At 38.5% G+C, this 121,896-nt stretch overlaps 5 protein-coding genes across 6 annotated transcripts; 3 read left to right on the top strand and 2 right to left on the bottom strand.

Moving 5' to 3' along the window:
• Nucleotides 1-1,900: 1,900 nt before the first annotated feature.
• LOC134820345 (zonadhesin-like) lies at nucleotides 1,901-55,302 on the bottom strand. The gene is made up of 10 exons (XM_063830651.1): nucleotides 55,274-55,302; nucleotides 7,377-7,436; nucleotides 7,104-7,186; nucleotides 6,575-6,656; nucleotides 5,632-5,762; nucleotides 5,206-5,299; nucleotides 4,612-4,800; nucleotides 3,633-4,187; nucleotides 3,260-3,353; nucleotides 1,901-3,041 (listed from the first exon to the last, which is right to left on the bottom strand). The coding sequence occupies exons 2-10, from the start codon at nucleotides 7,426-7,428 to the stop codon at nucleotides 2,888-2,890; spliced, it is 1,434 nt and encodes a 477-aa protein (XP_063686721.1). The 5' UTR covers nucleotides 7,429-7,436; nucleotides 55,274-55,302; the 3' UTR covers nucleotides 1,901-2,887.
• On the bottom strand, nucleotides 12,601-32,524 carry LOC134820344 (uncharacterized). Of its 2 annotated transcripts, none has more exons than XM_063830650.1 (23): nucleotides 32,430-32,524; nucleotides 32,214-32,315; nucleotides 31,961-32,043; nucleotides 31,541-31,639; nucleotides 31,304-31,385; nucleotides 30,345-30,412; nucleotides 29,980-30,078; nucleotides 29,461-29,612; nucleotides 28,381-28,459; nucleotides 27,892-27,985; nucleotides 25,807-25,955; nucleotides 25,358-25,462; nucleotides 24,997-25,107; nucleotides 24,213-24,260; nucleotides 23,996-24,103; nucleotides 23,692-23,844; nucleotides 18,317-18,436; nucleotides 16,744-16,920; nucleotides 16,531-16,603; nucleotides 15,711-15,898; nucleotides 15,421-15,486; nucleotides 14,754-14,798; nucleotides 12,601-13,565 (listed from the first exon to the last, which is right to left on the bottom strand). In XM_063830650.1, the coding sequence occupies exons 1-23, from the start codon at nucleotides 32,512-32,514 to the stop codon at nucleotides 13,362-13,364; spliced, it is 2,490 nt and encodes an 829-aa protein (XP_063686720.1). In that variant the 5' UTR covers nucleotides 32,515-32,524; the 3' UTR covers nucleotides 12,601-13,361. The 2 variants fall into 2 exon arrangements, with proteins under 2 accessions (XP_063686720.1, XP_063686719.1); XM_063830649.1 differs by having other exon boundaries at nucleotides 15,421-15,489; nucleotides 32,430-32,503.
• Nucleotides 55,303-58,769: 3,467 nt separating the features above from the next.
• Nucleotides 58,770-103,823, top strand: LOC134821474 (tubulin beta chain-like). Its single transcript, XM_063832232.1, has 10 exons — nucleotides 58,770-58,826; nucleotides 59,099-59,220; nucleotides 59,349-59,467; nucleotides 59,641-59,955; nucleotides 60,323-60,450; nucleotides 61,654-61,723; nucleotides 62,135-62,266; nucleotides 103,085-103,240; nucleotides 103,426-103,562; nucleotides 103,719-103,823. The coding sequence occupies exons 1-10, from the start codon at nucleotides 58,770-58,772 to the stop codon at nucleotides 103,821-103,823; spliced, it is 1,341 nt and encodes a 446-aa protein (XP_063688302.1).
• Nucleotides 71,442-80,556, top strand: LOC134820992 (uncharacterized). The gene is made up of 13 exons (XM_063831658.1): nucleotides 71,442-71,576; nucleotides 71,765-71,908; nucleotides 72,040-72,293; nucleotides 72,543-73,832; nucleotides 74,377-74,516; nucleotides 74,613-74,693; nucleotides 74,817-75,027; nucleotides 75,148-75,788; nucleotides 75,928-75,978; nucleotides 76,072-76,211; nucleotides 76,342-76,498; nucleotides 76,609-76,752; nucleotides 80,183-80,556. The coding sequence occupies exons 1-13, from the start codon at nucleotides 71,442-71,444 to the stop codon at nucleotides 80,497-80,499; spliced, it is 3,705 nt and encodes a 1,234-aa protein (XP_063687728.1). The 3' UTR covers nucleotides 80,500-80,556.
• Nucleotides 103,824-105,045: 1,222 nt separating the features above from the next.
• Nucleotides 105,046-113,622, top strand: LOC134821345 (tubulin beta chain-like). The gene is made up of 11 exons (XM_063832088.1): nucleotides 105,046-105,123; nucleotides 105,925-106,019; nucleotides 106,123-106,294; nucleotides 106,444-106,534; nucleotides 109,340-109,510; nucleotides 109,725-109,852; nucleotides 110,165-110,234; nucleotides 110,814-110,930; nucleotides 111,128-111,292; nucleotides 113,082-113,218; nucleotides 113,438-113,622. Exons 1-11 carry the CDS (start codon nucleotides 105,046-105,048, stop codon nucleotides 113,561-113,563), a joined length of 1,350 nt encoding a protein of 449 aa, XP_063688158.1. The 3' UTR covers nucleotides 113,564-113,622.
• The last annotated feature ends 8,274 nt before the right edge of the window (nucleotides 113,623-121,896 follow it).

Here is a 121,896-nt window from a genome sequence, read left to right as displayed (position 1 = left end):
TGTGCAGCATTTGTTTAAATGTTTAAACATTGACAAGCTCAAGGAGTTGTGCATATTCAATATTATAGAGCAGAAATTTTGAGACGCTGTCTTAGAGTTAGACAGCGTCTAGTCAAAATTTATTTCTTCCACGGTCAATGGACGGTGAAAGCAGAAAAAAGTACTTTGTACTTGCAATTACATGCATGCAAAGCCCAAAGCCGTACAAAATTGCCATGAAGAAGTTGTACCAAAGACCAAAGAAACCCCAGACATTTTTAATTTTAGAAATTATATCGAATTTTGGGATTAATGCAGATTTATTTTGTATTTACTCCTTTACTAACTCGAAGGATTTTTGGTATTCTGACCCAGCTTATTTTACAAAGACCTAAATTTTATGTAATCAATTAAATAAATTACTGATCAAACTCACAAACACGTAACTCAATACTTGGCGGCACTCAGCCATATTTTCAATTGGTGTGTTTGTGAACACTTATTTTATGAACCAAGCCTGGCTTACTTACTTACTGACAAATTGTCAAACGTCAATACAAAACTCTAAAATCAAAAATGGGTCTAGCTGCTAGATTGTAGGTTCACGTGACACGCATACTGAATTTTCATTTTCATTCGTGTGAACTTGTATTACATTTACACTTAATGTTATATGTTACAGTTACACTGTAATAATGTAATAAGGCGGTATAAATATAATTATAAGGGGTCGTTCACATATTGCGTCAATTTTTGGAAAATTTGTAACCCCCTCCCAGTCCCCCTCAGTAATGGCGTAATATTATATATAATCAGTTTTACACATGTCACATAATCATAGCTATTATGTATTGTACATGTGGTAAAATGGCACTACTAGTACTATACATGATACATTATACCCAATACCGTAATAATTTAGAAACCTCCTCCCTCCCCCCTCAGTGATCGATTACGTAATATGTAAAGTTGCAGTTTATAATTCATCAGTTGATAAAAGTTGTCAATCTTAAGACCAGTAAAATTAGGCCGTAAAATATAAATGTTGGTCACTTTCGGTCAAAGTGGACCTAGTGTAACTGTAACTTAAAGGCCAAAATGCTCAATACATCTCCTGTTTGTTGTTTGTAATTGTACGGCCACGGGGATCATGTCGTGTTCCTCTCAATATTATTATCAATACAGGATATGACGTGCAATTTAATCTCTTTCCCGTACTAGCAGTTCATTTAATCACAGCTGTTGTATTTAGCTCGCTTTGATTTGACGTAATTGTGGTTAGCTCACACAGATAACGAAAAATACTATTTATAGAAATTAGAGAGCGCGATAGCCGCTGAGCAGTCGAGATCGCGTTGACATTCACATGTTCCCCCGTCTCCCGTTGCGATGACAGATGTTAAGAGTGAACACTGAACAGATATCATATCTTGATCTTCCTTTGTCAGCTTCCTCACAACTACCGAACGTTCTGGAGAGAGCTGTATTGACGTGAGATGTACGTAACTGCCAGACATTGCTTCATATCTCCAGACGGTATCTCTGTCACGTACGTCCGGGAAGGAAACACTAGATCAGCTTAAATTACTAAAGCTGATAAGTTCAGGAAAAGAGCAAAAGGAAGCTTGGTCATGGTTTTCGTCAATAGATCTTGTATCTGTACAGTATTATACAAGTGCCATGATGTAACAGTGACAGTAACAAAAGTCGAGCCAAATAATTAGTACTGTAGCAATATGCCTTAGCAAAGATCACCGGTAATTACGGGCCACACCAGGATGTCAAGAACAGAGATGAGACATCCTAGCAGTTACTGGGGTGTTCTTATACGTCAGAGCCGAGAGGACAAAATATGCACGCTTTTGAACTAGCCGTAAAATTTGCTATCTCATTATCATACGACGAAAGAAAATTGAACACATTTGGTTGTTTTCTAAAAATAGAATATTTAGAATCTTTAATCAGCAATAACACTGTCGGTCAGCAAAACATCTATCAGTTTTGCTTGTACATTTACATTTAACTCATAAATCATACAGTTCATTGAAAGCACTAAACGATGCTTAATTTAGCAAATAACAGTACCCGTGTTTTAAATACAAAATCTTGCAAAATTCAATAGTATGAAAAAAAAATCAACAATCTTGATGAAATATGGGGGTTAGTCAAGCTGTCGAGCAAGTTTCATGCTTTTAAGGGTACAAAAATATCAAAATCCAAATAAGTTTTACTTCAAGGTTTAGCACCCAGTTTAGGACGGAAGAATAACGGAATGCCTTGCACGGCATTAAATCCCCAGACCAGGCCACGTTTAAAAATTGTATGAGAAAACTGAATTGATGTGAACCACACTTGTGGGTGGTCAAATCATCATTATTATCACCACTCATGTATAAAATCATGACTGTCATATTATTATGAATAATATTATGGATATGTACAAAATGTAAAGCAAGACTCAAAACATAGGTTTGAGCATTACTTGTAAAATTATTTCATAAGTAAATGATATAAACATATAAAATTAGTTAAAATTTTATGACAATAGTTTGGTAACGTCCTTGCTTGAGCCGTAAAAATGAAGTTCTCGACTAAATCTAAATTTCGAACTAAGATAAGCCAGCAAATCATCGAATAATGAGTTTATTCAAAACCAGTCGTAATTGAAGACCAATCCATAAAGGTCGATTTTCAGCATTACGCCTTCATTTTCACGGTCACGACAAGTCGTGATGACACTCAAGTCATCTCCAATCATCAAATTCGGAGAGTTTTCGGGTTCACTAACTCCGGAACTTGAAGGTCTCCAAGCGGTCTCAAAACTTCTGATCAGTGATATAAATTACAGACGCGTCATTTCACTCTCCAGACAAGGAATGTGGGAGTTGTTGGGGTGAGTGAGGAGTGCTCACAGGATTACAGCGCTGGCAAGGAGGATTATAGATAAGGATAGATAAGAAGCGGATACTCCTGAGATTCCTGAGCTTTTGACTGTGTCACGGTTGGTGATTTCAACGTCTTCTTCGATAGAATTGTTTGATATGTACCCATTTTCGGGTTGCCTGGAATGAAGAATAATGTAAATTTGCAAATCGAAAAAACGTTCCTTGTTTTGGGATGTAGAATAGGAAAATGACAATTTTATTAAAATCAAGGGACACGATAACCATTATTCATGCTCATTTTAACATGTTTAATAATCCTTCATGTTCAATTTTATCACAAATTTTTATAATAACCAGTTTTACTGAATTAGCGTGTAGCGATAAATCTCACTTACGAGGATCCGATAAAGTTTTTGAATTTGCTACTCAAGTAAGGAGTCCTCGTTATATCCACGACATCCGTAGTGCTTTGATCATCAGTAATGGCACCTGAAAAGCGAGGATAATCGTTAATGAGCAACTCGTCATCAACTTTGTTAAGGGAGTCTAGTCATAGTTAAACTAGAGTATTGATGACAATTCCACTACTTAGATACCGGCTTGTTAAAGCGAAATTGATGTGTTTAAACATTTCAATAGTTACTTGAATCCTTCATCACTGTATTTAATGATTACATCAGGTTGTGCTCAAGTTAATTTATCCACGTGCACCAATTCAACCATGGACCACACAATCAAAATATGTAGTATATAAAATCATGTACCAACCTAATTCAACATCGACAGTGATCACTTCTGAAAAGTCAGTTGACTCAATAACAACCTCCTCGGTCGTACTAGCACCATCAGTCGTGACCTCTGCCATGGTTGGCGGGTAACTGGTCACAGATCCGGTTTCTTTGAAGTCGGTTGGAACGAGTGGTGGTCCACGAGTAATGGTACCAAAGTCATCCAAAGTAGGCTCTTCATCTGTAAGGTCCTCTGGCGCATCTGTTACAGATGCCGGCTCATCCGTTACAGCCTCTTCCTCAACCGTTACAGCCTCTTCCTCAACCGTTACAGCCTCTTCTTCAACCGTTACAGCCTCTTCTTCAACCGGCACCACGGTCTCTGGCTTGGCCGTCGTCGGCTCATTCTCGGGAGTAGTCGGGGATTCCTTTTCGGTAATTACCTCGGGCTCTTCAGTCATCGTTGTGTTAGGAACTGGAATTTCTTCCTTGACGGTGGTAGGTTGTTTAGGGTCAGTTGCAGGGTCAGTTGCAGGTTTCTCAGTCGGGGAGGTACTAGGCGCAGTTGTTGTTGAGGGCTTCTCTGTCTCGATTTCTGAAATACCATTGTTTGAGAGCCAGTTAATTGCAACGCCAGGCATGGGGGTATTCAAGCTAAATTGGTTGTAGTTTTTGGATACATAATACATGGGCGCGTTCTATATTCTATTCACTATTGTAATAAGAGGAAAGTCTTTCAAGTTCAAGACTCGGCAAAAAAAGCCGTAAAACGTTGAAACTATCGTGCGAAGTCTTATGGCATAAGCTTTAAACACGGATTCGACCAGATGACACTCAGAAATTAGCAGACCAAGCCATAAAAGTTTAACCAAGCCATCTTTGGCCGAGGATCATTTTTCGTTTGAATTTTTTGAGCACTAAAAGGAGAGGAGAAGACTTTGCACGATCATCGATAAATTTGTAACGATTTATATTGTAACCATGAATTACTCATTCGTAAAGGTGAAAGGGAAACCTACTGGCTTCAGAAGTGACAACAGGAGCTTTAGTTGTGATTTCGTTGCCGGATGTGGTCGCACCGGTCGTTTCAAATTCGGGATTAGCTTTCTCCGTGGCCGGCTGACCATCAGAGCTTCCTAGAGTCGATGGTGCCGGCTCATCGGTAATTATCTTCTGATCATCTGTTCTAAGCGGAGTGGAGACAGTTGCTGAAATAAGAGTTGCAAAATTAGTTAAAGTCATTACGACAGCGTTTAGTCTTGTATCGGAAAGTTTAGATAGTCCATTATCAGGTAATAAAATTGTAACATCTATAACTATAGGGATGACTAAAGTTCTAAAATTGTTATTTATGCTATATAATTTACTGATGTCACCATATGATATGAATACCGGGTTATTTCAAATTTGTCATGATCTAGAACCAAGCAATGACGAACAATAAAACGAAATCTTCTCGGATGAAGCCATGAGCATTACATCATCCTCATTTATAGAACTTCACACGAAAAAGGGGTAAAGTTTGATAAATACTGTATTTGTAATCTCAAATAATCAATGGTGAGTGAAATTTAATTAATACTGGTAAGTTTAATTTAATTGGTATTAATTACCATATGTAGATGAAATAGGAGGAGCAATTGTGGTTATAAGTTCCTCCGGGTTATGGCACGCAGCATTCGAACACTGGTGTAAACTGCAATCGTTCTGAGGGAAGGTCACGTTTCAGAAATCGAACTTGCATTTTATCGACATTTTTTACACAAATATTTTAGAAGAATAATAAGACTTTCTCGATACCAAGCTCATTAGCATCTTAAATTCATTGAATCCTTTAAAATTTCTTTTTATAGAATCCTGAAGTTTGACACTTCCAAAATGAAACAACTACGATAATGCCGGAACAAGTTTAAATACAAACTTTATCTTATTCTTACCACGAAATCAGAAGAATACGGCGACGAATCATAATTGGGTATGATTAAAAGTAACAAGCACTAATTATGGGGGACAAAAGTAACTATCAAAATGGAGCTCACCATTTCAGGATCACTTCTGAAGTTGTAGTTGTTACATCCGTCACTTTGACAAACAGCCGCGCGGCACCGAGTGATGGCCCCTGGGTTTGCACTCTCTATCAACCCTCTGCATATCAGACTACCCATATCAGCTGAAAAAAGAGTTTAGTTAGACGACATTTTGTGTTAAATAGCTTATACTCTTAGTTTGGACTTGATAAAGATATGTACAATGTCTAAGGATTGAGATCTATTAGGCTAGATCAGGAGCTTAAACTCCGTCTATTTCTCCCTGGACTATGCTAAATATAATGACCGGGATAGTGACAGATAACGGTTCTTGAAATTGATATTTCATAATAGAGATGGGTTTTCATGTCTCATATTCATAACCGATCGAATTACAGCACAATTCTACCTCAAAACTGGACACAGGGTTACACCCAGTGTTCAAATTGTACTGCTAACAAAATCGTTAGTTGACTAATTACTCGCCACTGCAAGACCTATGATTGCCATAATTTCGCGGTTTAAAACGAGCTGTTATCAAGTTGTTATTCATCAGCACTCTCAACGTATGTAATATATATAAAGCTGTAATGCTGAAAGTGTGACGAAGTTACACTGGAAAAGTTTCAGAGGTCTAGTGCACTTGATATCTCGTGGAATATGGAGCTGTGAATCTGGCTGGTATTGTGTGGTTTTACGCTGTAGTCTGGACAGTAAAGTATGGAGATTTAAATTAGCTCAACTACATGAGACGGCTGCAGGACCACGGAACCCAGTCAGCTCAGACCTGCTCTGACCTGGAATTGTTGCAGTTCCCGTCCGGCCTAACACACCATCCTCTAATATTACAACACACATATCTTTTGTCCTAGATCATTCTGTGATATCTCATATCTATTTTAAAGCTGAGCAGTAGACGGGGCAGAAAACAACAAGGAGATTGAACTGAACTAACTTAATTGCCGGGAGTCCAGCTCGGCTAAGCACCGTCGTTCTGGGACGCAGTAGTTAACTTCCGCCAGGTTGTTGTTTGCTACCTGATGAAAAGAGAGGGGGTTAGGACCTAACGATCGTCGATCACTAGCTGAATTCTTGGGAATATGAGGGAGATCATGGATCACTAGCTTGCAGTTCCTTGTGGATACCACAGCGATTATATCAGAAATTGGGATTATGATAATAATGACGTTAGTTTTATCATGAATGGAAGAGGAGCGGTTGAAAGGAGTTGAGCTTGAAACGAGTCTATTCGGTAGGTTAATATGCGAATTAGACTAGATTAGACTATAAGTAGACTAATTTAGTCTAGATCATCCAGAGACAATGAGCAATTGAAGCTAGATTAGTGGTGGTGGATATGTTGAAGTAAGAAGGGGCAGGGAGGAGTAGTGAGAGAGGGAGAGAGTGACAGGAGAATCTAAAGAACAGACAAGCCGACAAGGAGAATTGATAAGGTAAAAAAGACGAGTGAAAAAAGGACTTACCACAGCTGAAATGCTAGCACAGTATCCTCTACAGATAATGAGTTTACTGGCTCCGTATTTGTTCATGTGGTAACACTCCAGGGCTGAAATTATGGTTGATTAGAATTTAGCATCGAGGCACAATTGGAGTAGAGTATACTCGGCTGATGTGTTGTTAAAAAAGGAAGGAAAATTTTATTATACTAGTTATTAAACTTTCTTATTTACAATTTGAATGATGTAACTTTAACTCTTCATAAATTTAACAAAAGAAAAGCTAAAAAGTTTACCAACCTGATACGTATAGTAGCCGTGTTACGGCCAAAACAATTGTTATCCAAAACATTCTGAAATCTGAACGAAATAAAATTTAACAAAGTAAACAAAACATTTAGCACATTTCAAATGATAAAATTAAATTAAATCAACCAAAAAGCGACCAAATTACTGATGTTAAAAAGTAAAAACCAATCTTCAAACGGAGCTTAATTGTATTTGTGCGGGATTGGAATTGAATTGAATGTATTTGAAATTTGAATTACAGCGCAAATCAACGTCCTCAGAATTGAGATCAGTCGCCACAAATACAAAAATGGGTAACGGAACAAAGATAAAGACTGGGTACAATGAGATGATAATCGTAACGGGTCATTGAGGCCTGCGACCTGATGCTCGGTAATGTTAAGTATTCTTGAAATCACGTTTCAAGACTAAAATAGTATTAAACAATTCAAACTATATGCACGAGATATATAACAACAGACGATATAAACGGGACACCGCACTTCAATGCTCAGTTCCGACCATCCCAGGACAAATGATTTAGCTCCTTTCACCAGATCATCCTTTTTAGACAAATAATGACCTCTCAAAATGTAACCTTTAGTAGGGGTTCCATTGACAGGAGCATGAAATCATTGAGCTGTGTACCATCCTCTAGTCAACCTCATCTTAATTTAGCAGTATTTTCAGACTTCAAAGAAACGAAAAAAGGTTAATAAATTGTGACCTGTGGGTCGTACGGTTGAAGAGCGGCAAAATAATAATAAACAATACCTCCTGCGATACTCTAGCACTTCGTATAACGGAGTGCAGAACAATGAAAATATTGGGGGAATGTTTAGTGGGCGAAAATTAAAGGTCAGACGCATTCAGATATAATAGGAACAAATGAGTAGTAGTACAACATACAAACAGCGTAAACGATCGCCATACGTTAAAAATTTGTCTAAAGAAAGGAACTAATTCAAATTGAGTCTGATAAATTAAATGAACCGATATTTGAGAAGTTCGAGATATGAGATGGACGATACAGATAAATTTACGTAATATGTCGAAAGAAAAAACGATACCATGAGAACGGTCACCTCTTAGGAAAAAAAATAAGGGGTCAAATTCTGTGAGGTAATCCCGGATGATCATCGGCGGCCCGCCACTCCGTCTCAGATCAGCTATCAACCAGTAAGAAGCCATCTTACTGATCACGTGACTAGTTCCGGCCAATGACAGACGTTGGGGGATTTATCTGCCGTAATTTGAAATTAATTTTAGTGATAACGTTCTGAATCCTGGCAGGTAAAAGTACAGCAATGGTTCAAGAAAGCCCCGTTAATGTGTGAAAATAAGTGAATAAAACGGAACCCATATTGGTACAGTGGGTGAAGTGTGGGCGATTAATATTTTATCATGAACGTCAATGTTCAAAGGGGAAAGTTCTTCGCTCCTTTTTATTAGAAAATTCGATTAGTTTCATAATTTTATCAAATCGTATAGAATTACGATACGAAATTTGTTAGCCAGAAAATCAACAATTAACACAATTAACTTTAAGCACGATAAAGTTGCCCAGCAACAGAGTTGAATGAACCTTAAGCTGAATCCGTGTTTGACAGAAGTTTAAAATTTGACAGATTTAATGTGAAATGTCACGAACAATTTGTTTAACAGGCCACAGGGGTCCCACAATTTCTTATTGATGAGACTGACAATTTTAAAAACTATGGCACAGCTTAAAATTTTCAGTTTTCAACTATAACATTTATTCTGCGAAGAATATAGTTACTGTCTGTAAGAGTCACAACTTGCACGCTGTACCAAGCCATGGAAAGGATGAAAACCGCAACCTCGGATTCCCGTAATGATTAAACTTGCATTGATAATGGGTGATAACTTACGATTACAACTGAAAGCCATACATTGTGTCAGGGAGTGAAAATTAAAATGGCGCTGTCTAAAAATCGATAGACGAAAACAATACTCCGTTCTGAATCTCCTCTTTTGTTAAAATTACTCCTCTCAAAAAAAAACACACCTCTCCAAGGAATCACAGGTGAGATCGGGCCGGATACAATTTGTCAGATTTTAACTTGGAGTACACATGAATCCGGACAACTATTACGAAGATTAAAAGCCACAGGTATGGAACTATATATAGAACACATTATTGTCGCAAACAGTAACATGTTTACCAGTAGGAACTGCGACTCGTGCTACGGAGAGAGGTAGAGAGAGAGAGGGAGTGAGAGAAAGAGAGAGAGAGAGAGAGGGAGTGTGACGGTACAGAAATGTAAAGGTCCAGAAGAGAACAAACTCTGGGGGCGACACACGCACTATCTCTTTTCTATCACTACAGGAAATTCAGCCTTTAGAGTGCTTCACGGTGATGAAAGAGAAACATCTAAACGCGACGAGTCAAAAATGTGTGTGACTTAATAATAATGTGTGAGCAGGTCAAGAAGTCTATCAGATCCCGGATAATTAGTGTGCATAATTACAGGAAATCCTGTTTATTTCATAGGCCGGATTTGAAACGATGTTTTTGAGAATGATCAGCTGCCGGGTGACCTGATAATTTTTTATTTGGGGACATATTATCGGTATATGCGGGAAATATTGATTACTGCATTTCAACGGTTTACGAGATTGCGTCAGAGTGATGATTGAATTACGGACTGACCCCCAATATTGGAGGGATGCTGATTAACAAGAATCCAGGTTTGAAACTTATGTAGTACTACCCTAAAGAAATTAACCTTCCTGAGCAACTTTTCATCTTGCCGAGTATTTATACTTCAACAGGGAATCCGCCGGACTAAAGGAAACCAAAAACTGCTGTTAAGTCGGCAGTTTGAAGTTATATTCATTAAAGACAGCCAAGAGAAAATGTTAATATTATATTATTAAAGCTTCAGTGGAAGGGAAAAGCATAACTATCTGGTTTCCATTGAGGGGAATCAATATATAATATCAAATACCGAGCATAGGAAACGTTGGGAATCACGAACTTTTAAAAAGTGAAATACTATTAAACAATTAAAATTCACCGCAACGCGAGCAAGAAACCAACGCGATAAAAATAGCAGCAAGATAATTGTGTAAACCACTCGGTAGTACAAGATACTATCAGTATTAGAGATACGATCGCAGGCACCATCAAGTCCATGACCTCACAAAGGGATGGGTAAAGATAGATATCAGAAGCATTACTATCAAACTAATCGAATATCTAAAATACCAATTCCACGGTTGCAAGTCAAAATGTGTCAGCTGAAACGTATGTAAGAGAGAGGAGTTGAAGTGAGGGTTAGATGGAGAGGTGGGGACAGAGTAGTAGCGGGGGTTGAGAGGAGATAGCTAACCAGCCGGCAGGTTGCCTGGCCGCCTCACAGATCCACCAACAGATAGCTACCCTCGTATAGAGCGAATTAGCGCGGATGATCGTGTAACTTAGCAGGCTTCATCCTTCCCAACTACCCTGTCAACTGCATGATCTCTCTACTTTTTACACGAAATCCCTCGTGTCGTCCAATCAATGGTCAGCTGGGCTAACACGTGCTCTCCGCGCGGCCAATCAGCGTGGAGGAGATCACGCGGCGGTGAGGAGAGGCAATTCTATGGTATTTTTTGGTTAGAGGTAGGCAGAAACACTGTACTACTTATGGGATTCAGTTAACTGAGCTCGATTATTTCTAAAAATTACCGCCTGTCGCTAATACACTTCCACTATCCGCAAGTCGATTGGTACCATCATCGGAAATCTATTGAGCGGATCAAAATCCAGACCAGAAGAGTGAAAATTGTTGACTCCTTGCCAATTAGATCCGGCAGGATATCCGGGATCTAGACTATGGTACTGTTGTTTTTGTACAGTTTCCGTGAAGGAGATAACACGTGTTATCTCACGTGACTGGTCCCATGTCACGTGACTCAACCCATATTGACACGTGATTCCATTTTTGCGCACGGTATTAATATCTAAATCCGGCTTCTTGTCATGGTGATTCAAACGCAGCTGTACAACTTTAGACACCAGTCCCATTTTGAATTGAGAGGTTTTACAACTTCTGACAACAAAGTCAAATAAAGAGATCATGACACTTACCAAGATTTCTTAATATCTAAATATAGCCACAGTACCAGGGGAGCGAGGGGGGTGAAGAAAGTGTGATGCAGCAGATCTTGACGTTATCCTGAGGGGTACTGTCAACTCTGGGACATCACACTGACTGGGTCCTGTAAAAAATCCACCTTTAAGTGATCCGCCATTTATTTGATAGGAGTCACTAACTTTATGGTGAGAAAAGGAAGCTTGTTATTCAGGAGAACAGGACGAATTCTTTGAGCAGTCAATTATTAGAGCCTCCATGATCCTCCATACAATGACGTGTGTAAACGTCGTACAAATGGAAAAACTCACATCTCAAATTTGGATATAATTGAAATATCAATACAATTTAGATTGAGGGTAAATGTGATAAACTGTACAAAGATTAGTTGGAAAGGTCCCTGGTACCTCGCAGCCCGGGCGAGGTGAGGGACTAAATCAATTAATTAGACAGTACTTATTTCATATAAATTTAATCAGAGCCTCGTAAGCAATACTAAACTGAACAGGGCTTCTTTTTCAAACTGTGGTTGTCAATATTTTAGCTTTTTTAAGACAGAATTCAAATTCATTGTACCGGAAACTAAAGTCAAAAAATGACGATAGGAAAATATTTTTGAACGGAAAATTGATACCAGGAAGTTAGTTAAAATCTAAGATGAGAAGTACGTACGGTATCCGGCTTAAAGTAAGTACGGTACAACCTTTCCTAAAGGTACGAACCGTACCTTTCCTCTTGCGGTACATAAATGGGAAACTTTTTAATTTTGTATTTTATCTACTCAACTTCAAGTTGCTGAATTAGGCAAAATATTGTGAAAGTCGACACAGCAGCAAAGGAATATGGGTGACGAACGTATAATACTGCATAAAACTAATAGCTTATTTCGTAATCTCGTGATTAAGCAAATGCTGTAGACTGCCAGCATCATGGCAGTTAAATAATCTTGGATCAGAGTAAAAAGTTCAGAACAGCAGACAATTTTTAACTCGCCACGAATTTCAAAATTTTGCTGAATTGTGGCTTTTGTACCTTCTGGTTCAGTTTAAAGGTACGTACCACTGCCATTTTAAAGGTACGTACTTCTATTCTTAGGTTAAAATGCAGGTTCAATAGACAACACGCATTGCTCTCGAGGCTTTGATAAAACTTAATTATAGATAATGCCGACAGTTTTAAAACGTAGTCGTATCAACAATAAAGAATAGTTAAAGACCACATAATGTACTAACCGAAAATAGAAATTCTAATACCTAGTAATAAAATTATACAACGAAACTTTAACTCGAGGTAAAAAATCTAAAGATAGTTTAGAACAAAGTTTACCATAAATGATGTGGTCTAACACTAAAGAATGAAACCACTAAAAGGTCGAAACAACAGTAAACTAAGTAGAGACAACCGAAGGTAGTCTAGCTACTCACATATCGAATAGTAGGGTTTCGTTAAGCGCTATGGCTGAGCGTTTCAAGTGACAAAATGCTCATTACAGGACTTCTAGTTTGGTACAGCTCGCACACGGCATAAGGCCGAGTGAATGAGTTGAAAAGAGACCTTAAAGGGATATTGCTGCTAGAATAAACATCCGTGCGAATATTATAACACGATTTAGATCACAGTAGCGGGGGCGGCTCCTTGACTGGAAAGCATACCTCAGGTGGAATATTGCGGAGCAAACAAGCTTCAATTACGTAAAGTCTATTTTAACTGTACTGTATCCTGTTAAAATCTTGTTTGTATGGTAAATAGTTTCGATTATCGGTATTACTATTATTATCAATAATTTGATCTTTAACATTGATCGGTTTTATGGTTTCTTTTATCAGTACTCAATGGCAAATGAAGTCATTTGTCAATTTCGGAACAGGACGGCTGACAGTCTGGAAGTTTTTTGTCAGGTGTGATAACCCAAATCGTCCAAAATACTACTCGGAACCGCTCTTGCTCCATCGTGTGACGTCATGGTATGATCACGTGACGTCATCATATCTCGTGACGTCATAGGGTCACGAGGGTTAGGCACGCCACGCGAGTCTCCAGTGAGCGAGTGATTGCTGTGTTCCGCCACCAAGCTGTTGAGTGTTGACATCGCTTCTCCCTGAGAAAAAGCTTGTACTTTATCTCATTCACCGCTCAAGACTAGTTCACAATAAATTCTAGTCAGGATAATACACTAGCGGACGCTTTACTTCTCATAAATTAGCTAATAAATTCATCCCCAATGATGTCACCACTTATCGGGTATTTAAATTTGAAGACCCAGTATGGTAGTCTGCATGCTTTTTTCTCTAAACTTAAAAGCTCAAATTTCCTTCAATTATCAATGCCGTCTGACACCTATGCACTAAAATTTTACCGACTAAACTTAAAATGACGCTAAACCTTAGTTTGGTCAGTATAGATATACCAAGGCATTCTTGTTTAACTCTAAACAGACTGCGTATTTTTAGAGCAAAAAACATAATATTTAGACTAAAATTATCTTTAAATATGTTATAAGATATCATAATTATAACATAGATCATTATTTATCAATCAAGGTTATTTAGGGCTGCTGAACCATACATTTCGCAAGAAATAACCTCCAACATAAGCATTATAAATCATATTTAATTACTGAGTTAGTATGCTGCATTAGAGGCTGCATAAAATTTGGCAATCTCGAACATTCGCATCACCCGTTAAAATCCATACTATCATCCCACGTAGCTTGGGTTCCCTCCCAAGATTACAGTCTTCTATAATACTCTACAATAATCTCAAACCAGCAAATCTTGAAAATTTATACTTTCAAATGATTTTTTACATTTTACGACCGTTTACATATTACTTGAACCACCTAGGGAGGGCCAGGAGAGTTGCTTGCTCAAAGGGAGAAAAAAGATTACACGAAATGGTCTGATAAGCTTTATCGAAATTATTTCACAGCACCAATGTTGATAATGATTTATATTAACCTGGATTTAGATAGGAGCAGATTTTACCAACCAACATCTATAAACATTTCTGATTTTTTTACAAATGGGAAAATTTGAAGTAAAGTCAAAATTTCTCAGTATTTAATGAAGGGGGTGTTAGGTAAGGGGGATCTTCATGGAGACCCCCCTGCCCCCTTAAGGACAGCTGAAAACACTGTACTCAGTACTCAGTAGTAAAATTATAAAATTAAGAGTATATTCTTTTGAACTGTTGTTAGACATGATACAATGTATGCATATTGGCTCATCTCGCCCTGTACTATTTCGTCCGACTCTGATTTTCAAGAAGGAAATAATTTCTCACTTACCGTTCCACTTGAGTTCCACGGAGTCATTTCTGTTGAATCGTATCCCTGCAAAAACCAGATTCATTCACTACTCAGTAACGCCATTGGGGCTACACTGTTAAAGCTTCCAGTATGAATTTGTTGGGATAATATTGACGGTACTATGTTGCGACTGGCAAGCCAGATCCCTCCCTAAATGAACCCCCAAATCTCTGGTATTTGAAGTTGTAATATATAAATGTGTGGTTGTATAGATTTGATCCGGCCAGAATCCCGGTAGTGTTCGCACTAAAAGTTACTTTCCCCAGACTGCCAGACAGCAATCCAAGAGATAAGTCCAGTTACTGAGTGGTCGGCTTCATGCGTAAGACAGATAAATGCTGTTATAATAGACATTGTAACAGACAAGCCACCTTGGTGGATAAAGTGTATAAGTAGTGATAATAGGGGAGATACTTGCCTAATCATTGCCTTCATCGCCAGCTAGTTACAAAGTCACGACGGAATGGGATAAAATATACAAAGAAAAGTTTTCATGTCAAAACATATTTTACAGGCTTAATGCTTTGTTGATGGAAAGTTTGTAGGAGTGATATGAAGGACCAAACTTTTGTGAATTATTCAAACCAGATTTTACTTGGAAACTTAAATATTTCAATTACAAATTTCACAGGGTTTAAATTCTTACGTTGCACTGAGAGTAATTCATGATGTCTCCAAACTGTCGATCACAATACAGGTGATGTTTGTACAGCTGCTGAGGAGAGATATTATTAATAACTATACATGTAATATAACTTGTTACTAATCAGAAATCAGCAAGTTAACAATTAAGTCATTGTTACGAAATTAGGCAGCGGTCCAGTGGTCCTACAATAGAATTAAAGTTTTTTTGAGACCATATAAGGAAGACAAATGATGAAAGAGTTAGAAGAAGAACTCGTAAAGATTTGTAATTAAAAACCAGGACTAGTCAACCTGTTTGTCGTGACCAATGTCAGGTACCAATGAGCTCAAATCAACTCCTCCTCCCTCGCCTACTGGCGCCACCAAGCCGCCTGCACCACCAATTGAAACTGTCAAGTTCCCGGAGTCGTAGCTAGAAGTCGTAGTGGTAGAGATATTGGCGTCACAGAATGGCGCCGCTTTCACTTGCGCGGCACAGCCTGAAGCAGAATAGATTGTAAATCGCGGTACTCTCCGTAAATTTATTTCATGACACAGTGAAACCTGAATTTATCGCACGATTTATGAGGGAAAGAAAAAAAGTACGGTAAATCGGGATTTTTCTGTGATCGGTACGTGACAGAGTAATTTTAGATGCATAATCCCGTGGAGTTGGTTTTTACAGAACGGTATGTGTCGATGTACTGATAATCTAGTATTCTCATTCAGTAAACACCATCCTCATTCAATGAACAGCATACGATGATTTTCTTATGGTGTTCCAGCCTCTAAAGAGTTGGTTTGAAGTGCACACTGGGTTTTTTACAAAGGTTGGGCTCAATGGATGCATTCTTAGCTTCTCTATTGTCCAATCACTTTCTTCATAAAAATTTGGCATGCTGTTATTTGCATTCTTCCTTTTTGCCGTTAATAACATTGCATTCCATCGCAGCAAAATATAATTGGCCGCTCGCACTAGATACATAAATCATCATATAAAGTAGAGTAGAGTAACAACATACTCCGGCAGAGTCATTGACAGCTCACTCGTTTTACCGATATTATAAGAGGTAGTAAACATAATAAACTTGTTCTAAATATAGGGTTAAATACTATCCATTATATCTCTAACCTATGTCTCGTGGAACGACAAGTTGTGTTGAAGTAACGTTCAGGGCAGGCTTGGGCAGCAAAACTCGTTGTATCTGCATGGGGATGAGACGAATAATGTTAGGAAAATTCTTGGAATTCCTGTTTTTGGATACATTTTTGACACAAGAATTCAAGTTATTTGAAAACAAGCAGCGAAAGGGCAAGAATACTTTCAGGGTTAAAATGTACTAACAGTTTGTTTTCGTTTAGTTTTAGGCCGGTTGGGTAAGTTGAAAGAGGAGCTGGGAGGGGTTTTAGGTGCCATGTTCGGAGGAGGTAGCACAGGAGCGGGCACAATAAACCCGCCCAGCTTAGTGGGCTGCGGGAGGATGAGCCGGTCCTTGCCCACCTGGACTGCAACTGATACCACCTGCGGAGGAGAGGTGTTATTAATTGTTTGTGTAACACTCGCACATATACCGCCGGTGTAAAGCACATGTAGCGCCGGTATAAAGCACATATAGCGCCGGTGTAAAGCACATATAGCGCCGGTGTAAAGCACATATAGCGCCGGTGTAAAGCACATGTAGCGCCGGTGTAAAGCACATATAGCGCCGGTGTAAAGCACATGTAGCGCCGGTGTAAAGCACTTTGATTAGGATATATGACACGACGTATAACACGTTCATACATAGGACACAACCCTAGTAGGTACCTAACCGCGGTTTAACCATAATGAGGAAATGCAGGGCACGTAGTGTGATCAATTATTCTGTGATTGGAGTCACTTTGTCGGAGATCTACAGGTGTCAAGGCAGCGCGGTGAAGCTAATAATGGAAGGTAAATTTTCTATTTGTCCATTGTAGCGACGAGTTTTTGACACGAGTACCACCCAGTTCTCGGTCGAAATCGTGTCAGGTTCTTCTGTCCTCGACACTAAATAACCTCTGTTTCTAATAATACTCGCCTATCAAAACGCAGCTATCAGATCCGTGGCAACCCTTCAAAACCTTTTCAACTTTTATGCCGAAATTGAAAAGCTTTTTACTCAGAAAAATATATTGTAGTAGTGGATTTGAAAGTTTTGAAAGTTTCAAACAATCAAATGTCTTCCCACACTACTAGTGTATCATAATGATCCCTGATCCCAGGATTATTGGCATATTGTAGAAATTACCCGTCTCTCTGCCGAAACAAGGCTGATTCGAAGCACCGGGAATGCTTTTTTAGTGCAAACAATCTGTCTGTGACTGGCGCTTTAGAGTAGATGCTGGTAAATCGTTTGACAGACAGAGAAACCATAGAGAATTGAAATAGAGGCAAAGACATTTCATTTATAATCCGAAGAGTCAAGGAGTCTGTGACTTTTCATTCTTCACTATTTACCAGTTACCACGTAATGCTACTGGTATGTGCAGGACAGCTCAACTGACCTGTTCAGTAACTCTCCCACTGTCCCAACAGCTATTATAACATTAGAACTTGGTTACCATTAGAATTTATGTTAAAAATTCAATCTCTGTTTACTGTCACTTGTCAGATTCTCATCAGTCGTGATTTTAAAAGAAATCACGTACTCCAGAGACTCCCCCTTTGTGTTGAAGACTGGTCTGTAGGGCCAGGTCATAGGGAGGAGCCGTTAAACATGCATTCGAAACAACTTTTTGTCACCTTATTTGTAACACGAAAGTTGCAATTCCCTTGACACGTATAATACGCTGTTTAATATTAATAAGGTCAGGTAGTCAAGTAAGTTTAAGTTAAAATGTAAGTTAATTTAATTGTTTAATAAAAACAAGTAAGTTTAAGTTAATTTATTAGTCACCTGTGGCTTGGGGAGGGCTGATTCCAACATGTCAGTCTGCGTTTCCACAGATTTGCTGTTAGGCAGGATGCTAGTCCACTTGTCCATGTTCAGGGTAATGAACAGGTCTTTGAACTTTCCCTGCGGTGAGATATAACAATTCACGGTATTTCATTTGATAAGGTCTCTAAATGTATTTCCATGCCGACCTCCGCTTTGAACCCGAAATTTGAAGCCGTGAAGCCTTGTCAAAACAGTATACTTTAAACTGTTAATAGGCCGACACACTTCCAAAGACCGAACAGACGGTGAGCCTTGAGATATTCTCCTGAAACTCAGATTTTAAACTGCCACGACCCTCAGAACCAGGGATGTGCGGAGGCATACTCTCCAGGTTTATGTTGCGGACTACAAGTTAGAGGTTACAACCCTTGAAGGCGTGTGTGAGGCGTGTCAGCTGCACACTTGGCAGCTTTCTTTTAGTAACAACCTACTGTGGAGACACCCAGATATAACACAGTATATCGTGTCCGGGTGAGTGCGAGTACCGAGGGAGAGTAGTCCGGAAGCAAAAGTGCGGCGCGCCACAATGTCGATTGTTAATAACCCAGCACGACTTGTTGTGGCATCTTAATTATCTTAATCAAGATCCGTCATGCTCTAGCGTTAACTCTTTTCAACATCTTTCCGTTCTCGGTTTTTTACGTAATTTCGAAATTTCATGCAATAAATCTTCAGATAACTAATCGAGCTTTACCAGGCATTTTTCTTCAGGTCCTAATTCTTGAGAATCTCAAAAGATTCTGGAGAATTCTAATTTTAAAATCCGGTTTCAAATTTAGTATGAAATTGTAATTAGTAGGTACACATGGCCTCGACCGCTTATATGATAAGTTATAATGATAAGCATCATTATTTTGAAATCTGATATAAATTATAACGGCCTTTTCAATTATAGGGCTGATAAGGCTAAATCAGTTCAATTCCAGACAATATACCGGGTTATTCTGTTAAACCAGATCTCACGATGTAAAAAAATCCAAAAAAGGTGAATATTCAATCGACTGCTCGATGAGACCTCACTTCCTCCCGGTACGATTCCAAATAAAATTAAAATTAAATGCGAGCTGAGTGTTCAGGTATTTGAATTGCTCCACAGATTTGCCCCAAAATAACCCCCCGAACTTTATGTGTTCTCGTAGTTCCTACAACTTCTTCATTTTGTGTAACTAAACTGCCAAATTGGACAATATCCCCAAAGAAGCATTAAAACGATTTCCAAGAATTATTGTGTAGTACTTGGAAAATCAGAAATTAGGAGACTTTCTTCCATAGAGTTATCCGAAGGAAAGCAGGTTTGGGAATAGTCCAAGAATTTTTCTATTGTTATTACTCCTATTACTAAACATAGCTTTGTTTCCGCACGTTAACTACAGAACATGCAACAGTGTCTCCTCGGCACACTATACAGGTTACAGTCATACTAATACTGAGACCACCGAGATCACACCATTCACCTGTCAACAATGTCAAGCAGTGCAAAACTTGGAACTTTTTATTCTGTTTATTAGTCCATAGCGCGGAAAACTCATTAAAGCAAGGCTATGACGGGACTTTGAATATTATTCGGGTAGGTTTTGTGACGACCACGCGTTTAACAAGTTGCAAAAATTTAAGACACTACTTCATCAATAAAAATAAATTCATATTTACTGGTATGGAGTTACAGAAACAAAATTTGAAAATTGGGAGTTTTACACTTTACGTGGTATATTTAGTATCTCCACCCATCCGCTCCTAGGGGGCATCAAATGACTAACGCAGGAAGTTTTGAGTGGGGGTAATGAAGTGATGGGTGTGGTTATTTTAGGGATTTCACGGTAATTTAGCAATAATGCCCTGATTTGGGCAATTTTAGGCGTTCACTTGAGTTAGAGCTGAGATTTCGACTAAGACAATTGTAGGTCCTTCTTCAAGAATTCAGAAGACTGTATTTTATCCAGTATTCAGGACTGGGTTGTATTGCTGACGTAAAATCAATTTTGAACAAGACCATGATATAAACTGATCGGAAAATTAAAGCGTTTCCACCAAATAATCGTTGTACAATATTTTTCATACGTAGGAATAAGAACTTCTGGTTCCCAAAACATAATTCATGAAATCTGTAGGTTCCGAAAAACACCTTTGCCTCATTTCTCACACTTATGTTTTATTGATAAATTGCATATCAGTAATAACGGCTATAAACAACGTTATAATTAACGCATCCCCGACATTGCACATCTGAAGAGGAGGAAACTAATAATACACAATTAACACTTGTGTAAAACCTGCGCTGAAGTAACACAATAATATGACCTGAACTTGTCCGACATGGACAGTAGAACCTGGCTCTCAGGAAAAAGATTACCGCTAAAGTAAGTGGTCGGCCCCCTTGAGGTTATCTCAACTTTATATCTATGGGACGCGGACGGAGAAGAAAATATTTTTTATGACTTCAGATATCACTCTATAATTAATGATTGGAATGCAAAATTCTTGAACGTCCCTCGAATAGTCCGTAAAAAGATTTTGACCGTTTAAATAATGTAGTAATTAACGTTATTCAACTGCCGTTAAGATTGGCCATATAAAAAACAGAAAGAAAATTAGAAGGAACTTTCAGAAATTGAGCACAACCAGATTGTTCTGAAAGTCACGGGAGAAACTGAAGTCAAGAGCAGAGTGGATATGGTGAAGAATAGCAGTGAGAACAAAACAATTACCGAATAAGAAAACAGTTAAGGTAGCTATCACTATTAGAGGAGTTAAGATAAGGAACCGTCCAGAAACTGTATTATCTACGTTTTTGACGAGTTTGAAGAAGAACATTCTTCACATTCACAATAAGAAATAGCTGATACCTTGGCAACGTCAAAAACAGCTACAATAGCATCTAAATACTGCAAACTGGGAATTAAGAAACAAATTTAACCCCTTTAAGTTGAAGCAAAATCCTTCTTCAAATATTCCCGCTTATCAAGGAATTCTTGCAAGCTGAGGGCAAATCATACAACACAATTTATAGGCAATTTGGAAGTCTGTCGACGGACACTTAACACACGTTTAACCCCATTAAAAATTGATTAAACTCACGGTTGACGCACAGTCGACGCACAATTGACTATGGTCTCTAACGGTAAACGGACGGACACTTTAAGGACACTGTAAGTGTTAACAAGGGACTGTCGGGATATATGGGATCAAATTAGTTCAACCGGGATCTTGTAGTTCTCATCGTCTTGAGCCCTCCATGTATCGTGCTATGTATAGATCACACATCTCCTAGAAATACTCAATAGCTAGCCAAGTGAATATATAATATAATATATTCCCGTTTCGGAGAGGGTTAGAACCTCTAAATCAGGTCACCTCGAGGTCAAGTAAAAGCAGAGCCGTTTCCACTGCATTTGATTTGGTACAAGGGTCATGTTATTCGTGTCGTCACCACTAGCTATGCAGCTCTAGTTGACACACAAACAGACACTCAATGGCAATGTCTGGTGACGCACTGTTATCAGCACACATACCTTCAAGCTATGTGGCAATGCCACCAGAGACTTGAGGTGGTCCCCTCAGCCTCACAGCCTCACATACCTTGCCAGTTGCCACGAGAAGAAGGATAGTAAAGCCCTTTTAAGTTCTTTATTTATAATTGTTAGTAGGTAAAGATGCCATGTTTAATTTGTTTATTGAATAGCAATTTTAAACATGTCAATATTTCCAATATATTAATTTTAAGGGGTTAGTACTGATCCGGTTAATATTGAATATTACAACTGCTCTTGCAGCACTTTGTTAACACACCCATAAACACTTACATGCAGCGATGAAGCTGTAATCTGACATTCCATGTTAATAGATAACAATATATTCAACAGTCACGTCCCCATAGAAGTAGACAAACAATTTTCCAAGAAATGCAGTGTTAGCGAGAAATGCATAACACAATATGATAATACGATGTTACAGGTGACTAGGTGAGTTTTTTCGATGAACGTATTCAAGGAAGCACCCCAAATATTGATTATATTGATATCACTATGTTTTACAGTTTCCTAATCATTTCTAGGTGAGTAGTGGCCCGAGAGAACACATAATTTATACCATTGACCCTAAAGTGGGAGACAAGTGCGATTCGGGGAACACTTCTCCTTAGCTTAGGGGTCGACTATTGAGCCTTAAGATACCCTAAAGGTCCCCTAAGGCATGCCAATTTGGGTGTTAGGGATTAACTAGGGGTGCACTTTGGAATATCGGTATTTTCCATACGACACGTAATACATTATAACTCTGGTTTCGAAAAGGACAATTGTTCGCATTTCGTAAAAGTTTAACGTGTTCTCTTCAAGAGACAATAATGCAGAGGAGTAGGTGTTACGTCACTGCAGACAGGTGTGATGTCTAACAGTTAGTTTATCACCTTATTCTGGTGTCATGTCTACCAGTAAACCAATTAGCAATAAGATACGACTCTTAGTGTTACTCTTCGCCAGTGATATTATAATCGGTATCCTTATCAATTGTACCGTCGTCAATGATTTCATATCCATATTAGGTTTTTTCGCACTCGAAAACGATCTACGGTCACTCTATAATAGTCTGTGACGTGAATGCTGAAATTTTAATGTGGGAGATTTAAACGATTCACGATATGCTCTTTAAAATTTAAAGGGTTGAGAACTTCATTTAAAATCTTCATTTAAAAACTTAAGTTAAAAATTCTACCCATCCCAACGTTTTAAAGTGTATGAATAAATCTGCATTTAAAAATGTGACAGGCCTATGAAACAGTAGTAAAATTTAAGCTCTAAGACGTTCTGAAAAACAAACTTATGCGAATAAGTATGTAAATATATGCAGGAAACAAATTTCCTTCCTTAAATATCATTAGAGAACAGACAATTCCCTAATAATTATAGTAACTGTCAGTTGCCTCTGTACTGTTCACACTTTATTCTGACACACAAATCATATTTACAAGCGTTAAGCTATTCATATCTATCTTAGGTTTCATGTTCAATTATTCGTTTGTGTGTTGATCATGCTCCTTTAAATGAGACCCTGCCACAGCATGGTAAAAACTTATTTACGAGGGAGCTGACATCTTATCCAATACCCATCTTACCCATCTCCATATATTAATTTTTAAATGACTTTGCGTTGAGGATGGTAATCTAATAAAGCCATATTTGTGGGCAGATAGTTAGAAGAATTATGTGTTTTGCGAGCATCTTGATATTAAAAGGTCACGGATTCCTGACCATTGACGTTACGAAAGCTTTAAAAATAATCCTTAGATCAACACTATTAGTATTCGGTAAAATGAAAAAGAAGCAAGTTTTACAATTTACCTGTTTAGACAGGCGCTGAAACTCAGTGCTTCCTAAGTTGAATAACCTCTTCAGGGACAAGGTATTGTGAGCTGAGTTTATGGACGTCTCTCCAGAGTCAATCCTCCACTCGTACTCTATGTGGAATTCTTTGCTGTTTGTCACAGGAGCAAACTGTGGTTAGGAATCAATAGTACCTTTAAAATCTACAATTACAATGAATGGTCAGAGACCATCTTCACGGATGAGGATTACCACAAAATTCTCCAATGTCCCCGAGACGTATCCCACGTAATTTTTCGAGCAATACTAGATTAATATTTACCTTCATATAGACGTGGCCGATGGTTAACGAACTCGGGGTTGTAGAGTCCCAGCACTCAAGGGCAGCAAGTCTGTCTTTTTCCGCAGCCAGCTCGTCGGTATCTTTGTGCTGTAAAATGTAGCGTCTCAAGTAGTGAAATACACACCAAATAAAATGATATTTTAATATAACGTATGAAGTTTTAAAATGAGCCACGATTAAACTGATGCCACAATACCTTGTCATGGAAGAAGGTTTTTCCAGGTTTTCTGACTTCCGTCGGACACTGAAAGTAGGTTTGAAGACGTTACTAGCTGGTTATCCTTCAATTCTGGTGTCGCAAAATCACATTTGATTTTAATTGTAGGCTAAGTTCGGTTCACACGAATTTTATCACTTACTTCTCTACGAAAGATTCACTGATTCTCAAACGAAAAATTTCAACATTTTTTTTCAGTAAAAGTGTTGGGAACCTATGACCAATGAGTAGGTCGTAGTACGTGGTAGGTTGAGTTTACAACTGCCGACAAATTTGTCTCAGCAGTAACCTTGCTTCGATTGTTATTTAAGCCCTGGCAAGATATTTAGCTTGGCTGGAATTTGGTACATGGCTAAAATTTAGTTTAATTTCGCGCGTTGCACATGCGCGCGCGCGTGATAATTGATCTTGGCGCGTTATAAAGTCGACAAAACTATTCTCGCGCGTCACGACATCTTGAAGGATTCTACTCCGGATGTCCCACATACAAGGCTTCCTGTTTCCCGCGTTTTTAATTTAGATGCAGGAGTGGCCCGCCGTAAACCGGATCTAACAATTTGCAAGCTAGGGAAATTCTTCGCGTTTACCCACAAAATCTAATGCAATTTACAAAATCTGAGGTACTCTATAATTGTTCCCCAGGATTTGAGCTTATGCGTAAGTTTTACAGTTCAAGAGCACATATTATAAAACATGATGATGTTCAACAAAGAGGAAGTTAGCCAGTAAGCCAGTTGACAGTTCATACTTAAGATCAAATTACCTTGCTCTTGATAGTGGGCGTCTCTTGAGACTGATCTGAAAGTGGTGGTTCCACTGAATCAATAATATCGTTCAGCTCTTCTTCTGTGACCGATGTATTCTGATCCTTACCCTGATAATTCATTCAACGTAAATCGTGAAATGTTCAGCACATATTTGGAGGTACACATAATGATGACTGGACAGTGGAAGACATAATCCTAGACCAGCTAAGGCCGGATCAAATTATAACTTTACTTCAGATATATTCGTACTTAGCGTCCATCAATTTAACATTACCATGTAATCTAATTTCTGCAGAATTTTAGATTTTAAATCTTCAGTTAAACCATTCTGGCCACCAAAGGTTCACATTAACTCACCTGATCGATTAGAGTAGGATCCGTGACAACATCACCCAAGTCCTCGCTGTGTACTGTCACTGTGTTTGCGGCAGCTGGAGCCTCCACGTTACACGTTATGTCCACCTGGAACATTGTAATATATTATCACAGCAACTTGTATTTAATTCAATCGATATTTTTCATGCCACATATTGGCACATATTGGCACATATTAGCACATATTGCCATATATTGGCACAGCACTGTGTTTACCTGTAGTTTTGTAATATTATAAACTACAACAAGTAAGCGAATACTTTTCAAGTGGATGTGAGCTGAATCAGAATGTGTACCAAAGTATCATGTTACTCAACTGATAGTTGATACAGTTTACTGTGAAGTAATAAAGAAAGTGTATATTACGAGACGTAATCATACCAATACTATGTGATATACTCCAATTTTCGATGCAGACAATTAAGTTTTACCTCATTAGCAAGATTGTTAAGGATAACGTTGTGTTCGTCAGCTGATTCTGGAGCAGTTGGTTTGGTACGTGGTATTGGGGTTTTGGTGGAGGTTTTGTTTTTACTGGTATCTTCAGAATTCAGAGACACACTCTGTTTTCTTAACCTTCCTGAGTGACAAAATTAGTAGTAAAATAGTACCTGTAATCGTAGAGGCCCATATCCAAAAACCCGCATTCTCGCATTCTAAGAATGTAGGAAATTTTTAAAAGTAGGAAATTTTTGACAAAAAGTAGGAAATTCGAGAGCCAACTCTGAGAATTTTCGATAATATTTCAGTAGGAATTTAAGTGAAAGAGCAGACTAAAAGTTGCTGGACCGTTATTTAAATGTCCTCAGTCAGGGATCCACTGATCCAGTCTATCAAATTTCGTTTCACAGACCAAAGTTTGTTGCTATTAGCTACAAAATCTGTGCATCAAGTAACCACTAACCAGATGCTAATTATTGGGGCATTTTCGCGTACACGACATAAATAGTTGTCATTATTACTCTATTAACATTTTACTATCTACTTATCTAGTCTATGAAACCGGATATGTCTACAGTGTCACCCGATATCTGTATTGGCAAGCAGTAGCATATACACATCACGTCTTCAATGTGTGTATCACACTGCACACACCCAGCCCAAATTCGTGTGGCGTGAGAAAATATCAGAAAAACAGGGCGTTTTAACTAATCTGTACGATGATGCTAGAATGGGCGTGAGAATTGGACTTTTTCTAGTTTTTTAATTAGTCGCTCTGCCCGCTTGCTTTTGTTGCTTACATTGGGTTGTTGAACTTCCTATTAATCATGAATCGTCCAAAGTTCAAGTCTAAATCCGAGGTCCAATCATCTTATAAGAATTACAGATAGGGATGACAGAAGAGTGCAAAAAGAGCTCCAGATTAGGCTGATGGCCCCATCACCATGTTCTGCTGAGGGTGAAAAGCTTGTTCAACAGGTTGCTACGAGAATGGCAAGAAACCACTCTTTTCTGAAAACCACCCATGGGGGGATGGGGGCGGCTATAGAAAACTTCTGCAAATCCCAATATAGACTACCATTCCAGTTTTGATAATAGCATTATCAATCATGTAATGTTGTGAACGGTCATCAATGCAATAGTAATAACTTTATGTCAGGAGTTCAAAGAACATTATATAGTATTATGAGTTGATGTAATACGTCTAAACATGCATAATGCATAAGCATTCTTTGTTGCGTTTCCTATCTTATTTAAATAGTAAATACTAATTATAGTCATTATTATATTTTTGGAAAATTTAAATTCCTTGTTTTTTGAATATTTGGTCTCATACTTGCTTCCTTCTCCAAATTCCCTTAACCCTGTATTAGTTTATAGCTTGAAAGCAGAAAGTGATGGTAGTAGATGAGAAAACATTTGTGCCAAAATTATAAACTCTTGATACTTCATGCTGTCTCCTATTTCGTGCTTTAGTTAAGCCAAGTGTTTAGGGATTCTAGAATCCAGACAATTTATCCCAATAAAAATTGAAATCAGAAAATAGTATGCTAAAATCGTTCTCCATTGTCAGATTCGTTCCAGGAGGCCAACTCTAGTTTAAATTTCCAAAATTTTCGGGGGCTTCGCCCCCAAAAGTAACCTAGGATTATCTATTAAAAAGTATTCCGGGCCCTAAAAAAGTAAAATTGAGAATCTGGAATCCGCCATGAAAAATCTTTGAACCGCGCGAATACAAAGACTCTTTATGCGAGCGGGCCACAGAAAACGAAAAAATTGAGAATGTAGGAAATTAAAAATTTTTTGGATATGGGCGTAGAGGGTAGAGTGATTTGAATTTACCTTTTGTGCAATAGCCTGCTGCATAGTGCATACCTTACTCGGCATTATTACGACCGGGATAATGCGACGAGTTTTTGAAAACTTCGCAATATTTTCCCGGCTGTTAATAAACCCGTATTAATACTGTCGAGTAACATAAAATATCTTAATTCGTGTATAATCGTCATATTTTTGGTAGTATATAAACTGCTACATTAATAATAAACAAATATAAACTCTGTAAAATGCGAAACCTGCAGAAGAATCAGCAGTTGTTTTGGTATGTTCGGGTCGGTATTTAGAGGAGGTGGGAGCTCGGAGACACAGGTTGAGTGTCTCTAATGTGGACTGTTAGTTGGGTTAAGGATTTTTATTTAAAAAACAAGGTAAATGAGAGCTAGAAAAATATTCCTGAGACTCAACACTACCAGACTGCAGCTGGAGTGAGAAAAATTACATTAAAATTTGATTTGACAATCATACCAAACATACCAATCATACCAATCATCATTGACTAGGGGGTTCATAATAAAAGATGATTCTTGGAAAGTGTGCAAGCAGTGCAACTAATTTTCTAATGGGTGTTCACAGAGACGTTACATCATGTGTAGGTGATTATAACAAAAGCTTGTTTGGTAACAGCTTATTAACCAATAATAATTTAATACTTAGGTGGCAAAAGTAGTTTAAATGAATTACATAAAATTAAGTTCAAGTCAATATTTGTCAGTACAAAAGGATACACATTGTTTTGCTTTCTCCCATTTACTGATCAGTATCTTTAGGATCTCCGAGACGCTTTTCTTTGATGAAACCTTTAACCTGTAACGATAAAATGATATATTACACTCTATGTACTAAATAATATCCTTGCTGAGAATTATTAAGCAACTAATAATATTTTATATTCATATTATTCTTATAATATAATATGGAGTGTAAGTTACCAATCATATAATAGAACTAATAAACATGGAAGGGGAGAACATGACAATAGCGCGGCAGATAAAGAGTGTCTTAAGAATTAGTATATATTAAGAATTAGTATATTAACTTAAGAATTAGTATATTAAGCTAATTATGTTTAATTATCATGTTTAATAATCATTTATAATTATGTTCAGAACTACTCAAAACATTGAGCCAAGGGAAATATTTTGTTTAAAAATATCGTAAATAAGAGCTATAGAACGGATCATGTCTATGATATGGGATACAAATAGAATTTTAGTCGACACGAACGCTTTTTGACGACCAACGACCAAAGATGTTATACATTTTATATCGCTTAAAACGTTATTTGTTACAATACTATTACTATATGAAATTATTTTTAAAATTTTGCATGTATAACATGCTTGGCAGTCGGCACGGTTTTCAAGCTCATTGTTATCAAACACTGCAATGAGTTCAAATGTTTCATGCTTGCAAATAAAGATAATAATGATGAAACCAATCTAAATGTCCAATGTTACAAATAAAAGAGATGTTTAATTTCATCTCAGGCTTGATGAGATTAAACAAATTCAGTGAATTCGAATAGTTATTTTACTAAATTGTCAAGGAAAATGGTTGAAGATCTTCAGCTGTCCAGCATTCTATTGTTGTCTCAATGTTAAGAGCACAAAGACACTTAGATATTCTTCCATGAGACGACATACCCACAATACTGCGTGTTATCGTAATACAATTCTGTGGTCTGTAACCAGCTATTTTGGCCTTCTTCCAAAATAGTTGGGCCATCATCCAAACTTTTAGTGTACAGTTAAGTTGAATTTTAAAAGACCCCTAGAATATAAAAAATATCATACTCCACAACATACCTGATCCTTGGGTTTTGAGCAATGTTTTGCACTACGCCCCAACTCCAACTATTAAAGGGCAGAATATCAACAGTGAATTCAGCTGGAACCCGACCAACTCTTCTTCCAACGAAATATTTGGGCGTGACTCTCTGGACGTAGAAGTTGCGAGACTGAAATGGGATCTGTGTTTATATGGGCGTACTGATAGTAACTGGTGTGTATTATACTACATAAACAAGTTCAAATCGTTCATTCTAATTTCTTCACGAAATATAGCTCATCTAACTCTGGAATGTAACTGCCTGAGACTTGGTAGTCGAATTACATAACAACTCGCAAGCCAGGGGTATCAGGTTTAATTATACCTTGATTATGCGAACTTATTAGGATCGTATAATTTTAAAAGCAGGATAAGTAGAGAATGCTAAAATGAGGAATAAAAAATATCATAGATTGGTTGTTATTCATTTTGAACTCAATTAGTGATAACAAGTAAGAGGGAGATATAAAGGCTTCAATTATGTTAAAGTTAAAAACCTTCATTCGGAGACAGGTTGATCCTTGGAAGATGAGCTCATTCACTTTGCTGTGAAGTTTATCTGTCGGCCACTTCATTCTTTTAGAATGTTTCATTACCTGCCAACAATTAACCGTGGAAGATTATAAAGCAATAACGTTAATTCCATGTTAACTCTGTGTTAACTTCGTGTTAACTCTGTGTTAACTTCGTGTAAGCAATTAGATTTTGGATCGTTTAAAATAGTCAAAAGCATTTAAAGTTTACAATCGGACGATTAGTGTTCATTAAATAGTCGATCAAAAATGTTCAGCAGAAACTAAATTGTATTTTAAATTGATAAACTTATTAGAAAATGAGCATACAGATTGTTTGTTGAACAAACCTGCCAGTACGATAGTAGAATGATTACTTCTCTGTACTCTCTAATGTTTGCCTCATCAACACTACCTTCTGTAAACGATTTATACATTTATAATACATTTATTATGTATAATGTATATAATCTACAATGTATAAAACATTTATTATGTATAATGTATAATCTACAATGTATAATACATTTATTATGTATAATGTGTAATCTACAATGTATAATACATGTATTATGTATAATGTATAATTTACAATGTATAATACATTTATTATGTATATTGTATAATGTATATACATTTATAATACATTTATTATGTATAAGGTATAATCTACTATGTATAATACAATTATTATGTTTAATGTATAATTTACGATGTATAATACATTTATTAGAACAATAAAGCTTGTTGTATTCGAATGATAAATGAAATGGTTATACAAAAACATTTGTGAAAAAACTGTACTCCGTGAATCTTTACTTGAACAATACGTATTGCTGGATGACAACAGTATATTTTACGCAATCATTTATGTATTAAAGTTCCAATAGTGGTTACCAAGTAACCGACTTATTACAGGAAACTGAAGAATCTAACAATCCTACATTGCTACAATCCTACATTGCTACAATCCTACATTGTTACATTCATATAATCCTACATTGCTACAATCCTATATTGCTACATTTCAACAATCCAACATTGCTACAGTGCTATAATCCTACATTGCTACAGTGCTATAATCCTACATTGCTACAATCCTACAATCCTACAATCCTACATTGCTACAACGCTGGAGATGGTCAGACACAAGGTCCTTAGCTCACCCAATGGGTTTATGGTAATTGGCAAATGTAGAAGCTCGTACTTCTGCAAAAATCTAAGTGCCACTACAGCAACAAACCCAAAGCTGCCCTAGTATATAATAGTGTGAATTTTAGTTTAAATTATTTATAAATTTGAGTCGTACCTCCAACAATAAGATTGTGCAGTTTTTTGGCATCAACGATTTGATACGTCTTTTTCAAGGTGTTCTGATAAAAATCCTTGACCTACGAAGATATAAACTTCAGATGAGTGAAAGAAAGAGAACACAATAGAATTCAGTATAATTGGACAGCAAAACGAATTATTCTTCTACTTTTTAGTTTTGGTTCGTTTTAAAATGAATTTGAAATGAGTCACTCATTATGAGTGGTACTCCAACCTGCTCCTTTTTGATAGCATGATAAGTGTCCACATTACCATACACTTTCTTTATCTTAGTATTGAAGTAGTTGTGTATCTTGTCGAAATCTTTTCCGAACTGAAACGCAAAGTATGTATCAGAAATTAGAATGCTAGTATTAGATGGTATGATATCAATGTTAGCAATTCCTTTAAAGATAAGAGATGCCCAACAATATACATGTTTGTCTTTGCTAATATTGAAACTTGAAAGATAAGAATAAATCATGCAGATCAGCGACTTCTATTTGAATAATGCACTTGTATAACTGAGCTCACACAATCAATAACATTGTATAAATACCTCACAGTCAATAACAATGTATAAATACCAATAACAACTAACAAGGTATAAATACCTCATAACAAGGTATAAATACTAATAACATTGTATAAATACCTCATTGACAGCATCAAAGAATATTCCCTTTTTAGTGGTATCCCACATCATTTGTGAGTTTCTATTACAGGTCTTTATACCATCTGGAGGGAGAACTCATAATTATCCAATACTTTGTAAATATGTACATCATCTTTGAATATTCAAATAATGATCACAAGTAGATTAGAAAATTCAAGTTAAATAAAAACAAGATATGTAAACATGAATGCATTATCACCCTAAAAATCGTCAATAACACTAATAGTAATACCTTTTGACCCAGATGCAGTAGGGATGACTGCCGCTTTTTCCTTCTTTGAGACATTCGATTCTGACTCACTGGATTTACTGGATTCTATACGACGCCGCTTGCCTAATAAGGAAAACATAGTTTGGTCATTCGGTCACACTGTGGTACTTGTTTCAATGATTCTATTTAGATTAACAAAAAGGATTTATAAGTCAGATTCCAGAACTAAATACTCACCCTTTGGTTGCGCTGTTGCGCTATCCATTGTGATTGATGTTCCATTGTCCCATCTATATGCTAAATATATATATATATTTAACATATTAATGCTAAAATTAAGATGACATAAAAAAAGATGAAGTGAGTGTTTCTGGTCTGTTGAGGTGGCAATGTAAACAAGGAAATGAATGGTTTGAATCATAGCAAATGGTAATACAATACAGAAGCAGACATCACAGTTGATTGATTTATAAAACAAATTTATGGTTAGACCTTATATATCGTAGAAGGGCATGATTAATAAATAATAATAATTTAAACTTTTATATTATAGTGGCACAACAACTTAAAATGCACATGTGTGCCACGAAAACAATTCAGGATACAATAAAACCTGAAAAAGCAACCCACATTATATTCTAAACCAGATAAGGGTGATTAGACTTGATACACTAAATAAACGATAATGTGTATGCATTTTCCAGTTAGAACCAGTTAGGGAAAACTAGGATTGAAAAATATTAAGATACAATATTATGAGCACGTTTGAAAAGAAATGTTTTCAGATACACTTTAAAAGAGTCCAATGTTGTACAATTCTTTGTGATTTACTCACATCACTAAGCATCTGGATGGATTTTTTTTAATTTTTAAAATTTGAAAATTCAATTAATTATTATATATATAAATCAAGCGTTACATTTCAGCCATGCAAATTGCAAAATTACAATGACATATTTTGATATACTAATTGATAAATGGTACTGCAATATAAGTTGCTTAATGTTTGGCCGGATGACAACTAACATAAAGAGAAAAATAAACTTGATTACATAATAATTAATTCGGCTGAACCAACACATAGCAAGAGCCACATTAACGTTGGGGCCGTCTACCAAATTTGAATGACATACAATAACAAAAAATCAAACATATCATAAATAATTATATATGGATTTTGTTCATTACAATTCCGTCACAACTGATAAAAGAAGAAAGACACTTATTTTATTTTAGAGTATCCCAACAGCCACATTGTTACACAAGTGCAACCAGCCAATTACAGGAAGCCGAAGGATTTGTTTTTAGCCAGTGACGGTTAAGGTAGTGTGTACCATACTTTCTTTGCCCGAGACTTTGCTGCAATGTGCAGCTCCGCATTTAACCCTCACACCCGATTTCACACCCGATTTCACACAACAACGCTCACCACACGACCAGGCAGACAGTGGGATTTGAACCCGCAACCTCACGATTGCAAAGCTGGCGTTCTAACCAACTGCGCTACCTGGCCAATAATTAGCATACAAAGATAAACTGACCTTTAAACACTACCAGTAGCTATATCATGAAACCATAGCTCCGAAATAAATAAATTGCTCTACAAGGAAACATCTGGCCTGATCTTATCACATTTTGGTCCGCAGGGGTTCGGTAAAGCCCTTACAGACAACTGGGTCCTTTTACCAGCCACAATAAAATTGATCATGCCAGTACTGTCATAAACTGTAACCAACTATTTAAAAATTATATAGCTTTTTCTTAAATTTTAAATTTTAAGTCATAGAGCAATCTTCTCAATTTTAAAATTTAAGAATAATATTTTACCCTAACTATGATGTGTTGCCATTTCATACTTAACTAAAATTCAACTTTGAAAGTCAATAGATTATTAGTGACAACGAAATTATAGTTTAAGACATCCATTCTGCAATTATAGTTTAAGACATCCATTCTATCATCAAGCTTGTTTAGAGTAGAATGAAACGCGTTGAGTAGAATGAAAGGCGCTGATACGATCTCAATTACATACACAAATACATAGTATTTCCTAGATGGGAGTGATGGTTAATTATAAGGTAAAATGTATTATACTCATATAATATATAAAAGGCCCCTGACATCACTCCCCCGCGAAAAAACAAGAAGATTATTTTTTTAAAACCGCACCAAACGCTCAATTGTGCCGGAAGAGCTGGATCAGACCGGGATGACATAGTAAACTCACATGATGTCTCAGCTAGTCTCATTTTACTTTTCAAAAACCATGGCTGGCATTTAAGCGTACCATTTTGACTTCACATAGCCATGTACTGTGTATAGGCGTTGTCATACATTGTATGACCCGCCGCGCACTATAGTGAAACGACCGTGGGGGTCACAACGTGATACAATATACGCGTACTGCGTGACGCGCTTGTTTCGGTCGCGCGATACTGCAAGCGAGAGGGCTCTGGTTAGAGCAACATTTTGACTCATGTCACTTTAAAGAAGAAATACAAAAATTTTATTTACCACAAAACAGTCAATACATAATTTTTTGATTCACGATGCCAATCCTTCGCATCTCGCTGATCTCAAGAAAACAACAAATTTTTATTTAAATCAATTATAGCGACAATTTGAAAAACTTTAAAGTTCTTCTATTACCATGGAATATACTACGGGTATGGTGACTTGGGCTATTGATTTGTTAAGTAGATTAAGATTAGTAAACCTGCACTTGCATTGTATTTATAAAAACTAGAAATTAGGCTTCACGGTAAAATGGAGAAGCAGGCTGATCTTGGAGAGAGCAGACCGTAAAGTTTACGCACCCACCAGGGCTACCTACCTACCCCAGTTGTTCTTTTTGTTTTATCAGCTTGTATTGTTATATTTATGGACCCCAAGTCACCACACTAAGAAGAAGTATGTAAAAAAAATAATATTAAGTTAAGTTAATATCATCATATCAGTTTAAAACAGTAAAAGTTAAGTTGAGGATTGAATTTCCTAGTTAATTTAATGGTTCAAACGTTTGGGAATATAATAATGTTGGTATTTGTATCTGCTGCAGCAATAATATCGATATGTAATTTGTCTAGAAAATTTTCGCCACTTCAATAGATATTGGGTCGGCAATTTGGTGAGTGAGTGATGAACTGGTTTGGTCTGTGACTGAGTGAGGGGCGATGTGAAAGTTGTGGTAAGTCCAGGTGTTATTATTGTTGATGGATTGGGATCCCAGGATGATACTTTTACAGCGTAATTTAACCAAAGATACAGAAGTAGTGAGGATTTCCCCATTCTCATTTAGAATCCGTTTATGTATGCTATTCCACAACTTTCTAGCAATGAATGACAGTAAAACACAGATAATCGTTTTTGGTCCTATGTCCGTCTTACGAGAGATCAATATAAAGGGAGTGAATTTTGGGAGTGACACAACTATTCGATTTGTGAGCACAGTTAAGAATCTTGGGATACATATGGACTCTGGGCTTACTATGAGCAACCATGTTGTTGAGTTGAAGAAGAAATGTTTCCTAACACTACGCAACCTCACTAAGATACGGTTTCTGCTGACTACAAAACAGCTTAAGACAATTGTTAATAGCCTCGTTGTTTCTTGTTTGGACTACTGTAACGCCATGTTTTACGGCATCTCCAAGTACCTCATACATCAACTACAGCTTATTCAAAATGCCTGTGCAAAAGCAGTAACTGGAAAATATAAATTTGATCACCTAGGCGATGATCTTGATAAATTGCACTGGCTTAATATACCTAAAAGAGTGATTTTTAAAATATGTCTCCTATCTTTTAAGGCTATTAATGGAATAGCGCCACTGTACCTTCAAGATATGTTTAAGTATGCTCACCATGGACACACTGTTAGGCTCATAGTCCCTTATCGTTCAACCAAGGGTTTTGGTGATCGTAGTTTTAGTGTGGTTGGTCCACGAGTTTTTAATGCACTACCAGACTCAGTTAAACAATGTTATTCTGTTGAGGCGTTTAAGTCCGCACTGAAGACTTATTTGTTTACTTTATCTGACACTGAGGTAGCAAAAATGTTTTATTAATAATTTTAACCCTCTCTTTGACTTATCTAAATTATATTAGCTTTTTGGAAGTTTTATGAACGAATTTATACATAGAACTTTATTTTGCTTTTGATATATAGTTTTAAAAGTATTTTTGTAAACTAGTTGTAGTGACACTGCTGAGTAAAAGTGTACGCTTAATAGTGGTGTTTTTAAATTTCAATTTTAATTAATAATAATTTGGAGGCTGTATAAAGAAACGTGTTGGTTTTTCTTGGGAGGATTATGACATTGTTTGTATCACGTTTTGATGAGTCTATAAGTATAGTACAATACAACGAGTATGGAGTAAATGTCAGATTTATTAATTACTAGAGCCAAAATTTCAGAAGCAGAATAAGTTTTAGGGAAATTTCTGTCGTTCGCGCAGTACAGGCCGTGAACACTGCCAACTGCACTGCGTAAAGTAAAGTAAAGTAAAGTAAAGTAAGTATGCATTTAGGTCTCCAAAAAGGATTCTTATACAACGTTTCTAAGTTATGAATAGCTTATCGTTTGGTTGGTCTTTGAGGGCTGAGCCCCAAACACTTATTCCGTAAGCAAGATGTGATTCCAATAATGCAGTGGTAGTGTTCCCCTGGAACTGAATGTTTAATTCTGTATGCTGTAGTGGATTTAACTTTTTTCCTTAGATATTCTATATGTGGGCCCAGCTAAGTTTTTCATCAATTACTACACCAAAAAATTTTTACTGCGACCTGCCAATTATGGAGAAATTCCAAAATCCGTGCGCTCATGATTTGTGACTGAGCGCGCGCCTCTGTGAACATCGGTATCGCTGATCAGCTCAAGCATCAAGCATGAGGACTGAGCAGTACGCAGTTCTGCGTAGACACTTGAAAGATTATTACTTAAATTATAATGCGATAGTTGCAAGTTGGATGGCTAGTTCTAAATACATTACACTCCTGACTCCGATTTACACAATTTTACAGAATGCTTGTTAGAGAACATAACAAATAAATATTATTAGACTATATAATACATGCGGCGTGAGTAACTGTACCAGTAAAAAAGTAAAACAAAATTTTTAAATTTTATTGCCATTACAATGAATAATGATATCATAATAAATATAAGTAGACATCCGATAATAAACTTGTTACATCCAGTACAACCTTGTATCACGTTGCGACCCCCACGGTCGTTTCACTATGGACGATACAGGGGGAGCCGTACACTCGTGCGCGGCGGGTCATACAACGTATGCCAAGTACAACCCAAGATGTCAGCCGACGCGACTTACAAAAATAAAGAAAGCTAGTGAATGAGCATTCGGTAAATTATAAAATGTAAAACGGATTCGGAAAAGTCAATGCGGCTGAGCGTGCTATAAATCATTTTACATTTTACAGTCGCGGAATTCTACAAATTTGATTTATTTTTAAACTAGCATAACATAACATTTTTAAATTATTTATTTATAAATTATTTAAATAATTTATTTATTAAATTATTTATTATTAATTCCAACACATCTGTTAATAATTGAAATTGTTCTTAACTTAAATTATTTCAGAATTACAACTATTTTCACATATGACATAGCCATGTGTTTACGCCTTCGGCGGTCGCGCTACTCACTACTGCAAGAAATTTGTTTTCCTAACTATTGTGTACTCGATAAAGTTGGCGCGACCTTGCTCTATCCAGAGCCCTTGCGCTTGCAGTACCGCGCGCCCGCCTCACGGCGGTAAACAAGCGCGCCCGAAAGCACATGGTTAGGTGAAGGCGCGACCCAGTAGTGCATCGCGCTAAAAATCAACTATAAAACGTATTCTGTGCCGTCTAGCTGCTAGCTGAACCGTGGGCATGAACACCTAAAGTCTAAGTCTAACATTGAGTACATCAAGGATGTCACACCGATACTTAACTTGTATAATATATCACGTCATGACCCCCACGGTCGTTTCACTATGGCGTTTCACTATAGAGTTTCGACGATACAGGGGGTGCCGCGCACTCTTGCGCGGCGGGTCATACAACGTATTTGATTGACGATGTCAATCCGTCGAGATCGTTGCTCTGCGAGGCAGAGCAATGATCGATACGAAGCAAGAATACTAGTTTGCGCGGCGAAGTCCTCCAAACAACGTATGCCAAACCGATACCAACTCTGGAGCTGTTTATGGACGATAGCTGTCTGACCACTGCACGTGCAGAGGACATGCAAAAGTTACTCAATGTGTTTCAGAAGTACGTGGACTGGTCCAGATTTAAGTTAAAGTCCCATCAAGTCCAGAGCACTGGTGTTGAAGAATGGAGTGGCTGTGAGGTGGGTTGAGTAGGTAGCAGTAGGAGAGAAGGAAGTGAAGAGAGAAAGAGATGTGTTTGCAGTTGGGTGGTGAGGTAGGAAATGACAAATCAGTCATCGTATCGAGTCAACCAAGGTCGACCTTAACACTTTTCTTCGGAGACTCGATGAAAGTTCCCTTACTGGACTCCAGAAGTGCTTGGGATATCAGTACATGGTCCTTTTAAAACTGAAGTGGCCTCTTGCCATCTAGTATGATATTCCGATCACAACAGTTACCAGGTGGGAAAAAGTTTTGTAGGTTTACAACCTACCAGGACGCGCGCCGAGTTGGACTTGTCGACGGTCCAATATATGGAACAGATATTTTACGAGTATCACTCGTTAAAACAAGTTAAACAAAATTTAAGTTAAACAAAATTTAGGTTAAACAAAATTTATATTTTATTGCCATTACAATGAATAATGATATCATAATAAATATAAGTAGACATGCGATAATAAACTTGTTTACATCCAGTACAACCCAAGATGTCAGCCGACTAACAAAAATGAAGTAAGCTAGCATGTTCATTGTTTTTCTAACGAGCATACTTAGGCTGTACGGAAATAGCTTCAATTCTACGTTATATTAAAAACTTTACATCATTTTTGAGATACAAAAATAAATTTTAAAATAAATAACTCTTTTGCTGCTTAGACGCGGCACTGCGCCTAAGCGCCAAACCAATAGTTTCCTTATTAGAAAGTAGTTAGGGGTGGGGCACACCCTGAGTGGTCTTTATCTGTTCAGTCAATCATCCAGTGTGGCCTTATATTATATATTATATATTATATATATATAATATATATATTAGACTGTAGTGTTGAGACTGCTGCCATCTCCACTGTGGGTCTACGCGAGCCACAGCGAAAGAGACACCACTCTTCTGATAGTGAAGTTGTTGAAATGTCAGACGAAAGAAAACGATTGCTACAACTTCTGAATAATAATGAATACAGAGACAGAAAGGACTTGAGATCAAAAATTAACAAACTCTCAAATGACATTAAGAAGCGACTGAATACTCTCAGAATAGAAGTTGCAAACAGTCTTGCAGACTCTATCAATAATACAGACGACGGCCGTAAAATGTTTGAAGCTGTCCGGCAACTATCAGGTAACAAGAAATCAGACTCCATCTCTGTTTTTAATGACAAGAATCAACTGGTAGATAATGAGAGTGACAAAGCTGACATTATACGCAACTATTTTGAGCAACATTACACAGGACCAGACAGTGAACCTCCACTTGAGCCGTTTGTTGGCAGTCCTCAGCCACTAAACAATCCCATAACATCCTTTGAAGTGGAACAAGCTGCCAAAAAGCTAAGAAATGGTAAGGCTGTTGGTCCTGATGGTATACCAAACGAATTCCTTAAACACTCCCCACCTATTTTCTATTCTACATTTGCACAGCTGACCAATCAATCTTTTGAACGTCATGAACATGTACCTTCATTCACTGAAGGATTCTTTACCCCACTGCAAAAACCTGGTAAGCCACGTGGACCTTTAAAAAGTTTGCGCCCTCTTTGTCTTTTAAACGGCACCAGGAAGATATTGTCCATGATAGTCCTTAGACGCATTCAAAGACAAGTTTCTCAGTACACTGGACCTTGGCAAAATGCCTACAAGCCTGGCCATAGCTGTGCAAATATTGATTGGACACAACGGATCCTAGTTTCAGTTGTGAAGGAGAAACGCTGGTCTCTACACAAAATGGGTATTGATATGTCATCTGCATTCGACACCATTAAGAGATCAGTTTTGCTAGAACTTCTTGCTGATGCTGGTTGTAGTGAAGACGACATCCGACTGGTAAGGTACCTACTCTCATGTACCAAACTGAAGATTAAAGTGAGGTCTACCGTATCAGGGGAGTTCATTGTCACGATAGGTGCGTTCCAAGGTGATAGTTTGTCTGGAAACCTTTTCACCCTGTATTTGGCTGGCGCACTCTACCACCTTCGTGCCTTCATGTCTTATCTAAGACCCAACCCTCCGTTTGCTGAAAACCTGCTACCTCTTGAGTGGGAGTACGCAGACGACGCAGACTTCACAGACGAGGATAAAAAGAATTTGGAGTCCATGTTACCAATATGCAAGGAGATATTGGAGGAGTGGAATCTTTTTGTCAACGAATCAAAAACAGAGTTCACACATATCTATCTGGCCGAGAAGAACGAAGTTGATGACAAAGGAGAGCCACTTCGAGGAAGAGAGCCCTGGAGATCATCTATCTCACTTGGTTCCAAATTGTGCAGCAACGAGGACATAAAAAGACGATGTATTCTGGTAAATCTTGCTTTCCAAACCTACAAGAAAGTTTGGGAACAAGGTAAACGCATACCTCTTAAGACCAGACTTAAGATCTACGAAGCCCAGGTGGTCTCTGTCATAATGTATAATTGTAGCTGCTGGGCAGCTTCAAAGCAGCTACTGAGTAAACTGGATATTTGCCACAGAAAGCATCTGAGGCAAATCATCAGAATGACTTACCCTAATATAATCAAAAACGACACCCTTTACAAGAGATGTGAAGTGGTTCCACTCAGTGAGCGTGTTGCATGTGCACGATGGAGGATGCTCGGACATGTCCTTCGCAGTGATAACAACTCACCTGCACAGCTTGCATTACACTTTGCAGTAGAGAGTCAGAGTACTAAAAAGGGTAGAGTAGGTAGACACCAGTCGAACTTGCTTAAGACTATTAAATTTGATTTAGGTAGCAGGAACATTCCATTTGTAAATACAGACGATTTGTACAATTTAAGACTTTTAGCCTCTGATAGAGCGGGATGGAAGAAGTTGTTATAGCTTGTGTATCAGTTTTTCTTTTTTCTGGCTACTTATCAGATCTTTAAGATGTTCATTTATGTTCTATTTTTGATTTGAATAAAGTTATATAATAATAATATATATTACTGGTGAGCAGCTTGACAGATACATGGAAGATAGAGAAGTCAATCCCGTCAGGATAGCATCTCGTGAATATGCATTCTCAGTGGCACTCACTAAAGATCTTGTGAGTTTAATCAACCAACAAGACCAGGATATCACCAAGCTGGATATGGGCAAGATGAAAGAAAAGAAAGAAGAACTGAGAAAACAGAAAGATGAGTTTCTATCACAAAGGTTCAAGATGCTTTATAATGGGTCAGATCATCTTCTTAAGAACCACTTAAACCAAGCAAGAGAGAAGGGAGCATCAACATGGCTTTCAGCATTACCTCTTAAGGACCTCAACTATGTTCTAAACAAGCAAGAGTTCCAAGACAGCATACGCCTACGCTATGGATGGAAGATCCAAGGAGTGCCCTCTAAATGTGCTTGCGGACATGCAAACAGTGTCTACCACTCCCTTGATTGTAAATTAGGTGGATACGTTTGCATGCGCCACAATGCCATTAGAGACACTGCAGCTTTCTTCCTTCAAGAAGCAAAGTGTAAGGATGTAAGGATAGAATCTGCACTCCTACCTGTCCAACCAATTTCATATTCCAGGATTTGAAAGAACATTCTTTGACATCAGGGTCACTCATCCTAATTGCGACTCCAATACATTTAAGCCACTACATAAAATCTACAGTGCGCATGAGAAAGAGAAGAAAGATCTCTATGAGGAGAGAGTACTTCAGTCAGTGAAAGGGTCCTTTGTCCCACTAAGGACTCTGCACTGTGTTTGTAGATCGTATTTCTGAAAGGATAGCTGACCACAATAAAGAAGCTAAGAGCCAGGTCAAAAATCACATCAGAACACAATTCAGGTTTGATCTGCTACGAAGCACACTCATAGCACTCAGGGGAATCAGAGGAAGATAAAAAGCCCAGCTTGACGTATCCTTCAATCTCATTCCTCAGAAGACGAGCTTTGAGGTCTCTTAAGTTTATTTATAGATAATTTATTGTAGCTTTTATATAATTGTGTAAAATTTTACGGACGAAATGATCCCAAGGGGAACTCCCAACCCACCGCCTCGGCGGGTAGTTGATAACCTCTCTCAAGCAAGAGCCACTTTGGTCTACTTGCTGTGAGGTGTCTCAGCTACATGGGTTGGGGGTCCCCCTTTTTAAAAAAATTTTATTTTATTTAAAGATAGAGAAGTGTTGACTGTTGCAATCTTATCAGACATCTAAGGATGACCAGATAAAAGCAGTCCAGCCCCAAGTTCGTTCTGGAAGAGGCAAGAAGAGATTTGGTCTGTGAATCGGTGTGAGGGATGGTGCAACCGCAAAAAAGAGTTGGCATCGGTTTTGGTGACTGGAAAAAACCTTGGGAGAGGATGGATGAACGGGAAAGAGAGAGGGAGGTGCAAGTAGGTTCTCTGGAGATGCAGAGCAGGTGGGGTGAGTGGAGAGAGCTCGTAATGAAGAAGGATATGAGCTGGCATACACTTTTTAAGTATGGTAACTCACTTATTGGGATCATGCTAAGTGCTGTGTTCGGCACCCCCTCTATGGTCTCCAAGTGGAGTGAAGATGAGGATGGGAAGTGCAAGTTATGTGAAGAGAGGATGGGCACCATTCAGCACATTTTGGCTGGGTGTAAGGTATAGATGGTGGCATCTATACATTTAAAAGAAGAGAGCTGAAGAAGCTGGTACGGGATAGTGGGAAAGAAGCAGCTCACTGTTCCAGATGGATCTACTTGTTATCAAGGAAGAGGGAGTAGGAGTTCAGGAAGGTTGATGCTTAAGAGTTCACTTAACATCTAGAGGTACCATAAACGTTATCTCGTAGCCAATTGGGAGCTCTAACATGTCTCCTCAAGTGACTCTCGGATCTGATGGTGGTCCAAGGGTGGACTGCTGGGGCGCCTGACAGGAAACCGTATCGCGATTAAAGCCTGAAACGGTGTCAGGTTTGTAACTGATGATTCTGATCCATGTCCTGTTTGCTGCTGTATCTCAACTCGTGTGTCAGTGAAAACGGGCGAGTGGATGCAATAGCGAAGATGGTGTGGTAAGGCCTAAAAGACACAGTCAGATTTTTGTCAGCTCGCTGACTGTAAGGGAGAGGGTATATCCGTATTTCGCTGCTACTGATGCAGTCCTTGATCTGGCAATCAAGGCCTCTCTGTTTTTCATCTAACTATGTACCGTTGGGCTTGTGGAACCCGTAGGGGGGACATACATAGGTTAGAATGGTTTTGTGCACCAAGAGGAGTGAGGGAATGAGGGTTCAAGAGAGAGAGAGTTAGAGAGTTGTTAGGGTGGTTAAGATCAGTAGGTGGAATGTTTGGTTGGAGCCTTCTGTTTTTCTGTATAGCATTTCAGTTAAACAAAAATTTCAGTAAAAATTTTGAGTCACTCCGCAGTTTATTAACTGTGTCTCAACTCTGAGTTTATATTGTGGTAAGCTGTGCTCTTTTTTTTTGCAAATTTGCTTCAACCAAATTTGCTTCAACCAGAGCCTTTGCGCTTTTAGTGATACGAGGGCGCCCGCAATGACGCGAAAGCACATTGAGTAGTTAAACATCCTTGTGAAACATCCTGGTGAAATTGTGGTTAAGATTAACAAAATGAAACAAAACAACTGTTTTATATTGACTTCAGAATGATATTGTAGTCGATTTAATAAAAGAATTAGCGACCTTGATTTAGACAAACGCTTTAAATCACTTTAACCAAAGCCATCTGGTTCTTGCAGTAGCGCACGACCGTCATACAGTGCATTGGATTATTTACTTGTGAACCAAGTGCGTCACGTAGTACGTGCAAGCATTTAAAATAGGATAGATAAAGGTTTAAATAAGGATTGGAATTTATGCAACTTTAAGAATGAGCAAAAATGAAAATCTGTCAATCACCAGTCATAAAATAAGTTTTTCATCAACTACCACTCATAGTTCTGAAATGCAAAGCTAATTTGAGGAAATAAATTGCCTTCCAATAACTTTTTGATCAGGCTATTTTTTTAGAAACTCTTTCATGTCAAATGGGTTGCCTTATTTTCGATCATTGCCTATTTTTGAATGTCAATTTTGTCAACAGATTTTTTAGTTATCGTTCTCATCCTATGTAGAATAATGCAATCCCTTTCAATGTCTGCGTCTTTCTGGCCCATGTTATGCTCTGGTTTCGTGATTGGTTGTTGATCCAATTTAATGTCTTCCTGCTTTCTGCATTGTCCCTTGATTGTTTTTTTTTCAGCATCTGAAACCAATATTCTCAACAAGAACATGTATACTAGAGTTAGCCAATTCAATATTGTTTTGACTATGCGGGTAATGTAGTTGTTGTAAAGGAGAGGATTTATCACAGAGTTTATTGGGAGAATCACAATAGACGATATTGGATACAGGGCTGTTGCGTCCATAACTTCAAAATAGTGCAGCATACACACCAAGATGAACGGGATCCAACATAGAAAATCTGTCACGATTATTATGGCAATGTATCTCTCTGTCTCTTGTTTATCTCTGGCCCGTCTGTTTTGTTCCATGTTTCTGTTCCTGCGTTTTCTAGAGCACTTAGAAAAAAACAGGACTTTGATGTAACAGACGAAAATAATTGAAAAGCATAGCAAGTTAAGCAAAAGATTTGTCCAAACATATGCTTTTTGGGAGTCATTTCTCGAAACAAAGTATTTGAAAAGACAGACACCATCGTTACCATAGAAGTGAATCTTCCTTCGTCCTATCCCGTCATATTGTTTGGAAAACATATCGCCAATCAAATGATTAATCTTAGCCCAAGTGGAGACTGCTGAGATAGATATCCTTCCAAAATATAATTTTATAATGTTAATGTGTCTTTCTTTGTTAACAAACGCAGAAAATGCTTTGATTTTTGGATTATAAGTCATACCGTTAACAAAGAAGTCCTCACTAAACGTCATTAAAGGAATATATGCCCAAAAAAATGATGCTACTCCCATTATCAGAATGAGGATTGCCATTTTGGCGGCCGCATTTTTAGATGTAATCTTTTGAACTTTGATCACGCCAAGAGCACGGAAAATACTGAGGCAGGTCATAGAAAAGAGTGATATTTGACTTCCAAATGTACTAAAGACTCCTAAAAATGCACACTCATCGCTTGACAACCAATTAGCTCTTTTTTTTGCAGAATGAATTCCCATATACATACGAGTTTACGATTGCAATTGTGATAAGGTAAGATCCTGTAATCAGATCACCGACATGAATGACACATGTCAATGCCTTATTGTTCTGAGCAGAGGTAAATGTTTTTGTGGCCAGTAGCCTGAGACTTTTAAAAATCTTTATGGAATTTAAGATAACTGCTGCACAACCAATGACCCAACTGAACACCTCCATTGAGTTGTTAGGTATGATGGTCATACCACACTGTTCATTGCATTCGTCGGTGTAGTCATCACAGTCTATTTGTCCATCACATTTTTGATTGTGTCTTATGTAATGCTTTGGAGTGTCACAAGCGTAGTTGTTTGAGCAATTTTCTTCGTCTGAGCCATCATTACATTCGTCAAGCAAGTTGCAAACTTTTTCGAAGCTGATGCATCGATCATTCTTGCATCGGAAGTTTCTTTGTTCGTATTCTCCACTTCTTTCGTTTTTAATCAAAAAGGTGAGTTGATTCTTGTTCTTCATATTCATTGTGTATATCCTGTCTTTAAATTGATTTTCAATTTCACAAGAATCAAAGTTAAGTGGTTTTAAAGGACATGTAGGTTGGTCAGTGCATTTGTTGGAACAGCTGAGATAAATGTATACTTTTCCGAATACGTTTCTACAGTCTCTAGCTATTTTGGGTAACATTAATGATGCTGTTGGTTCAATTGATCCAAAAATCTGCAATGGTGTGAAGTCATATTTGACACATGGTGATATGTAGTGGCCTAGACTTTTAATGACACCCGGTAAACAATGCACAAGAAATTCTAATGGTTTTTCTCCTCCGATGGCAATCGGTTTTTCATAAATATGCTCATGTTTCCTGGTTTTACTGCATATTCTTTCATGATCACAGATGTTGAGACCATGACACAAACTTTGGAATTGCACAAATTCCGATGACCTGACGCTGCACTTAAAGACATCTTCACATTTACTGTTGTCGATTACAAAATGAGACCATTCACCGACTCCACATTTTGGCCAAATGTCTTTTTCGTCGTCTCCATTTTTACAATCTTCAAATCCGTCTCCCAGCCAGCTGATAGGTATGGGGAGTTTTGTCTTGTGTCGATATCTACGGTAACACTTAGATACAGTCATTGATGTACAGATTCTGTATGTTTCGTCACTTTCATCAGAACAGTCCAATATTCCATCACATAGTTGGTGTTTGTGAACGTAGCATAAAACAGAAGTTTTCACACAGAGGTTGTCAAATCCATCATCGCATAGACCAGGCTTTTGCATACAAGTGGCAAAATTCGACACCGTAGATGACCTGCCGTCAATTAGGCAGGGGACCACTCCTCTCATAGGATCCGAGCAATTAGTTTGGTCGTAAAAGTATTTACAAAATGAAATAAATCCCTTGTTATAATAATTAAGTGAGGAACATCGGGTAAAGTTGTGTATCTGTTTTTTAAATATCTCGCTATTCCCTGAATTGATGCACCATTCCGACTTCTTAACCTGGTCTAAACTTCCAACTTCACTAGAATAATTGCGATTTAAACCATCCGTTTTAATACTGAATTCTAAACATCCAGCTTCGTCCTCCTCATTTATACAATCAGATTTGCCGTCACATATTTGCACAGGGCTAACATATAATGTATTAGAAGCCCTAGAAGTGATGCCACCACAGTAAAGCCCGTAATAGAAACCATTACAGGATGCTTCATCAAGACAATTACGATCATTACAGATTCCATCACATTTACTTATACTATCAGGGCCATCATTATTATACTTACTATCTGTGCCATATGTCTGTTCCAGCTCGTACATGAACCTATCTCCTATGTTGATATATTTTTTGAAGTATCCTCTGCAGAAAGGTATTGAGATGTTGCCTAACTTCTTATTATGCAACCTACCAAAACATTTTTGGTATCCACGAGGATCATCGGGGCACTTTTTCGTTGCACGGCTAATCGTCACGTAACTCGACATTTTTTCGTAATTTTCACCGATGAGCTCAGAAGTGTAATATGTGGACATGTCAGGACATTTGTAAAGTTCGTATTGTTCATCCCGGTAACAAAGGTTTTTTATAAAAACCCCTTTTTGGACAAAGGTGCAATCTCCTGGAAAAAATAATTCTTGTTCGGATGTAAAATTATTAATAAACGTGTATAAGGTCATTGTCAATTTTGCTTTGCCCATTTTGCTTACTTTTTGATTTAAATTTTTGAGCAGGTTGATAAAGAGCAATTTAATCCTTTCTGATATCATTTTCATCTGAAGATTCCGAATTTTCTGAATTCTTTGGAATGAAGTTTCTATCTCATGTGGAGCAAAAGTTGTGACCTGGTTTTCGATGTGGAGCAAAAAAGTGTGGAGCACCCCAATAAAATCTATGCTTTTTGACTATTTTGATCGCCATTTAACAAATAGATCCTGGACGTTAATTGCAAAATATTTTCACTGCCAAATCATAAAATGGACCTCAGCCAGTGTGGAGCAGTCGAAATATCCTCATATTTTTCGTCTCAACCAGGGGTAAACATTACAGTAGAATCTCCGTCTTTTCACAAAATCTTAGTTTAAAGGAATACGCACCAGATAACATTATCAATAATGGTACACCTTGCTCAACCGATGCGGAGCACGAAACTATTATACCTTAGTTGGAAATACTGATTGGGAAGAAACTGAGTTTTGAAAGTGAGTGTGATTAAAAACGATAAATATATCTAATCAGGCCATAAAAATATCATTTTTTCTTGTGATTATGTTCAGACCCCCTGACTCTATTCTTTGGAACTGCTGATAAACCTAGTAATGCTCAACCATGTGGAGCAGAGGACTTTTACTGCATAACATGACTCCTCATCGGCTGATATGACTTGGATGAGAAATTAGAATGAGTATTTTAGCTTTTACAATAAATTACTAGCAGAACAGATTGAAAAATTGTATTTAATAGGCTCAACCAGAGAGGAGCAGAATGGAATGATAGATTGATAACACAACTATTTGTAAGGATCAGTGTTGTTATATTAGGATAAAGGAGGAATGATATTATCAATACTTAAGAAGCTGTTGATGTATGTAGTACTGTGTCCTTTAAAGAGAAATATGCCACCATAGAAAAAGACAATATGCTCAACCGTGAGGAGCAACAGGCTTTTCTACGGTAAAAAGAGTCTCCATGATGGTCGATCTGTAGCCAATTTGTACGTAATGCAATTTAAAGTTTACTGATATACTTTAAATACTTTTCTTACCATGATTGGGCCATGATTGATGTTCCAGAACTGTTCATCCAGAGTGGAGCAGAGCTAGAAATGACATGTCATGTACGGGATTCCTCAACTGCCTAACATTTGATGAAGATCTCTCTTGCATGCGGCTGTAGAATGAAGTAGTGAGCTTCGAAAATCTAATACAACAGAAATCATCTCTGCTCCACACAGGTTGAGCACTGAATAGTTCCCGTGAAGTAAGTTTATTGACCACCAATATTATAACATATTTTCTCTAGAATGAATAAAAATAATATCCCATGAAGCACTTAAAAGTTGTCTCGATTGATCAAAAGGAAGACCTCTTTTTGCTCCACATGGTTGAGATAGGCTGTTCTCGACTAAAGAGTCTGCATCAACGGTGAAAATATAGATACAGGAGTCAAGATGTAAATCACAGAAGTCACTTTATCTCAACCCAGAAAGAATTTAAAAGTTGGCAAATTTTTAACCATTTTGGGCTCCACAGGGTTGAGAAAAGTGTACTGAATATAAATATCCGTTTCAGTACTCAAAATAGAGTTAGTAAGAGTTACCAAGCTAAAAAAATCTTACAGATCTAAACAAAAGCATTATGAAAAGCTAATAAATTAAAAATTTACAAATTTCTACATTGCCAAAACCTCGCTCCACGTCGGTTGAGACATGGTGTGTTATCGCAAATAGTCAAAAACTCTTGAGAGGGGTTTCAGCTAAAAAGTTCATAGAGGTTCAACCAAAAACTTGACTGTTTAGCGTATGATTTTTGGTCTTGAAAATTGCCTAACTTTCAAGCTACTGCTCCACACAGGCTGAGCATTAAAAGTTGTCTCAACCGGGGCTTTCTGTGTAGATGGGACCTTTTTCTGAGAGTCTCAACCTGTTTTGACTGCCAGATTCAGTTACCAACGAGATTGCAAAAAGTTTTAAAATGTCACTTTGAAGCACTGATATGCTCCACATTGGCTGAGTAACCCATATAGATTACATGTTAAAGTGTCCAGTGAACATTTGTTTCCATCTGGGTGAAATATTAACAAAGGGTGAACACCAGGTGGCATGCTAGCTCACTAAATAGCTCAACCGGTCAAATTGTACCAATTTTGGCAGTCAAATTTGGGCAAAGCAAACTTTACAATGACCATAAATAGCGTAGTTTCTATATTGTGTTTTTGATACAATCTATTTGAATGATGGCTAATAATCAATCTTTGAAAACGGAACATCAGTTAACATAAGATAAAGCCCCTTAAAAATTACCAAATTCAGTCTTACCGGGTTTTGGTACACAAGCAAGCCCCAATCTATAATCACTGTTATTTTCCCCAATCGAATAAATAGGGCATTCATCGAAATTTCGTTCACTTTTACCACAGATAATATTATCCATTGCTTTTGTTCCTTGTAAGCGATTTTCGAATTTCCGGAGGTTTTGTGGAGTATTTTCTTGTTCTTCAACCAGTGAAATGTACCTGAATTGTTTACTCACAGATTGGTGCTACAGATAAAGGTAAGGACAAAGATTGCAGTTTAAGGTAGAAAACAGGGAACTCCAGTCGAACAAAACGTTCAATTTATGCCACTTATTAAAGTCTAACCAAAACTTGAATAAAATAAACATGATATACTAGTGGAGAGAACACCGAACCAGAAAGGAACTCGTTGCCTTGTTCCCTAGTGTGAGTTTAGAATTACAGGACCAAATAATGCCATTGGCTGGAGTCTGGACATATCCAGGGACGAAAAAATTTCGTTTTCGTTTTTTAACGGCCAGGTAGCGTAGTTGGTTAATCATCGGATTTGTAATCGTGAGATTGCGAGTTCGAAACCCACTGCCTGCCTAGTCGTGGGGTGAGTGTCGTCGACATTCAGCTAAAGATCCTGAGTGGTCTATGCAGCCCCCCGGTCTACTCAGCCGAATATTCGAGAAATCGTGTGTGAGGGTTAAATGAGAAGCTGTCCATTGCAGCGAAGTCTCGGGCGAAGAAAGTATGGTACACACTACCTTAACCGTCACTGGCCTAATTAAATCCTTCGGCTTCCTGTAATTGGCTAGTTACAATTGTGTAACAATGTGGCTGTTGGAATACTCCGAAGTAAAATAAGTGTGAGATTAAAAAAAAAAGTTGGAACCCGACCATGGATCAAGAGGGCAGGGTGGAAACCAACCACCGCTCATATCTGCAGACATCCTTTGGAACACCGGGTGGAAAACGCAGGCATGTTAATTGTTTTGGGGCTTAAGGCAAACAAAAGCTTTGGAAAGACAACGTCGAAACTCCGAGGTCGCCTTAAAGCAAGTAAATTGGTGAACAGTGACCAGGGTTGACCGTTTTCTTAATGCTTCTAAGTTGTTGGGACTTAGCCTATCTACTAACCATAGAGATAAGAGTACACTAACTACATATTAAAAGATAATGAACTTTAGTTGCATTATTGTGGTTCCCTCGCTTTATAATCAGGTAAAAGCGGTAAACTGGCTGGAGTGGGTTCGTAGTTTCCCAGCATAGCTATACCTTAATAAAACTTTAAAGTGCCCCATGTCACTGAGACATAACCTTCCTCTGTCTGTCTGTATGAAAGATGTCAATCTTCACTTAGATTTTAATGACATACGTTCTACACTATTGGCCTTGTTAAGGAAGCTCAACAAAGTAACTTGGTAAAATAACTATTTTGTCTTTGCACTAGTGCGAATTTACTTACCATCTTTTATATGCCTTTAACCTATCATTAATGGTATTGTCATTCAAATTTCCTTTCCTAAGTCTATAGAACATAACCAAACCAAACTAATCCACAGAATGATTAAATCCCATATCCTTGCATATCAAATCTGCGATGTGGTCTGTGACACTCGAGACAGCGACTGTCACTACCTGTAATGATATCTGTTGTCTCAACCATCACATGAAGAACAACAATATATAAAATTTGTATTGTTTATAATATATTTACGAATTTATTCGCTGATTTTTGTAACCAGTTTTGTAACACAAATTACAAACTCAATTACTAATTTAAATATATCTCCAGTGAGGTGGTAGTAGTCGCAACTATTTCTTGCATCCATTATATTACATACCTTTAATTTATAAATAGTGGTATAATTAAAATATAAGTCAAGAAAATACCTCTGTGGATGTTCTAGCAACAACAATTCCAACCGTGGCTTTACTAGGAAGTCCATTCCATCTGTATAATTCAAATTGAACTCTCTCTGTAAAAAACACGTTTTCAAGCTTGTCGTTAAATTTCACGGCTTCAGTTTATAATTATATCACACTGGGGGCCAAAAGTGGCATACTTTGCTGTCTTAATTTTGGCCCTACTCTACTATATCTGTTTGCCTCAGATCTTTATATATCTTATTCAAACTTGCACATTTGTACTAAGCTATGAACTCAAAAAGCAATGTCATCATAATCATAAAATTGTTCAAAATCATCTGATACGGACCAATTCATAATAATTTTAATTAACTTCAACTAGTATAATTAACTATGAATATGTCTTACTTGTTTCTTTAGTTCGATTAAGTAACCAACACGTTAGAATGAAAGCAAGTAGATTCATTGAACTGGAATGAAAGGAAATATATTTTAAAATGGATTAATTTAGTTAATTATTCAGAGCTACCTTCCAGACCCTTAATTATGTGTAATTATTAGTAAACTATTGGCTTAATATCCTGATATTAGACTGTATTGAATAATGAATTTGAGAAAAATAAAAACTTTAATTACCTGATATAAAGTTACAAAGATGCTGCTCCGTTGCGAGTGAGAATTGAGACAGAACAGACCTTATATAACCGATTAAAGTTTCAACTGCTGGCCTGGAGTGTACTGACAGATAACCTTGATCTTGTGAACCAACTGAACGCTGAAAAAATCTTGAAGAAAATGTTCTGCAACAAGTTAGCTCCTCTACTTATACTGCAGTGATGTGCTATTTTAGAAAATAGTGATGTGTTATTTTACAAAAATAGTAATATTGCTAAATATAAAATACGATAGAGTTATCTTGCTCTGTCTCTGAGCAGTATCTGTTAACTATGACTTTAATCAGTTACATTGTCCAAAGAAGACAAATTGTCTACCTTTTTGAATAGAGCTCCTATTTGACATGTCAGGGTCTTTGTAACTTGACAATAGTTGGTGCCACTATTCACTAAGTCTTGACGTATGCTATCAAAAATTGATCATCAATTCTTCTCTGGAGCAGTCAAATTATTCTTGAAATCGCACAGTCTATCTCACAATCCTCAACCACAATACTTTTAAAATCACGGTAGTTCATCACCCTTGTATCATTCAAAGAGGTCTTCAGGCTCTCAGACACTACAAATTTAACAAGAAAATGATCTGATCTAGTCCCAGATTCCACAATGTTGATAGAAGTTATAGAGTCTTTAAAGACTTTGGTTGTTATCACGAGGTCAAGAGTTCCTCCTTGATTGTGAGTCCTTTTACTTTTCTAGTGGTACACATTGGATGAAACCAAGCTGATCAAGAAGGGAAAGAAACTTTGCGTGGTAAAGATATTTAGGTCTTTCAATATGTAAATTAAAATCCCCTGCAATCACCGGGGTTCCTGGCTTACCAGAAAAATCACACAGGTATTCACTGAATTCTTCCAAGAAGTGGCACTCAGTGTACCTGGCCTTTTTGGTGTAAGGCGGTCTATACACATCAATAAGTCTGATTATCCCACTATTTGTTTCCAGTACAACTTCCATGACTTGGTAAGACTTTTACTTCTTGACTCTACCGTTGCTTTTCAACTTAAGGTTCTTATTGAAAATCATACCTATTCCTCCGCCACTACGATGCTTCCTTGGGTTGGATAAAATACCCCAACCACAATCTCGTATCTCTTGTATTTTTGCAGTATCTGCTTCCTTAAGAAAATATTCCTGAAGAAAACAGATATCAACCCCCTCATCAGTTAGATGCTCAAGAACCTCTACTGTCTTGTTCACTAGACGATTAACATTAAACGTGGCTAAGACTAGTTTATCCCAAGCTCTCTAAAGAGAGCTTGTCGAATCTTTGCCCACTGGAGATACGAGTTTTTTGATGTTTCACATCCGCTCGTTCTGGCCATGATATAACTCTGCTCTCTCACATAAGATGGGCATAATCTGTCAGCTGCAGAATGTGTCTTGCATTTATCTTTGACATTCTTGTCTTTACTGTTGCTACAGTTCGTACACTTGATACTAGATCTTCGGCCCGCCGTTTTCTTCTCACAATCTTTCGATTTATGGGCACCTGCACAGTAGAAGCACACTGGGTCGGCATTATACATCTTACACTTACAGTAATCACTGCCACTCATGTGTCCGAAGCTCTGACAGTCAAAGCACTGGATTACATGATACCTATCCTTAACTTTATACTGTCCAAGATCAGCGTGTACAAAGTCACCTGACTCCCTTATAGACTGCCTGATTTTCACTGACACTTGTAGGCATGCCCAGGTCTTGTTTTTCTCCAGGAAAATAACCTTGAAAGTGTTGTTATCATCTTCAACTAAACTCTTAATAGAACTGTTCTTATCAAGGATGCTCTGGCGCAATTCTTCAGATGACTCAATAAAATCTCCCTTGAGATCATACATAGTAAGCTTAGGTTCAAGCATTGTCACGGTGTGGGATTTTGCAGACACTTTGTAGTCCACACTAAGAGCATCTTTAGCTTTCTCCATAAGTTCCTTGTTCTTAAATATTAACCTTGCTGTGCCTTCTTTGACACCTGAGACCCCCTTAATAGGGATGCTGGGCAGTATTGATGCAACATGTTTCTTCACCTTTGAGGACCAGAATTCTTCTGTTATCTTATCTGCCTCATTCTGCCCTTCCAGAGTTAAAGTATGAGTCTCACTGGGTCCGAGATTGTTATTAATCTCAGGTATAATATCTGGACCACCTTTATTGTGCTCAATGAGAATTTGTCTAAATTGTGCTAGATCCTTTCTCACTATATCTAGGGCCTCAGTAGCTGTCCCTTCCTGTGGTGCAGGTGTCTCTAGTATAGACTTGGTCTTCAGTAGTGACAGGGCCCTCTTACTTAAACTGTATAGTTCCTTTATAACTTCAAACATATCCAGCTTCGTATTCCCTTGGGGTAACTCTAAAGAATCTGCAATTAGAGTATCCAACTTCTTCTTACCTTTTAAACTTTTGTTGATCGTTTCCAACTCCTTTTCCATCTTGTCATAGACATCAGTGATAACCATTGCTGTAAAGGATTTGAGACTTCTCTACTTTAACTCAAACCAAATAAATATGGTGGTAAGTGCTGAAAAGTACTTGATTAACCCACTAAAAGCTGTTGGTCGTCGTTTAAAACGCAGTAAAAACCTCAAATTATTTGTTATATAGTAGTGTTGAAAGTATTACATGATGTAAATAACTCAATATATAGCTAAATTTTACTATATATTGCAATCTCAGATCAGGTCAAAACTATAGCAAACCAACTTAAAAATTGCGTCTTGAGGATAAAGAATTAGATGTCTTAATATTATCTGCAGCTAAATGATTCTAAAACTCAACTTATATTCTTTGGACCTAGTTAAGTGGCTGAAATCGCACCTAACACATTAATAATGCTTGTGCCTACTGTTAGGAACATTGGGTTAGTTCTTGACAATCAGCTGGTATTCGATAAACAGATAATCAGATAATAAATCTCAAGAAGAAATGTTTCAATAGATTAATGCGTAAAATCAGAAAAATCAGATTCCTACTGAGTCTCAAACAGATAGAGGTTGTCGTTAACAGTCTTGTTATGGCATGTCTAGATTATTGTAATGGCATAAACTAATTTAGTCATAGTTGGTGTAAGATCGTTAATAATAATTATTTGGTTTCATACTATACATCAGTATTAACTATTACCGATATTTTGTAACCATAAGTTTCCAGTCCTCACCTAGTATACAAGTACATACCAGGGAGAGCTTAATAGAAGAGCATACTGTATGTATACTATACATACAGTATACATTGTATATTATATATATATACTGTGTGTATACCTCCACAGCTTTAAAACAGTCTCAACTCTTAAAATCATTATCTAATGAATGTTTTCCAGTATTTTACTTTTATGATATTGAAAATATTTAATCCCAGCTTCCCAGGTAAAATCACCAACACACCCTCAAATCATCCTTCTCAATTTGTATTCTAAATATTTAGGACAGAGTATGGAATAATTATGAAGTATGAGATGAAGTGATCACAGGCGTCAGGCAAGCTTTGAGGGCAATTTGCTGAAGGTTTCGTAATTTTAAAAGTAAAAATCGCTTGCAAAACAAAGTTTAAAAATAAATTTCAGCAGGATCCTAGTCGACCACTGCTTCACACTCATATTTATTACATTAATAATAACACTATCAGCTTAGTTTTTCCACGATTTACAATTCAGTTATCTTTGAAACAATTGAAATGTCCATTGTAAAAAGTATATTTGGACTTTTATCTTTGATCATCAATACTGATATGCAGTGGCTGGTATTAGACGTCAAGAAAACTCTTTTATTTTGGCGCTGGAGTTTGATAATCCCATCACACTTAAAGTCATCAGACTTTTTTAGGCGATCTAAATTATAGATCTCTCTCTCTCTGTTTTGGTCAACGGTTTCTGGCCTCCTAGTGAAGAGGGAGGCCTTCTCGCCGTGCCCACAGAGTGTGACTCCTGCTAGCCACACTCCAGGACTCCCTAAGTATATACAAAAACATAGAATAATAGATATCAACGCAACAGACCTCTGGAGTCTCGAAGCTGTTACTACCTTGCTCAGAGCAAACCCACTTCAGATGTTCTTCTTTGGCGGGCAGGCGAGGGACTTCCGAGCATGGTCCACACCTGAATATGTGTCACTATCTGAGATAGTCCTGTGTGGGTCTAGTGTATGATTGTTTATGAACCTTGGTGTATGTCCTAGATGCTTATCCAAATAGATCGTCTCTGTCAAACCTTGTTGACTGTTCCACGAATTTGATAATGTGGTCGAGTTTACTATTGATGAGTTCCTCAATTGTTAGGATGGGTTTACCAAATATCCTCATTCTAGTTGTCATCAGCTGGATGCATTCACATAGGAAGTGTTGTGATGTTTCTGCTTCCCCTGGGCAGTGTTCACAGTCTTGTGTTTCGAAATTGGAGTTGTTTGCTACCGTCTGGAAGTATGCTAGTGGGCTGTGTCCTGATAGTAGCCATGTTAGCCATCTGATGTGAGTACCTGTGATGTTAATTTTCTTGTACCTGTTTTTGTTGAGGAAAAATGTTAGTGGGGTTTTTCCTTTATCACTGAGTGCCACCTGTTTATACTTCTTGATATGGAGATTGAAGAGGTAATCTTTTATTTGGGTGTTGATTATAGTTCTTTACCGTATACTCCTTCATGTCCTGGAACAAAGTTCTACTCGATGAGAAAACCTAGCGAGTTGAGTTGGTCTGAGATGTTCAGAACGAACCTGGAGTTAAAATTGGTGCTGTTAAGGGCTTTAAATGCAGCCTGGGAATCTGAGAGGAATTTATGATTGATTGAGATCCTAAGTTATCATTAGTCCAGATACTTGCCATGTATAACGCAAATAGCGGGTACGATTTCCTCAATGAACCTGAAGAAGGAATATCTGTCCTGAATTGATACCATGTAACGTCGAGCTTAAAAATGAATCAAAAGTTCGAGTAAATCGTTAAACGTTGTATGTCCTATTTGCATCCCCTAAGCATTGCATTGATGTTTATTCCTGGTCCGGTTAGCTTTGCGTCTCAGAAATAAAGAGGTCCACTATGCTTTAATGAGCTAAGCTGTCCACCAGGGTACTGTAGATCTAAGGGTTCCCCGTGTAATGGGGCAGGCTGTGATAAAGCATCTCTGCAGGATGTCCGAGATGAACTGATTCGAGTGTTGAAAACTTCCGCTGTAGAAACTGAATAGAACCAGTAAGGATGTCAGTCAAACTCTGCTGCTACTAGATGATTGTAGAGCGTCCAGTCACACTTCAATAAAGAGTGTGGCAAAGCTAACCCGGTCCCTGAAAAGTGGTTACTGGAGGAAGAAGTTCCAGGAATTCTCGTTATCATTGTGTCCTCGTAGTCAGAGTTGAAATCCCTAATTCTGTCTTATCACGAGCCTGTGTCTAGCGTGTGTCAGCCCTTACGCATTAGCTGTCTTAACTGAAAAGACCTGAAAAGTGGTCACTGGAGGGAGAAGTGCCAAGACTACTCATTATCAGTGTGTCCTTGTAGTCAGGATGAGCGAATTGGAATCCCTATACTATATATATACTAGCCCTGTGGTGGGTGACTTCGATGGGACCTGAAAGCTGGAAGAGAATTTCCTGGTGATTTAATAGCTCTTAGAGCTAGGTATCTGTGTCTAACGTATCGTCATTTGTGTGTGTACTATCTTGTAACCTGATATCTGAAAGAGAAATTTCCTGGTGCTTGGTAGCTGTTATTGTTGACTTCCTGGTTCCCATGGGAACTTTGAGTTGGCAAGTCCCAACCTTAGTACTCAACAAGAGAGCACACCACCCGTTAGTGCCAACCAGGCCACACCACGTGGAGGTTCGGAGAGGATTTCGTGACCCCTAAATTATAGATATATCAATACCAACTCAGCACGCCACAATTATACAGTATACACCCATGATACATTTATAACCATCGCTACTTAGAACTCTATAACTTCACTTTATCCGTGGACACAATCCCTCATACCCGCAACTTTTGGTCTGAATATTTATTAAAATGTTAGAATTAATTATTTATTTATTTAAAATTGAGTGCCATGATATTTAACTGAGATAATTGTGATCGTGTACTCTTTTCTAGATAATGAGGGAGGTATTGCATCTTCAAGTTGGACAGTGTGGCAATCAGGTCGGATTGAAGGTAGGCAATATTATATGTGAGTATAACATACAACATTATTATTATATGAGTATAATAGGATGGAACTACTTACACTTTCAGGCATTGTTAAACTGTTTTTCTTGTCGTCTTTTGCAATGAAACACATGTTATTCATATTTAGATAGTGGATGCCACATTACTGGGAGGCAAAACCAGCATAACCATTAACCATCCGACACTAATTTAGGCTATTATAAAATAAAATCGTCATTCAGTTTATTCATGACTATTAATACCATTTATCATTTCAGTTTTGGGAGACGATAAGTGCTGAACATGGTATACTGCCTAATGGACATTTCGATGAAAATAATGAAATCGAAGAGAGCTTGGACAGAATAGATGTGTACTGGAATGAGGTGTCCGGGGACAGGTTGTTTATTTTAGTTATGAAATTATTTTAGTCATGAACTTATTTTAGTTGTAAATTTATTTTAGTTATGAAATTATTTAAGTTCTGAACTTATTTTTATATGATCACGTGCGTAACACGAGATTCAGGTACGTTCCTCGTGCTGTGGTAATAGACTTGGAACCAGGAGTTATCGACGTCATCAAAGCAAGCAAATATGGTGAAGCCTTTAGACCTGACAACTTTGTTCATGGTCAGAATGGAGCAGGTCAGAAACTGAATTTCAAAATCCTTTATTTCTGACGAATGTGTAATTCTAGACACACTGTAAAGTTGTAATAGTCAACATTTTTTTATAATTTTAATATTGCAATTTCAATTTATAATACCAATAGTGGCAGCTTGTATTGTCACTAATACTCTAATAAATACCTCCCCCAGGCAACAACTGGGCAACAGGTCATTACACAGAAGGGGCTGAACTCGCTGACAACGTTATGGAAGTAGTGAGAAAGGAATTTGAAGCATGTGACAGTCCCCAGGGGTTCCAGCTCTGTCACTCTCTAGGAGGGGGCACTGGTTCCGGGTTCGGTACTCTCCTTCTAAACCGCCTCAGAGAGGAATACTATGATAGAATCATCATGAGCTTCTCCGTGTATCCGTCTCCTAAAGTGTCTGACGTTGTTGTGGAACCGTATAATGCCCTTCTCTCTATGCACCAACTTATTGAGAATACTGACGAATCTTTTTGTTTTGGTCAGCATTCTAACATTGTATCTATTGCTAAATATTTGTGCTTTTCTTTGAGCATTATGATATTCAGTATCATGATATTCACTTCAGTTAATTGTTTAATCAACAACAACAAAAACTGCAATTTTAATATTAGATGTTATATCCTGATTTTTTGCAGTTACATTGGAACTTTAACCAGCTACCTTTGTTCTACGTGAATATCTCAAATACAAATACTCAACATTAACATCAGACGTTAATATCATAACAACATTAACGTCACACCGTTAATATCATAACAAAATTAACGTCACAACGTTAATATCATAACAAAATTAACGTCACAACGTTAATATCATAACAACATTAACGTCACACCGTTTCTTAGACAACGAGGCTCTCTATCGAATCTGCACTGAAACTCTGATGATAAAAACTCCAAACTACTCAGACCTTAACGGTCTTGTGTGTAACACCATGGCGGGAATCACAACGTCACTCAGATTCCCTGGACAGGTACACCTCTCTCATTAGTGGGGGATTAGTTGGTTATTAGTGGGAGATTAGTGGGTTATTAGTGGGTTATTAGTGGGTAATTAGTGGGTAATTAGTGGGTAATTAGTGGGTAATTAGTGGGTTCCCTGGACAGGTGCGCCTTACAATTATGTCGTTCTTTTTGGTTGTTATTCATAGAAATGTCAACAAACAAGGGACTACTAAAGTACTAAGTAGGGACCACTAAGTTTGTTTGTCGGAGTATTTGCTGCTCAATCATCAAGATTTAATTATTGATAAATGAATCGAAAGCTACTGTACAATATGTAATCAGTAGGGCTGGCATCTAGATAATATCTACCTTACTCGGGATTATTACGACGGGTTTATTAACGACCGGTTAAAATATGGTTCGGGAAAAATATGGCGAAATTGCTCAAAACCCACCACATTTTCCCGGTCGCCATTTTACCGGTGTCCAACCTTTCAATTTTAGATTCAAAAATTTTGTCACAGATGTAAATTTCCTTATTAGAGATAAGCAAATTTAGAAATTTTCGCATTGCTAAAACTTGTGAAACAAGTCGAATTATCAATAATTGTTGAAAGTAGACAGAAATAATGACTCGTGGTTAATCAAACTAGATGGAAAATAATTTTTAACATTTGAAGCGTAACAACCAGATCGATATTAAGATAAAGGGAGAGCTGTTTAGTCTTCCAATAAGTTGTAATCATCTTCGTTATCTTCATCTGGATCATCCCTTTCATCAGTTTTAATTAATTCAAGTTTTAATTTAACTGTTACTTTTACTTTGAGTCCTATTTCATTATGTAGAGATAGTCAATACCTAAGAAATTAAAAATTGGCCTATTTAAATCAAATTTGACAATAAGGATATATGACAAGAATTGGGCAAAAAGGTGAATTTTTTGCAATTTTAGCCAAATGAAGTCGAAAAACCTACAACAAGTTTCCCAATAGTCTTCTTTAGTGAATATAAGACAACGATTAAAATATGAGCACCCATACCCCTTGGGAACCCTAAAAGCTGAGTAGGCGGGTTTATTAACGACCGGTGAAAATGTGGTTCGGGAAAAATATGGCGAAATTACCCTAAACCCACCACTTTATCCCGGTCATAATAATCCCGAGTAAGGTAGATAGGATTAGTATCTAGATAAAACCCATAATTTAATGTAATCAGTTTCTTTTCCCCCCAGTTAAATGCAGATCTTAGAAAGTTAGCAGTGAACATGGTGCCATTTCCAAGACTCCATTTCTTTGTTTCCAGTGAGTTAATCAGCTAAAAGTTATAAAGACATTAGCAATATGACATTATTTGTGCAGAAATGCAGTTTCGATTGTTTCCAGTTGACTGATATTGAAAAACACCTCTGAATTGACCCTTATCAGGTTATGCGCCACTACCACTGAACTAACATTTATCAGGTTATGCGCCACTACCACTGAACTACCATTTATCAGGTTATGCGCCACTACCACTGAACTACCATTTATCAGGTTATGCGCCACTACCACTGAACTAACATTTATCAGGTTATGCGCCACTACCACTGAACTAACATTTATCAGGTTATGCGCCACTACCACTGAACTAACATTTATCAGGTTACGCGCCACTACCACTGAACTAACATTTATCAGGTTATGCGCCACTACCACTGAACTAACATTTATCAGGTTACGCGCCACTGTTGAGTGAGGCAAACGCCAAGTTCCGTGCCCATAGAGTACAGGATTTGATAAGTCAACTGTTCGACAGCAAAAGTATGATGGCTGACTGCAATCCCGGCTTTGGCAAATATCTTACTGGTAGGTGATTATAATAGTGGGTAATTAGTGGGTAATTAATGTGTAATTAGTGGATAATTAGTTGGTAATTAGTTGGTGATTAGTTGGTGATTAGTGGGTTATTAGAGGGTGATAAGTAGGTGACTAACTACATGTGTATTTGCAAGCTCAATGGTATTTGCGACGATATCTTTGTTAAAATGTTAAAGGTCAAATGAAAAATGGTCACCTCCACTCTGGTCATTGTAAAACCATTAAAATGAAGGTTAAGCCAATAGGGGTTAGGGGGTGGAAGGGGGTGGGAGGGGGTGGAGAGGGGTGGGAGGGGGTGGGAGCCGGGAGGGGGTGGGGATTGGGGTGATATATTATAGTAGGAGGTTAGCTGCAAATTCTTCTCAGGTTTCGGTATGATCACCAGGAACTTTAAGAACTTACCGAATACTTCACAGTTTGGTTTCTCAGCGTAAGGTTTTCCTTGTCTACATGTGATTGTATTCGCTCCTCTGATAAGTGTGTTCCTCTCTGTACATGTATATGTCAGGACTGTTTTATCAGGTACTGGTAATGCGGGGTCTGTCGAGATCATTCCTTTCCAGAACTTTGGCGCGTACTTACATTCTGAAAGTTTAGTATATTAGATTTTTTAGAGATATTGGATCTTGAAGTGATGTAATTTTTATTAATTAATCAATTCATCGATGTTTTAATAGAAAATACAAAAGATTTTTCACTTACCGGTTGAGTAGTAAACAGTAATTTCTCTCATAGCGATCATTCCTTCATACTCATTCTCGTCTCGAATAACACTGAGTTTAACCCTGTTCCCGCACACATATTCTCCGCACTCAATATCATAGTTCTGGTCTTCACCATCTCTTATCCGTAGCACACCACACAGACTCTGCCAATTTGAGTTAAAAACTGTGATTTTCCCTTTATTCATGCGATTCTGTTCACCATCTGTCTTATAACCGACTATTTTAACTGTATCAATACAGAAGTTCCACTTATATATATTAAGCGCCATCTCAAACCAAACTTCTCGTCCATAATTTCCAAGACAAAAGGTGTTTATGTTGCCATCTATGCAGTTTTCTGCTATATACCCATCAATGGTTGATGCCTGTGATGCCGTCACTGCTTTAATTGCTACTAGTTCTGATGATGGAAAATTAAGGAATAGGGAGTACCGTATAGATAATAAATATATTCCGTACTATGTACAATGTATAATAAAGTTTGATGATGTCAGAATATAAATTGCGAAAATAAAGTTATTACAGTTTAATTAATTAATTCAAAAAACAACATTCTTTAATTTGTGATAAATCTGAGTTTTTGGTTATGGAAAACTTGATTAACTGGCAGCGAACACAATTCCGCCCGTTTCTGACCGGCAGCCAACAAAATTATACCTGTTTCTTGATCATTGAGATTCTGTGAAGAAAGTTCTATCAAGAAAAGCAAGACAAGGAAGTATAACTTCCGCTTATCCCTCATTTTCTCATGTGCTTAACTAAAACCAAAATATTATGTTATGAAAATGTACATTTAAAGTACATTATAAGTTAAATTTGGTTTTCAGAATTTAAAATTTACTTGAAGGTAGACAGGAATTGGGGATAATTCATAGAAAGTTATTAATTTCATACACTTGAGTTTATACTCATCCATTCAATTTTAGTCCATATATTTTGTGCATAATCAGGGACAACTTCATCCGTATAAAAACTATTCTTTAAAGAATGAGCATAGGGGTTCAATCATAAAAACTACAATATATATATATATATATATATTTCATGGCTGGACTTCTACACAATAAAATAAAGCGGTTGTGATTAGATCTTCGAAAGTCTTTGCATCGTTTATTTACATCAATTCTGAGAAATTATATCATTAAAGTAACTACAACAAATACGAATCATATACAATTGAGAATAAATACAAACTAAAAGCAGTGGGAAAATCTGATGAACTAAAATTTAAAAAAGAAACTGAAAGCCGTTAGAAATGTACTCTTATCTTATCTCTAATCTAAATACTGATAACTGATTCTCGGAAAATCACTTAAAATCACAACAAAAAACCTGTAAAATTTATAATTAAGTAAAAAATGTAATATGCACGTCTCTGGAATAATTGTATAACTAAATAAAATCTACAAAATATACTAAAACTAAAACTAAGCTCCGGCAGATTTAAAAAGTATATGGTTACTATCAAGGGTGTTCATACCCCCAAACCGTTCAAGGGTTTTCAATTGGGTCTGGTAGAACCCCTCTCTAGCTTCCATAGCCTTTTCTTTGTCTGCTTTACTAATATTAGGCTCAAATACTAAAGCGTCTACTATAATGACAGAAAGGTGCTTACTAAGTGAGGAATTATAGGAGGCTATGGTACTAAAATCTAAATCATGATCAATATCTAAAAAATGGTTAACTAATTTACAACTTCTTATACCTTTCTTTATGTGACTCTTATGGTTAGAGAATCTCTTAGGGAGATTTGAGGTAGTATAACCGACATACGACTGTTTACAAGTCTTACACTCCATTAAATAAATGAGGTTATAACTCTGACAAGATATATACTTAGTTATAGGGAAAACTTGTTTAGAATGGTGACTACTAAAGTTGGAACAGGGGGACAGGAAATTTTGCTTACAAACATAGCATTTACCACAAGCATGGCACCCTGGGTCGACAGCCCCGGGAACCGCCCTTAGACTTTCGGAGTCTGGTTCCTGGATCTGACTTGCAGTTGTTTCTCTCTCATTATCACAGTTTAAAGTTCCACTGGCACGGTACTTATTGTGTACAAGCATGCCACCGATAGTTTGATTCTTTCGATGACTCACGAATACACTGTCCGCACGTACCAGCTTCTTCAGGGCCGGATCAAGGTTGAGAAGGTGCTTATACTTATGGATAATGCCCCCCATGTTGGGAAGTGCTGGATTTTGATCCATCACCATGGGTATTAAACAGGCAGTCGACTCATCCTTGTCTTTAAGGGTATACAAGTTTTTCCTATTAGCTATATCACTAAATTTGTTAAAGGCATCTTCTATAATACTGGAATGATAACCTCGGGCTAGAAGGTAACGTGTATAGACCTCTCTCTGCTCCAAGAAGTTAGTGTCTTCACTGTTGTTCTGTCTCACCCGCCTCGCCACTCCAAAAGGTATGTTTTTTACAACATGGTTCCTATGGCATGACGTGGGGATAAGGTAGCAGTGGGTGTCACTAGGTTTAGAGTAGAGTTTGGTGTGGACAACATCACCAACAGCATAGACATAGGTGTCTAGAAACTCAACGCCGTCCCTAGAGTAGTCGTAAGTAAACAAAAGGTTTGGGTGGATACTATTGAGCCATTCCATGAATTGTAATAGTTCCTCAACAGTACCGGGCCAAGCCATATAAATGTCATCACGTAATCTACCCCAGAATGCTGGTCTATGAGGCGGGCCATATTCTAGATCTCCTTCGTTAACTAAAATATCAATCTTATCCATAGCACAATCAGCATACTCACATGAGTTCTTAGGACCCATCGCTGCTCCACGCTCCTGGCGGTATGTTATACCGTTAAAAGAAGCAATGTTGTAATCAAGAGTAATTTCTAGTGCACTAATAATGCATTCTGTACTAAACAATTGATCACCACTACTCCTTTTATTCAGGTGCTTAGTGCATTGTTGGATCCCCATATCCCTAGGAATGTTGGTAAACATGTTAGATATATCGATGGCAACATGTATAACCTCCTTTCCCAACAATATGCTAGACTCGTTCAGGCTATCAATCTTCCTCAGAAAGTGAGGGGTATCAATAATTCTATAATTCAAAGTAGCCTTCTTCAATTCAAACGCAGTCAAGGCAGAAAGGTTTTCAATGTATGAACCACAGCCGGTGGTAATCATCCTCCCAGGATACAAAGGTGGTTTGTGTGCCTTGGGATTCAGGTACATGTTTCCAGGCTGGTTAAGCTCAGTACATGGAATAACCCACTCCTTGACCTTCTTGGACATACCTAATTCATCTTTAAACTCAATTGTCCAATTCGAAATTTTATCAATCAATTCTACAACTAAATCATCTACATTATTTACAATACTATATACAGATCTATCATTTAAATGTACACCTATTCGTTGAATATAATCTTCTTCACTAAGAAGGAAGAATATATATATATACTCAATGAATTGTAGCGCTATGACATGTTGCTCCTTTATTTTATAAAGGAGCAACATGTCATAGCGCTACAATTCATTATTCTATTTGGCACTGATGATTGGTATTGTTTTTATACATATCATGAAACGGATCGTTTGCCCGCCAATTTGATTTGTTTCAATTGTTCGAATTACTCAATATATATATATATACTCATGTATACAATATATTGTATATATATACTCATGGGTGATTCTCATCAAAACCGACCCAAAAAACACGGGATTTGAAAATTGGTCATAGAACGAAAAAAATTACACTATGATAAATCGGGTTAGTTGTTCTACTTAAATCTGTATAGGGGTCAGATTTTGCCCCACCAATTAATGAGTGATTGGCAATTAAGTGTGTTACACCCGTAACGATTTCTGTTACACCCGTAACGCATTACGGGTGTAACAAATTCTCAAATGTTACACCCGTAACGCATTACGGGTGTTACACCCGTAACACGTTACGGGTATAACAAATTCTCAAATGTTACACCCGTAACACGTTACGGGTATTACAAATTCTCAAATGTTACACCTGTAACACGTTACAAACGGATTTTTTGTATACCTTATTACTTTATTGATGTACATTATTCACCCACTCATCATCTTTTATAAATTTCACCTGTACAAAGTAAAACGATTAGATTTTAAGCTACATAATGTAAATTTACAAAAGTGTATTATCATTACTGATTACAATAGGAATAACTCAATGATGATAGATGATGAATGGTAGAAAATGATGAAAATATAAACTTCCCTGCAACAACAAAAAATTTAAATTGTTAAATTAACTGATTACATAACAGTGAGACTTGAAAAATTAGGTATTGTTGAAAATTGAATTTTGTTTCGAGGAAGAATTGAGGGCTTTTCTAAAGTGAAAAGAATGTCCTCTTCAAGATAGCACTCTGGCTCATTGAGCTTCTTGAAGAGGAACATTACAGGCCCAGGGCTATTGGTAAGTGAATACGGCTGGACCATCTTCCTCGATGTATCTCATGATCTGGCCCACGTAGTGCAGAGTTCTCTTCTGTTTCACGGTTGGAACCCTCACCACTACCCAGATCAGATCATCAAATAATCTCTTATTAAAGTCACAGTCAAGGAGTTCCCTGTATGAACCTGGAGTATAGGCTTGAGCTGCATTTTGAGGTGGCGTGGAGTAACTGTTGATAATTGTCAACGTTGCAGTACAAATTTCATCAGCCACAGTGCTCGCCGAGCCCGGAGTAGCTGGGACAAAGACTGACCTCGCTGGAGTTGTTGAGACAGGCGCTGGTATCGCTAGGGTTGCAACATCAGACGCAGGGATGGACACATGACGGGTGAATGTCTTACATACTGGTTCTCCAGATATTTTTTTCAATGTTGTCTTTCCCCGGGTGGTCACTATTTCGTGACAGCTTGCAATACCTTTCTTAGCGACAGCATTGATGTAGCTACACTTTTTCTTGATCTTATCGACATCATCCTTACTGTAAGTTATGACCCGAATATTTTGGTCTTCTTCCAGATAACTTTTCTTCAGTTCCTCGGCAGAGAAATCGGAGTTGTCGTCTCTTGCAGTTATCTTTTTCAACTTGCTCTTTACAGTGGCACCGACACCATCTGCTGCTCCCTTTCCATGATCAGACTCGAGGTAGATCCATTTTACAGTGATTTCCTCGGTGTAGGTGTCTACTCAATGTTCAAGCAAACTAGCAATAAACCGGTTTCGGTACTGTTTAGTTGGAGAGTCTGAAATGAAGACAATCTTTATGTATCCTTCCCTTAGTATTTCGTATAGAAGACCCGAGATTCCTGCCCAAGTGGCATCTGCTTTGTGACATATAGTTATACTATCGGAAAACGTACAGATCGAAGAGCTGCCTCCCTGGTGCCACAACACCATTGGGTGGAGCGATAACTGCTTGTTAAAAAAGAAATATTCCTGTACTGCACGAGACTGCTTTATAGCAAGGTTAGTTGACCAGTCCATATGGATTATAGCTTTTTCTGGATCAGTTAACATGAGCTCCTTTTCCCTCTTGACTTTCCGGAACTGCAAGCGGATCGTCATTTGGTGCTCCTTAAGGGCTCTCAACTCACGCGTTAGCTCTGAGGGTTTAAAATAGAATTAACGATTGTAATAAGCATTATATATTACTATCATCTCTCGTATATTTATGATGTTAACAAGTTATAACTTTGTAGAAGAAGGAAAATTCAAAAGGATTGATTAGTCTAGTAATATAATACCTGCTTGGAATAAGCTTTTAGATTTCGTGAACTGTTCCTTTCTATCAATAGGCACACTTGAGCCGTCAGCGTCTACTTTCACCCACTTCATAAATGTTATTTCATCTGGGATATCCTTGTCTAGGTTGAGGTTCCAGGCAGTAGTGTTGTTTGTAGTATTTGTCACCAACCGCATTTGTTCGCACATTTCTTCCGCCGAAATTGTTGTACATCCGGCTTTGTGGAGAACTTCAACCTTGAAGCGAGGATCAGAGGCACATATTAGGTGCGGTAAAAAAATCGAAATTATGCGGTACCGCACCCGACTATAAAGGTAAAATGTGCGGTGAGGTGCGGTAAATTTTTACCAATTATGCGGCAAATGTGCGACGATTTTTTCGAAATTTGTGCGGGAATTGTGCGGTTTTCTTTTGCATTTTCTGAAGGACTTTGGAAATTCTAAACGTATAACCGCCGCTCTTATCAAAAATAGGTCTGTTTATGTGTTACTGAGGGTGTAGTTCTTTACTAAGACCATGATTGAACCTATATTGAGATTCAGTTATCTGAGAACAGTGACTTGATCTGGTAGAGATCAGGAGACAGTTATTTGAAGACGCCTCTTGATAGAGTCGATCAGATCCCATGCGTGATCGCAAATATGTGACACGCTTGTTGGCATTGATCGTCAGTACTTGTAAACCATTTGATCCAAGATCCATTAAGCCCACTATAGAGCCAACGCTACAAGTTACAACGAATAGAGCTCATTACCCGATAAAAAGGGCTGCAAGTATGATCGAAGTACGGTAACGACGAGGGTTCCATAACGGCCAGGGTCACGGTCCCGAAAGGGCCTGGGTAACGGTCCCGAAAGGGCCTGGGTCATTGTCCCGAAAGGGCCTGGGTCACGTGGTAACCGGGTCACGTGGCCTAGGCATGAGTTCCAAAAGGGCCTGGGTCACGGTCCCGAAAGGGCCTGGGTCAGGGTCCCGAAATGGCCTGGGTCACGTGGTAACTGGGTCACGTGGCCTAGGTATGAGTTCCAAAAGGGCCTGGGTCAGGGTCCCGAAAGGGCCTGGGTCACGGTTCCGAAAGGGCCTGGGTCACGGTCCCGAAAGGGCCTGGGTCACGTGGTAACTGGGTCACGTGGCCTAGGTATGAGTTCCAAAAGGGCCTGGGTCACGGTCCCGAAAGGGCCTGAGTCACGGTCTTAAAAGGGCCTGAGTCACGGTCCTAAAAGGGCCCGACTTTTAACATATTTTGGTTTTTACACTCGAATATCTTAACGCGAAAATTTCAAAATTATGCGAAATTACGCGGAAATTGCTAGATTATGCGGAAATATGCAGAAAATTACATAATGTGCGGAAAACAATAAATTATGCGGAAATGTGCGGAAAACGGTAAATTGTGCGATCCCGCACCCATCGCACCTAATACGTGCCTCTGGCGAGGATTGAGACATTTCCCACAACCAGCAGTACCCTAATCTTCAGCTCCAGGGATTACCACAGTTTCGGTGGGAAAGTGCTTCGCAAAGTGCGAGAATGACACTTCAACGTCAGTATTTTCTGATAGGAACTTATTGTGTAGGATTCTAAGAGTGTCTCTCCGGAACCTCACAGGAACTTTCTCCTTGAAACCCTCAACTACCACACTCTTCATCTTTTTTATGTCAGGAATTGCTACAGAGTTAGCAATTGCAAACCCACAGATTAGCTCTTTTACGTTTTCCTCTGCTGCTGGAGCTTTGGCTGTTTCGTTATCATCGACCTCCACTGTAGGACCTGCACTACTTGCTTCAAGCTGAAGTCTTCTCCGAACTTTATGTTGCCTGAGCCTTATCCCCATAAGAGCATAAGTCTCAAGCGAGTTTGGTTTTTGACTTTCGACTTCATTTTGCGTTTAGACCTTGGAGTGAGGCTGAGTAGTATATGATGCATTTTTCAATAGCCATTTTGGGAAAAAGTTAGGCACAAATAATGAAAGTAAGCATATTACGTAATGTTACCGGCGGCGACCTTGTAATTAGTGTGATATCATGTTCCATGTGGAAACTATACTGGATGTAACTTGATTATTACGTCATGTTCATTGTTCACGGTACATTTGTGATCTTATCGTGTAACAATCTTACCGGATTAGAGTGGGTCAAAGTGAAGTTATAATGTGTCGCAAGCACACTATCCGTTATCCTATAGATCACTCGAGTGACTCATATTAATATTTTTAACCCTTATAATTGGTGTAATATTACGTTCCATGTGGAAGCTGTATTGGATGCAACATTGGATCGATGTGACCCAAAAATTTGTTAACATCACAATTTGTATAGATCACCCCGGTGTTATTAGATCATAATGTTTTCAAGTGATCACCTGAACAATTATCGTACCCCACATGATCAGGGTACCTCTAAAATATCAGACATTATATGTTGCTACGTAGGTCCACGTGAAAATGTTGCCCCTCATTCCACTGGTCCCACACACATCAATTAGAGCAGCCAGGTGTTAGATCATACTGTTTCTAAGAAACTCGACAGTGTTTCTGCCAGCCAACCGAGGTTATATACAAGTTACCGCTACAGCCGCATTCATTTCTCATTTGTTCGTTTTATCATTTGTTGACTATTGACACTGATTAGAATATATTCCTGCGTTCCTTTGTTTTTTTTGTATAGAAATGTGGAACAAACTTATTTGCTGGTTATTCGGCAAATGGTTAATCATTTTTATGCTTTCTGTCCTGATACACCCTGTAGTTCTTGATGAAGTGGCTGGGCCGTCTAATATTGACACCGCTATCCCGAGAAAAAGGAGGAAACTGGTGGCATCTTGTAGGAACTGTGGATTTCTGGCTGACAACGAGGTACATTTTTACAATTATTTGAAAGAGGATACTGTAAGCACGACTCTTACAATAATAAAGAAAACTAAAATTTATTTGCGCCAGGTTTTAATAGATACGATCACATTCAAATACATCTGATTACGTTTTAAAATAGTATAAACTTATAACTTTATGAAACTCATAGTTAAATACTGAAAAAATATCAGGATGAACTTGAAAGTCACCAGTGTACTGAAGAATTGAGAGAATCTCAAGATCCCTCAACTCAAGATCCCTCAACTCAATCTCAAGAACCCTCCTCTGAAGGAAATGATCAACAGAATGCTGCGGATGAAACGTTAAAATCTAAGGTATTTTTATTTAAAACGATATTATGATACAATTTTTTAAATATTTACTTTGATAAATGAAACGTGATGCTCATGAAATATCCCGTGCTGTTATGCGATTTGTATATTACATTATCTGTCGGTCCCTTCAGAACCGGCATAAAAAGACTAAATGCAACGACTGTGGTTCAGTTATGCGTGCTGATAACTTAAAAGGACATGCCAGCAAGTGTAAAATTCGCTGTAAAGACTGTGGAAAGCGAGTGCCTCCGGCCGAATTTAAGGATCATAAGGAGATTCATGAATGGAATCTTAGGAACAGTTTCCCGGAGTCATCTGCCTCCTTATCACAAAATGCAGATGACGAAGATTTAGACCAGGGCGAATTTAACGACATCTATGAGGAGTACGACCGATTCATTAAGACAGCAAGCAAATTTGGTCGAATAATGGATACATTCAATTTCAAAATGGATCAATTTTCACCAAATGAACTCATTTATCGATTTAAGTCGATTTTCAAAGCACAGAAAAACTCTTTCAAAATCAAAATTTCAATTGGAGCTATCCTCTTTAACAAAACCACAGAGGAGTATGCCTTTTACAAAAGCTCCCAAAACAACCAGCTGCTTCTTGATCAACCAATCCTTATTAGAAATTCCAGTGACAAGGCTAGCTTTATTCGGAAATTAGAAAGTGTGGATCTGATTACAGCGATATCCAGACCCAACAGTCAATGGACCATCGCTAAAGTCACAAATGCTACATTTTTCGTCTACAAGCTCACAGGAACTCCTATTGGGTCACCAGTTGAACTTCCAGCACATCTTGCCAACAACAAAGGTTTGATAAGTTTAACTAAAAGGAAGGGAAAGGCTTACAACGACAAGTTGTGTTTCTTCCGAAGTCTTAGTCTTCACATGGGGCTGCCCCTTGATGGACTGGAAGGGAAAGCAAAAGAGCTGAAAAACTTGTATTGTGAAAAAGCTTCTATCAAGGAGTTTGAAGGTGTCACCTTGGATCAACTAGAGGAGATATCGCGCATCTTCAAAGTTGCAATAAATGTTTATGAACAGGATGAAAAGAGGAACACCGATTTGATATTTAGAACCATCACGGAGTCTAACAATCCTCTGAACCTTAACCTGTACGGCGAGCACTTTTCTTTTATCAAGAACTTAGCCATTTACTCACAGTCCTATAGGTGTTCAAAGTGTGATAAGATATGGTCTAGCTCGGGAAACTTCCATAGACATGTTCGGAATTGTGAAGCAGGTGTTAAACACAAATACGGCACCGGTACATTTGAGCTCCGACCCACTGTTTTTGAGGCTCTTGAGGAGGAGGGAGTGTTCGTGCCACTTGAACTTCGACCATTTCCATTCATGGCCACTTATGACATTGAATGTATGTTAAAGAAGGAAGTAGATATCAACGACACAGCCAAAATAAACTATACGTCTAAACATGAGCTTGCGTCTGTTTCGGTATGTAGTAATGTACCTGGATTTACCTCTCCGAAGTGTTTCATCTTGCCTTGTGAGGGAGGTCAAAAGCAGCTTGCGAAGAAGTTTGTTGATTACCTCATGAAAATCAGTGAAACTTCATCTGCAATTCTACGTGAAAGGTACTCGAAGTATCTTGATCAGATAAGCTCAGAGAGGACACTTCAAAGATTTGAAGAGCATATAACACAGTTGCCTGTGCTATCGTTTAACGGTGCCAGTTATGATTTGAGAATCTTAAAAGAGTTTATTATCCCTGTTATCATTGATCTAGACTCACTTAAGTTTGTCATAAAGAAAAGTACAAGTTACATGGCAATAGTGACTGAAGAGCTGCGTTTTCTTGATGTAATGTATTACATCGCACCTTCGTTTAACTATTCTCAGTTCCTTCACGCCTACGGTGCTAACGCTCAGAAGGGTTTCTTTCCATATGATTGGTTTAATGACTTGAAGAAGCTTGAGTCATATTGCTTCCCATCTTACCAGGACTTTTACTCTTCATTAAAAGGATCCAACACACTTCAACCCACTGCGACGGAAATTTTGGGTGCAGATGAAGTTAACCTTATAGGAAGAAAACCGTCGAAAGGTACTCCACTTACTTCCGACGAAATGTTCCAAATCTCTCAGCTGAGATATGAGACAGTAAGCAACATGTTCTACGAAAACAAATGGACTATGAAGGATTATCTAATCCATTATAACAATGCAGATGTCAAACCATTTTTAAGTGCCCTAAAGAATATGTCTAAGTACTACATAGACCGAGGTGTTGACGCTTTCAAAGACGGATTTTCAGGTAACTAATAAAATCAAAAGATAGGTATTTAAACTGTAAAATAGGTACTGTAAATTATAAAAATTATGAATTAATAATATCATATTATAACGACACGGTGAAGTTCTTGGAGTAAATTATGAATTGAATTATTTTACTGTTGCGAAGGTAAAATACACTTTTTATAATGTTTTCGGTTTCAGTTCCTGGCTTGCGTTCAAAACTTTGAAACCTGATGAAAATTTTCTCCTATTCAATAAAAGAAACGCAGATCTGGTAGAACTTTTCAGAGGAAATAATGTTGGTGGCCCTGCCATCATTTTCGATAGATATCAGGAAGCAGGTGAGTGAAAATAATAATGATAACGTAATTTGAATGATACTAAAATTGATAACTTGATCTAGAAATTTTTAACTAATGATATATATTCTTGAACAGGTGTCACAAATATCAGACATAACAACGAAGGAAAGCAGTGTAAGAGAATTTTGGGTTATGATGCAAACGCGCTGTACCTCTGTAAGTGAACTAATATTTTATTTTATTTGTTTAATGTTTCTTACAGATAATAGGGTTGAGCCAAATTTTCTAAGTTTATGTCGAACAGAAAAGCTATTATTTACGTGGAATGAAAATTATTAGGGTGTATGCAGCAACAAATGCCTTGTGGTATGTTTCTTCGAAGAAAACGGGAGGATCTATTCGAGAAGAAATATCCCAAACCTCATTCTGCTGTGTGTGGTGAATGGATGGGTTATCTTGAAACAACACGAGGGATTGATATACAACATGCACGCAATGGGACTGAATTTAGAGTAGGGAGCAGAAAAATACCGGTGGATGGTTATTGCAGGTTTTATTTTAAATAATTTACTTTGATTCTTTCATTTCGATACCTAACTTATCTAATCGTTGTCACTTATAAACTCTCAGCGTCATTCCTCACGCATTTTTTCAAATTTTTTCTTTTCAGAGAATCAAAGACTGTATTTCAATTCCACGGATGCTTCTTCCACGGGTGTCTTTCCTGTTTTAAGTCTCCACAACACAACCGTGAAGAATCTCGTAACGGTTGGAGATCCTTTGACGATCGCTATAAGGCCACTGGAGAGGTATCTGACTACATTACTGATGAGGGGTATCGATTAGAGGTGATTTGGGAGTGCGAATGGAAAGATCTGAAGAAAACTGTCGAATTCAAAAACAAATACTTGTATCCGGGAGAGTCGAATGTTTACATGAGAGAGTCCCAGATACTAGCTATGGTGATGGACGGCAGCATGTTTGGTGTAGTTGAAGTGGATATTGAGGTTCCGGAAGGATTGAAAGATCATTTCACTGAGATGACACCAATCTTCAAAAACACAACTATATCCTTATCAGACATTGGAGTTTACATGACGGATCATTTGGCTAAATCCAAACAGAATTTCCGCGATCGGAGATGTTTAATTGGATCTATGTTTGGAACCAAAATTCTCTTGATAACTCCACTCCTGATTTGGTATGTAAAGCATGGACTCAAAGTGACGAAGATATACCAGGTCATCCAATTCGATCCGAAGGAGTGCTTCAAACGATTCGGAGATGAAGTGTCTGACGACCGAAGAGCTGGTGAGTGTAATTATTTAGAATTTAATAAAGTACTTTTGTGTTACATCATGCTATAATAATATTTACAAACTTTATAATGAACATTGTTTCCAGATTGATTTAACTCCTTGAGTACTTTGTTTTAAATAAGACAATTCAGGTGACGCTGACATCAGTAAAAAGATCATTGGTGATACATCAAAGCTTATAGGTTTGAATACCACTTTATACTTTAACATTTTATTGGTGAATTTTAGCAAATAAATAGAAAATAAGGGTGACAACTATCCTACCACTTTCGTAGGTAACAGTGTGTATAGACATTCGATCATGGACAAATCGAAGCACACTGCGGTTAAGTTTTGTGGAATCGAGAAAGCGTCAAAAGCTATCAACGATCCCTTCTTCAGTTCATTTGAGGAGTGTGGTGAAGAAACGTTCGAGGTATAATTTATTCGACGCCTATTTGAAATAGTAAGAAATTAATGTATTGATTTCATATCAGATATTTAAGATATAAAATTAAAAGTGTTAGCTTTAAAAGTTTGAAACACGTAATATTTAATTATACCAGATAACGCTGAAAAAGAAGTCTATCAAACACGACCTACCGATCCAGTTAGGCTTCTTTGTATATCAGTATGCTAAGATGCGAATGCTTAGCTTTTACTACGATGTTGTCGATCGATTCGTTGACAGACAAGACTACTGTGTTTTAGAGATGGATACAGGTTTAATTTTAACAAACATAGCCTAACATTGTGAGATAATTGAATCTAAAATAGGTCTAATACATCTACACAGGATATTAAAATACTAAATCTCAAACTATAATCCTCAGACAGTTTGTATCTTGCTGTCAGTGGAATGGATTTAGACAGTGTTGTAAAGCCTGAAATGACACAAGAATGGGAGGAAGCTAAAAAGAAGTGGTTTCCACGGATTGACAGCAAATCCAATGCGGCATACGATCTAAGGACCCCAGGTAACAGAGTAACGCAATTATTAAACTTACTTACTTACTTGTACTTGATTAGGTCTCCTCAATCATTCGAGTGGCCTGCACCAATGAACTCCCGTTTGTGACGTATCATCTCCCTCCAAAGTTTGCGGTCACTAGCCATCACGCTCGCTCCTTCTAGGTCTATGTCAGTGTTTCCTGTAAACGCTGCAGCATCTTCCAGCAAACATTTCCTCCAGTTCTTTCTTGGACGGCCCCTAGATCTTCTCCCATGGGCAGGGGTCCAGTTAAGCAGGTACTTAGGAAGCCTAGTGTCTGGCATTCTGGTGACATGGCCAAACCAACGCAGGCGGTTTGCTCCTATGTACGTCTCTACTGGATTTATCTTTGCACGCTCCAGCACTTCAGTGTTTCTAACCCGATCGAGCCATCTTATCCTAAGTATTCTCCTCAAGCAACGCTGATGGAACACCTCAAAGCGATGTAGCTGCTTTTTGGTTGTGTTCCAAACCTCACTACCATATAGCAATATTGTCAAAACCGCTGCCTTATAAATCCTGATTTTTGTATAAGACTGGATGTTGCGGTTTTTCCATATATTACTCAGTTGATTGAAGGCTCCGGAAGCTTTCTGAATCCTCGCTGACAGCTCACGGTCGATAGTACCGTCGCTGGAAATAATTGTACCTAAGTACGTAAAGTCACTAACTTGCTGCACTGGCGTGTCTTCAACAGTGATGTTCACTGTGGCTTCTTTCGTGTATGGCCGTTGAGAGGTTGCTTTACCAATGACCATAGCCTCAGTCTTTTTACCATTGATTCTGAGACCTCCCTGGGCACCATACATACACAAAAGGTCAGTTGTTTCTTGAAGACCTTCCTCGCTGTTATCCAGTACAGCCATGTCATCTGCATAATCTGTATCTAACACAGTGATATCATCAACAAGCGGACTGATAGATCTTTGAAGAACCGCTCCGTGGGACACCACTTTGTTGCTTTCTGTTCTCTCAGCAGCCACATTGAGGCAGACATTAAAAAGTGGAGGACCCTGAATGTCTCCTTGGCCACTGCCTGAACTTACTTCAAACCATTCTGATAGTTCACCATTGTGTCTAACAGCACTAACAGTTCCATTAAAGAATGCCTGTATTATTCGTATGTATTTACATGGCAGGCCATAATGACTGAAAGCTTTCCAAATATAATTCCTGTCGATGGAATCAAAAGCTGCCTTGAAGTCCACAAAATTTACATACAGGGGGAGATTATATTCAATGCAGTTATGTATAATAGTGCGGAGTGAATAAATCTGATCAATGCATGATCTGTTCTTTCTAAACCCACATTGATTGTCTCGTAGCAAACTTTCTAAACCGTCACTCATGCGTTGTAATATGATGATTTGATACAGTTTAGATGCTGTAGATCTTAGAGTGATCCCCCTATTATTGGAGCAATGAGAGGTATCACCCTTCTTTGGTACAATTATCACGATGCCTTTCAACCAGTCGTCAGGCACTGCTTCTGAATTCCAAACTTTAGAGAACAATTTCTCCATCCTATCCATAAGACCACTTGCCCCATACTTTAACTGATCATTAGAGATTTCGTCGATCCCAGCACTTTTGTGGTTCTTCAATTTTTTGAGACAGTTTAAAATCTCAAGTCTAGTGGGGGGACCATCACCATCACCAAGATAAGGAAAGCATGGAACCACTTCAAGATGGTCCAGGTCAGACAGATCCGCATTCGTGGGAGGAGGGTTTAATAGCTCCGAAAAATGTTCTCCCCATCTCTCTCTCTGAGCAGAGGGATCAGCAATCAACTTCCCGGATTTGTCTCTTACAGCAGTTGATTTTCGATTCTTCTTACCGGACAGTGTTTTTATCCGTTGCCAGACTTCCCTTTGCCGGCCATGTACAGCAGCTGTTTCCAGATCTGCTGCAACTCTAAGAGCCCAATTCTCGTCGTCTTTCCTGCAGCTCTTTTTGACAAGTTTGTTGGCCCGAGAATACTCGCTCCTATTGTTGTTGTCACTAGGCGCCATCTGTTTAATCTTACTGCGTTCGGCAATGAGGTTTTTTGTCTCCTGAGACAAATGCTGCTGCTTTCTACGCCGGGGGCGCTCACCCAGTACCTCCATAGACACTTCTTTAATAGTATCCTTAACTAATGTCCATTCTCCATCAAGATTCTCCTCCATTGGTAGGCAGTTAAAACGATTTTGAAGAGCAATGCAGTACTCTTCAACCTTCGACTGATCTCTAAGATTCTCAATTGCTGGAGATATCCTACGAGAGGCGTTCAGTTTTTGAACTGCCATAAGTTTGACTCTAAATTGACCTCGAACCAAATAATGATCGGAGCCAATGTCTGCACCCCTGCATGATCTTACGTCAAGTAGAGAGTGACTCCACTTGGTAGAAATACAGACATGGTCAATCTGATTTACTGTGCGGCCATCTGGAGACTTCCAACTTCCTTTATGAATATCACGATGCTGGAAAAGCGTCCCACCGATTGTCAGCTGATGTAATGCACAGAAATCTAATAGTCGAAGGCCGTTGTCATTTGATGAAACGTGAAGGGAATGCTTACCAATCACACCGGACCAAGCTGAGTTATCTTGGCCAATGCGAGCATTTAGATCTCCAAGTAAAAACTTCACGTCATGAGCTGGTAGTTCATCAAATGCCCCAGATAGCTGCTGATAAAAGTCATCCTTTACCCCGACTGCTGCATCCTCAGTTGGAGCATAAGCTATCACAATCGAAATGTTGATATGTCGACTGTGCAGCCTCGCTGCAAGAATACGTTCTGATATCGGACTGTATGAAATCAATGAATTTTTAGTCTTCTTCGAGAGGACTAAACCTACCCCTTGTCGTCTGTACCCATCACTTCTTCCTGAGTTAATAAAGAGGGACCCATCATCCAAGGTAACCTCACCAGTTCCGGGTCTGTGCGTCTCTGTCAGCCCCAAGACATCCATTTTATATGCTGACATATTCTGTGACAATTCATACAGCTTTGAGGAGCTGCTCTCCAATGATAACACATTCCACGTTCCCACATTAATGCTGTGTTTGATAAAGTTGCATGGGAGTGCTCTCCCCTTCTCCGGGTCCACATGAGTGATATGCTGTGAACTAATAACACTGTTGAAATAAGGCGACTTCTTTGTTCTCATCTGCACACTGGGGTCCTTGCGGCTTTGCCCAGAGCACTTCATCCTGGCTACACCCCTCCTTGAACTCCGAGAGTCACTCCACTTTTGGTTATTCATTGATGTTTCAGTAGCTATTTTAAGGTTGAAGGGTAGCTGGCCCCTCGAACCTGGTAGTTTTTTGTCAATTATTAAAAGTTATATTTATATTACTCAAGGACGTGGACAATTATTGTATTAATTAGGGACGTCGTCTTCAGTTTATTACACCGAATTCTATTTCAGGATTGTTCAAGATGGAATGGGAAGGTGACGGGTTTGTCGGCTTGGCTGCCAAAACTTATTACTGCTTCCATAACAACTCTCCCGACAAGGATAAACATAGTGCAAAGGGTATCAACAGACATTTTCGCCTGAGCAAAGAAGATTATTTGAAGGTTCTCAACAAAGACCCGAAACAAGAATTACAAGTAAACAAGGGATTCATTGTCAAAGGACAAAGCATGTACACATACGAACTCACCAAAAAGGGCCTCGATCATTTATATGTCAAGAGGAAGGTTTTAGATAACGGTATTAGCACGACTTATTTAGATATTTGAGGTGGTGTGTGATCATCGACTAATTGAGATGAAAAATTGCCACGGTTTTATTTTATTTTATTTTTGTTTCGGATATAAACATTTTCCATAATACAAAGCTTGTTTTATTTTTGTATGTTAAAATGTTTAATACCGTCATTATTCCGTCTTCATTGGTAATACCCGTCATTAATAATAATAACCGTCACTAATAATAATAATATCCGTCATTATTCCGTCTTCATTGGTAATACCCGTCATTAATAATAATACCCGTCACTAATAATAATACCCGTCATTAATAATGATAATAATAATACCTGTCATTAATAATAATATCCGTCACTAGTAATAATACCCGTCATTAATAATAATAATAATACCCGTCATTAATAATAATACCCGTCACTTATAATAATACCTGTCATTATTAATAATAATACCTGTCACTTATAATAATAATACCCGTCATTAATAATAATAATACCCGTCATTAATAATAATAATACCCGTCATTAATAATAATACCCGTCATTAATAATAATAATACCCGTCATTAATAATAATAATACCCGTCATTAATAATAATACCCGTCATTAATAATAATACCCGTCATTAATAATAATACCCGTCATTAATAATAATAATAATACCCGTCATTAATAATAATACCCGTCATTAATAATAATACCCGTCATTATTAACAATAATACCGTCACTAATAATAATCATAATACCTGTCATTAATAATAATACCCCTCACTAAACCCGTCATTATTAATAATACCCGTCATTAATACCCTTCATCATTGATAAATTAATACTTTCATTGTCGTTAGAGGTTTCTGAGAGGTATCTGAGAGGTGTATAAGGGGCTTTTAACAGTTAATATGAATTCAATAGTTCTTCATCTAGCTTGAAAATGAGTAGTAAATCATATTCATGTGATAGTTGTGGAAGGCAGTACAAAAATTCTAAAAGTCTTCGCACCCATCGATACTCGTATCACCGGTCACAGAAAGATAGCAGAAATATAGATAAGGTCCACAGTTCACCCAATGACTCCGTGAAACTCGACTACGAGTATGGTACTGATTACGCTACTAAGAATAAGCTTCCAGCAGCCAAAGAATTCACAACAGGTGGTCCTGGATATGATTATTTACAGGATAAAGTTATGGACATTGTACTAATGAAAGCAGACCTAAATATCCTGCAATCGACTGTCGATGAATTAGACAGACTTGTCCGGAACATGAGTGAGGAGACGAAAAGTAATGACAGTGTGAGTAATAATGCTCACTTTGATAGATATGAGGACAGCATTCTTCCATCAAATGAACTCAGAATACTCAAACTTACGGCATCAAACAAAAATGATATCAGAGATATTCAAGATACTATGGATAATATTGTTTATAAAAACGTTGGACAAGAGATTGACGTTGATTTAAACGAACTGGCAGCCGAAGATCTTATCGATGGTATGATTGAAATAAGGAACGCCTTTGTTGAAAATGATATAGGTGAAGTGACTGCAGATATTACTAAACTCCGTAACGTCCTCAAGTTGATACTGAAAACGGTAGATCTAAGTAAACTGAGTGAGGAGGAAATCCAGCTGCTAAATGAAATATCTAATGCTTCGAAGTTAACGGCAAAAGCAATGATACACGATAATTTTAATCATCTCGTGAACATGTTTGACCAGATGAAAACTGATCTTGGTGAATTATTTGAGCCATCTGATTCTGAGAAACAGGAAATAAAATCTGTAAATGAAGAAGAGAAATCGGACCCTGATGACAATAACTCTATGACTGATCAGTCAGAATCTGAAACGGCATCAGACAAGGAAGAAGAACAGTACTCATCGGATTCTAATAGTAGTGAAATTGATCCGTCAGATTTAGAAAGCACGCTAGATAATCATTCCATTTCACAATCTGAGGATCAAAGTGACTGAAATTAATGAATAAAATTGACCTCCGGAACAAAGACTATAAAAGCATCTGGGAGAACTGCTTTTCAAAATTAATCTTCTGCTGTCAATATTATTAGATTTAGTTATGGACCGTTCCACACTTGCACAAATTCCTGGAGAATATCAGGATATTTACAAAAAGAGTTGGAACACAATTAAAACGAGTGTGAGACAGGGTCGATTGAAAGATGTTTACCATTTTCCTATACTCACCATGGATAATAGTGCGATCTTAAGAAAAGCTGAAGAAGTTGTTGCAAAATACAACGAGAAGTTCAAAGTTAATGTGGCGTTTGGATTTATTCTCAAGGACAGGACTACAGATGAACTAAAGTTCTTTCATCCGTCAAACAACACGATGCTGTTTACACTCCCTCGATTATTAGAAACTCCGTCTGATTATAGACAATTTGTTGAGGATATTGAGCAACAAGACGCATTTGACTATGCTCGACTACACAGACCATCAACAAAATGGACAGTGGAAAGAATTGTGTGCGTACGATTTGATATTTATAGATTTAAACTAAGACCTTAATTTAAGTCTGTCAAAACTTATTTTTGGATGTGTATCGTGTAAATAATATTCAGCTAATGCTATTCGTAAAAACTTATTCATTTCCATTTATTTTTCTAACCAGTTACGAATCATTTGTTTTACTTTTAACAGCAACAATCAGTTTATATTGACAGCTGGTGTAAATTAATTACTAGAAACGATTAAATAAGTCACTCAAGTGCTTTATACTTTTATAGGATAAGGATTAAGGATAGCGTGCTGCAGGTGGTACATTATTACCTCACTTTGACCCACTTTAATCTGGTAAGATCGTTACACGATAATATCACAAATGTACCGTGAGCAATGAACATGACGTAATAATCAAGTTACATCCAGTATAGTTTCCACATGGAACATGATATCACACTAATTACAAGGTCGCCGCCGGTAACATTACGTAATATGCTTACTTTCATTATTTGTGCCTAACTTTTTCCCAAAATGGCTATTGAAAAATGCATCATATACTAGGCTGGCAATCAGAGCTTTTGCCGTTTTTCAATTGTCCGACCTCATACCCTCCATCTCTGCAGTCAACTCTCTGATTTGTTTTTTGAGGATTCCAATCTCACTCTTTTTTTTCTTGAGCGTGGATTTTCGTTTAAGCAATCCTTTCCGTTTTTGCAGCATCTCGTCTTTCTCCTCTCTATCTTTCACCTTTTTCCGTTGCTCTTGCATTCTTAGTTTTGCTTTTAGTCTCAGCCTCTTTGTTTCACTGCGGGACTTAGGCTTCTCTCTCCTTTCCTTATCCCTTACTCGTTCCGCTGCCAGGTATTCTTGTTGCCTGGCAACATCTGCCTTCCTTTTTTCCCGGAATTTAGCAACCCGAAGCCTAGTTGCCGCCCTCTTCTCCTCTGCTCTCTTCTCCTTCTGTGATCCACTGCCCTTGCTTTCTTCTACAATATAATCCTTTGCATCTCTACTTCTTCCCGATCTTGTTCTCCCCCCGAATTTCTCCTCTTCGTCCCCAGGCATTCTAGAAAGCAAATTCGTAAAAACTTATATTTATTAAATCAAAGTTCTAAACAAGGGATAGTTAAAAAACAACGCCCAAGTCTAATCTTTCCCTAAAACAAAAACTAAAAATAAAGAACTTCATTGCAATTTCCGCCAATATCTCTTGTCATAACTCAAATTACGGAGATAATGCAGGTCAAAGATATTATTCAAATAAAGATTTCTTTTACATAAATCATGCACAATCAGCGAGAATAGATTGCTTTGGGGTCTTCCTCTTCTCCCTGGTAAGTCCAGTGTATTGATGGCAAAAATGAGGGAAGAAAACGCTGGTCCGTCAATAGGACCCCGCAAAACATGTCCTAACATTCTCCACCGACTACGGGCCACTTTTTCGTAAAAACTAGAAAGGCAAATGAGATTAATTGATTCTACAACATTAAGTTCTATGAATCGATTATTTTTTATCTCAACTGTAGTTAGCAAAAAACAACAAAATTCAAAAAAACGACAAATTAGTTAAAATCCTCGACAGATAGCTAGCAGTTTGACTAATTCTCCAAAGAGTTCACAAAGAGTCAAACAAGAATACTGCTGCAAACATCAAATGAATAAATACCTCCGGGAACTAGAATAACACTGCTTCCTCGTGTCAAATTTAATCATGAAGAATTCAATCACATACCTATCTAGGAAGATATTTACTCTTCCAGACACTACAGTACATCGTATTTACATTACACACCTATTAGTATTGGTACCATTTTATAACTGTACGGGTGTTACATTTACAAATTCGTTGCACCAACAACGTGTTACAGCTGTAACATTTGAGAAATTGTTACGCCCATAACGTGTTACGGGCGTAACATTTAAGAATTTGTTACGCCCGTAACGTGTTACGGGTTTGTTACGGGCGTAACGCTCCAGATTTTTATCAGCCTAAATTTTCCTTATCTACTAAGATAAAGATTCCAAACTTGTTAGAAGTACTACCTGTCCTATAAATAAGCCTTTCAGAAAGTTTTGTGAAAAAATATTGATCATAAGATGAGTTATAGTGTCTGAAAGGCCTGTGTTACGGGTGGATCATTATCTGAAACCTCCCGTTTTTGGCCTTTTTTAGCAGTATTAACTTAATTTTATATTTCTAAGTTATATTTTAGTTATATATTTTGATGACCTGTTATTCTACGCCCAAGTAATTTTGGGTCGGTTTTGATGAGAATCACCCATAAGCCAAGTTAGACTCATGGCTTACACAGACTGTGTAGCTTCGTCTCACCTGTTAACGTTTTTTGACTCAACGGCTAAAATTGTCGGATTATCGGATCTGTGGTTTGGCTTACTGGATTCGAGTCTTGGATACCGTCACTGCCAAACGTCACAGCCACACGTCACAGCCACACGTCACAGCTATAGCCACACGTCACAGCCACACGTCACAGCCACACGTCATAGGCCATAGCCACAGGTCACAGCCACAGGTCACAGCCACAGGTCACAGCCACACGTCACAGCCACACATCACAGCCACACGTCATAGCCACACGTCACAGCCACACGTCATAGCCACACGTCACAGTCACACATCACAGCCACACGTCACAGCCACACGTCACAGCCACACGTCACAGCCATAGCCACACGTCACAGCCACACGTCACAGCCACACGTCATAGGCCATAGCCACACGTCACAGCCACAGGTCACAGCCACAGGTCACAGCCACAGGTCACAGCCACACGTCACAGCCACAAGTCACAGCCACACGTTACAGCCACACGTCATAGGCCATAGCCACAGGTCACAGCCACAGGTCACAGCCACAGGTCACAGCCACACGTCATAGCCACACGTCACAGCCACACGTCACAGCCACACGTCACAGCCACACGTCATAGGCCATAGCCACAGGTCACAGCCACAGGTCACAGCCACACGTCACAGCCACACGTCACAGCCACACGTCACAGCCACACGTCATAGCCACAGCCACACGTCATAGCCACACGACACAGCCACAGGTCACAGCCACACGTCACAGCCACACGTCACAGCCACACGTCACAGCCACACGTCACAGCCACAAGTCACAGCCACAAGTCACAGCCACACGTCATAGGCCATAGCCACAGGTCACAGCCACAGGTCACAGCCACAGGTCACAGCCACAGGTCACAGCCACACGTCACAGCCACACATCACAGCCACACGTCATAGCCACACGTCACAGCCACACGTCATAGCCACACGTCACAGTCACACATCACAGCCACACGTCACAGCCACACGTCACAGCCACACGTCACAGCCATAGCCACACGTCACAGCCACACGTCACAGCCACACGTCATAGGCCATAGCCACACGTCACAGCCACACGTCACAGCCACAGGTCACAGCGACAGGTCACAGCCACAGGTCACAGCCACAAGTCACAGCCACACGTTACAGCCACACGTCATAGGCCATAGCCACAGGTTACAGCCACAGGTCACAGCCACACGTCACAGCCACACGTCATAGCCACACGTCACAGCCACACGTCACAGCCACAAGTCACAGCCATAGCCACACGTCACAGCCACACGTCACAGCCACACGTCACAGCCACACGTCACAGCCACACGTCACAGCCACAAGTCACAGCCACAAGTCACAGCCACACGTCACAGCCACACGTCATAGGCCATAGCCACAGGTCACAGCCACAGGTCACAGCCACAGGTCACAGCCACACGTCACAGCCACACATCACAGCCACACGTCATAGCCACACGTCACAGCCACACGTCATAGCCACACGTCACAGTCACACATCACAGCCACACGTCACAGCCACACGTCACAGCCACACGTCACAGCCATAGCCACACGTCACAGCCACACGTCACAGCCACACGTCATAGGCCATAACCACACGTCACAGCCACAGGTCACAGCCACAGGTCACAGCCACAGGTCACAGCCACAGGTCACAGCCACAAGTCACAGCCACACGTTACAGCCACACGTCATAGGCCATAGCCACAGGTTACAGCCACAGGTCACAGCCACACGTCACAGCCACACGTCATAGCCACACGTCACAGCCACACGTCACAGCCACAAGTCACAGCCATAGCCACACGTCACAGCCACACGTCACAGCCACACGTCACAGCCACACGTCACAGCCACACGTCACAGCCACACGTCACAGCCACACGTCATAGCCACAGCCACACGTCATAGCCACACGACACAGCCACACGTCACAGCCACACGTCACAGCCACACGTCACAGCCACACGTCACAGCCACAAGTCACAGCCACAAGTCACACGGATAACTAAGCTAGAGACTTACGTTATTTCTCCCATAAAACTAGATCGTGTGAATAGGCTGCCTTGTTCACCATGTAAATCCTGTAGGTCGCAGCAAAAGCAGAAAAAACTTTTGATAAACGGAAAATCATCAGAATATATAAAGAGATTTTGGAAGATTTTGGAAGAGGAGCTTTTCTGCCGTCCCCTTGACCAAAATTTCGCGGTTTTTACTGAAATTTTGACCAGTGACCAATCAGTGAGGTCGGTGAGAATGACACAAGTCGCCATCAAGGTACTGGAAGCAGTAAATCGGGAGACAACTTTGATGTAATGAAAATGTTGATTATGTCCTACCGGTAGGACATTCAAAATTTCAACTTTCCGCGACCCAAATTTTACTGTTTTGACTGAATTTTTCTTCAATGACCATCTTACAAGGTCACTGAGGAATGAGGATGGCACAAGACACGTTTGGCACAAGACACGATTTTGGCAGGGATTGAGGTAGGGAGCAGGATTAACTTTATGAATACAATTTTCTGTATCATGAAACATTTATAGTATGAAGTGATATCGGGAAAATCCAGAAATTATCCGCTAAGATAATGTCAACGAGCCTTGCCGTGGACAAGGTGAAGGCTGAGCTAAAACAGTAAAAAGGGCCCACTCTTTCTAGTCATTATCTTAACAGGTCGTGAGTTGAAGAATATTCTTGAATGAACTTGGATAATGACAATAATGGTTTACCACCTTTACATAGGTAAAGACTAAGAGTAAAACTACGAGTTCTTCAAACGCACGGGTATTGTGTATTGCTGGTCATTTTTTCATAAAATCCCAAATCCAGACCCTCTTTTTTTATCTGACTACAGATCGTGGGTTTAAGTTAGCAATGTTATAATGGTATAGGTTGCTAATAACCCTATAAGCTGTTCAACAGTAAACACAGTGGCAGATCATAGAGTCTATTGTAAAGGATCATATTATTGTACTTGTAGCTGGGTTCCAACTGGAACAGTTTGGAAAGTGTGCACTAGAGAGGGGGGAAGGAGGGAGGGGGAGGAGGGAGGGGGTTGCACTAGAGGGGGTGCACTAGAGAGGGGGGTGCACTAGAAACCATCTGATCTGGCTGGGAACCCTTATTTAGTATTTACTGTGCATTGTACTATTTTATTTTACCGAAATCGAACGGTAAATATTGGCTTTACTGTTGAAGTCCCCAATAAATCTTGAAACAACCGAAAACAGAATAAAATCTAGATTACTCGGTATTAAGTTATTAAAAAAGTAAATCAGTATTTTTGGAACACTCAGCGCTATTTTACGTCTATAAATTATGTGTATGATATCTTTGTTAAGCTTTTCGATTATAAACAGGTGCTTTGTCATGTTTTTACGTCGCGTCAATTGCTCATTATGCTCCAGACTCTGTTAGGGATCGTTCACATACTACGTAAGCAAATGTATTATTCAGGGGAAAGTTCACGCATGTCACTATAACTACGCTTACCCTCAATAACCCCGTAAGCCATGACCTCCGAGACTACAAGATGGGTACCTATAGTCTGGTGCAGTACCAAGGTGTCTCCATTGGGTCTCCCTTCGCAGGTTACTGTCACTGCTACAGGATCTGGTGCATTGCCTGACTGCAGTGCCTCTGTAGTTGGTATATTGTAGGAACCAATGGGGACTGTGCCGCACACCACTGAGTCCTGGGTTAGAATACTTGTTGGGAGCTGTTCAATGTTCAGTGTTTATTTCTAAAACTATAATGGTCATTGGGTTTATCAGTTTATCTCCATTAATGTATCATTGTTGACGTTATGTGATATTGATCTTATTCCCCCTCAGTATTTATGACCTGCTTATTAACCTGTGTGGGTGATATACTACTACTACTACCTGTGTGTTGCTGTTCTTGATAGATATCTGGATCCCCTCCAGCCTCTTCCATGTGTAAGTGCAATACGCACTACTCCTACACCAATCATCCCACCTGTGTGATAGTAGGTACACTGTCACTGTGTGATGATACATTCAACAATGCCACTTTATTATCAGCCCTGGTTTGATTCCTACTCTTCACTTTGAAATGGATTTTAATGAAAATAAAATAGTCACAGGTAATTACTGATAACGTACCTATAAAACGTCAGAATAACGAAGTGGAAGATGTAGGGTCTGTTAAAGGACAGAGTCAGGTACTGAGGACGCGCGCTCTGCACCACATCATCAGCTGAGTCGGCAGAAGTGGAGTTGTTGTCATCAAACGCACCACCAGCACACTCCTCAAGTGTTGTGTCCTGTTGGGTATCATCATTAGTCAATAACAGGGGTACTAACGGTAGCTAGGAATGAATGCCCCTATCAACTTGTATAATGTATATAGAGCTGTCTGCTTTATAGCTTCAATAAATCCACCATCCGAGTAGTGCTCATTAGATAGAATATAAGGTTTGGAATATTATATTATTATGATCAGCAGGTTTAAATATGTTACCGGTTATATAGTAGTATTATATATCGTTATATATTATGTGTATAATATATAATGTTGTGATGTACTTGCCGGTTTATTACAAGTAGTCATTGTCCCAGATACTGGTCGAGGTAATCTGACAATTGTAGCTCCTCCTTCTCCTCCTCCTGATGCTGCTCCTCCTTCTCCTCCTCCTGATGCTTCTCCTCCTCCTCCTTCTCCTGATGCTGCTCCTCCTTCTCCTCCTCCTGATGCTGCTCCTCCTTCTCCTCCTCCTGATGCTGATCCTTCTTCTCCTTCTCCTGATACTGCTCCTCCTTCTCCTCCTCCTGATGCTGCTCCTCCTTCTCCTCCTCCTGATGCTGATCCTCCTTCTCCTCCTGATGCTGCTCCTCCTTCTCCTCCTCCTGATGCTGCTCCTCCATCTATTCCTGCTGCTCCTGTATATAATATATATCAAATTATCAACGTTAAACTATAAAAAATAAACTACAAAATACCAAACAATTGGTCTGAGTTATCAAGCTGTGACGTCAGCAGTGTGACGTCATACTGCTGACGTCATCAGTTGGACAGTTGTAGATGGATTAAAATTTCAGATTAGTGCTTTATTTACCTGCACACAGGGCAGTACACCAGATGAAGATACAAATGAGTTTGGTAGTCATCTCCCGGCACGTTCCTGGTGGGATGGAGACCCGCCCTTGGGACTACTTCTTTAACCTTCTTGTCTCTGTACTTCTGTAGCTATTTGGTTGACGACCAATACAAATTGGTCAAGTGTAAAGTTAAGTGTTATGTCGTGAGACTCTTTTGCAAGAAACTATTGAGCAATGAAGCTGAATATGTTGCGGGGTTGCTGTGAAATGCAGGTAGCTTGATATAAACTCAAGCCAACTACAAAATACCAAGAAGAAATGAACCTTTTCCGCTAAACACACACCTTTACCACCTACTCTGAAACCCACAAACTCCCAGCCAATCTGCTGCCAGATTACATTTCACGTGACCTATGTTAGCCTGTTAGATCCAGTGAAAAATCTCCCTAGCCCCTTAGCATAACTTCTACCTGCAGACAATACCTTTAACTCTTTATCCATGCTGAGCACCATCATTGTTTCTGCCAACACGTACACTGAACTGAATATGCGTACAAACAGAGTTTTAAATACTGTACAGACATGGGTTAAAACCAACGGCCTTAAACTTAATGTAGGAAAAACTAAATACATGATATTCACTAACAGATTACTAGAGGATATAAATATTAGTATAGAAGGCCAGCGACTAGTGAAAAGTGAATATGAACGATTTTTAGGTGTCATAATTGACTCAAAACTTAGCTGGAGCCAGCACATTAAACAGTTAAAGACTAAAATATCTAGAAATGCTGGCGTAATGATGAAACTTAAAAGTTCCATTCCGAATAAAGCTCAAAAAATGCTATACAATAGCTTAATTCAATCTCACCTGTATTATTGCGCTATAACTGTTTGGGGTACTAAATCTTTAAATTCCATTCAGTCTTTATTCTCTGCTCAAAAGAAAGCTATTCGCACCACTGATTCAGAATATCATAACTATTTTTAAGACAAAGAAAAACGTAAACTTCCATCTCACACAAAATCCATCTTCAACAAAATAGGAATTTTGGCTCTTCCTAATCTCATTGCTAAAAGCTGTCTAACTTTGATGCACAAGGTTTATATGGGAGTAGCACCATCAAGCATAGTTGGTTCGTGCGTCAATTTTTCGGGAAAAGTACGTGCGTTTGAATTATTTCGTGCGTTAAAAGTGCGTTTAAGTACGTTTACCGTTGAATTCACCAGCATTTTCTGTAGACTGCAGCAGTGTAGTGAACAGATCTTACACGTTCTGGAAAATTCGCTCTTATATCACGTTACAGTTTACACTCAGTCCAGGGGCAACGCCCGCAACACTGCACACGCACACTGGCATTGCAAAAATAGCTACTGTAAGGCTCACCAATGACAGTTTATGTGAAATCTTGGAAATAACACTGTCTGATGTTTTGAACTGTGTATTCAAAAATGAAAAAACCGCAAATGGCCCAGCGAGGGTAGGTAAAATAGCGTTTTACGTTTTTTCGTACGTTAAGTGCGTTATGTTTTAAAAGTACATTAAGTGCGCACGAACCAACTATGCCATCAAGTATCTGTAGTATATATTTTGGAAAGTCACCGCTTAGACAAACGGAAAGGAGAAATCCAAAGTATTCTGAAATTAAGTTCAACAGATTACGTATCACCGATTATAGCATCTCTAACGTAGGACCACGATTATATAACAACACGACAAAAAAAATAAATAAAATCCTTCCCTTTAAGGTACCTAAGTTACAAGATAAGTTTATTAATACATTCAAGGACAATATTGTACGTTACTTACTCGATAAACAAAAACTTGACGTAAACAATTTTCGTGGACGGACAAGATTTGGATTTCTACCGCTTTGATAAAATGACTATGAGAACATTGTTATTACGATTTTTAAAAATCTAATAAACATGACAAGAGTTTAGTGGGGAGATAATATAGTTAATTTATATTTATAGATTATTTATTCTTTAGGGGAGATAATATAGATTAACTTTATTTTTATATATTTTACTAAGTGTGAAGGATCAACCAATAACCATAAGTTATTGATATTGTTGAATTATTTAATGATAAATGGGATAATTTGATATAATAATAAATGTTTGTAATATTTTTTTGAGGCACATGCCACCCCATCGCGGGTTTACTACTGGGTGCACTAGAGAAGGGGGAGGAAGGAGGGGGAGGAGGGAGGGGGTTGCACTAGAGAGGGGGGTGCACTAGAAACCATCTGATCTGGCTGGGAACCCTTATTTACTGTGCATTGTACTATTTTATTTTACCGAAATCGAACGGTAAAAATTGGCTTTACTGTTGAAGTCCCCAATAAATCTTGAAACAACCGAAAACAGAATAAAATCTAGATTACTCGGTATTAAGTTATTAAAAAAGTAAATCAGTATTTTTGGAAAACCCAGCCCTAATTTATGTCTATAAATTATGTGTATGATATCTTTGTTAAGCTTTTCGATTATAAACAGGAGCGTTGTCATGATTTTACGTCGCGTCAATTGCTCATTATGCTCCAGACTCTGTTAGGGATCGTTCACATACTACGTAAGCAAATGTATTATTCAGGGGAAGTTCACGCAGGTCCCTTATCAGTTATCATCAACTTAGTTAACATAGTTATCATAGTTAACATAGTTAACATAGTTAACATAGTTAACATAGTTAACATAGTTAACATAGTTAACATAGTTAACATAGTTAACATAGTTAACATAGTTAACATAGTTATCATAACTTGCTGATATCTGCTGATCTTACCCAAAACTTACCGAATAGTTTACAGCTAGGTTCGGTATGTACACTGTAAGGTTTCCCTTGTGTACATGTGACAGTAGAGGACCCTCTTAAAAGAGCATTACTCTCTGTACAGAACAATGTTAGAACTGTGTTATCAGCTACTGGTAAAGCAGGGTCTGTTGAGAGTTCATCCCAGACAGACTTGCATTCTGAAATATTATACATCTCACAATTTCAATAATATTTAAACCGTATCTATTATTAGATATATTATTGTATCTTATCTATTCTTGGTAAAAATGAATTTTAAATGTAAAAAGTTCAGCAGGTCACATTATTTTCAGTTACCGGTTGAATAGTAAGCAGTCATTTCTTTCATAGCGATAATTCCTTCAGACTCATTCTCGGCCTGAATAACACTGAGTTTAACCCTGTTCCCACACACATATTTTCCGCACTCAATATCATAGTTCCGGTCTTCACCATCTCTTGTCCGCAACACACCACATTGAGTCTGCTTACCAGTGGAGGAGTTCACCACTAAGATGTTTCCTTTATCCATACGATGCTGAGCACCATCTGTCTTATGAGCGACTATTTTAACTGTATCAATACAGAAGATCTGCTCAAACGTCATCTCAAACCAAACTTCTTGTCCATAATTTCCATGGCAAAGGTGTTTACGTTTCCATCTATGCAGTTTTCTGCTACATACCCATTCAAAGTTGATTCCTGTGATGCCGTCACTGCTTTTATTGCTACCAATCCTGTTGAAAATGTTTGACTTTAACTCAATTTTCTTACTTATATGTGGAATTATGTTTTATCCCTGCCAGCAATGAAATACAGTTATTCTGCATGATTGTAAATATTCTTCGATAATAAATCGTAGTAATGTGTACTCAGATTGTGATAAAAACATCAACTCCTATTATAATGAAAGTAAGTTGGGCACTATTAGTGTTTTTCCAAAAGTTTAAGTTTTATCTGATTTAATTGCTCAAATAACTAATCAGTGGGATATGTGAGATAATTGGGATAAGTGACTATTATTACCTGTATTTGCGATGTAAACCAGGCTGGCAAGGAGCAATAATCCTCTCCGATTAAGAAACATTCTATGGAGATGAAGTTTTAAGATTTATAAAATTATCATCAAGTCCAAAACAAAGGAACGCCAAAGAAGAAAACAATTAAACTGAAACATTTTCCTACTGCACAGAAATGAACCTATGGAACCAGTGGAAGGTTTGAAAGTATCCCGTTCCTGGAGAGAGATAATAGCGTGATTCTATTGTTTCTTATAACATGCATAATGTATAATGACCCTACAATCTACATGTATAATGACCCTAGCAAATATATACGAAGAGGTAATGATCCCAAGATGGCTCCAAGGATACTAACCGAGAAAACCAGAGTTCAATGCTCCATATTTATGATGCAATAGCCGATTATGCCCAGGTGGGCGCATCAATGACTGATTTTGGCCTATATTTAGTGTTAGTTCTTTAATTTTAAGTTTCACTCATATGAACGATATATTTTCAAGTATTTGAAAGCAGTCCTAACTTTTATCACGATAGTTTCTGGGATGACTAGAATCTAGATTAAACACTGATGAGTATAAGTTTATCTTAATAGTGGTGTTCTTAAACTTCAATTTATTATTATTATTATCTGCTGGATTTGCATTTTGCAAGGTGCTAGTAATAATCGAAGATGGCCACCTTTTTAAATTCGTAACATTCCTAGGTAGTAGGTTTACGAAAATCGAAAAAAGTAGACACTTAAAAAAAGCTGCGCAACTGAAATTGCACAAATTGCAATACAATACAAAGATATCATTGGAAATAAGCGTCGCGTCATTCTAACAACACATTCCTCATTTAATGCCACCTTACGCAAGGTTTTTATACATATAACGAGGAGGTCTGTCAGGGATCACTAATAAAATGAACGCTATCTCAAACAAGTTCCCTATGATTGGGAGTCTAATGAACAAGATTAATGTCCGGTCTAGAAGAGACTCTATTATCATGGCTGCTGTGATTACTGGGTGTCTCCTTGCGTTATTCTTGTTTGCTTGAATGTTTGTTGAAAAGTGGCATTGTCATGGGAATCTCAGGGACAAGAAATTAAATTCAAAGAGTTTTGATGGATAGAAAATAACTGATGAACCAATTTTGATGGATTGAAGACTTAAGAGTTAAGAGGATGAATCAAATTAGCAGTTAGCACGCTCAATTTTTGTGTCATTTTTATGTAATTAAGAATGGTAATAATAATTGCTTATTTGTTAATTTGGTAATACCAATTTGCTAGTCTGAATGGAATCAGTTCCGCGATATTTTCTTCTTAATTGAAAAGTTTAATCTTCAATATTCTAATTTTGCAACTTTATGTATAATTAAACAAGTCAGTGGCCGTGATGTACAACAAGGCTATAACTCTTTCAGTATCTAGCAACTGTAATCTTAAAGGTTAGTGGCTGTGATGTACAACAAGGCTACAACTCTTTCAGTATCTAGCAACTGTAATCTTTAAGGTTAGTGGTCGTGATGTACAACAAGCCTGTAACTCTTTCAGTATCTAGCAACTGTAATCTTAAAGATTAGTGGCCGTGATGTACAACAAGGCTATAACTCTTTCAGTATCTAGCAACTGTAATCTTTAAGGTTAGTGGCCGTGATGTACAACAAGGCTATAACTCTTTCAGTATCTAGCAACTGTAATCTTTAAGGTTAGTGGCCGTGATGTACAACAAGGCTATAACTCTTTCAGTATCTAGCAACTGTAATATTTAAGGTTAGTGGCCGTGATGTACAACAAGGCTGTAACTCTTTCAGTATCTAGCAACTGTAATATTTAAGGTCTCTATTCAACGATATAAAATAGAAAGCCTGTACTGTTGTTTCATAAAATAGGACCCGATGCCAGGAAAATTTACATCAACAAACTAAAACTGTGAACTGTAACCGAGCTCTCACTCAGGTCTTAGATATAATTATATTGGATTTAATAACTCAAGCCGGTGGACAGTGAACTTTTACAGGTTGTTGCGAACCGGAGCGAGCTTGGCAACACCCAATAGTGGAGCTCTAAGTTAATGTTGTTGTTTAAGAGATCCGCCACCAGAATTGTAATCTGTCCAACTGACCAGCTCTAAGTTAATGTTATTGTTGAAGAGATCTCTAGCTGCTACATAACTACAAACTTAAGGAAGTTGGACCCCTAGGAGTTGCTCAGAGTATGAGCACTGGCAGAGTATTTGTAAGCTTTATAACGAGGACTAGGAAACTCTCCAACAGATCCTGCTCTAAGTTAATGTTATTGATAAAAATCTCAACAACTGCAGCATAATCTCTGTCTCATGTCGTAACCATCGGAAGGAACAACCAAACAAACAACATTGAAGACAGGCAACTCTGGCATGAACGACACAACCAAGAGTTCTTTAATTACTAATTAGTTTAATATTTTAGTAAGTTAACTACTTATAACTTGTCTTAGCAGCTCAGTTTGTGACGCAGTAGTTGTCATGGTATTAAGGGTCTTATAGTCCAATAATCATCATCTTACAGACCATGAGGCATGATCTAATAGCTTCCTTGTGATTCAATTTCACACGTGTCGGTAATATGCCCACGTGATTCAACTTCACACGTGTTGGACGTCGGTGACCACGTGCAGCTGTGAGTTCAGGTATCATCATGAGCTATGGCAGTATATAGTGGACAGTAAACTCAGTTTAATAAGGAATTTCGGTTTCATTAATTTGCATTTAACGAGATAATAGTATTATGTGCACTGTGCAGCATTAAAACACTACGTTAAGCCAGATGGAGACCACCAATTAATACTGAAAAGTAGGCAGCCACTGGCTCTGTGATAAATAACTACCTCTCACTTGTCTACATTTTAATTACGGTATGATATAGACGGTGTGGAGTATATAAAGATTTAAGTATAAATCATTGGCTCATTGAGATCTTTATTGGCCTATATTATAACATTGATATTTTTAATATGATCGTTTACTATTGTCAACTTTGCAAACCACACTAAACGCTTAATGGTGCCAGAGGAGTTGGATCAGACCGGTGTAAAATAGCGGCTACTCAAACGTCGTCTTAGTTCGCCTCTCTCCTACACACTCAACCACCACTTAAGCGTTCATCTATGACACACCCCACAACACCTACCATCATCCTTGATTACACATCTTGATTCCACCGGCATCCTCACACAGGACTGCCATACCCCAGAGGTAGGCAAAGCATCCATTATATGCTATCCTCTCGTGGGCCAAGCAGGCCCAGCCTCTCTTTTTTTTAAATGATCGTTTATCTCTAACAGAATCATGAACTTGAACACAAGAAAGCAGATTGACTAGTTCCAATTCGTGCTTATAACGTATTAACAAAGTATTTCATACGAAATTTTAAGTGAAATTTTTAATTTTAGCATACCCGTAATCTGTTCATCAAAATATTTAAACAAAAATGTGCAGAAAAAGTCAGCATGTTTCCAGATTAGCCTTGAGGAATTCAATTCTATCCTTCAAATACGGGCTCCCTTATCAAATTGAACATTTATATGACAAAGTTAATGAGCTTCTATTAAGTAGTTTGTACTGGTTCATTATCAACATCTTCCAGCGATGTGTATAGACAATCCCGTATAATATCTTTGTTAAGGTTTTGGATAAATGAATGGTTTCGGGGCTTTTGATGGTTTAGGAATTGGGTTAGGGAATTGGGTTAGGGAATTGGTGTGACATTGCGTCTGATTAAGGATGGCAATATACAATATACATTAGCAAAACTTACCGAATAGTTTACAGCTAGGTTCAGTCTCTACACTGTAAGGTTTCCCTTGTGTACATGTGACAGTAGAGGACCCTCTTAAAAGAGCATTACTCTCTGTACAGAACAATGTTAGAACAGTGTTATCAGCTACTGGTAAAGCAGGGTCTGTTGAGAAGTCATCCCAGACAGACTTACATTCTGAAATATTATACATCTCACAATTTTAATAATATTTAAACCGTATCTATTATATTATTGTATCTTATCTATTCTTGGTAAAAATGAATTTTAAATGTAAAAAGTTCAGCAGGTCACATTATTTTCAGTTACCGGTTGAATAGTAAGCAGTCATTTCTTTCATAGCGATCATTCCTTCAGACTCATTCTCGGCCCGAATAACACTGAGTTTAACCCTGTTCCCACACACATATTTTCCGCACTCAATATCATAGTTCCGGTCTTCACCATCTCTTGTCCGCAACACACCACACTGAGTCTGTTTACCAGTGGAGGAGTTCACCACTAAGATGTTTCCTTTATCCATACGATGCTGAGCACCATCTGTCTTATGAGCGACTATTTTAACTGTATCAATACAGAAGATCTGCTCAAACGTCATCTCAAACCAAACTTCTTTTCCATTATCTCCATGGCAAAAGCTGTTTACGTTTCCATCTATGCAGTTTTCTGCTATATACCCATTAAAAGTTGATTCCTGTGATGCCTTAACCGCTTTTATTGCTACCAGTACCAATCCTGTTGAAAATGTTTGACTTTAACTCAATTTTCTTACTTATATATGTGGAATTATATTTTATCCTTGCCAGCAATGAAATACAGTTATTCTGCCTGATTGTAAATACTAAATATTCTTCGATAATAAATTGTTGCAAGAAAACAAAAGTAGTAATGTGTACCTAAGCATTCCTCGATATTTCCACTGAGCGCATTTGTATATGGCCTTATATCGCTATCCTCTTTATCGAATGGTATCGATTTTGGGTGGCAATTGCTATGCTCGACAAGAAAAGTGAATGCTTTGCAATTCATTGTCTCATAGCAATGCTGAATACATGCTTTGACGTTGGGTGTATACGTAACAGAGCTGCTATATCGAACGAATAAAAGTCTGTGTTCTCCTGTAAACAGCCTGCAGATTTATTAATCATCAGTACTATCATAATGTTTTTAATATTAGATTGTGATTAGTGTTTTTCCAAAAGTTTAAGTTTTATCTGATTTAATTGCTCAAATAACTAATCAGTGGGATATGTGAGATAATTAGGATGAGTGACTATTATTACCTGTATTTGCGATGTAAACCAGGCTGGCAAGGAGCAATAATCTTCTCTGATTAAGAAACATTCTAGGGAGATAAAGTTTTAAGATTTATAAAATTATCATCAAGTCAGAAACAAAAGAACGCCAAAGAAGAGAACAATTTAACACTTTCCTACTATACACGTATACAGAAATGAACCTATGGAACCAGTGGAAGGTTCTGCAGTATCCCTCTCCTGGAGAGTGACAGAATCGCGTGATTCTATTGTTTCCTATAATGACCCTAGCAAATATATACGAAGAGGTAATGGTCCCAAGATGTCTCCAAGGATAATAACCGAGGAAACCAGAGTTCAATGCTCCATATTTATGATGCAATAGCCGATTATGCTCCTTCCTTAGTAATCAGTCTGATGGTACTGGTATGTTAATATAACCGTTTAGTCAGATTGCTGGAGCCTCCAGCCTTCTTCAGTCAGATAGGCACGTGTGTATATTCAGTATAATTGTAGTCATGGAAGCATGAAAACCGTGTACCTCGAAGCGGAGTAGAACTACAAGAGACTGTTACGACTCTCTTAATGCACTCGGATCCACCGACACGCTAGAGATACGATGGATTGCAGCACACATCAGATTGTGGGGGAACAAAAAGCAGATGAGCTGGCCAAGGAAACTTGGTTAACTGAGGGTGACCGACAACTGAACCCAATTTAACCTAGTTCCCACGCAGTTAACAGGTACCCAATCAGCTTAATTGGGTGATCAATCAGCTTAAATCCCAAAACGACAACTGAACTCAGGTCATATCACAACTGCACTGAAATCGGAATTACGACAACTGAACCCAACAATCGAATTTTCAGGTTCTCCTTCTTCGCAGGGGACTGTGGTCATTATTACTATGAGATAGATCATGACCACTGTAATTTAGAGCATTGGAGCTCTGTGCTTACCCCGGTAAAATATTAATAAGTGGAGAAAAACGTTAAACTTCGTTTTCTCCGAATTTGGTGAATCGTTTTGTTGCTTGTATAAAGGCGATAATCCTTGGTAGTAAGAACTTATCCACTATGTCTGTCACACTAAGGGGTCGTTCACATATTACATAATCAGCTGAGGGGGGGGGGGGGGGGGGTTTCGAATGATTACGCTAGTGTAATTTTGACACAATAGCTATGTGTAAAACTGATTACGGAGGGGGAGGTGAAAATGTTCTAAAAAATGATTACGTAATAATATGTGAACAACCCCATAAGGTAGAAGAAGTCGAAGTATCCTCCTCGTTGGTAAGACCACTTCGGGCACTAGCCAATAAAGTGGTTCAAGTTACTTTGCTCAGATTACTTGGCTCAGATCTCGATGTTTGGCCTGAAAATTTGCTGGATTTTGTTTTTAAATTTTTAATAAAATGGTTCCTGCCGCCAGCCGCAAGCTATAAAATAACAACAACTGTTGAACCACCAAGACCACAAAGGCATACTATGACCATTGCTTTTCTAATCCTAGAATCCTGCATACAGATCACTTTTCAACAGGATATTCGCTACTACAATACCATTAGTTGAGGTAAGCCCACTCAATTAAAAAGGGTAAGATCCCCAGTTGACTTGGCCATGTTATGAGGCTGGGTGAATGGGGCGAATATGTTGCAGGTCTTTGCCTGGGGTCAATATTACCAAGTTGTCAAAATATCATAAGTGAACTAGTAGCTCACTACTCAAAAAGACAAGTAAACCGTGTCATTGCAGCTGTCCCAATACCATTAGTGAACTAGTAGCTCACTACTCACAAAGACAAGTAAACCGTGTCATTGCAGCTGTCCCAATACCATTAGTGAACTAGTAGCTCAATGCTTACTTGCCCAGTAAAGGAAGAAGTCAAGGTATCCTCCTCGTTGGTAAATGGTAAGACCACTTCGGGTACTAGCCAGTTAAGTGGTTCAGGTTACTTTGCTCAGATTACTTGGCTCAGATCTCTTGTATTCCAAACTGACACATGCACGACAACATCATCAAAAACATCAACACTCAGCAACAACAGACAAAATTACAAAACTGCAGTTTACCTCATCACGGGTCACTGACTGCGGCTTAAACGAACACCTTCACATTATTTGCAAATCAAGCACCAGTGCTTGTCCTATGTGCCCGAATAAAAGGTTAATATTTCCAGGACTACTATGAACTATCTCTCCGGACTTCGTTAATGACAAACCCAGCTGGCACTTAAGCGTATAATTTTGACTCATGTCACTTTTAAGTTTTAACACCATCCTCCACTATTCACTCTGATGTCTCGTCTCATTTTACTTTTCCATGGTTGCCACACCCCAGAGGTAGGCAGAGCATCTCAATGCTATCCTCTCGTGGGCTATCATGATTCATGGCCCAGTCTCTCTTAAAAAAACAAACTTATACAGAAATGAACCTATGGAACCAGTGGAAGGTTCTAGAGCATCCCGATCCTGGAGAAAGAGAATCGCGTGATTCTATTGTTTCCTATAATTACCCTAGCAAATATATACGAAGAGATAATGGTTCCAAGATGTCTCCAAGATGAGCCAAGATGAGCTCTTTTCATCTTGGCTTCCTTGGTAATCAGTCTGATGGTACTGGTATGTTAATATAACCGTTTAGTCAGATTGCTGGAGCCTCCAGCCTTCTTCAGTCAGATAGGCATGTAAATTCAGTATAATTGTAGTCATGGAAGCATGAAAACGATGTACCTCGAAGCGAACTGCTTGTGACTATTCAGTATATTACCTCTTACAGTTAAATTGCATTAATATTTAAATTTAAAATCTTAGTTTATAGTAATGGATAATAACCGAGAAAACCAGAGTTCAATGCTCCATGATGCAATAGCCGATTATGCTCAGGTGGGTGCATGAGTGTCAATCCGGAAATCTAACTATTTAGAACCCTGATAACGACAAAGATTATCATTGAATAGCATACTGAATAGCATACTGTACGGGTGGGGTATAATTCATTAATATAATTCATTAATATAATTCATTAGTATAGTTCATCGGAATATTTAAATGATTATTCTTGAATGGAATTTATAAATTTAGAGAGTGCAATTATACCGCTCTCACTTGCTACACAGATGGGTCACGCACTGACTCAGGGATCGGGGCTGGCTATATCATCACCACTGACAATAATGATACTAAACTGCGAGGGAAGATCTAATACTGAAATTAAAACATTACAGTTGCGTGTATGCTGCGAGGAGGGAAGATCTAATACTGAAATTAAAACAATACAGTTGCGTGTATGCTGCGAGGGAAGATCTAATACTGAAATTAAAACATTACAGTTGCGTGTATGCTGCGAGGGAAGATATAATACTGAAATTAAAACATTACAGTTGCGTGTATGCTGCGAGGGAAGATCTAATACTGAAATTAAAACATTACAGTTGCGTGTATGCTGCGAGGGAAGATCTAATATTGAAATTAAAACATTACAGTTGCGTGTATGCTGCGAGGGAAGATATAATACTGAAATTAAAACATTACAGTTGCGTGTATGCTGCGAGGAGGGAAGATCTAATACTGAAATTAAAACATTACAGTTGCGTGTATGCTGCGAGGAGGGAAGATCTAATACTGAAATTAAAACATTACAGTTGCGTGTATGCTGCGAGGGAAGATCTAATACTGAAATTAAAACATTACAGTTGCGTGTATGCTGCGAGGGAAGATCTAACTATCCAATACTGAAATTAAAACATTACAGTTGCGTGTATGCTGCGAGGGAAGATCTAATACTGAAATTAAAACATTACAGTTGCGTGTATGCTGCGAGGGAAGATCTAAAACTGAAATTAAAACATTACAGTTGCGTGTATGCTGCGAGGGAAAATCTCAATGAGGGAGGTCGACAAACACATGGCAGATCTTCAGACTAAACACAGTTCCTCGTTCGTGGAATGGGTGCCAAGTAATGTTAAGACAGCCTGCTGTAACGTACCTCCTAAGGGTGTTAGTGTAGCGGGTAAGAACTTGTAATTATCAAGATAACAGTTTATATTAAATTACTTTATATAGTTAATTCAACTTTCAAGATTGACATCAAATGCCTTTTATCTTGGTCGTCATTCATTGCTGTAAATTAATATTGAGCTGTAATATTGCGGTAATATTACTGTAATATTGCTGTAATATTACTTAAATTGTCAGGCACGTTTATCGGTAACAACACGTCTATACACGAGTGCTTTGGAAGGACACTAGACAGGTTCTCTCAGATGTTCTCTCGACGAGCTTTTACACACTGGTACACAGGGGAGGGCATGGATCTCCAGGAGTTCACGGAGGTTTGTTTGTGTGTCTGTACGTTTGTTTGCGTGTCTGTACGTTTGTTTGTGTGTATGTACGTTTGTTTGTTAGACACATCTATAATTCATCTCAGTTCCCTTTTGTATAAGTTTTCTAAATGTCTACATTACAAATAACCTCTTGTCCTGGTGCAGGCGGAGAACAACCTACGAGACTTGTGTACAGAGTACCTGAAGTACCAGGAATGTGGCAGTGAGGAGTGCAGTGAAGGAGAGGATGACGAGGTTTACGAGGATTAGAGTTCACTGTAGGTTGGGTGATAATGCACGTGGGGTGACAGTACAAGACCTCTGAACTTTTTGTGTGGGCAAGTATATTAGGGCCTATTATAATGCAATGGATATCTTTATTAACACAAACATTGTTATGAAATATTGTTAATCTTGACGTTTTTCGGCTTTATTAAATTGATAATATCAAATTTCAGGTTTAAAATCGAATTTACCGTGAATTAACTTTTCTAAAAGACTTTATATTTCAAAACATTCAAGTTTATTCGTTTCTATTTATAGTAATTATTCATATTAGTTATTTATTGATGCATTTATTGATTATTTGATGTTTTATTTGAATTATTTTAGGTATCAATTTTTAGATTTTGAATTTATTGCCGGAAGTTTGTGAATTATTTATTTGTTTGCATGTTGACATGTTATTACTTAATAATTTCGTTTTGAGTTGAGATGATATAAATATACTAATTTTGTGATGACACTTTATTTTATTTTGTAAGATTATTTGTTGTTTTCTGGGATTTCATATTAATTTAAAATTTTCGTTTAATTGACATGTTTCTTTTGTAATATGACAAGAAATGGCGTGGTGGTTTATCGCAAAAGATGTAAATAACCATTCTAAAATAACAATCCATTTGTTTGTTCAATGTATACAAACAGCAACATAAGTATTGATGGTACGTATTGACTTTGTTACTACATTTACAGTTCACAATTCACATTGATCATTGATGCAGGATGCTTTGCTAACATTTTTAATTGTTCCCACTGCCAATTTACAGTACACATAACAATTTCAGTAGATTATTTCTATGAGTTAAAACTATGTTTCAAGTTTTTCTCATAGCTTTATTAAATTGGTGGTCATTTTGAATAAGCTTGATTTGATATAAATAGAGTCAATACCATCGCCTCGGTATCTTACTCAAAGAACATGTAATTTATTCACCTTTACTGAAAGGTATCGGCCAAGTTCGCCGACACGATTCCACAAATCTTGAACATCTCTCAACTTACGAGACAATGGGCACGTTGATTAACAGTTTTACTATACACCTCCAATATCAGAATATTCATGAAGTACTGATGAAAACTGGCCATGCGTCACTCATCACTGCTACTTTACCATGATTTCCTTCTAAATTCACACAACTGCAAAGCTCTTAACAATATCTCCCTAATTGCTTAACTGAGCACTGAGCAGGAGTTGTAAAGTTGGAGTAAGATGAGAGAGATCATTCACATTCAAGTGGGACAGTGTGGAAACCAGATAGGAACCCAGTTCTGGGAGAGTATTAGCAAGGTATGTTAATGTTAACATGGTTAACATGGTTAACATGGTTAACATGGTTATAATATGGTTAATATTGTTAACATGGTTAACATGGTTAACATGGTTAACATAGTTAACATGGTTAACATGGTTGACATGGTTGACATGGTTAACATGGTTGATATGGTTAACATTGTTAACATGGTTAACATTGTTAACATGGTTAATATTGTTAACATGGTTAACATGGTTAACATGGTTAATATGGTTAACATTGTTAACATGGTTATAATGGTTAACATGGTTAATATGGTTAACATGATTAACATGGTTAACATGGTTAACATGGTTAATATGGTTAACATTGTTAACATGGTTATAATGGTTAACATGGTTAATATGGTTAACATGATTAACATGGTTAACATGGTTAACACGGTTAAAATGGTTAACATGGTTAACATGGTTAACATGGTTAACACGGTTAACATTGCTAACATGGCTAACCCTGAAACCTGGTAATATTGCGGACAGTGCGCGCAGTTGACTTGATATTAACAACGTAATATCAAGTCAAACGATTTAGTTCAGCCACCCATATTATACAAACTCTGGAGATAAGAGCGAGAGCGTAAACAAAATATTTCCCGGAATCAGCACAATGAACGGAACAGGATGCTGTTGGAATTTCAATTATTCATCTTCCACCCGTAGTCCCTAGATGAATAGGTAATATAACATGAATCAAGGATCTAAAATCTTCAACTTTAGATCTCTCTCGAATCTCCTTCTCGTTGAACCACTGCACGATTTATTACCGTATATTTTCAGGAGCACGGTATAGACAAGGACGGGCAGCATGACGGTGTCAATGACGTCATGCTAAACCGAGCTGATGTTTACTGGAACAGAGCTTCTCAGGGCAGGTCCGCATTTGTAGAGCCAGCAAATAATATTAACCTATTAATTATTTACTCTACTGGCCCCAAACAATAGTTTTCTAATCAACATCTCCCCTTATTACTGCAGGTTTGTACCCCGGTCAGTTATAGTAGATCTGGAGCCGGGTACGATAGAAGCAGTTAAGGGCAGTGAGTGGGGCAGGATCTTTAATCCCTCCAACTATATACATGGAGCAAGTGGGGCAGGGAACAACTGGGCTAAGGGTCACTACACAGAGGGGGCTGAGATCAGTGATCAGGTATCTCATCACATTTAACATAGTTAACATATTCAACTTATTTATAATGTTTTTTAATTTTTAAACATATTTATAACACTTATCTATCTGGAGTTCTCTAGGATCAACAGTCTCATAATATGGCAGGTTATCCGCAAAACATAATTCAGATATTGGACGTAGTTAGACTAGAAGCTGAAAGATCAGATTGTCTGCAGGGGTTCCAGTTTGTTCATTCTATTGGAGGCGGCACTGGCTCAGGTATAATGCTCCTCATTTTACAGGGCGGGGGGGGGGGGGGGGGGGGGCACTGGCTCAGGTATAATGCTCCTCATTTTACAGGGGGGGCAGCACTGGCTCAGGTATAATTCTCCTCATTTTACAGGGGGAGGGGGGAGGGGGCGGCACTGGCTCAGGTATAATGCTCCTCATTTTACAGGGGGGGGAGGCGGCACTGGCTCAGGTATAATGCTCCTCATTTTACAGGGAAGGGGGGAGGCGGCACTGGCTCAGGTATAATGCTCCTCATTTTACAGGGGGGGGGGGGGGAGGCGGCACTGGCTCAGGTATAATGCTCCTCATTTTACAGAAGGGGGAGGCGGCACTGGCTCAGATATAATGCTCCTCATTTTACAGGGGGGGGGGGAGGCGGCACTGGCTCAGGTATAATGCTCCTCATTTTACAGGGGGGGCAGCACTGGCTCAGGTATAATTCTCCTCATTTTACAGGGGGAGGGGGCGGCACTGGCTCAGGTATAATGCTCCTCATTTTACAGGGGGGGGGGGAGGCGGCACTGGCTCAGGTATAATGCTCCTCATTTTACAGGGAAGGGGGGAGGCGGCACTGGCTCAGGTATAATGCTCCTCATTTTACAGGGGGGGGGGGGGAGGCGGCACTGGCTCAGGTATAATGCTCCTCATTTTACAGAAGGGGGAGGCGGCACTGGCTCAGATATAATGCTCCTCATTTTACAGGGGGGGGGGGGAGGCGGCACTGGCTCAGGTATAATGCTCCTCATTTTACAGGGGGGGGGGGGGAGGCGGCACTGGCTCAGGTATAATGCTCCTCATTTTACAGGGGGGAGGCGGCACTGGCTCAGGTATAATGCTCCTCATTTTACAGGGCGGGGGGGGGGGGGGGGGGGGGCACTGGCTCAGGTATAATGCTCCTCATTTTACAGGGGGGGGGGAGGCGGCACTGGCTCAGGTATAATGCTCCTCATTTTACAGGGGGGGGGGGGGGGGGAGGCGGCACTGGCTCAGGTATAATGCTCCTCATTTTACAGAAGGGGGAGGCGGCACTGGCTCAGATATAATGCTCCTCATTTTACAGGGGGGGGGGGGGGGCGGCACTGGCTCAGGTATAATGCTCCTCATTTTACAGGGGGGGGGGGGAGGCGGCACTGGCTCAGGTATAATGCTCCTCATTTTACAGGGGGGGAGGCGGCACTGGCTCAGGTATAATGCTCCTCATTTTACAGGGCGGGGGGGGGGGGGGGGGGGGCACTGGCTCAGGTATAATGCTCCTCATTTTACAGGGGGGAGGCGGCACTGGCTCAGGTATAATGCTCCTCATTTTACAGGGAAGGGGGGAGGCGGCACTGGCTCAGGTATAATGCTCCTCATTTTACAGGGGGGGGGGGGAGGCGGCACTGGCTCAGGTATAATGCTCCTCATTTTACAGAAGGGGGAGGCGGCACTGGCTCAGATATAATGCTCCTCATTTTACAGGGGGGGGGGGAGGCGGCACTGGCTCAGGTATAATGCTCCTCATTTTACAGGGGGGGCAGCACTGGCTCAGGTATAATTCTCCTCATTTTACAGGGGGAGGGGGGAGGGGGCGGCACTGGCTCAGGTATAATGCTCCTCATTTTACAGGGGGGGGGAGGCGGCACTGGCTCAGGTATAATGCTCCTCATTTTACAGGGAAGGGGGGAGGCGGCACTGGCTCAGGTATAATGCTCCTCATTTTACAGGGGGGGGGGGGAGGCGGCACTGGCTCAGGTATAATGCTCCTCATTTTACAGAAGGGGGAGGCGGCACTGGCTCAGATATAATGCTCCTCATTTTACAGGGGGGGGGGAGGCGGCACTGGCTCAGGTATAATGCTCCTCATTTTACAGGGGGGGGGGGGGGGGGAGGCGGCACTGGCTCAGGTATAATGCTCCTCATTTTACAGGGGGGAGGCGGCACTGGCTCAGGTATAATGCTCCTCATTTTACAGGGCGGGGGGGGGGGCACTGGCTCAGGTATAATGCTCCTCATTTTACGGGGGGGGGGGAGGCGGCACTGGCTCAGGTATAATGCTCCTCATTTTACAGGGGGGGGGGGGGGGGCGGCACTGGCTCAGGTATAATGCTCCTCATTTTACAGAAGGGGGAGGCGGCACTGGCTCAGATATAATGCTCCTCATTTTACAGGGGGGGGGGGGGGGGAGGCGGCACTGGCTCAGGTATAATGCTCCTCATTTTACAGGGGGGGGGGGGGGAGGCGGCACTGGCTCAGGTATAATGCTCCTCATTTTACGGGGGGGGAGGCGGCACTGGCTCAGGTATAATGCTCCTCATTTTACAGGGCGGGGGGGGGGGGCACTGGCTCAGGTATAATGCTCCTCATTTTACAGGGGGGAGGCGGCACTGGCTCAGGTATAATGCTCCTCATTTTACAGGGGGGGGGGGGGGGGAGGCGGCACTGGCTCAGGTATAATGCTCCTCATTTTACAGGGGGGGAGGCGGCACTGGCTCAGGTATAATGCTCCTCATTTTACAGGGGGGGGGGGGTTAGTGGTTTTTAATACGTTTTATTGAGGTTAAAACTTAAAAGGGACTATTGAGTATTGACTATTGAGTATTGATGATGAAGAAATAGTTTTTTTCCTTCTTTTAACAGGTTTTTTAAAAATCTGGTAAGCTGGGACATGAATGACATGTGATAGAAGTTGTGGTACAACATGTGCTTCACCTTCACTAGTCACATTTAATAACTTCTCATTAAACCTAGTGAACAATCCCTTAACAACTCATTTAAAACTCATTAAAACCCCATTAAATCCTCATTAACTGGCAGGTCTAGGAACCTTGCTGATAGCTAAAATGATGGAAGAGTATCCAGATCGTATTAACATGAGCTTCTCCGTCTTCCCTTCTACCTTGGTGTCTGATGTAGTTGTAGAACCGTACAATGCAGTGTTTAGTCTTCACTCTCTGCTGGAGAACGCTACTGAGGTCTTCTTGTTGGGTATGTGATAATATCTTAACAATGTGTGATAATATCTTAACAATGTGTGATAATATCTTAACAATGTGTGATAATATCTTAACAATGTGTGATAATATATTTATTCAATATCTATAATTGTAGATAGATCATAATTATTGAATAAATGACTAATTTATGAGGTGAATAATCCATTAATCAGCTAATGATCCCATCTACCCCTCTACCCTTATAGATAACGAGGCGCTGTATAGACGGTGTGTAGAGGACCTGAAGATACTGACCCCGAGCTACAGGGACCTCAACCGTCTCGTCAGTAGAGCTATGACTGGGGTTACTGCTTCCCTCCGACTACCTGGACAGGTACTAATTGTTTAGTTTGGGGAGTAAACTTATATATAATATTACGTAACGTACTGACTACTGTTTTAATTAAAGTTTAGGGCCCTGGCAAGGGTTTACCGTTATAGAGGAGTTATTGGAGTCTTGTACTGCTTAATTAATTTTAAGTCAACACTCAACGTTCATTAAGTTTATATTAGCCAATTTGTATGTACGTAATGAAGGATGATAATACGGAACCCCGGTCCTATCGACCAATAATAGTTATTGAGTATAAAGTGCCAATTGGAAATAAAATTAAACAAGCTATTTTGAAGAATAACTATTTTTCAGTTAAATGCCGATCTAAGAAAGCTAGCTACCAACCTTGTCCCATTCCCTCGACTGAAATTCTTCATTCCAGGTTACTTATATTCAAATCACTACCTCGATATTTATGATATCAATAGATCATTGATAATATGACGTCGAGTTTGGTGTTTTCACGCCACTATTCACTGTACAGTCGGGTGTGCACTATACGTCTATTAATCGTTGCGATTCTAACGAGTCAGAGGTATACATTAGAAAACACATTCCATTGTACCGGAAATGTTGTGAATTAGCTTCATCTCAGTGTAAACCCGTTCTGAATTAACTCAAAGTTACTTTGATTCGTTAGAATCGGACAACACGGATTAGAGATGGTTAAGGTCAATTAGTAAATTGCTTTTGATTGTTCCAATCCTACGCGCACTTAATTCAGGAAATGTGCTTAAATGATCCTGCTTGACTCAAATAAATCATAGACGGGCGATTTTAGAAATCATCAATAAGAATTTTGTGACAATTTGAAATACAGCTTAAAATCAGGCGGTTGCAATAATTTAAAGTTGTCACCTTATACCATGCAGACTCCCAACAACAGTTCATCAGCTATATTATCATTTCAATGATCTGTCCAACTATTCCTCAGGCTTAAAATCCTCTAAAATCTTTTCAGGTTACGCCCCATTGTCGGGTAATCAGAGATATGAGAACTCTAACCTAGTCAAGGACCTGTTCAACCCTAAGAACATGCTAGTTGCTTGCGACCCCAAACGTGGAGTTTATCTTACTTGTGAGTCACTATATTATTATCAACAGCTGTTACAGATACAGTAGTACACAATAATTGATGAAGCGCCATGAACACTGTTCAAAGTGTTGATGATTCATGGCTGGAAGTATTGATGGAGCACTATAAATAAGTGTGTTACTTGTGGTGCACAGGGCGGCATATGTAGTATATGTATACATATTACATATTTGTTTCAGGTGCTTGTATATTCCGAGGGAAGGATTTGTCGATGAGAGAGATAGACCACCAGCTGAACCTAATGCAAACCAAGGAAAGTGCTTCATTTGTAGAGTGGATACCTAACAACGTCAAGACAGCTGCTTGTGATGTACCGCCTCCCGAGGGAGAGGGCGCGCAGAGTGGTGAGCTTTTAATTTTACCTTGTGCCATTCATTTTAGTTAAATACGTCATCAATTCTGTGTCGTCATAATACTGCGGATTTTTATTATGATTCGAGTTACGCTTTTAATTTGATTTACAATGAGTACTGTGAGACGAGAATTCATTATTCGTTTTGAAAAAAAAAAACATGGTTCATCAAATATCACAAATATGGTAAATCAATTACCTATAAGTGTGAATAAAAATGATAATGTAATATTTTGTGGCCATCAATCAGAGATATTTGTATTATTTTGTTCGTAGCCAGTCGAACATGTTCACTTTTTTAGCACGGCACAGTTTGCAATGTGTCTAGATACTCTTCTCGGCTTGGGCTTTCGTGTTTGAAGCGGTTGAAATGACAGCCTACCACGCTCAGCGACGTCGTATTTTCTTTTATCCAGATATCTGCGATCTCCCCCAGTCCCAGCTGTTTCGCAACTCCGCAAAAATTGTCCTTGTTATGGCTCCGGAGGGTCATTTTCCGACCCACCTTTGTATTTCCCAAACCCCAAACTTTCTCGACTACTGCTTCGACCTCTTTCTCTGCATTCTCCCAAGTTTCCTTATTACTATTAGAATTGACAGAATTAGGCCCTCGTGGTAGTGGTGGGAGGGGCCATTCTCCGAGCTCATTAGGATCCAAGGATGACCAGTCAAACTCTTCCCACCATTCATCAGGGAGGTCCTTGATTACGTTTTCAACTCTGATCTTTACGACGTTCCAAGAGGGGTTGTCACAGAACAGGGCAAGGTTGGGAGGGTCATAACAAGAACAGGAGCCGCTCAGCTGGATTAAGTATGCAAATAGGACCAATTCTTTCATACTGTTAATTTGAGTGTTTGTCATGCTGCCCGAATATCAAACAAGTTGGTAATGCTGGCTAGCAATCGTTGCTATAGTTGCTATAATGTTGCACGTGCAATTTGTCTCGACATTTTAATCGACGGTTATTTCCTATTTCTAGAATTCTTCGATTTGATTGTGCGGTCCCTACTTCGTTCGAAGTCACGCAAAATATTGTGCAAAGATGGACATCTCTAGAAACTGTTATGAGGATTGATGGAGCATTGAGTTTTTAATCAATATCATACAGAGAATATCATATTATCCTATAGCTGCTATCATTCGTAGAGTTGACGGATCCTTGTGCTGTTTCGTTACCTCTGATATGTTTCGTATTCTCCGTTGATTTTTATGAAGGAGCAGAACTCAGAGTAATATCTTAAGGTTTCGTATATTGATAGTTGGATAATATCCGGTTGGAAGGACAAGGACAAGTGAAACAAGGAAGTTAGGAGTAAGGGCAAATTTTCGGCGTCAACGCCATCTTCAGGCTCAATAAATGTAATAGATTTGTAGTGTTGTAATTAGATAAAAACTTTCGTATATTGAGAAAGTGAAACTCCAGTTGAGGATGGAGGAGGATTGAAACCCCTCTAAATCAACATTATGTGTCATATACCTTCTGTTACAACCAATACAAAATAATAATTTATAAAAACGAAAATATTAGTAAATTTTATAAAAATACAACAAACACGAAAACATTTACGTTAAAACTATATTCTTATCAAAATTATAATCTGCTCCTTCATAAAAGCAATTGTTACAAAGTAATTTGTATTAAATGAAAAGATAAAATTCGGTCCTATATTCGTCTCATAAAATAATATAAGTTAATATCTTTTATACTACGTGCTCTCTCAGATTCCGTATAGCTTTTTAAAAGATTCTAGCAATGATCAATACAAATTATATATTCCAGGAACGTTTATTGGTAACAACACAGCAGTGATAGACATATTTGACAGACTACTAAACCAGTATAAGAAGATGTATAAAAAGAGAGCCTTCGCTCACTGGTACTATGGTGAGGGGATGGACGAAATGGAGTTTACTGAGGTAAATGAAATATCAGATATACTATTCTCTACTTTGACAATCTATCACATGGGTTTGAAGTAAAGTTTTTTCTGGTTAGGAAGTCGTACTTTTTAGAAAATTATATAACTCACTGAACTGTTTTAACGATAAAATTGTCTGGAGAAGTTTCAAATTATTTGTGTTAGAAAATTTCTACATTAGCTCAATAACACACTAAAAAATATGCACCGTTCCCAGGCGGAGACGAACATAAAGGACATGATGCAAGAATATGAGATGTACAGTTTGGACGATGGAGATGATGAATATGATGAGGGGGAGGATGAGGTTTACAGTGGGGAAATCTCAGGGGACAGCTACTAGTTTACTTGTCAGGACTTTAATTTTTAGGTGTCTGTAAATGTCATTTTGTTAAGAAAGAGTTAAATTACTGAGCGAATCACTGGTCGTTCGGTCTTGAAGGTAGTAGGTAATCTGTGATAAGATGTTTTATACAATATATTCGTCTGGGTACTTCCTTACTTACAATTTCATGAGATTATATAGGGGAAATGGAACTGATATTTGAGTTTTATTTCATGCCTAGATTGATTGAGTCATCATCATTTTTGTATCAGTTTCATTGAGTTTTAGTACTGTGTACTACGGAATTTTATTTTATATTATGGGTTTTATTTATTCTGTTTGTGTATTTGGGGCAATATCTCATTGTGTAGTTGTAAATATCGATATTTTCAATTTGAAATTGTTTTGATTATTTTTTGTTTCATCTTTCGTTAACAGCTCTTAAATAAGGGGTCATTCATAAAAGTAAGTATATAAGTGTGTACTCGTCGAGTACACTACTCGAGTATATACTCATAAGCCGACACTCACTTCGTGAGAGTCAAAAATAAGGTGTTCATAAACGCAATGCAGGCTCACCAGTTCAGACTCATGGCTCGGATTACTTGCTTGTAAGTTGTAAGGGTCAAGTCTTGAACTGATTTACTTTTTGAATAATTGTTTAATGTTAATCCATTTATCTGCTATAAAAAGTTAGTGGTAGTACTAAGGCAAAGGACTAAATTGGTGTTGTTTTCTAAATTCTGTCCATAAACAACAACAGTAATAGTAACTTGGTACAAGAAGTTTGAAACACATTGACCCTGTACGTGATGTGACCACGTGATGTGACATAGGGAATGAGCACGATCAACCGTGCCTGCCTCCCGCCGATTTATCAAAAGATACCCTCAGCAGCATTTTTATTGTGATGCGAGTAATTTACCATTTCTACTTTCACACTGAGTTAATAGTATTATCCACACGATTGGCCGACATCTGTCCGACAGCGACATCTGTCCGACTCAGAAAATAGGTTATTTGGACAATAGTTTATGTCTGATCCTACCGTACGATTTTCTTGAAACTTTCCATAAAATATGGTGGTAATTGGACGACTAATCTGTGTAAGTTTGAGCGAGTTTCTATGTGCCAAATTTAAGATATTACCTTAAACACAAAAAATATATCCAATTCGGTGGTTTTCAGTGGTTCCAAAGCATATGTCAAACACACGAAAATAGTGCTGTCGGACAGATGTCGCTGTCGGACAGATGTCGTGTCACCTATCCACAGGGGTGGTAGCTGGGTTCAATATATTCAGTCATCGGAGCATGCCAACTTTTGGTTGTGCCTTATTTTCTATTTTAGGCATCATGTAGCCGGTGGGCCCAACATGATACGACATATCTCGACACGTCGGGGTTTGTCGGGGTTTGTCGGGGTTTGTCAGGGTTTGTCGGAGTTTGTCGGGGTTTGTCAGGGTTTGTCGGGATTCGTTAATAATGGATGAAAAGTGATTAGGCTCAGAGGCCGAGATGGATCAGCTAGCTAATTAGCTTCTTCTTTTTTTCTTTTTTCTTTTACTATTTTTTTTTACTTTTTTTAAAAATTTGTTTAAATATTTTTTTTTTGGTCGCGACACCCACTGAAGGCCTCATGTAGCCGGTGGGCCCGACATGATAATATCTCGACACGTCGGGGTTTGTCGGGATATGTCGGGGTTTGTCGGGGTTTGTCGAGCCTGGAGGCTACATGATGCCTTATTTTGTTGTGTGTCTACCAGTGTCCCAATCTGTTTGGTGAGAATTCTAATATGTTTCTTGTATTAATAATGTAAGTGTAAGATTTATTTTCCGTGTTAAACTTACTTGATAAGTCAAATGCGGTTTTTCATTGATGATTGCATCTGTTAAATTTGCTTATCATTTTATTTAATGATTCAAATCATATACAGCGGGCAAGTATTCTAAACAAATATTGGGTCATTGCAAAATGCGATTAGAAGGTCAAAAAGATGTCGCTCGCCGATTATTATTTCATTCTTACCGCTCGCCTTTGAGCCGTTTTCCGCATATATTTACACTTTGAGCTGTTTTCTGTCTTAATAACAGTCGACATCAGGAAGTCCGTCAGGATCTAGACAATAAAATACATTATAGAGTAAGACTCAAGTATAAGTTTGACTAGTTGAACTTGAACTGAAATGGTTGCTATCTGAGAGCTGAGACCACCCTCTAATATTTGGCAAGGGAAGGATTACACAGGATTACACAGGATTACACAGGATGACACAGGATTACACAGGATTACACAGGATTACACAGGATTATACAGGATGACACGGGATTACACAGGATTACACAGGATTACACAGGATTACACAGGATTACACAGGATTACACAGGATTACACAGGATTACACGGGATTACACGGGATTACACAGGATTACACAGGATTGGCGATTGCCCTAGTATAGTAAAATGTAGTATTGCCCTAGTATAGTAAAATACTAACTCGTAAGTAGTTTAGTTATGGTATAGGTATTAGGTAGAACATAAAACTTACACCGACCAAACTTAGCCTGAATATATCGTCGCTCCACTCAAGATAATTGAACGTGGAAATAGTTTCTATGAGTATGGGAGTTCCACTCGTAGGATTATCTTCACAGTTAGACTAATACAGCAGCTGAAATAAAGAATATTAAGGCTAAAAATAGGGCGGAAGTTGAATATGGTATTATTCTGGAAACAACTCAGGATTGGGAATGGAATTAAATCTTAGCTGGGAGAATTGGGTCTACTCACGTGAAAATTTGGACAGAAATATAGCGATATGAACAATAATCACTCAGATTTAGACGAGCCAAAAATCAAGAGATTCTTCCTGAGATATCTCAGCCTACTCAGAAGCTGATTTCGGTGTTTGGTAACGTGTTTAGACCAATGACGCACTGCCTAGATGTTCATGTGACAAAATTGGCAGTCAGAATCGCTGACGTTACAGTTACCCAGGTTTAGATCATGGTAATCCAGTGCGGGTATTTACTTTGGGGTGACGAATTTAAATGAGGTGTGTTAACTCAGTTCACAACGACCACTAGTACTTATTTTCCTGTCAATAAATTTGCAAACTGCTAAATTCGCCTGATGATAGTGATAATCATTTGGCCTGCAATTTCTGTTTGCTGGGTAACTGCTACCGTAATAATTCATCCATTTTAACGATCGTAAGCAATACCTAATACCAATTGACACCTCATAAATTATTCTACGTTCATAATCGTGTAAATGAACGATTTTCAAAATAACTTGGGCTTTTATTTGTTTGCCTGACTGTCTTTGCTTCAGTGTTTTTAGTTTTATGGATTTTTTAGTTTTCATGGAGACGCGTGTTTTGTTGTCGTTGCAATACATACATTATTGATTTTGGAATTATAAGTTTACAATTAGAATATTTAGTTAATGTTATGGTAACATAAAACTTACCCAAAGCATCGACCAAACTTAGCCTGAATGTCGTCTCTCCACTCAAGATGATTGAAGGTGCAAATGGGACCAGTTTCTATGGGAGTTCCACTCGTAGGATTCTCTTCATAGTTACAGCAGCTGAAATAAAGAAAATTAAGGCTAAAAATAGGGCGGAAGTTGAATAAGATAACTATTCTGGAAAAAACCTCCTGGTTGGAATGGATTTAAATCTTAACTGGGAGAATTAGGTCTACTCACGTGAAAATTTGGACAGAAATATAGCGATATGAACAATGATCACCAAGATTTAGACGAGCCAAAAATCAAGAGATTCTTCCTGAAATATCTCAGCCTACTCAGCAGCTGATTTTGGTGTTTGGTAACGTGTTTAGACCAATGACGCACTGCCTAGATGTTCATGTGACAAAATTGGCAGTCAGAATCGCTGACGTTACAGTTACCCAGGTTTAGATCATGGTAATCCAGTGCGGGTATTTACTTTGGGGTGACGAATTTAAATGAGGTGTGTTCACTCAGTTCACAACGACCATTAGTACTTTAACTTATTTTCCTGCCAATAAATTTGCAAACTGTTAAATTCGCCTGAAGATAGTGAAAATGATTTGGCCTGCAATTTTTGTTTGCTGGGTAACTGCTACCGTAATAATTCATCCATTTAAACGATCGTAAGCAATACCTAATACCATTTGACACCTCATAAATTATTCTACGTTTATAATCGTGTAAATGACCAAAATTTTAAATGAACGATTTTCAAAATAACTTGGGCTTTTATTTGTTTGCCTGACTGTCTTCAGTGTTTTTAGTTTTTATGGATTTTTTAGTTTTCATGGAGACGCGTGTTTTCTTGTCGTTGTAAAGTTTACAATTAGAATATTTAGTTATGGTAACATAAAACTTACCCAAAGCATCGACCAAACTTAGCCTGAATATCGTCTCTCCACTCAAGATGATTGAAGGTACAAATGGGACCAGTTTCTATGGGAGTTCCACTCGTAGGATTCTCTTCATAGTTGCAGCAGCTGAAATAAAGAAAATTAAGGCTAAAAATAGGGCGGAAGTTGAATAAGATAACTATTCTGGAAAAAACCTCCTGGTTGGAATGGATTTAAATCTTAACTGGGAGAATTGGGTCTACTCACGTGAAAATTTGGACAGAAATATAGCGATATGAACAATGATCACCAAGATTTAGACGAGCCAAAAATCAAGAGATTCTTCCTGAGATATCTCAGCCTACTCAGCAACTGATTTTGGTGTTTGGTAACGTGTTTAGACCAATCAAACACTGCCTAGATGTTCATGTGACAAAATTGGCAGTCAGAATCGCTGACGTTACAGTTACCCAGGTTTAGATCAGGGGTAGTAATCCAGTGCGGTTATTTACTTTGGGTGACGAATTTAAATGAGGTGTGTTCACTCAGTTCAGAACGACCACTAGTACTTATTTTCCTTTCAATAAATTTGTAAACTGCTATATACGTCTGTTGACAGTGATGATGATTTGGACTGCAATTTCTGTTTGCTAACCTAATAAATCGGCCATTTAAACGATCGTAAGCAATACATAATACCATATTTTGTCACCTCATAATTATTCTACGTTCATAATCATATACTCATATATGTAAATATATATAAATTACCCGAATTTTAAATGAACGATGCTCAAAATGATTCGAGCTTTTATTTGTTTGCCTGACCGTCTGCCTAGATGTTCATGTGACAAAATTGGCAGTCAGAATCGCTGACGTTACAGTTACCCAGGTTTAAATCAGGGGTAGTAATCCAGTGCGGTTATTTACTTTGGGTGACGAATTTAAATGAGGTGTGTTCACTCAGTTCAGAACGACCACTAGTACTTATTTTCCTTTCAATAAATTTGTAAACTGCTATATACGTCTGTTGACAGTGATGATGATTTGGACTGCAATTTCTGTTTGCTAACCTAATAAATCGGCCATTTAAACGATCGTAAGCAATACCTAATACCATATTTTGTCACCTCATAATTATTCTACGTTCATAATCATATACTCATATATGTAAATATATATAAATTACCCGAATTTTAAATGAACGATGCTCAAAATGATTCGAGCTTTTAAATTTGTTTGCCTGACCGTCTGCCTAGATGTTCATGTGACAAAATTGGCAGTCAGAATCGCTGACGTTACAGTTACCCAGGTTTAGATCAGGGGTAGTAATCCAGTGCGGTTATTTACTTTGGGTGACGAATTTAAATGAGGTGTGTTCACTCAGTTCAGAACGACCACTAGTACTTATTTTCCTGTCAATAAATTTGCAAACTGCTAAATTCGCCTGATGATAGTGATAATCATTTGGCCTGCAATTTCTGTTTGCTGGGTAACTGCTACCGTAATAATTCATCCATTTTAACGATCGTAAGCAATACCTAATACCAATTGACACCTCATAAATTATTCTACGTTCATAATCGTGTAAATGAACTATTTTCAAAATGACCTGGGCTTTTATTTGTTTGCCTGACTGTCTTCAGTGTTTTTAGTTTTTATGAATTTTTTAGTTTTCATGGAGACGCGTGTTTTGTTGTCGTTGCAATACATACATTATTGGTTTTGGAATTATAAGTTTACAATTAGAATATTTAGTTATGGTAACATAAAACTTACCCGAAGCATCGACCAAACTTAGCCTGAATATCGTCTCTCCAATCAAGATGATTGAAGGTGCAAATGGGACCAGTTTCTATGGGAGTTCCACTCGTAGGATTCTCTTCATAGTTACAGCAGCTGAAATAAAGAAAATTAAGGCTAAAAATAGGGCGGAAGTTGAATAAGATAACTATTCTGGAAAAAACCTCCGGGTTGGAATGGATTTAAATCTTAACTGGGAGAATTGGGTCTACTCACGTGAAAATTTGGACAGAAATATAGCGATATGAACAATGATCACCAAGATTTAGACGAGCCAAAAATCAAGAGATTCTTCCTGAGATATCTCAGCCTACTCAGCAGCTGATTTTGGTGTTTGGTAACGTGTTTAGACCAATGACGCACTGCCTAGATGTTCATGTGACAAAATTGGCAGTCAGAATCGCTGATGTTACAGTTACCCAGGTTTAGATCAGGGGTAGTAATCCAGTGCGGTTATTTACTTTGGGGTGACGAATTTAAATGAGGTGTGTTCACTCAAGCTCAGTTCAGAACGACCACTAGTACTTATTTTCCTTTCAATAAATTTGTAAACTGCTATATACGTCTGTTGACAGTGATGATGATTTGGACTGCAATTTCTGTTTGCTAACCTAATAATTCGGCCATTTAAGCGATCGTAAGCAATACCTAATACCATATTTTGTCACATCATAATTATTCTACGTTCATAATCATATACTCATATATGTAAATATATATAAATTACCCGAATTTTAAATGAACGATGCTTAAAATGATTCGAGCTTTTATTTGTTTGCCTGACCGTCTGCCTAGATGTTCATGTGACAAAATTGGCAGTCAGAATCGCTGACGTTACAGTTACCCAGGTTTAGATCAGGGGTAGTAATCCAGTGCGGTTATTTACTTTGGGGTGACGAATTTAAATGAGGTGATTTTGTCGGCCGGGTGGTGTAGTGGTAACTCGATCGCCTCCCAAGCAGAAGACCCGGGTTCAAATCCGGTCGGATGCATGTCGGCCAGTTACCAAGCTGTGATTTGGTACAGCTTCGGCTGGTGATACACACTCTCTGGCTCGTAGGACTAACCCCCCTACAGCTAGTATAGTGCCTCGGCACAGAGTGGCTTAGGGTTACTGAAAAGGAGATAAGCACCTCAGGCCATCCCAACGTTCGGGAGAGACCTGCCCTTGTATCTTGTTGTGTGTTCACTCAGTTCAGAACGACCACTAGTACTTATTTTACTTTCAATAAATTTGTAAACTGCTATATACGTCTGTTGACAGTGATGATGATTTGGACTGCAATTTCTGTTTGCTAACCTAATAATTCGGCCATTTAAACGATCGTAAGCAATACCTAATACCATATTTTGTCACCTCATAATTATTCTACGTTCATAATCATATACTCATATAAATTACCCGAATTTTAAATGAACGATGCTCAAAATGATTCGAGCTTTTATTTGTTTGCCCGACCGTCTTACTTAGGGATGGTTCACATATAACGTTATCAGCTGAGGGGGGGGGGGGGGTTTCCGAATGATTATGCTAGTGTAATTTTGACACAATAGCTATGTGTAAAAATGATAACGGAGGGGGGGGGGGGGTAAAAATGTTCCAAAAAAATGATTACGTAATATGTGAACGATCCCTTATCTTTGCTTCAGAATTTTTAGTTTTCATGAAGACGCGTTTTGTTTTTTGCAATACACACATCACTGATTAATTGGAATTGATGACTGTTTGCGTTAACTGAATATACAATTTGGATTAGTTTAATTCTAAAGATCACGACTCAAGAAATCAGGTGGAACAGGAATGCGTGTTAAACTTTTGATCGTACTACTTTTCTCTGTAGTTCGGGGTGTCTCCGGTCTAGGTATGATTTTTGAAATATAATAAATTGATTTTACTTTAAACGTAATAATTTGCACACGGCTATCCCTATATAGTTTTCACCACAGCAGCTAAAGAGTGCAAAAATTTAACCGCGCGCATCTTTATTTGTGCCAAGTTCCAACGCTCCATGAAATAAAAGTTACCAATAAGTGAGATCATTATTTTCTAGGGAGATCAGAAGATAAAGAAGAAGTTGAATATGACATTGACATTCACAGAGAAGAAAGATCAGGTTATAAATTTTAACAAAAGCTTTGAAGAATTGTGAGATAATAAAGGGGGGGGGGGGGGGGGGGGGGGTCAACCTCATTTTACCT

Source organism: Bolinopsis microptera, chromosome 9 (genome assembly GCF_026151205.1).
Source record: "Bolinopsis microptera isolate Bmic1 chromosome 9, MBARI_Bmic_1.0, whole genome shotgun sequence".
In the NCBI taxonomy this organism is placed as follows: Eukaryota; Metazoa; Ctenophora; class Tentaculata; order Lobata; family Bolinopsidae; genus Bolinopsis; species Bolinopsis microptera.
Note: the sequence above shows the minus strand (reverse complement) of the source record. Positions and strands in the feature narration are given on the sequence as shown.

What these genes read in the sequence shown, in the direction of transcription:
- LOC134820992 (XM_063831658.1), top strand. Translation starts at nt 71,442, where the DNA reads ATGCTTTCTGTCCTGATACACCCTGTAGTTCTTGATGAAGTGGCTGGG. An exon ending in TTTAACGACATCTATGAGGA is followed by an intron (nt 72,294 to 72,542) that starts GTACGACCGATT and finishes AATCCTTATTAG; the next exon opens with AAATTCCAGTGACAAGGCTA. An exon ending in ATACGATCTAAGGACCCCAG is followed by an intron (nt 76,753 to 80,182) that starts GTAACAGAGTAA and finishes ATTCTATTTCAG; the next exon opens with GATTGTTCAAGATGGAATGG.
- LOC134821345 (XM_063832088.1), top strand. Translation starts at nt 105,046, where the DNA reads ATGAGAGAGATCATTCACATTCAAGTGGGACAGTGTGGAAACCAGATA. An exon ending in TGGAGGCGGCACTGGCTCAG is followed by an intron (nt 106,535 to 109,339) that starts GTATAATGCTCC and finishes ATTAACTGGCAG; the next exon opens with GTCTAGGAACCTTGCTGATA. An exon ending in CCCTCCGACTACCTGGACAG is followed by an intron (nt 109,853 to 110,164) that starts GTACTAATTGTT and finishes ACTATTTTTCAG; the next exon opens with TTAAATGCCGATCTAAGAAA.
- LOC134820345 (XM_063830651.1), bottom strand. Translation starts at nt 7,428, where the DNA reads ATGTTTTGGATAACAATTGTTTTGGCCGTAACACGGCTACTATACGTA. An exon ending in TGTTGTCACTTCTGAAGCCA is followed by an intron (nt 4,188 to 4,611) that starts GTAGGTTTCCCT and finishes ATGGTATTTCAG; the next exon opens with AAATCGAGACAGAGAAGCCC. An exon ending in CACTGTCGATGTTGAATTAG is followed by an intron (nt 3,354 to 3,632) that starts GTTGGTACATGA and finishes CTCGCTTTTCAG; the next exon opens with GTGCCATTACTGATGATCAA.
- LOC134820344 (XM_063830650.1), bottom strand. Translation starts at nt 32,514, where the DNA reads ATGTTAAATATATATATATATTTAGCATATAGATGGGACAATGGAACA. An exon ending in GCACAATCTTATTGTTGGAG is followed by an intron (nt 30,413 to 31,303) that starts GTACGACTCAAA and finishes AATCGTTTACAG; the next exon opens with AAGGTAGTGTTGATGAGGCA. An exon ending in GGGAGAAAGCAAAACAATGT is followed by an intron (nt 27,986 to 28,380) that starts GTATCCTTTTGT and finishes CCCAACTAACAG; the next exon opens with TCCACATTAGAGACACTCAA.
- LOC134821474 (XM_063832232.1), top strand. Translation starts at nt 58,770, where the DNA reads ATGAGGGAGGTATTGCATCTTCAAGTTGGACAGTGTGGCAATCAGGTC. An exon ending in GCAATCAGGTCGGATTGAAG is followed by an intron (nt 58,827 to 59,098) that starts GTAGGCAATATT and finishes TTATCATTTCAG; the next exon opens with TTTTGGGAGACGATAAGTGC. An exon ending in CACTCAGATTCCCTGGACAG is followed by an intron (nt 60,451 to 61,653) that starts GTACACCTCTCT and finishes TTTTCCCCCCAG; the next exon opens with TTAAATGCAGATCTTAGAAA.